The sequence below is a fragment of the Schistocerca gregaria genome, chromosome 8, assembly GCF_023897955.1.
Source record: "Schistocerca gregaria isolate iqSchGreg1 chromosome 8, iqSchGreg1.2, whole genome shotgun sequence".
Taxonomy (NCBI): Eukaryota; Metazoa; Arthropoda; class Insecta; order Orthoptera; family Acrididae; genus Schistocerca; species Schistocerca gregaria.
In genome coordinates, this window is record NC_064927.1 from 379,176,904 (window position 1) to 379,280,385 (window position 103,482).

The following is a 103,482-nucleotide window of genomic DNA, read 5'->3' on the forward strand; positions in this document are numbered from 1 at the left end:
GGCCCGTGGTACGGCGCCTGTACGCTATGGGCAGGGTCAGCGAGAGGTCCCGGCAGTGACTTGATGGGATCTCGGGTTTGGTATCGCGGTGGTGCACTGTTGTGTTTTGGTGCTTTTGTGCTGCGAGGGCATGTATAGGTTCTTGTTACTGGCCATTAAAATAGAGATGTGTCTATGGCGTGGCGGAGGAAGTGTGTGATGCTTGCCGTTGTTGCATGTGAAAACGGTTCTTCTTCCTTGTGTCTCTGCAGGAGACTATGTGAAGTAAATAGCTGACACCACGGCGACGTCTTGCTCTCACGCGTTGTTGAATACACTCCTGGAAATGGAAAAAAGAACACATTGACACCGGTCTGTCAGACCCACCATACTTGCCCCGGACACTGCGAGAGGGCTGTACAAGCAATGATCACACGCACGGCATAGCGGACACACCAGGAACCGCGGTGTTGGCCGTCGAATGGCGCTAGCTGCGCAGCATTTGTGCACCGCCGCCGTCAGTGTCAGCCAGTTTGCCGTGGCATACGGAGCTCCATCGCAGTCTTTAACACTGGTAGCATGCCGCGACAGCGTGGACGTGAACCGTATGTGCAGTTGACTGACGTTGAGCGAGGGCGTATAGTGGGCATGCGGGAGGCCGGGTGGACGTACCGCCGAATTGCTCAACACGTGGGGCGTGAGGTCTCCACAGTACATTGATGTTGTCGCCAGTGGTCGGCGGAAGGTGCACGTGCCCGTCGACCTGGGACCGGACCGCAGCGACGCACGGATGCACGCCAAGACCGTAGGATCCTACGCAGTGCCGTAGGGGACCGCACCGCCACTTCCCAGCAAATTAGGGACACTGTTGCTCCTGGGGTATCGGCGAGGACCATTCGCAACCGTCTCCATGAAGCTGGGCTACGGTCCCGCACACCGTTAGGCCGTCTTCCGCTCACGCCCCAACATCGTGCAGCCCGCCTCCAGTGGTGTCGCGACAGGCGTGAATGGAGGGCCGAATGGAGACGTGTCGTCTTCAGCGATGAGAGTCGCTTCTGCCTTGGTGCCAATGATGGTCGTATGCGTGTTTGGCGCCATGCAGGTGAGCCCCACAATCAGGATTGCATACGACCGAGGCACACAGGGCCAACACCAGTCATCATGGTGTGGGGAGCGATCTCCTACACTGGCCGTACACCTCTGGTGATCGTCGAGGGGACACTGAATAGTGCACGGTGCATCCAAACCGTCATAGAACCCATCGTTCTACCATTCCTAGACCGGCAAGGGAACTTACTGTTCCAACAGGACAATGCACGTCCGCATGTATCCCGTGCCACCCAACGTGCTCTAGAAGGTGTAAGTCAACTACCCTGGCCAGCAAGATCTCCGGATCTGTCCGCCATTGAGCATGTTTGGGACTGGATGAAGCGTCGTCTCACGCGGTCTGCACGTCCACCACGAACGCTGGTCCAACTGAGGCGCCAGGTGGAAATGGCATGGCAAGCCGTTCCACAGGACTACATCCAGCATATCTACGATCGTCTCCATGGGAGAATAGCAGCCTGCATTGCTGCGAAAGGTGGATATACACTGTACTAGTGCCGATATTGTGCATGCTCTGTTGCCTGTGTCTATGTGCCTGTGGTTCTGTCAGTGTGATCATGTGATGTATCTGACCCCAGGAATGTGTCAATAAAGTTTCCCCTTCCTGGGACAATGAATTCACGGTGTTCTTATTTCAATTTCCAGGAGTGTATATTTCGGAATTACTGAATGGTGCATATATGCCACGTGTAAAGCAAATGAAGCCTTTTGCGCTGTACTAAGGTACTGTTTCACTCTGCTAAAATCTGTGTCAGTTATATGTGCATTTATATGCCCTTCTTTAGTTGCAGAAGTTATAGAAGTGTGTAAACAGAGAGCTGTGTGGGAAGGGATATAAAGTTGAAACGCTACCACTAAGAGAAGACACTCGAACTCTCTATTACTAAAGGTGCTTTTCGATATTAGCACCTGCCTTGGGTAAGACGTGTTATTCGGAGCTTGTCATGGTACTGTAAGTAATTATTATACACAGAATTGTTTGTTCTGATTATACTAAATTGTACATGTAAGGTCCGTTGTGTGCCGCTGTAAATTACTATTGTCTCCTCCGTGTGGCTGCCTATCATTGTCAGTGGCTTCAGTAATTATTCCTATCATATTTAGAGTTTTGTATTCGCGGGTTTGCTTAAGCTGACACTGTTGAATTGTAAGACCTGTAAACAGGCAAGTCAAAATGAGAATTCTATGAGCTCAAGACGATATTCTATTACGTGGTACCGTAGTATGTTATAGGTTAGAAGTATTTTACGTGTTATCAATATTCTGCTGTTTGCTTTATCTAAAGAGGAGCTAGTTCTGTGAAGCAGTCGTTTATATTTTATTTGTGTGTTACGCGTTGTGCCTTTTCATGTTAATTGTTTTTAAGAAGGTACAAATGACTCTGTGTACGTTGCAGGTAGCTGAAACTGACGTGTTCACAGGGGTCGCGTCCTGACGGGGTTGATAGTGACCCTTTTTACTACGGCACTTCCGGCTATTCTCCTTCAGTACATTTGTCTCGCTTATATCGTTGCTACGTTTGTCAATTGGAATTAGGATTTACTGTAATCACCTTGTATGTTGAAATTAAGTATCTCCCTTGCCAGGGCGCGAACCTTCGTGGATATAGTCGTATTCTCATCTGTAAAGATTGATAGTGTTATTCATTTGTTCTCGTTACACGTATGATTGTTTACCCTGTTATATTTAATGTCAGTAAAATGTGTTAGCGAGGTTCGAATTGGGACATTGTTTTCTCCTCTTGAGGAAACAAATTTAAGCGATTTTATTCCTTTTTAAATAGCCCTTAGATGCGTACATTTTGCCTCTATGTTTTGTGTTTTTATGGCTTCCACGTTAATTAAAATTACAATAAAGGTAAATTTGGCGACGGAGGGTTTCGTGTACTTATTAGTTGCTAAGTGGATCCTAAGTTAAGTGCAGTTACCCTAACAGATGTGATGTACATATGCAGGCCAATAAAAGATTACAGTTTCAGAACAGTTGGATGATATGTACGAGAGAAAAAGCTTGACAAATTCAACAAGTCAATAACGCGTTGATCCACCTGTGGACCTAATGCAAGTAGTTATTCTGCTTTGCATTGATTAATAGAGTTGTTGCATGTCCTCCTGAGGTACATCATGCCAAATTCTGTCCATCTGGCGGATTAGATCGTTAAAATAACAAGATAGAGGGCCCTGCCCATAATGCTCAAAATGTTCTCAACTAGACGAAGATCCGGCGACCTTGCTGGACAAGATAGGGTTTGGCAAGCTTGAAGACAAGCAGTAGGAACTGTCGCTGTGCTGTGGGTGGGCATTATTTTGCTGGAATGTAAGCCCAGATGGCTTGCAGCGAAGCGCAAGAAAACAGGGCGTAGAATATCGACGACGTACCGCTGTGCTGTAAAGGTGTCGCAACGGCAACCAAAGGAAATGGCACCTCGGACAATCCTCCTGTGGAAACGATCATCAGATTGGTATCCTACAGCTGTTGGGAGCGTCTCCAGACACACAACCTGGAATCTCATTAACTGGAGTAGAATTGTCTCCAGTAATCAGTCCCGCTTTGAACTGAGCCGCGATGACCAACGATTTGATACTCTGTCACACACAATTCGCGGAATTTATCATTAAATTATTCCATTCTGTTATTATTCGCCACCATGTTTTCTGCGGGATATGCTATAACGTCATTCATTTACACACACAGCACGTGGGATTCATATACTATTCTTGGGAACCTACACTCTAATTCTACATTAACGGACCAAGCATTATGTGGTAGTTCTTTAAAATTCTCTAGGTGGAGTGTAATGTTCGCTTGGAGGTGACATCTCACATATACAGCGAAATCTAACGCTGTAGTATATGATATGAAGTTGGGGTTGGCTGTTTAACGTGGATAGCCTCTAACTGTAGAGTACAACTTTTATAATATATTTGTATGTCAAATCACGAGCCAAGAAGTGAGCAACGTTATTGGTAACTACCTTACAGAGTTCATAAAGTGTCCAGACATGCGCGTACAGGAAACCTTAATATCTTCCTTCGATAAAGGACGTAGTATTACCAATCTGGAGACCACTAAAGAATGCACGTGTATTGAATCACTATGCAAGACCGGTTAGGTATGCATACAATGACTTTTATCTTTCTATTCAATTAGTCTGTTACAGAATATTATTACATTATACTATCACAATTATTGATAATTTCCTACAGTTACTGCTACTGTAATCACATTATTTCGTCCCTGTTTTCTATGAGTTTCGACGTCGATATCATCGTCAGTGCAAACTGCCTGAAATGTTGGGATTTCATACTTTGTAACATTTATTGTGTTTGTTTAAGCTTTGCTTGTAGGTGTCTGAACAAGAATGATGTGGTTGGGGGCTTGACATAAAGCTTATATTTCAGCTGAGGCAGCATCAAGGGTTGGTAGAATCTCGAACATCATTTCCGATTGTGACCCATTATACACTCCTGGAAATTGAAATAAGAACACCATGAATTCATTGTCCCAGGAAGGGGAAACTTTATTGACACATTCCTGGGGTCAGATACATCACATGATCACACTGACAGAACCACAGGCACATAGACACAGGCAACAGAGCATGCACAGTGTCGGCACTAGTACAGTGTATATCCACCTTTCGCAGCAATGCAGGCTGCTATTCTCCCATGGAGACGATCGTAGAGATGCTGGATGTAGTCCTGTGGAACGGCTTGCCATGCCATTTCCACCTGGCGCCTCAGTTGGACCAGCGTTCGTGCTGGACGTGCAGACCGCGTGAGACGACGCTTCATCCAGTCCCAAATATGCTCAATGGGGGACAGATCCGGAGATCTTGCTGGCCAGGGTAGTTGACTTACACCAGCTAGAGCACGTTGGGTGGCACAGGATACATGCGGACGTGCATTGACCTGTTGGAACAGCAAGTTCCCTTGCCGGTCTAGGAATAGTAGAACGATGGGTTCGATGACGGTTCGGATGTACCGTGCACTATTCAGTGTCCCCTCGACGATCACCAGAGGTGTACGGCCAGTGTAGGAGATCACTCCCCACACCATGATGCCGGGTGTTGGCCCTGTGTGCCTCGGTCGTATGCAGTACTGATTGTGGCGCTCACCTGCACGGCGCCAAACACGCATACGACCATCATTGGCACCAAGGCAGAAGCGACTCTCATCGCTGAAGACGACACGTCTCCATTCGTCCCTCCATTCACGCCTGTCGCGACACCACTGGAGGCGGGCTGCACGATGTTGGGGCGTGAGCGGAAGACGGCCTAACGGTGTGCGGGAGCGTAGCCCAGCTTCATGGAGACGGTTGCGAATGGTCCTCGCCGATACCCCAGGAGCAACAGTGTCCCTAATTTGCTGGGAAGTGGTCCCCTACGGCATTGCGTAGGATCCTACGGTCTTGGCGTGCATCCGTTTGTCGCTACGGTCCGGTCCCAGGTCGACGGGCACGTGCACATTCCGCCGACCACTGGCGACAACATCGATGTACTGTGGAGACCTCACGCCCCACGTGTTGAGCAATTCGGCGGTACGTCCACCCGGCCTCCCGCATGCCCACTATACGCCCTCGCTCAAAGTCCGTCAAAAGCACATACGGTTCACGTCCACGCTGTCGCGGCGTGCTACCAGTGTTAAAGACTGCGATGGAGCTCCGTATGCCACGGCAAACTGGCTGACACCGACGGCGGCGGTGCATAAATGCTACGCAGCTAGCGCCATTCGACGGCCAACACCGCGGTTCCTGGTGTGTCCACTGTGCCGCTGTGCCGTGCGTGTGATCATTGCTTGTACAGCCCTCTCGCAGTGTCCGGAGCAAGTATGGTGGGTCTGACACACCGGTGTCAATGTGTTCTTTTTTCCGCACCGCCACTTCCCAGATGTTTAGGGACACTGTTTCTCCTGGGGTATCGGCGACCACCATTCGCAACCGTCTCCATGAAGCTGGGCTACGCTCCCGCACACCGTTAGGCCGTCTTCCGCTCACGCCCCAACATCGTGCAGCCCGCCTCCAGTGGTGTCGCGACAGGCGTGAATGGAGGGACGAATGGAGACGTGTCGCCTTCAGCGATGAGAGTCGCTTCTGCCTTGGTGCCAATGATGGTCGTATGCGTGTTTGGCGCCGTGCAGGTGAGCGCCACAATCAGGACTGCATACGTCCGAGGCACACAGGGCCAACACCCGGCATCATGGTGTGGGGAGCGATCTCCTACACTGGCCGTACACCTCTGGTGATCGTCGAGGGGACACTGAATAGTGCACGGTACATCCAAACCGTCATCGAACCCATCGTTCTACCATTCCTAGACCGGCAAGGGAACTTGCTGTTCCAACAGGACAATGCACGTCCGCATGTATCCCGTGCCACCCAACGTGCTCTAGAAGGTGTAAGTCAACTACCCTGGCCAGCAAGATCTCCGGATCTGTCCCCCATTGAGCATGTTTGGGACTGGATGAAGCGTCGTCTCACGCGGTCTGCACGTCCAGCACGAACGCTGGTCCAGCTGAGGCGCCAGGTGGAAATGGCATGGCAAGCCGTTCCACAGGACTACATCCAGCATCTCTACGATCGTCTCCATGGGAGAATAGCAGCCTGCATTGCTGCGAAAGGTGGATATACACTGTACTAGTGCCGACATTGTGCATGCTCTGTTGCCTGTGTCTATGTGCCTGTGGTTCTGTCAGTGTGATCATGTGATGTATCTGACCCCAGGAATGTGTCAATAAAGTTTCCCCTTCCTGGGACAATGAATTCACGGTGTTCTTAATTCAATTTCCAGGAGTGTAGTTCTTTTCATGTTTTCAAAATTGCAGCTACACAAGTTTAATATCCATTTTACATGAAGGATTATGTTCCAACGCAAACATTACATTTTCCACCTCAGTTACGAGAATTGTGCCTCACAGTTGTGGAAAATAAGACAGTCCATAAAACTTTTAGAAAGCGTTGCCTCCTGACTACAGACTGCTGTTATTGTATGTAGCCTCCAGTATGCCTGTGTCATTTTGTGATAAGAGCAATCACTGACAATCAGTAGTGTTGTTTATATTTTTCTAGTAAATAACGTAATGCAACATCTTTCTCCCTCCTAAAATGGTGCCTGAGAACGATTCAAATGCAGAAATATTTAGTTTGAGGGTCTGTTGTGACTTACATTAAGGGTAGGCCTAGTTAGTTACATTCACTCTGTCTGTCTGCTTGCATACGTATTGTAGTATTTCAACTAAAACGCATTTTTCTGCAGTTATAAACCTGGTGAAGCTAGTTTTTTCGACATCAAACATCGAAACATCACTTCTAAACTGTCAATTGTTATAAGCCCCAAAACACTAGCATTGGGGCACATACTTCAGAATTTTGGGAACTAATCTGACGAGTACGTGTATGTGTCGAAATTAACTTGTACTTTCTTTTACATTGCAAACAAATTTTTGGAATATTATGACATCACATTGACTGATTTTGGCTTACAGCATTTTTCACGTTTTAATCTTAACTAGGTCGTGGATGCTCTGTGTATACATCGCATGTTCTGCACTGGCTTCGGATTTCGCAGGCATTTTCAACATCTTAGATGTTGAAAATGGTTAATTTACGAATTTATTGCATTTTTTAACAGTGAAACCATCAGTGGAGGACAGTGAGAACCCATGGTATAAAAGACGAACTATCCGCGTTTCTGCAGTGCAGCCATCTACTGGTGGCGGTACAACTCCCAAAAAAATCGTGATACAAAGATGTAACATACCTTGTTTCCCAAATGTCAGACATCTGCAGACGAGAGGAACAGTCGTTCTCTACAGTGTAGCTATCTGCTGGTGACAGGAGCAAATGGGATGTAAAACAGGATCTGATCTTGTTTCACATTTTCAGGGTTTATGGGAAGGTATTTAAGGTAAAACTCATTTCCAACAAATAAGATTTCGTAACTCATTATTTATATTTTATAAGCAAATGTCGGTTTTTAAACATTTATAGAGAAGTATAATGTCTACTCGTTCCAAAACTCCATAGTAAATGACATATAGCTTTAAAACTAATTTACTAATATGACTGATGAGTCAGTCCGTAAATGGAGTTTGGGAAGTCAGTAATGCAAACATAGTTGGAGAAAAAATCGGCAAGTCCAATACGTTATCGTATCTGGGTGCAGGGTGCAGTACATGGCTACACTTTAGAAACGTGGATAGTTCGTCTTTTGTACCATGAATAGGGGTTTCTCGCTGTCCGCAACTGATGGCTTCACTGTTAAAAAACGCAATAAATTTGTAAATTAATCATTTGCAACATCTAAGATGTTGTAACAACCTACAGTACCTCCAAAATCCGAAGCCGGTGCAAAACATGCGATGTTTACACCGAGTATTCACGACCTAGTTGAGGTTTTACATGAAAAATGATGTAAGCCTAAAATCAATTAATGTGATGTCATAATATTGCAAAAATTTGTTTGCAATGTAAAAGAAAGTACAAGTTAATTTCCACACATACAAATGTTTGCGGCGGCGGCGGCGGCGGCTTGGTGCATGGTGGCCTCCCTGTCTCCTACCTCTTTATGCTCTTGTCATATGGTTGGGTGTGCTACAACTGATGTCAAGATTTCTTAAATGGTCTTGGAGATAAGGTAATGCCAATGCTGGACTTGGTACGCAGTGCTCTCCCCTTCTGCCTCTCACTCCCCTTTCCCCTTCCCCCCTCTCCTTGACCTTGGTGTTTGGTGCGTGATATGGGTTTGCAACGTCAGTAAAAAGCCTTAGAACGTCATATGTCTGTGCTACAGTCAAATGCAAGGGATACTATGTTTTCATCAATAACTCAAGGCAGTGAAGACACTACGTTTCTCGTTTCTGTTAGGAAAATGACTAGTCGGGTGTAAGTAATGATAATGTTGCACATGAGGAGACAATCTGTTTCAAAATAAGTGAAAATATCTGCGACTCTGAATAGATGGTTCCGCTTGACACCGCTAATAAAATGATTTGTTGTGTAATCGTAAATCTACTTCCCCTACTTCTCTTTGCTATATGTCCTATAATTCCGTGATGTCTGAATTTGCGGCTTTTTAACGGTCTGCTGAGTGAAGCGAAGCATAGACTCAAACGCTAAATTCACATTCGAGAAGGGCTCAGAACCGCATTTAACTATTATGTAGTTTCTTAGAATGGCTCAAGGAAAATATTCCGAGGAAAGAACGCAGCGTAATCACCCCAAATATCTATATGATTGTATGAGCCTATAATGTCCTCTAAAACATGTAATAAGACCATTGTGCACTCGTGTTAGGTTCATATCTATAGGTCACGAAGAAAATACACTGAAGAGCCAAAGAAACTGGTACACCAGCCTATTGTCGTGTAGGCTCCTCGCTAGCAAGCAGAGGTGCCGCAATACGACATGGCATGGATTCGACTAATGTCTGAAGTAGCTCTGGAGGGAACTGGCACCATGAATCCTGCAGGGCTGTTCACAAATCCGTAAGAGTATGGAGATCTCTTCTGAACGGCACATTCCAAGACATCCTAGATATGCACAGCAGTGTTCATGTCTGTGGAGTTTGGTAGGCAGAGGAAGTGTTTAAACTCAGAATAGTGTTCCTGGAGCCACTCTGTAGCAATTCTGGGCATGTGAGGTATCGCATTGTCCTGCTGAAAGTCCATCGGAGTGCATAATGGACATGAATGGATGCACGTGATTAGACAGGATGCTTACGTACGTGGACCTGTATATCACTCCAACTGTACACGTCCCACGCAATTACAGAGCCTCCACCAGCTTAAACAGTTCTCAGCTGACATACAGGGTCCCATGGATTCATAAGGTTTTCTCCATACCCGTACATATCCATCCATTCGATACGATTTGAAACAAGATTCTCTTGGCCAGGCAACATGTTTCCCGTAGTCAACAGTTGGCGAGCACAGGCTAAGCTTTGTGTCGTGTTCCTGAAGCAAATATCGATGACATTTGGTTGAATGTTTCGCATACTGACGCTTGTTAATGGCACAGGATTGATATCAGCAGCAGTTGGCGAAAGGGATTCACGGTACAGCCGTGAAATGGTCGCACGGTAAAATTCCCACTTCATTGATGCATCGGAAATGCTGTGTCTCATCGCCCGTGCGCCGACTATAACATCACGTTCCAACTCTCTTAAATGGTTGCAGCAGAAACTGATCTAACAACTGCGCCAGTCACTTGCTGTCTTATATAGGCGTTGCAGAGCACAGCGCCGTATTCTGCATGAACACATTTCTCCGTATTTGAATATGCACGACTATACCAATTTCCTTGGCTCTTCAGTGTATGACGCTTTGTCAGTAAATAAACGCAGTCTGATGTATTAAACGTAATTATGGCCTGTTACTAGCAGAAGAGCCAGTTGAATGCGGGAATGTTTGTTTAAGAGTGCTTTGAATACCGATTTATTTAAAGGTAACTGCATTTTTCCGAACTACCACCTGGATATGTAAAGCTCTATCTCTCCATGTAATTGACAGACGTGTAATAAATATGGAAAGACAGTCGACTCTGTATTGGAAGAGGTAATGTAAGTGTGATAAGTTTTAGTTAGTAACGCTCTACGAAGATTAGAAGAAAGTTTCCTCTATAACTTTACAGAAAATCTGCAAACGGTGAAACAGAGAAAATTATGGAAGTATGAATGTTAGTCGAAGAAATAATATTTAAAACTGATTAAAATAACCGAAACGGCCTAGCTCTTAATGAACTGACTCATTTATTATCCTCAAACGTTCTTCATCATGCTACGACTCCTCTGTCTTGTATGTTGTGTTACATTTCATCATCTTTCGGTTATTTAGTATGAAATAGGCTCTTTTCAATATCTTAGAACAGGCTACTGTTTGACCAACGATCACTCAGCAGCCAAAGAAGACATAACAAGTAAATTATCGTAGTTCGTGTTCCGAACACTAATATAATTGAAATTCTATCCTGCCGTTCAGTCATTTAATTGATACAAAAATTAATCACACTTTCAAAGATACAAATACTTTTTGCAAGAAAATTTGCAGTATTATGTAGAGTTATTTTTACTCCTTTCAGTTGCCTGTGAATATAGGAAGTGCTCAAAACGAAGCTTCCCGGCGTTGCGATTTTTTCGAACTTTTCTCCAGCGATCATTGTGCAGAAAACAATGTGAAAACCAGTTTTAGTTCGAGCAGCCTATAATTATTTACTCACAACCGTTACCTCGTTGGTAACAGAAAGTCTACATTTGTCAAGTATGCGAAGGATCCTCACATCGCAATTGGTGACAGCAACAGCGCGTTTCTGGTTATGCCTACTGAACGAGTCACAGGGTGGCAGGCCGAAATAGAACTACCCCAGAGATTATGTGCCACAGAGAAGATGGCAAATCTGTTACCTGATATGATTTTTTTTTTCGTAATGTATCTTGAACCGGGTGTAAACTCAACACCTGGAGCAGACCAGTTGCGCGATCAGTCCATACTCGCGCGTCAGCGACGTGATCAGCTTCTGCATTCTTGCAGGCGTCCGCTTAATCCTTAAGCGCCGAGAAATTAAGGCTTTCAGAGCAACGAAAGTAGATATGAATTCGTAACCCATTAATTAGAGAGCCACGAGACGCGGCCTAGCCTCTGACAACAGTGGTCGATGAGCAAATTTATCATTTATCGCTCGCATTCGTAATGGCTTCCCGCTGTTATTAACGACGGCTTTTGCTGCACTGCGCCTATCGAGCGCTTTTTTATGGCAGAATACTTCGAACCAGGCAGCAATGAATAAAATATAATTCAGAAATCGCACGAGAGTGAAGCAGTTCTTCAAACGGGCCACCAGTAGAGTGCTTTACCATCAGACTGCCTTGAGAGCAGTGACGATGCCTGTTATTTTATTGTTTTATCTGACGCCAATATTCACAGATTACTTTCTAGTCCTGAACGAATTTTCTCTCTGCATCTGAGTCTGCATTAATTGGAAGTTTACTGGAAGATTAACTGTGTGCCGGACCAGTATCGAACAAGAAACCTTTGCTTATGTGGCTAAGTGCTCTGCCAAGTCACAGCTTCAGTTTCGCCTGCAAGTCATCTCCTGTCTTCCAAAATTGGCAATAGTATCATGTTTGACTCCCTGACGGCACATAGTTCTATTCCAATTTGCATTCATTTTGAACGACATCATCTCTTAACAATCGCATATTCTTCAATAACCTACTTATGCATCAAATACTTGAGAAGATGGGACGCGGGGAGAGGAAATAATTTTATCATATGGTCAGATTCCTATGGTGATCCTGATTTGTAGGTGATTTGCCAGCGGAAAAAAATGATCCTGTTAATTCAGGATTCTCTGATGCAGATTCAGGACCAGTGAAAGGGCACGCCGGAATTGGTAATGAGGTGAAACACACCAAGGATATTTGTCAGGATACGTCAAGATCTTGTTCGCCGTTGTCATGCTTGCACTGAGGTTGATGACCGTCAGTTTCAGCTCATTTTGTAAGATAAAGTATAAATGGCACGTTCATGGTGTCAGCGATGGTATTTGAAGTTAACTGTCCGTCACTAATGTAAATAAAAAGTACACAGTAATGTGATTTTATTCGTATTTTCTCCTTAAGCTGGCTTCTCCGACACCAGGTTCCCTGCCTCAAATTGTTCAGTGGAGCATTCTTTATGTCCTGTTAAATTTTTGCACTCTGTTACGGATACACACTATGTATAGCGTAGTTTCCGGGCCGTGCCTCTCGCAGCGGAAGGAGGACAGATCGGACCTTCGAAGGACCCCGGGGTCGAGTCCATATGCGCAAACCTCTTTTTATTTTCGTTTTATACTATACACTGAGAATAAAACGACATAAGGCTCCATATATTGTATTTATTAATATTTTCATAAAATGTTCGGAAAGGAAAATCAAGGAAGATTTGGGATTTCAAATAAATCCACATTTAGTATAAAAAAATGGATGTATGTATACGTGTATGTTAGTATGTTCCGCTCCTAAACCACTGAACCGATTTCAACCAAACTTAGTACACACATCCCTTACAGTATAGCAACAATTTGTGTGGGGTATTACGTCATAAACAATGAAATGCATGAAATACTGTTGCATCATGCATGACGTTTAAACTGATTACTTCTTTGCTACTATCTCTATTCGCAACACATTTATCAACATATGCCGCTGAATATGCCTATAAAAATATATAGCTCAAGAGACATGACATCGTAATTACGAATATGTGAGAAAAAATGCAGCATCATGCATGAAGTTTTAATACATTTAATTCATTACTACTATGGACTCGTAGGATCGAGTCAGCTCAAGCAAGTCCTTGACTCATGGCAACGCTTATGATGGCTTTCAAAAAAAGTGGTTCAAATGGCTCTGAGCACTATAGGACTTAACGTCTGAGGTCATCAGTCCCCTAGAACTTACAACTACTTAAACCTAACTAACCTAAGGACATCACATACATCGATGCCCGAGGCAGGATTCGAACCTGCGACCGTAGCAATTGCGCGGTTCCGGACTGAAACGCCTAGAACCGCTCGGCCACACCGGCCGGCGATAGCTTTCAACTGCGAAGCAAAAGCGGCTTTAGGCGTAACAATAGCCGTCTATAGAACTAAGAAGAGGCGTTGCCATAGAGACGTTTACACAATCGCGTTGCAGACACGCGAAGCTGCTGCACCGAAGTACGGAAACTGTACAATACAAAAATAGTTAATTTTGGCTTCTAACAGAAAATAGGCAAAATGAATACTCTGGCAATGCTGGGTTTATCAGCTAGTTTCTAATAAAGGACTGTACTTTCATCGCCCACATGGACTCGGAAAATAACTTTACAAGAAAGGACTGTTATTTGAGCGTACAGGACTGCGCATTCCGTTAGTTAATTTTGACCTTAGAGCGGCCCTTGGCTGTTGCGTGCAAATTATAGATTCAAGTGCATCTAAACTGGTCCTCCGATCTTTTAGAACAACGGATCATTAACTTACTAGCTCTCGACCAGGCAAACTATTAAGAATGTATATCAGTTTTGTTTTTCTGTATAAACTATGACGAGTGCAAGACGCCGAGAAAATTATTGCTTCTTCTGGTTTTTCGATGTAAAGTATCAACTGAAAAATAATAAATTTTATACACGAGGCTCTCGTGTACGCCTTACAATAGCTTCTTGGAAATTTATTTCTAATCTGTGATTTTCATTTGCCTTTACATTTTCATGCATTTTATAAAACTATTAATAAATACAAAATGTTAAGCATTATTTCAGAAACATGAAGCGTAAGTAACGTAAAAGTAGAAAATGGAGAGAAACTTTTCATATATGTCCTCGATCCCACGATCACCACGTTATCGTTGTGCATTCATTTTTTCCTCTGCGCCGACCGCTTCCTGGGAACTTTGATAACGTAACCAGCTCATGCCTCGCCCGACCTGCACCGAGAATACTATTTCTTCTAAATTTTAGATCATCTAGACCTGTTACTTCTCTCACTTTCATATCTTGTTAAGTCCTGCATGTACGATAAATTTGGACGAAATCGGTGTGACGACAAGGCACTGCCCTCTTGTTGGTACCCATTAGTCTTGTTATGTAAGTTCACAGTATATTTAATTCTTTCTGAGAAAAACATTCTGACCAGCACAAAAGAGACCAACGGCACTGTTAAAACACTCATCCAGCCCCGAGTGGAAATAATGATCTTAGCTGCACTAACAAATGTACTGTACGAACTTCCCCTCATCAATCACATTCGTTTAGAAAAGCTGAGTAGGGTTCGACTAGGACTTCAACATTTGTAAAATGGAACACGCAGATCTAAACCGTTTGTCGAGAAAATCGAATTTGAAACTTTTAGGTGTCCTTATATGTTTGTATTGTTGTTACCGTCCAACAAAGTCTCTGAAAAACGAATGAGTACTTAATTTCATAAGCGGGAAGTCTCCGGATTGAATCTCGTTACCGGTATCCTTTCCTCTTTCACACGTAATTCTGACAAAAAATTCATAATGAACACGCAAAATATCGATTCATTTACTATTTTAAAGATTATTAAATCTTTATCTTGCGGAAAGGCGAAAAATTTTTATGTGATTTTATTTATACCATTGTATATACCTATGTGACAAATGTAATGTGTAAGCTAGGGAGGACTGCACAAATTAGGATCGTAGAAATACAAAAAACAACAAAATAGCGATATGAAACACGTCTAGTGAACGGCGAATTTGGTTACAATGGGAACCTACTTCCAAAATTTTAGAGAAAAATCTGATTTTTGAGTATAAAGATTATGAAAATTTCAAATAATTTATTAGATATTGATAACCTGCAGAGTCATAATAAATCTGTTAGAATTTCGTGGGAATGAGAAAAAGTGCCAGCAGCGATATTCGTTCCAAAGACGTTGGTCTTGTGGAACTACGCACATACTCTTTCAGTTGCGGACTCCTTGAATAACAGCAACTATACATAGTTTAGAAGAACCCCTAAAAGTTTCAAACTCGATTTTCTGAAAAACGGTTGAGAGTTGTATGTTCCTTTTTGCGTGTGTTGAAGTCCTCACACTGTCAATGTGAATGAAATCGGCGAGAGGAATTTCGTACAGTTCACTTGTAAGTAGTAACTCACGGAGGCCAATGAATTAGTAACCTTTCTGCCAAAAATCTTGTAAAGGGGAATTACGCAACGCTGCGTGTGGACAGTTAACTTCGCTCTCTCCCTTATCTCTCATCATTATTAATAACAAGACAAAAGTGTAATTGCACTCCAAACATGTTCGTTACTCTCGCCTTCTGACATGTCCCACACCCCCGAGAATCATCTCATTTTTGGATCTATGGGACGAGAACTGTATCTTATCTAATCAGGCCCTATTACACACTTAACCTATCTGATTTATCTTACATATAATCTACCTAAATGTTTCCAGAATGAGATTTTCACTCTGCAGCGGAATGTGCTCTGATATGAAACTTCCTGGCAGATTAAAACTGTGTGCCGGACCGAGACTCGAACTCGGGACCTATTGTCCTTCGCGGGCAAGTGCTCTACCAACTGAGCTACCCAAGCTCCTGGTTCGTAGGAGAGCTTCTGTAAAGTTTGGAAGGTAGGAGACGAGGTACTGGCGGAAGTAAAGCTGTGAGGAGGGGTCGTGAGTCGTGTTTGGCTAGCTCAGTCGGTAGAGCACTTGCCCGCGAGAGGCAAAGGTCCCGAGTTCGAGTCTCGGTCCAGCACACAGTTTTAATCTGCCAGGAACTTTCATATGAGCGTACACTCCGCTGCAGAGTGAAAATATCATTCTGGGAACAATAACATCCAGACATACACCATTAGTTAAACACTCACATGAAACATGAGAGATCGCATCAGATGGTCAGACACTTTTACTAAAGTAGATATGAAAAGATAGAAAAAAGTAGGCAAAAGACTAATTACTTCAGTACTTAGTGTCCCTTCATACTGCAAGTATTGTTTTCAAGAGTCAGTTCTGAGTTGCACGGATCTCCGTTGGTACCAGCATCTAAAAACTGTTATGTATTACTTTCCTGTCTTATAATTACGAATGGAGGACATACGAAATATTTTAAGCAATGTGGCATTCAGTGGTGTTCTTCATTTAACTATGGCATTTTCAAAATATTTTGCAAATAAATTTTCTTTTTAAGTTTCATTTATTTGACAGAAGGATAGTAAACGCTGATTTTAAAAATAGACGCACCTGCAGTATTAATTTGTATTTATTTTGTAATACGTTTACAAACAGATAAAGTTAGTGCAAATATGCTACTCAGTGCATATACATTCACATTAAACAAACTGGAAATGTTGCAGTAATCTCTCAAGACCTATTAGACTTACTAATAATATGATCAACACAATAATCTACAAAGGCTTAAGTGTTTACAGAAGTTTTTCTAACTATGATTTACAAGGGTAAGTTATACTGCTCTCAGTTAGTTTCATTCTTTGCACAATTACCAGCGAAATGAGTAACACATACTGCTTGCAGAGATCGTTATGCCCACATTCATCTTCATCGTGGAACATTCTCACAGAAGAAGCCACCCATCAACGCTTGTTGATATGTCCCAGCAGTGCATAATACGAGTAAGATGCATTCACAAGCTGCAAAAAACACAGACATTAGATCGCTCTTAATCCTTCCGAAATACAAAATGGTTTGGAGCTAACTTTTAGGTGGCTTTGAGAACACATAATATCAAGAATAGATGTTAATCTTTCATAGGCTAGAGCTGGGCACCTCTAATGGCAGAATATACCATCTGCTATGTATTATGAATCATTTAATTTAAGCCACATTTTTGGAATTTTGTCATTAACAATGTATAAGATACATAAATTTATTTCGTTGTCAAAAATTACAAAAATCTTTGCTTCTTCATCGTGTTGAAATTTTGTCTATTTCACTACTGACAAAACTGTTCTCTCCAATATTTTACGTTTACAACATACGAGACTGTTAGTAATCTTCGTTGTAAAAGAAAGAAAACCTCGTACGTTAAATCTGTGCGTTGTATATATCTGTATTAATACAATGAAAAAACGGATCAGTAAGTGGGGAGTTAACTTGCAGCATTGCTCAGCTACATTCTCTTTCACACCCAAACTTGCACGTGCATAACCCTACATTTTGCGACAGTCAGTGACACGTGTACATAAGGACAGGCCACCGCGACATTTGTACACTTGACAGCAGCAAAATAAGTCGCCCCATAAGATTCCAAGTCCTGACATCTGCACGGTATGGGAACACTGTAGGATACAGAGGTGTCTGAAGAACGTTTTATCTCCCATCTCTCATTCGAGTAGGTACAGTGCTGTATCTACTCATGGACTAGTGGTAAGTGCCGCGCAGTTTTGACGAAAAAGTCACGAGTTAGAAACCACTCATTCACTTGTTTTCTTGTAACCCATTTCATCTGTCTTCTGAAGATATTAGTCTGATCGAATCTCAAAGATAATTTTCTACACTTTTTAACCCACAAATAATTGTAAAACCTTATATTAAGAGTTCGTGGCTATGTCAGGACCAGAAGTGTTAAGCCAGAGAGTTTGTACGCCCTAAAGCGGCCACCGGCCACGCGCCACTGGCTGCTGGACACAGGCCGCCCGTCCGGCCAGGTGAACGCGGAGTGGTGCGTCTTGAGAACACGCCTGCTCCCACATTTGCAAGCATAAAACTGGTTATTTATTGTGTTTTGATTTTCGACACGAGACAACTTCGATAATCAGGATGAACACTGCGCAGTTCCACAACATGCTTAGTGATACGTTCGTATCAATATTTTGCTAAAACCTCTGGCAAACAAGACGAATTAGCTAACGCTAACGGACGGATGTACTCGTCAACGCTCCGGTTGACAATGTCCGACCACCACAAGGGAATAGCGCCGTACTGTGCAGCAAGCACCTCATAACATATTGATATCTGTGTCTGCCATCCGAGAACAAGCAATGGACTCCGTCCAACATTCTGTCATCCGGTACCCCACGGTATGGAAATTAGCAGTGGCTAGGATAGAGAATTAGCACTGCATGTGTAGACTGCTGTTGACACACAACTCAAACGGCAGGTGATGTTCAAACGGTTGAAATGGCTCTAAGCACTATGGGACTTAACATCTGAGGTCGTCAGTCTCCTAGACATAGAACTACTTAAACCTGACTAACCTAAGGACAGCACACACATCCATGCCCGAGGTAGGATTCGAACCTGCGACCATACCAGTTGCAAGGTTGGAGTGGTGTTGCGTCTGGGAAGTATGAACTGCTGGTGAAAGACGTTGCAGCATGTTCAGGAATGAGTGCCTCAGACGACCATCGTGGTGGCGACCTGGGAAGATGTCCCAGTCTTCTGAAGTTCTGGAGAGGCACAGCGATGTTATTGACAGTGCCACCGGTTGGGGACTAATCGGGCATAACTTCAGGTCACTATTAGTAATGACTGAGGGAATTCTGACAGTACAACAGTACATCATGGACATCCTACGACCTCGTGCACCTGCTGTGGGGCTGTATCGTGACGATAAATTTCAGCAGGACAATGCTTGTCTGCACATGGCATGTATCTCTATGAATTACTTGCCTGATGTCGAGGTACTCCAGTGGCCATCGAGACCTCAGACCAGTCACCGAGAGAACACACGTGGGACCAGCACAGACAGCAATTCTATCCTAGTGCCAGCATCCAGGGTACCAAGTACCACTTACACAACTTGTATGCCAAGCTGCCACAGTACAGAATCCAAAGGCTTGGTGACACCCTTTAAAAGCGAATCAGTGCATATGTACCAGCCAGAGGGTTGCAATGCAACACTGATAAGTGCGCTCGCACTTCCAAGTTCTCGATAAATTTATTCAACTTAGTAATCTCTGAAATAACATTACATACTTTCTCAACTAGAGAAGTTTCATTTCGTTTACTCCTCCCCTTCTATTGTCTCACTTTATTGGTAAGGTGTTGTAGCTCTTGTGACTAAAACCTTCAAGCGGTATTTCCAATTTTCCCAACACTGTTTCTTGAGAAGCTTACTGTATTCAAACCACACTATCAATTTCTGAGGGCCATTGTTTTATGAATGAAAAGTGGCAAAATTTTTAAATGTATAGTAACCGAACATGTGAACACCGTCAGCTAACGACCGTTTGTAAAAGCTGAATAAACGAGCCTCGCACAGTGTGAGCGTAGAAGGCTGTACGGTGGACACTTGCCGAGACAAAGGTGGTCCTGTTGACTGGGTAGAGATGGCCGGCGGTGATGACGAGCTGCTGCTGCGCCCGGAAGATGACAATCGCCAGGGAGCGCTTGAAGCGCCTGCTGGCCTCCACCCACTGGCAGCTGTACGCCGCCACCGACAGCGCCTCCGCCTGCCAACAGGAAACACATCAGCCTGCCTCGTAGCGCGTACACCAGGTGTCAAGTGAACTGGAAGGTTTCATAAATACGAGTATTAGGATGTAACAAAACACACTCCAATCACATTTACAACCAGACATAGACAAACCAGATAAACACTAAGGTGCAGGTACAGCAGTGGGCAAAACGAGCGAGACCCCTCGCCTTTTCGTTATGCTGATCCGCACAGCTTTAAAGTCTGCTACACAGCATAACAGGCAAGGCGACGAAGTGCTACCAACATACTATGCAAGTTTGCTCAGCTGATGTCTGAGGTAGCTAACACTGGAGAAACTCGCGCTTCGAAGACGCCACAGCATCGTCTGCCACCACTTCGTGGGAAACGAAATACCTCAAGTATAAGCCAAAGTGTTGTACTGTCATATCTTTGACTATGACTTGGATCTAAAGTGTGGTTATGGATAGTACGTTTGCTCAGATTGCGAATCTAACATCACGAATAAAGACAAGGGAAAATGGACTAGGCGTCCTTCCTTTTCCGTAACATCAAATATATCTTAGTTATTCTTTCTTAAATGGACTGCGCAGAAAATCATTCACCAGAAGCGAATAACTTTTTAGTAACACCAGATGATATTAGCAGCTTGCCAGCGCGGGTTAGCCGTGCGCTCAACGGCGTCATATCGCGGACGGCTCCGTCAGTTCGAATCCTTCCTCGGGCATGGATGTGTGTTAGGTTAGGTAGGTTGAAGTAGTTCTATGTCTAGGGGACTGATGACCTAAGCAGTTTGGTGGCAGAGTTCTTAGAGCCATTTTTTGACCTTTCGCGTAAATTTTCTGTACGTAAACTGCCGTATCTTTAGATTGCATTGACATAGCTCACTTTTTTACACCACCAAGGGACCGTATACCGCAGGAAGTGCGATACATTTCCGCTTATTATGTCCAACCGTACTCGAGGTAAACGGATTTTAAGGGTTGGGTAGACAGACAGACGGTCAAGAAAGTTAGACAAGTAGGGTTCTATCTTTACCGATTTACGTGACGAAATCCTAACAACAAAAATAGCTACCACAGTTACTGAAGATGAGGGCCACATAATAATTTCCCTTACTCTTTATTGGAAATGTTCCAGTTGCAGTCGAAACATCAGCATATTAATCGCAGCTACACTTTCGATCCAAATCACGTTTAAAGGAATACAAATAAAATCCATTTGCCTATACACGTGGTAATTCAGATCCCACTATTAATGCCACCTCGTTTTAGATATGCGAGCATCCGCATTGCTAGCTGCCTTAAGGAACACTTCGGATAATGAACGTTTTCTGGCTGTGGCACGTCTAATGGAGAATTCGAAACATTGTAAAATACGTTTGGCAGCTACGTCGCCGTTTATTTTCTGGGGTGGTGCAGAATTATCCTACTAAATTTACTCCCTAATAACATTTTTTTGGTATTTAGATAAACATCCCGAATGATTGTCACATAAACGGTGACATAAAGATAGACAGTTCATGTTTTTGAGTCCAGAAAACTCTATGCAACAGAAACTGCACATCATTTTGCCATTTTCATTGCGAAATTGCCGGCTTATTCATGTCTGTGGTAATAATAGAGGGCTGTTTGGTGGGTTGTCTGCTAGCGTAGTGAAAGGTGTTTGCTACTGCAGGAGAGATCTGGTTTGTTTTCGGTTCTAATCTCGATACAGGCAGACAGACTATCAGCAAAGGAATTTTAAGAAATTCTCGCGCCCCCAATACGTTTTATTGCTACATTTATTCTGTACCTGCGCCCTGTGGATGTCGATATGAAACTCTTGTAGAATTTCATACTTGTTACTGCCTACTTTTTCTGCTTCTGTCAATAACTGAATTGACTTAAGTGTGGCACTGAATGATTTTTAACTGAATTTTGTTACGAATCTTCAGGCATTGCTAAATTTGCACACTTTCGTGGTAGGTCAGCAACGATAATCCAGTATGACTGGTCTCAACGTTGACACACACCGTTTCGCGGCCGAATGCGCATAATATTTTGCTGCTTCGTAACGATCAATGGTACTTTGTCTTACTAAAACAGTTATGTTATCTCGATAAGCTGAAATTCATTTCTGTTAGTACAGTTCATAATAATTAGCGTTTCTTCTTTCATTTATATCTTATATTTAGGTGTTGTGGTTAACACAATAATCAGCATTAATATAGACTTACACATGATTAAAAACAGTCTGATAAATTTCGGATAGTTTTTCATTTTAACGCCTGTGCATGGTATGTTGGTAGCACTTCGTCGCCTTGCTTGTTATGTCGTGTAGCAGACTTGAAAGCTGTCCGGATCAGCATAACGAAAAGGCGAGGGGTCTCGCTCGTTTTGTCCACGACTGTACATGAAGGTGGCAAAAATCATTGGACTGCGATATATAAGGACAATGCATTGGTGGACCTACCATTTGTACTCAGGTCATACATATGAAAAGGGTTCCGACGTGATTATGAGCGTGAATAAGCAGAATTTGAAAGCGGAATGGCAGTTAGACGAATGAGACATTCCATTTCGAAAATCGTTAGGGAATTGAACATTTAGAGATCCACAATGTCAATAGTCTGCCTAGAATACCAAATTTAAGGCAATGCCTCTCACCAAGGAAAGCGATGTGACCGACGGCCTTCACTTAACGAAGAGACAAGCAACACTGCGTGAAATAACAGCAAAAATCAGTGTGGGACGTACGGCGAACGTATCCGTTAGGACAGTGCGGCGAAATTCGGCGTTAATGGGCTGTGGCAGCTGACGACCGACGCGAGTGCTCTTACTAATAGCGCGACATCACCTGCAGCTCCTCTCGTGGGCACGTGACCATATCGGTCGGACAGTAGACAACTGGAGAACTGTGGCCTGGTGAAATAATTCCAGTTTTCAGCTGATAAAAGCTGATGGTAGGGTTCGAGTGTGGCGCTGACCCAACGAAGCCATGTTGTCCATAACAGTGTGGTCTGTGTTTACATGGAATGGACACCGTCCTCAGGTCCACCTGAACCGATCATTCAGTGGAGACCATGGACTTCGTATTCCCAATAACGATGGAACTTTTATATACCTAAGAAATACGCTATGTCACTGGGCCATAATTGTTGGTGTTCGATTTGAAGAACATTCTGGACAGTTGGAGAGAATGGTTTGGCCATCCAGATCGGCCGACATGGCTACCGTCGAAGATTTATGGAACATAATCAACAGGTCATATGGTAGTCAAAATCCTGAGGAAGCAAAACTTTCGAAATTATGGACAGGAATAGAGGCGGAATGGCTCAGTATTTCTGCAGGGGACTTCAAACGACTTGTCGAGACCATGCCATGTCAAGGAGCCTCACAACGCAGAGGAAAAGGATATCCCATACGATATTATGAGATATTCCATGAATTATGCCACGTCGTCGTACATATCAGTTGGAATATGAAGAATGCGATTCAGTGTGTCAGCGAATGACACGTGAAAATTTCAAAACTATGTATGAAGAAAAATATAACAAGTATGATGATAGCCAATTTACCTTCGCCAAACACCCGATAAAACGAAGATATGAACCATCCAACATGCAACAAGACATCAAAATTATTAGTGAAAAATTGCGAAAAATGTTCTGACACTACAAAGAAACTTACATATTCAAAGAGATCTTGCAATTAACAAGAAAGCAATTAAGGATCCAACCAAAATATAAGCAATAACTCACTGATCATATTAGCCACTAAACAATAACAGATGTAAATGATGTGAAACATAACCAAACTGGCCCCCTTCTTCTCTTTCTCTCTCTCTCTCTCTGGTTCAAAAAAATTGATCAAATGGCTCTGAGCACTATGGGACTTAACATCTGAGGTCATCAGTCCCCGAGAACTTAGAACTACTTAAACCTAACTAACCTAAGGACAACACACACATCCATGCCCGAGGCAGGATTCGAACCTGTGAACGTATCGGTCGCGCGGTTACAGACTGAAGCGCCTAGAACCGGCTCTCTCTCTCTCTCTCTCTTTCTCTTTCTCTTTCTCTCTCTCTCTCTCTCTCTCTCTCTCTCTCTCTCTCTCACACACACACACACACGCTCGCACGTACATAAATCCAATCGACTTACATAAAGAGTAACACACTCACACAACAATACACACATAACAACTCACGCATACTCATAACAAATGAATAAACATCAAACATCAGACATCAAACATCCTGAAGTAAGTAGTCGAAAAAAACGCCGAAAGCTGGTCACCTGGAATATGCAGACTGAATAAAATAAAAATACATCTACAACACGACACTCTTGGATTGACAATATCAGATGTCGTAAGAAATACCAAATAATTTAAGCTCACTAAACTTGTGTTACAAAAGTTGTTTCTAACATAACAAGAGAAAACATAACATAGTAACATAATTATAAGTACTATATAATGAATGTATTATATATTTAATACATAAAACAATCATGTACTATTACGTATTAGAGGCTTCTGAAGAAGCTTCACAAAAGAAGTGAAACACGTGTGGAAAAAAAACAAACTGCCTGAGTTTATTTGCTAAAACGGGATACACTTCCACGAAGAAAAAAAAGTTTGTTAAGAATTTTTTGCTAGTTTCAAATTATGTGGCTCATAAACAGTTCCAAAAATATAAATCCTTATGAGTCGGATTGTCTTTATAGAAACGATAATGCATTTTTGAAATATCAGAAAATGTCTTAATTGCCTTTTACATCTACATGACTACTCTGCAATTGACATTTAAGTGTCTGGCAAATGCTTCATCCAATCACTTTCACATTATTTCTTTACCGCTCCATTCGCGAACAACGCGTGGGAAAAACGAACACTTCAGCCTTCAGGATGATCATTCCTCCCTATGTAGGTGGGCGTCAGCAAAATATCTTAGCATCCGGAGGAGAAAGCTAGTATTTGAAATATCGTCAAAATACCTCACTGCAACGAAAAATGCCTTTGTTTTAATGACTGCCACACCTACTTGCGTATCATATCGTTGACACTCTATCCCCTGTTTCGCGATAATATAAAACGAGCTATCCTTCTTCAATCATATTTGGTAAGGGTCGCGTACCACATACCGACACTCCTTTAAAGGAGGGACAGACATAATGTAGCCAGTCTCTTTAATGGATTTGTTGCATCTTCTAAACGTTCTGCCAATAAAACGCAGTCTTTGGTTCACCTTACCCACAAAATTATCTACGTGATTCCTCAATTGTAAGTTGTTCATAACGGTAATTCTTTAACTGAACTACCAACCTTTAGATGTGTGGGATTTATCGTGCCACCGAAATCTACAGTGCTTTTGTGGCACTGTCATAGGTAACATGAGCATCGCTATTGTACCGAGAACGTATTGATCGTGTCTTGCCGCTATTGTACTTTCTACATCTACATCTACATGGATACTCTGCAAATCACATTTAAGTGCCTGGCAGAGGATGCATCGAACCACCTTCACAATTCTTAATTATTCCAATCTCGTATAGCGCTCGGAAAGAACGAACACCTACATCTTTCCGTACGAGTTCTGATTTCGCTTATTTTATCGCGATGATCGTTCCTTCCTATGTAGGTCGGTGTCAACAAAATATTTTCGCATTCGGAGGAGAAAATTGGTGATTGAATTTCGTGAGAAGATTCCGTCGCAACGAAAAACTCCTTTTTTTTTACGTTTTCCAGCCCAAATCCTGTATCACTTCTGTGACACTCTCTACCACATTTCGCGATAATACAAAACCTGCCGCCTTTCTTTGAATTTTTTCGATGTACTCCGTCAGTCATATCTGGTAAGGATCTCAAACCGCGCAGCATTATTCTAAAAGAGGATGGACAAGCGTAGTGTAGGCAGTGTCCTTAGTATGTCTGTTACATTTTCTAAGTGTCCTGCCAATAATACGCAGTCTTTGGTTAGCCTTCCCCACAACATTTTCTATGTGTTCCTTCTAATTTAACTTGTTCTAATTGTAGTACCTAGGTGTTTAGTTGAATTTACGGCTTTCAGATTAGACTGATTTATCGTGTAACCGAAGTTTAACAAGTTCCTTTTAGCATTCATGTGGATGACCTCACATTTTTCGTTATTCAGGGTCGACTGCCACTTTTCGCACCATTCAGATATTTTTTCTGAATGGGCTGCTCAGATCGTCTCCCAAATCGTTTATATAGATACTTCACACACGACCGGAATCTTTTGTTTTTTTTGTTTTTTGTCAGATCTCGCGACAGAGTTTCGTTGTGGAAATTATTAAAACCATCTCGCGTTGGAAGCCACAATATATTTCGAGCTTCCGTAAGACTTCGCCTTCCTAGAGCATTAAACGGTCTTTTAAATTTGACATGCTGTTTACGTTGCACATGTAAAAGTGTTCTGACCTCTTAAGTGTACCACAGTAGGTTAGTTCCGTCTCTTATTGATTTATTTGGCCTAAATCTTCCAGTTGTCGACAATGCTGTTTCCTTGAATTCAAACTGCATCTCGTCTACACATATACAGTTAGTTCAGGAAGAATGGATAGTGTCTCTTCTTTTAAATATATATGTTTTACTTCTATTGTTTCGTGTTTGGATATTACGGTATTCAGTATTGCTACAACAATCTTGTGGTTATTAATCCCTGTATCCGCCATTCCGCCATGATACTCCTTATTTCCTCAGGATTATTTGTCGCTAGGAGGTCAAGTACATTTTCGCAATATTTACATATAGAGTGGGCTCCTGAACTAACTGCTCAAATCAGTTTTCGAAGAAAGCTTTTAGTACAATCTCGGATGAAGTTTTATGCCTACCGGTGACTGTGAATGTGTATTTTTGCCAAATTAGCGAGGGTAGAATCAAGTCACCACCAACTGTAACTTTTTGAGTCAGGGCATATATGAGATGATGCTCACATTTTCTTTCAGTCTTTCAACAACTGTGTCATCTGACTCAGGGGACGTCGATAAAAGAAGTCAATTTTGGCCAGAAATTTATTCCGGTTGTCAAGCATGACCTCTTATCAATACTAACTCACAGGAGCCATCTACTTCAATTTCACCACAAGATAAACTACTACTAACAGTAAAAACATGCCGTCACGTTAGTCCTTCTTCAAAAATTTCAGATGAATTTAACGTCGACTTTAGTCAACATTTAATACGCATAATGATCTGAGATTCAGTGCTTTCTATTAGCCCTTGGACTCTGGGTCTTTTCGAACAAAGCTACGACAGTTTACGACTATAATACGTACGGTACCTAGGTCTACACTTGTCATGTGTTTGACCTGCAGCGTTTGAGAGTGAGCCAATTTTGTTCTTTCTCGAAGCTCTCTAACCTAAAAAACCATCCAATGCACTGTACAAATGCAGCCGCCTCTTTTGTGTTATGGACCCCTGATCTATTAAGTTTAACCCGACTACCCACCATTCTCTGCCGCAAGGCGAGGGATGCGTAGTGTACACGGTCGCTGACGTGCCCCCTACCGTAGATTCTACGGACGGTGAGCTCTGCCTTCACCTCGTATAAAAGACTGCAGTCTTGACCAATTCAGGTAGCCGCCGGAAAACAGAGAGAATCTCGATCCAAGGCGACACAGATCGTTTTTACCGACATGAGCCACCACTTGCGATTGGCTGCACCGTACGTTTTTTGTTGCACCCAGAAGGACCCGTTCCACACCTGGGATGATTCCCCTCTTCCCCCCGCCGCCAAGAGACCCCATTCCTCATCTAGCATTGGAGCTGCCAATTACCAGTAAACCCACCCTCTTCCCAGAGACGCGACAAGCGACTGCATCTCGCTCAGGATCTTTGTCAGCCAGAGATAGTACCTGAGATATTTTTGTCAGACAAACATGTAAAGCCTTTTGAGCCACTCCTTGGAAAATTTTCCCCTGCCTGCCACACCTTGGAACGACTTCCCAAGCGACCACATGTGAGGGTTCAACCTCAGTATGGGTAGTAATCAGGACAGCCACAGCAGTGGACCAGTCAGGAAACATGTAGAACATGCTGGACGTCCCTTGGGATCACCACGTCCACCCCCCTCCCTCCCCCCCCCCCCCCCCCCCCAGCACTGCCTGGAGCTGGCAGTGGAGGGTTACTAACCCAGCTCGCATTCAAACACAGCAACCACAGTCCCTATCCATACTAAAGGTGACGGAAACATACGCTACACAGTCAAAAATTAAGACACAAAGGAATTGCAGATACTAGCTGCAAGTGGGCATTGATCTAATTCACTGGTAAAAGTTGAAAAATTTGTGCTGTAATGGGTGTCGAACACGGGTCTCCTGCTTCATAGGTAGATGCCCTGACCAATACTTAAAATTTTTTTTAAAATCTCATTTCGTTCGTTGTTGTTCCCTGCATTCGTTTGGGGCAGACGTCTCATGACACCAGGTCAAGTTCATTGTAGATCCATTCACTCAGCTTTTTTTTTTTTTTTGTTACAGAGAGCAACGAACCCTCTGACCGAACACGCTGAGTTGCCGTAAGCCGCCCGTAAACACAGGTAATCGCAGGCACAGACTGGAAAGAACAGGCACCATTATGTATAATTATTACAGTGCCCAACTGTGCGTAGCAAATACACAAACTTGTAGTAAACTTAAGAATTAAACTACCACGGACACAGGCGAATGAAATCGTGCCACTTATAGTTAGAAGCTCGTAAAAAAGTTCACAAACGAACGATGTACTCTCCTGTGGTGGCGCAGGAACATGGGCATCTGACTTGTAAATATCTATTCCAATCAACAGCTCTTCTTTTACTGTCTGTCACAGAATTACAGTGTCACTAGCAGCCCTCACTGTTTTCATTTCTTCTCTCTCAACTTTAATTAGCTTTCCAGAATTTTCCTTGGTTTCCTTTACTGCTTTCCCAATGTACTGACTCACTAAAAATGGGGTTAGGCTACACCATGTCTTATTCCCTTTTCGGCTATTGCTCCGTGTCATGTCCTTCGGTTCTCACAACTGTATTCTCGTATCTGTACAAAGAGTATATAAACTTTTGTCCTTTATTTTTTATCGAAGCTACTTTCAGAATTTGTTTTGCAGTCAATAATGTCAGAATCAGGCGTGGCTCGTGGTTTCCAAAATGGGGAGGGCTGCGGCATTTATCTAACGGATTGACCAAGATCAGTCCGTCATCAGAATCAAGATTTCAGGAAAGGCGGTGGCACTATCACACTCTAGTCAAACGTTTACGTATTGTATATTCTTCCCGTTTCATAATCAACTACTAAATAACACCAAAAGCTAATCAGAAGATAAAATCTGTAAGAAGCTTATTCATCACAACGTCACATTTCAGAACAGTTTACCGCAACAAATCGTACTAAAACACACATTTTGGAGAGATGCGATGTATGTTAGCTACACTGCGTGATTAATGTTTTTGGTATTTCCATTTATAAACTTCAAATGTTTAGTTTTTTGTGTGCCTAAACTGCGGCGTTTATGAATATGCGGGACGAAATAGTGACGTTTCAATGACGGCACGGAGCTTGTGCTATGACTGAGATGAGCAATCCGAGCAACCGCCACGGTAATTTACATACCGTATTTTTATTTGTGTATTACATAAATATGCACTTTAAATGATGTAGGGCACACAACCACTCAGCTTCATTGTACATTGTTCTGTTCAAATTGCGTATATACCCTTGCCTGGATTTATACAGCTTTTGTTCTTGATTCATGTTTACATCGGATCTGAACATACCAAGTTCCTTTAGTTTCGTCCTAACCGCATGTTCCAAAATTTTATCTGGTAAACTGCACAATGAATTCATATTGTGTTGCTTTGGAATTCGTGGTATGCTGCTGTTATTCGTAAGGACGTAAAACTCACTAAACCCATGCATAATACTGTCACACAAGAAAACTTCTAATAACGCACGTTACTCGCAGTCAGCAAGCAAGGAAGCTAAAGGAACAAGACATATTTAGCTCACGGGGCATATTGAGTGCGCATTTTCCCGGTAATCATTCGCGAACTCTCGCTACGTGGTGACACGTCTCTATACAGTATCTCTGTACGGGATGGCAGAAACAAAAAAATTGCTAAAACACTACAAAAACAATAATACTAAACGGATAATAATGACTCAACTAAGCACAATAGCGAGACACAGACATAGGGATTCAATAGTGAAATTTCAGCAACTCTGTTCATTCCCGTTTGATGTAAGCACTGGAACGTGAAAATTTTGCCAGGTTGGTAGAACACCTTTAGACTGGAACACCAGAGCCTTTGGGACGGCGAGCTGTACTCCGAGGACGCCACGCCCACAAACCTCCGTTACATAGAGCTACGTGGTAGTGTTAAGTCAAGCTACTACCAGTTCAAACATCAATCGATGTCACATGTCACCATTTCCAAAAACGTTGGCCACCTTTAATTAAATCTAAGACCGAAACATTAGAAATGTATTTTGATAATTTAAATTCTGTAATAAGTTATTGAAAAATGTTTTAATGTGAAATATGGAGCGGCCCCGCTTTAGAACCTTTAACTACGAACCGTGTCTGGTCAGAAGTTTCGATGTAAATTAACTAATACATAAATCCTCAGTGAAATATCGAAACAGACACTCACATAATTTCAGCATTTCCAAACACTCACGCTGGAGAGTTACTAAGTGCTATATTCCTGCCGTGTGCCATTATAATCTCAGGGTTTTATTTACTGTCACTGAATTCTGCGGAAGCAATTGCTGCTTCAAAAATGGTTCAAATGGCTCTGAGAACTATGGATCTTAAATTATGAGGTCATTACCCCACTAAAACTTCGAACTAATTAAACCTAACTAACCTAAAGACATCACACACAGCCATGCTCGAGGCGGGATTCGAACCTGTGACCGTAGCGATCGCGCGGTTCCAGATTGAAGCGCCTAGAACCGCTCGGCCAATCCGGCCAGCCATTTGCTGCTTCACAAGACTGTATTTTAAGATATGAAATATTGTACACTCCTGGAAATTGAAATAAGAACACCGTGAATTCATTGTCCCAGGAAGGGGAAACTTTATTGACACATTCCTGGGGTCAGATACATCACATGATCACACTGACAGAACCACAGGCACACAGACACAGGCAACAGAGCATGCACAATGTCGGCACTAGTACAGTGTATATCCACCTTTCGCAGCAACGCAGGCTGCTATTCTCCCATGGAGACGATCGTAGAGATGCTGGATGTAGTCCTGTGGAACGGCTTGCCATGCCATTTCCACCTGGCGCCTCAGTTGGACCAGCGTTCGTGCTGGACGTGCAGACCACGTGAGACGACGCTTCATCCAGTCCCAAACATGCTCAATGGGGGACAGATCCGGAGATCTTGCTGGCCAGGGTAGTTGACTTACACCTTCTAGAGCACGTTGGGTGGCACGGGATACATGCGGACGTGCATTGTCCTGTTGGAACAGCAAGTTCCCTTGCCGGTCTAGGAATGGTAGAACGATGGGTTCGATGACGGTTTGGATGTACCGTGCACTATTCAGTGTCCCCTCGACGATCACCAGAGGTGTACGGCCAGTGTAGGAGATCGCTCCCCAAACCATGATGCCGGGTGTTGGCCCTGTGTGCCTCGGTCGTATGCAGTCCTGATTGTGGCGCTCACCTGCACGGCGCCAAACACGCATACGACCATCATTGGCACCAAGGCAGAAGCGACTCTCATCGCTGAAGACGACACGTCTCCATTCGTCCCTCCATTCATGCTTGTCGCGACACCACTGGAGGCGGGCTGCACGATGTTGGGGCGTGAGCGGAAGACGGCCTAACGGTGTGCGGGACCGTAGCCCAGCTTCATGGAGACGGTTGTAATGGTCCTCGCCGATACCCCAGGAGCAACAGTGTCCCTAATTTGCTGGGAAGTGGCGGTGCGGTCCCCTACGGCACTGCGTAGGATCCTACGGTCTTGGCGTGCATCCGTGCGTCGCTGCGGTCCGGTCCCAGGTCGACGGGCACGTGCACCTTCCGCCGACCACTGGCGACAACATCGATGTACTGTGGAGACCTCACGCCCCACGTGTTGAGCAATTCGGCGGTACGTCCACCCGGCCTCCCGCATGCCCACTATACGCCCTCGCTCAAAGTCCGTCAACTGCACATACGGTTCACGTCCACGCTGTCGCGGCATGCTACCAGTGTTAAAGACTGCGATGGAGCTCCGTATGCCACAGCAAACTGGCTGACACTGACGGCGGCGGTGCACAAATGCTGCGCAGCTAGCGCCATTCGACGGCCAACACCGCGGTTCCTGGTGTGTCCGCTGTGCCGTGCGTGTGATCATTGCTTGTACAGCCCTCTCGCAGTGTCCGGAGCAAGTATGGTGGGTCTGACACACGGGTGTCAATGTGTTCCTTTTTCCATTTCCAGGAGTATATATTTAATTACATACAAAGACATACGCATAAATACTATATGACCAAACAATTTATATAGCAGACAGTGATTTCTTGCAATACCAATGAGACTTTGTTACCAGGATGTACCGCACACGGAAATACAACATTTACAATGATCAGTCTGATCCTTAACAAATAGAAGGTTTCTTCCAGCGAACCCTTCAATTTCTGTTTCCCCTACAATTTTTTCGTTCTGTAGCCCTTTCCAATACGATGGTATTGTTCCTGACGTCTGAACGCATTTCCCACAATCTTCTCCCATCTTATCGTTATTTTTCATATATACCTTTACTGTCAAATTCTTTTCAGAACTTTCTCATTTCTCATCTTATCAGTCCACTAAATTTTCAGTATCCTTACATAACATCATATCTCAGACTCTTAGATTCTCATCTTTTCCATTAGTCCATGATTTTTTTGAGTCATCAGTCTTTTGATGCGGCCCACCACGAATTTATCTCCTGAACCAACCTCTTCATGTCAGAGTATCACTTGCAACCACGTCTTCTATTATTTGCTGGATGTATTCCAATTTCTGGTTCCTCTTCTCTGCCTTCCTCTACAGTTTTTTCGCCCTACAGCTCTCTGTAGAAACATGGAAATTTTTCCCTGATGCCTTAAAAGATATTCTATCATCTTCTTCTTGTCAGTCTTTCTCATATATTCCTTTCCTCACCGATACAACGAAGAAACTCCTCATTACTTGCTTTATTAGACCATCTAATTTTCAACATTCGCCTGTAACACCGCATCTCAAATGCTTCGATTCTCTTTACCTGGTTTTCCTGCATACCGTGTTTCACTAGCTTACGATACTGTGCTCCAAACATACACTCTCAGAAATTTCTTCCTCAGTTTAATGGGGGTCAGAATAGAAAAAAATGTTCACATTTTAGGATTTTCATCTCATTATAAAATTTGCAATTTTCCAAATAAACACCTCATGTTGAACACAATGTTTCCATTTTTCGAAATCTATTGCCGTGAAATCATGGTAATAAATTTTCGAATAAAGGGAAAGATTGCGTTCAACATGTGGCACGTGAAATTACAGACAATGAAATACAGGCAAACTCGTCAGTATCTAGAGAAACATCCATTAGTGCTTTGAAGATTAAAATAAAACGCTGTGATACACAGTTTTCTCAAAACGAAAGTGATGTAAATGGTAAGTTAGTTTAGGTTCTGAAAGATTTACACATCATAATAAGGGTGTTAGGTGAATGTGTGTGTTGTAAAATATGTGTATGGCCAGTTAGTTTACTTGAAGACAGTGAGGTATCAAATGGACTAGCCAAGAAACTTATAATTAATTGTGCCAGTTGTAAATATACTCATTCTTTTTGGAATTCTGATAAATGTAAAGATAATTATTTTGAAGTAAATGTTAGGTGGTTTTATTGATTGAGAGCTATGGGCAAAGGAGACACTGCCACAGAAACAATGTGTGAGTTGATGAATGTGCCACGCCCACCTTGTAAAATCGACAAATATGCAAGATTTATTGGAGTTGCTGTGGAATCTGTGACATGTGAGTCAATGAAGGGTGCTTCAAACGAAGCTGTTGAAATAAATGATGGTATGACTGCCATACCAGTAGCTTTTAATGGCGCTTGTCAGAAACGTGGCTACAGTTCTTGAGTCGGCAGGACTCATCAGGACCAGCCATACCTCTGAGGATGTCCAACGTAGTATTGGACGAAACGTTAGGAATAGGAGTATTCCATGGACGATGGCCATATAACCCAGAAGAATTATCAACAACAGTACCATCCGATCGTGAAAGCCTTCATTGTATGAACATGGCTACAGTTTTAATAATTCTGTTGCTTCAGTGACCAGTGTGGATACTGGAAAGGTAATAAATTTCCATATTTTAATCAAACATTGTTGTAAGTGTAAATCAGGGAATGAAGAAGAGCATATCTGTGACAGAAATTATGAAGGAACAAGTTCTGGTATGGAGGCCTCTGTAGCTACTCAAATTTTTAGCTGATCTGTGAACGAAAGGGTAGTGTGTTACACTAAGTTCTAAGGTGATGGAGACTCAAAGGCATGTAACCGTGTAGTAGCCGCTCAGCCTTACGGTGAGAAGATATCACAAAACAGGAATGTGTTGGTCGTGTCCAGAAGTTGATGGGCACCAGGTTGAGGAAGTTGAAACAAAGTTTGAGAGACAAGAAACTTTCTGATGGTAAAACCATAGGAGGCAGGCCGACAGACAAAATGATTGATGAACTACAACAGTATTATGGGATGGCCATTGTAAATAATACTTAAGATTGGTTGAAAATCAAGCAGGCAGCATGGCCTACCTTCTTCTACAGACTGTCAACTGACAAAAAACCGGTTCAGTACCTTTGCCCTTCTGGATCTGATTCATGGTGCAATTACCGCAATGCCCAATACGCAAACAGTTCATACAGCCATAAATATTCCATCCCAGCAGCAGTCATGGGTATCATAAAACCTATTTACAAAGACCTGGCAGATCCTGAATTACTGAAGATGTGTCTGCATGGTCAGACTCAAAATCCCAATGGATGGAATCTTAGATGGACTCGCTTACCAAAAAATGTTTTTGTTGGAATGAAGACGCTAAAGGGGGGGGGGGGGGGGGGTCAGTGATGCTGTTATTGCATTTCATGATGGCGACATTGGTAGGGTGAAAGTGCTACAGCATATGGGAAATAATCTTGGGGCAAACTGCATCAGAGAACTTGAACAGATGGACAAGGTTCGCATTGATAAAGCAGAGTATGCAGCACAGTTGGCCACTAAGGAGTCCAGAAAGAAGAAAAAAAACCTGGAAAAATATCATGCGGATGATATACAATATGGTTCAGGGTGCTTCTGAGTGACTAAAAATTAAAAAAATAATCGTATATTAAGTGAGTTACAGTCTTTTGAAACTTTAGAAGCCGTTCCTGTAAATTTGCACTTTGTTGCATTTTTCTCTAAATCACAGAATCCACTCCGAGTAGAGTATTCAGATTTTCAATTTTCAGAGAGTAATAACATACATATCCTGAGTCTACTGAACTAAAAGAAGAACATAATGTTCAGTATAATTAAAATTATTTAGGATAACGTACAAAAAAGTACAGAAGATTTTAACCGTGTAATTAAAAAAAATATTTCCAAAAGCAGTGGCTGAAATGCAATTATTGTAGTTCAGTAGACTCAGAACATACAGTTTAATGTCCTGTAAAAGTTTCATGTCAATGGCTACAGTGGTTCCTGAAATACAGGGAAGCCGAGTCACTAAATTTAACGTTGTCGGGATAGGGCGTTCCAACGACCTTCAAGGCCAGTGTTTGATACTAGAAGACTTTTCTTGGCCAGGAATGCCCTTTTTTTCTGTAGCTAGTCTGCTTTTGCTGTCCTCCGTGCTCCGTCTGTTACGGGTTATTTTGGCGCCTACGTAGTAGAATTCCTTAACTACTTCTACTTGTTGATCATCAATTCTGATATTAAGTTTCTCGCTGTTCTACTTTCTGCTGCTTCTCATTACTTTCATCTTTCTCCCATTAACTCTCAGACCATATTCTGTACTCGTTAGATTGGTCATTCCATTCAGCAGCTCATGTATATCTTCTTCACGTTCACTCAGGATAGCACTGTCATCAGCGATTCTTGTCACTGATAAACCCTCACCTCTTCAATCTTTCTTTTGTATCTTTCATTGCTTCTTCGATGTACAGACTGAACAGTAGGGGCGAAAGACTACATCCCTGTCTTATACGCATTTTAACCCGAGCACTTCGTTCTTGGTCTTCAGCTGTTATTATTCGCTCTTGGCTCTTGTACATGTTGCACATTTCCCGTCTCTCCTTGTAGCTTACTCCTATTTTTCTCAGAATGTCGGACATCTTGCACCTCTGACACTGCCCAACGCTTTTTCCAGTTTGAGAAACCCTATGAACGTGTCTTGATTTTCCTTTAGTCTTGATTCCAATATCAATCGCAATATGAGAACTGTCTCTCTGGTACCTTTACCTTTCCTGCAGCCAAACTGATGGTCATCTAACATAGCCTCAGTTTTCTTTTCCATTTGTTTGTATATTATTCTTGTCAGAGACTTGGATGTATGCGATGTTAAGCTGATTTTGCGATAATTCTCGTACTTGCCGGCTCTTGCAATGTTCGGAATTGTGTTTATGATTTTTTCCGAAAGTTTGCCTGACTCATATATCCGACACACCAACGTGAATAGTCGTTCTGTAGCCACTTCCCCCAATGATTTTAGAAATTCTGATGGAATGTTATCTATCCCGTCTGCCATATATGATCTTAAGCCTTCCAAAGCTCTTTTAACTTCTGATTCTCATACTGGATCCCTATCTGTTCCATATCGATTTCTGTTTCTTCTTCCATCACATCATACAAGTCTTTCCCCTCATAGCGACCTTCAATGTACTCTTTCCACCTATACGCACTCACCTCTACATTTAACACTCGAAGTTACATTCGACTCTTAATGTTACCAGCCATGGATTTAATTTCACTGAACATTGTTTTGACTTTTATATATGCAGGCTGAGTCCTAACGACTATCATTTCTTTTCCGATTTCTTCATATTTTTCAAGCAGCAATTTCATCTTAGCTTCCCTGCACTTCCTATTATTTCATTGTTGCACGTCTTACATTTCTCTATTCCTGAATTTCCCTGAACATTTTGGTACTTCCTTCTTTATGTATCAACTGAAGTATTTATTCTGTTACTCATGGTTTCTTTGCAGTTGCCATCCTTGTACCTATGTTTTTCTTTCCAACTTGTGTGATTGTCCTTCTTAGAGATGTTCATTCCTCTTCAACTGAGCCGGCCGCGGTGGCCGAGCTGTTCTAGGCGCTTCAGTCCAGAACCAGGCGACTGCTACGTTCGCAGGTTCGAGTCCTGCCTCGGGCATGGATGTGTGTAATGTCCTTAGGTTATTTAGGTTTCAGTAGTTCTAAGTTCTAGGGGACTGATGACTTCAGATGTTAAGTCCCATAGTGCTCAGAGCCATTTGAACCATTCCTCAACTGAACTGCCAACTGAGCTTTTCCTTCTCACAGTATCTGTAATCTCAGAAAGAACTTGAAGCGTATCTCTTCTTTCTTTGGTATTTCCATATCTCATTTCTTCACGGCTAGTCTCTCAAACTTCAGTCTACTATTTAGGAAGTGCAACGTTCCGTCGACAGCGAGGTCATTAGAGACGGAGCATAAGCTAGAATTAGGGAAGGATGGAGAAGGAAATCGGCCGTGCTCTTTCGAATGATCCATCCTGGAATCTGCCTTAACCGATGTAGGGAAATCCCAGAAAACGTAGATCAGGATGGCTGACCGCGAGCTTGCACCGTCGTCTGCCGAATGCGAGTCCAGTATGGTAGCCAAGCACAGCCTCGCTCGGTGTCCGCTTTTCATCACTACTAAACTGTGGCCTGAGTTTATATCTGTTCCCGAGTACTCCTTACAATCCAGTATCTGATTTCTGAATCACTTTCTGACGATGATGTACTCTAACTTAAATCTTCCAACATCTCCCGGCCTTTTCGGAGTACATCTCCTCCTCTTGTGATTTCTGAACAGAGTATTCTCTATTAATGACTGAAAATTTATTGTAGAACTTAGTGTTTCTCCTGTCTCATTCCTGGTAGGAAACTCACATTCTCAAGTAACCCTTTCTTCTACTCCTCCCCTACAACCACAGTTCAGTCCTTAAGGACTATTAGTTTTTGATCTCCCTTTCCTTACTGGATTAGCCGTTCAGAATCATCATATACATTACCTCCTCATATGCAGTTTGCGACATCGGTATGTGTACCTGAACTATTGTTGTCGATGTTGGTTACTTTCTATTCTGTTGAGAAAAACCATAGCACTGAACCTCTCATAATAACTCACTCTCTGCCATACTTTCCTTTTAATAACGAATCCTGCTCCTGTTATACAATTTTCTGCTGCTGCTGTTATTACCCTGTACTTGTCAACGAGAAATCCTATTTTTTTTAAATTCCATTCGCTGATACCTATTACATCTGGAATGAGCCTTAGCATTCCTATGTTCAGATTTTCTAGGTTCCCTACCACATTCAAACTTCTAACGTTTCACACACCGAGTCGTAGAACGTTATCCGTTTATTAGTTATTCAATATTTTTCACATGGTCAGCTTGCCCTTGACAGTCCCTCCCCAGAGATCTGAATAGGGGAATATTCAAAAATTTTTTGGTGGTGGAGAGATCATCATGTCTTTTGTTCGGTTTACTGATATAAAACTATCCATCTCTCAGATACATTGTCAGCAATGTATTTCTCAAGTTAGGGCTTATTTTTTATAGTAACAGACTAATTCAGAGAAGGGTTGTTCTCTTTACCTGTACTATTCTGCTTCGGATTTACTCCCCGCTTAGGTCGATACTCGTTCCTCTGATTAAACGCTAGCGGAATACCTTCACTTTGTGGTCTCGGACGTCAGGAGTGTTGGTAATCTCACTTCCGCTACTCCTTAATACAGGCTGTGCCCGTCAGCTCTCTTGCGGTCAGGGACAGCTAGCGTAGACTACCCATCATCTAGCCCAATCAAGCCTGTCAGACGTGTAGCTGCATGCTTCACAAGTACACAAGCGTGCTTGCTGGAGTATGTACAAATTGGTCTCGCCTCCACAGATCTCAGGTATGCTTGTACAAGCATCAGTTCGTTTACCAGAAAATGTCGATCTCAGATGGCAGTCAGTGGCTTTGGCAGCCGTTTTGCTTGTGTTACGAAAGTAACAAAAGAAGAAACGTGAGATTTGGAGTGAAACCTGGTTAAAGAAACGGAAATATTATTGCCACATTAACCACTGGCAATAGACACGATGCGGAACCAGTCTCTCAGTATTACTGTCATTCTTCCCTTTTTCTCCATGTAATATGGTATTCTTTCACTTGTCTTACATTGCAAACAACCCTTGCACAGAATGTCAGACAGTCGAAAATCCATGATGGTATGTATCAATATAATGAAAAAGATAATGCAAATCAGATCAATATAATGCAAAAAGGTACAACAAAAAGACTGTCGGAAATTTAGCTTTTGGCTAGCAAGGCCTTCGTCAAACAATAGAAAACCTCCATGTAGGCACAAAACTAACGTAAACGCTACTCACACACATATGCCCACAGTCTCTGGCTGCTGGAGCCAGACTGCAAGAAGCAGAGCATTAAAGGAGAGGCAACTGGGTGGGGGTAAGAAGAAGGCTGGGGATGGGAGTGGGAGAGACACCAGGGTAGGGTTGGGGAACGCTGAAGTGCTGTTGAGAGTGTGCAGGGATGAGGTGGAGAGTGGGGCAGCTAGGTGCAGTCGGGAAGTTGGATGGTGGGCGGGACAGAGAGGGAGGGGGTTAGTGGAATAGAGGCCTGTATGGCGCTGGAATGAGAACAGGAAGGGGCTGATGGGTAAGAGCAATGACTAACAACGTTTGAAGCCAGGAGGGTTACAGAAACGTAGGGAGAGTTCCCACCTACACAATTCAGAAAAGCTGTTGTAGGTGAGAAGGATCAAGATGGTACAGGCTGTAAAGCAGTCATTGAAATGGACGTTCTGCTGGACGCCTCAGCAACAGGGTGATCCAGCTGTTTCCCCACTGCAGCACTACACAACTCTATATTCCACCAATGCACTCAGTCGTTTTACTTCTCTCCTTTCCCATTAACCCCCCCCCCCCCCCCCTTCCCAAACTCTCCCCGACACTCACACAGTAGCAGTAAAGTGAGCGTATAATCGCGATTCAACATAGACATTGGCAAGGACCGAACGAATACAACAAATTACATTCCTTTTTTTGAGTTGATAATTCTAATTTACCGCGGAACATACGTATTATAAAACATACATACTTTTCGTCATGCATCTTGCATGGTGGATGGCTTCCATAACACTAAAAGGGCTTTATACATTTCTCATTAGTTGGTGGTTTATGCGAAATGTAGAAAGTAGCAGACATAAGGACATGGCCCTGATGCTGCGCTACGTCACAATTACGTATTTAATTCCAGAAGATATTCTTTAAAGTGACTTCAAGATGGTTGCTTGACCGGAACTAGTCGTCGGGAAATAACAGCTTTTAGTGGTTCCATGTACCCAGGAGCTCTGCACTAATGTCTTCAGAATTTTTGTAATTTATTAACATTTGTTTGTAATTTATTAACATCTATTTCAGGCCAAGCATTTTGAATTTTGACTTAGTCAGACCTCTTCTTTCACAAAAAGCCTTCTGAGAATGATTACATTTATGCCCGTAATGTAAGTACAGATGGTTTCTCCACATGCACTTCTCTAAAAGAAAGCTAATTTGATGGCGTTATGTCATGAATTAATGATTTTTCATAGGTCTGAAGAACCCGTTTAGTTTTCCGATCTTTTCCAGTCCCAAGTAATGACGGCACACCAAGAAGTTGGTCACTGCCATAATTAGAATGAATTGTAGGGTGTTGTTTACCGTGTCGTTACCTATCAATGCTGAAAGTAATTTCGCATGCCAATGTACAACAATAGCGTGCAGTTTCTCATCCTTAAATTACTTCTTAATTTAAGCAGCATTTTTCCTGTGGCGATGGCATAATCATCGATATTCTTGATCCAGCTCCTGGATAGTAGGTACCACGAGAAGTGCTCCGTTGTCACTGATTCTAAATCCCTAAAAGGGTGTAGCAAGAGAGTCTTTACTGCTTGACATACTCTTCTTCTGTTGACTTGTGGCGATGAAACATTTCAGCTGTAATGAGAGCCTAGTTGAATTTGATGTCATCAGTACGGTAGGTTGAACTAAGAAATATTTTTAATAAAAAACTGAAGGTAGTAAATTAAACTACCGAAATATGCGTACAATTGGGGGTGCTGAATTAACTGTTATTTTTGTTTTATTTTTAACCGCATTTATGTTCCTCTCAGCTTGAGTTTGTCATTAATATGTCACGTCATCCTGTCAATGTGATCAATGAAATGACAACACGTTCACTTAAAAAGAGATTGAAGGAAACAACCTTTCTACATTAGGTAAGTAACGAACTCTTGGTGTACAAGTCATGTTTTACGAAGTTTATAGATTTGTTTTTAAGTTCCAGTGTTGCCACGCCCCTTATTCAAACGTACCCAAATTTCACACACGACTGTGGCGTAGGATGGTAGGGTGGAGCAAATTGGGAAGGCTCAAGAAATATCAATAGGAATTTAAAAAAAATGTGTCCTGTAAGTGACACTTCAGTGATCACAATAAACAAGTCAGTAAAGTAGAGAAACAAAATTATAACCTGCCTAAAACGGTATAGAGAGTTTTCAAAACTAAAAACGCCAAGGAAGGTGTAATGGATAACAGAGACTTAATAATTGCAGCACATTTCATACATCGACACTAGAAATAAAGTACAAGGCTGCAGCCAAATTCTAAATTCTTCTATATTCTGCCCCCCCCCCCCCCCCCCCCCCCCGTGGAAACTAAGTTCATCCTGCTAAAATGATAGTAGTACGGCAAAGGCACTGCAATGTGGTGGGCTTTCTCATCGAACGAGGATAGTAGGCATCAGAGGGCAGTTCCCAATCCAGAGGCAAATTAATAAAAGTAGTACTTCATTGCTCCTCTGTAGCTAAAAGGAGCTGCCCCACATACAGAACTTACTATTAATGAACTGCTGCTGGGTTTCCTTTCTGCACGCCACTCCTCCTCCCAAATGTGTACGATGATCGATGTCCTGGTACCCAGAACAACATCTCTTTTCATATCCGCTGTAAACGAAGGAGAGTAGCAGCTCGCCAGCCTCCGCCTAGAGTCTGAAAATGGGGTCACTTCCGCAATAAACCTGTAGTCGCCCTGATCCCCAGATGATCTTTAGTTGATGGCCTCTGGACACGTAGCTCTTGCTGATCCATACATCTGGCTTGGATAATCAGTACAGCATCACTCATAAATATTATGAAATTGAATCAAGCGTGCTTTATCATCTTTCTCCGCAGCAGCTTGCGGACAAGTGTCTCCACTTCTCCTGAGGCCAGTCCAGCAAGTCAGGTAATGATAACACTATATCGAGAAGTTCAGCAGGAATAAAATTCTAATGTTTAGTCCGCACAAGCCGAGCAAGGACTAGCGACTAACGTGTAAGCGTGCTATATCAGTTCCCAATTGCTGAAGCCACCGTTAGACGAGCTAAAGAAGAAAGTTGCTTATCAAATACGAAGCCAAGTAACCTTGCTGAATTTTGCACCTTCAGAAGTATACTGAAAATAAGAAAAAGGAATAGACCTATGAAGTAGTCCAAACTAGCACGTAAAATAAACAACGAAGCTTTTAAAAAATATAGGATATATTATGTGCCAAATTTTTCAGATTATTGAAATGCTATATGGGATAATTCGCAAGTATCTCGGGCGTTTCATAACATGAGTGCATGAAAACTACAAGTCATACAGAAAGTAGACGCATATCACTGGCTAGTACATACCTCCAAGTTCACTCACACTGCAGATGCTTGATATTGCCACCATTAGTGATGCAGCGAAGGTTAATACCTGACATTAATTAAGCTTTCTGCTGCTTGTCGCCAGCGAAGGGGCGACAGAAGGTCGCTTCGTAAATCTGTTCACTGGGTTTCCTGTCTGGAGCCGCGAACTAATTAATTCGCTGGGACAATACGGAGCGAATGATTTGTGTGCGCCGTGTGCTATGAGACTCCATGTCGCGGACTGAGGAGGCCCTTCCGCCGGAGGTTCAAGTCCTCCCTCGGGCATGAGTGTGAGTGTTGTTTTTAACGTAAGTTAGTTTAAGTAGTGTGTAAGTCTAGGGACCAAAGACCTCAGCAGTTTGGTCCCTTAGGAATTCACACTCAGTTGAACATCTGTCTGCATGTTCTGACACGGCCGCCCCTGATGGAACGCTCCGCAACTATGCCGCATCTATTACGAATCCAGAGATGCTCTATCCATCTAAACCTCTTGTGCTCTTATAGCTTTTGCCTCGCCGTTTTCCGAAACTATAGACGTAGTTATGAACATCCAGTAGTTCTATTCTGATAGTTACGATACTATTTAACAGTCAAAATCTCCGCTTTTTTAACAAATTTTTATTAGGTCGATTTCTTGTCTGTTCTTGCGGCATAAATTTTTGCAGTTGATTTTCAGCCAACTTCCTGATGACCTGGAGACACGACTCTTTCACCATGGCTCACATCTGGATGACAGTGAAATATTCACTCTCCTTCTTGCCTGGTGTGTGGGGGAGCGTTCTTCGTTTACCATTGTCATATCCCGGTGAATTAAAGATTTGGAACTTTGGACATGGGTCAGCAGAACTGGGTGACAATGTTACTAGTCCGGTGTTTATGGGAGGGTACTTTGTTTATCACTGTCATTTTCCAATGACCTAGGGACTTGAAACTTTCAACATAGCTGAGAACTGGATGAAATTCCAATATTAAAACGCTTTCTTGTCTGGTGTGTGCCGGAGGGTACGTTGTGTAACACTGCTATTTCCCCTTCTTCTGTTTCAGCCTGGATAAGAACGATTGCTAATATGCCTCTGTATGAGTTCCATTCTCTCTAACTTTTATCGTCACATGATATTCACGAGATATCCTTACGAGAAAGCAAAACATTGGTTAGGTGGAAAGAAACTGAAATAAAACTGAAATTTACCATGTATCTGTTGTAAACTCAGCGAAATGTTTGAAATCAATTAAAAAATTACACAGATATAAGACTAACAGGCAGTAATTAACTATTGAAATAAATATAACACGCTTTAAAATGGACTAAACCCCTAAAAAAAATTCTCCCAGCCACAGGCAGATTCATGAACCCATACAGATAGCCCTAAAATCTGTGCTGTGTGAAATTTTAGTAGGTATGACAACGCTTGTATTATGAAGTTTGATATTTAAATAATTATTCCTTGTTTTAGACATTGTAATTTATGTGCTAGAAATTACACTTGTTATGACGATCTTTTAACAAAGAAATCCACTGCATAGTGTTTTTCTACATTGATCTTTGACGTAAAGCTTTCGAAAGGCTTGCGACATACACTCCCGATACGGCAGTTTTTACTCGTAGCTGCACTGCTTGGTGACCTGTGCACTAGATATAAAAAGCAACTCTCTAAATAGCAGAATATTTAACTGAACTGAGCAGCGCCGGTGGTCGGGTACCTTCTCAGTGATGCGATGAGCAGCCCAGCAGTAGATATACATCTGGCCGCCAGGAAGGGGCAGGAAAGCCACACACCGAAACACGGCGCTGAAGTCATCGCTCTGGAAATATAAGGAGAGCAGAGTGCCTAAGTATCATACTGTATTAACATACTCATCAAAATTAAAAATAAATTAATTAGGGCCTGCTGTATGGTGCCGGTTGTTGAGGTAGCCACTGGGAGTCTACGCGGTGCAGGTAGCTTAAAGCACTGAACCATTGTTCAGGAGTTTAAGCTAGCTTACTTGCAACCTCGCTCGTTCATTATCCAATGTGTGTGAAGGTGGTTCATATGGTTCAAATGGCTCTGAGCACTATGGGACTTAACAACTGTGGTCATTAGTCCCCTATAACTTAGAACTACTTAAACCTAAATCACCTAAGGACATCACACACACCCATGCCCGAGGCAGGATTCGAACCTGCGACCGTAGCAGTCACGCGGTTCCGGACGGAAGCGCCCAGAACCGCACGGCCACCGCGGCCGGCCTGTGTGAAGGTGGCTATAAGACAGCAACTAAAGACGTTTTGCGTTTTCAGATTCATCAGGTACAGTTTGGTTAAAACTATACTGCGTGATTCTCGTCGAGAGTATGGCTCTTCGCCTTTTGAAGCTCAAAGTATTCTACTATGGCACGACCACTTTCAAGACAAAGGTTGTCAATGCAAGTGGAAATCTGTAAGTCGACCCCGTGTGCACGTTGAGGACGTAAGGTACATTCGACATCTTTGCTAGTACATCATAGAAGACTGCTCGTCGGGTCAGCCGAGAATTATCCATTTTTAATGTATAGGGACCTGCTGAAAAGTAATACCTCCAAATTTTTATGTGAAACGGAGGTCATTAATGCGCTACGTGACAGTGCGAGAGAAATGAATCGACTTGAGAGTTCGAAGCGTTCTTCCACACTAGGAGCACGCACTCTTTCAACATGACATTGTCATACCACACACGGCCGCTGCGGCATCTGCCAAAATCCAGTGTCTTGGTTTTACTGTCATAGATCATCCCCCATACAGTCCCACGTGGCCGCGTTCGATTTTCAGCTGTTTCCGAAATTTAATTTTAATAACTTTCAATGAATTTGCTTTGATGGTGGTGAAATGATGCACGCAGAGGTGAGGTTTTGACTCCGTCAACAAAGTCAAACAATCCACAGAGACGGTATCAACAAACTGGTCTGTCGTTGGGAGACATCTGTTCGTCACCAGGCTGACTATGTTGAGAAATAAGCATCTACACATGAAGAATAAAGCTGTAGAACGTTCATAACATTTGATTTTAAAATCCTTCACAGTTTTACATAAAAATTGGGAGGTATTACTTTTCACCACTCCCTCGTATCTTTCTGGCGTGTTTTACGGGATCGTTTGTGTTCCAAATCAAACAAGTTTCAGTAGCTAGAAACTCTTCATTATAGCGATAAAGAACAACGTGTAGTTGTGAATTTATTTTGGTGTTTGGACACGGAAGACAACAATTTCCTTTCCCATTTAGTTTTCAGTGATGGGGTTACGTTCTATTTAAGTGGAAAAGTGAGCCGTCGCCACGTCAGAATATGTGGAACATACCTAAGGTTCTACGCGCTTCAGTGTGGAGCCGAGCGACCGCCACGGTCGCAGGTTCGAATCCTGCCTCGGGCATGGATGTGTGTGTGATGTCCTTAGGTTAGTTAGGTATAATTAGTTCTAAGTTTTAGGCGACTGATGACCTCATAAGTTAAATCGCATAGTGCTGAGAGCCATTTGAGCCATACCTAAGGGATTGCGTGCCTTCCGCATTCAGACACCAAGACGAATCGGAACAAACCTCCACAACCGTTCGTTTTCAGACTTCGACAATCTCCAGACCCGAGCTCTGCGTTACCGGATATGGATTCCTTCTTGAAACCGAGCAATGTGTTTTTTCGGAGAACATACTAAGCGCTGTCGGTGTTTTTTGGTACGCCCTGTATCTGAAATAATGTAAGGATCGTGGACAATACCCGTGAGTCTTATCGCATTTGGTAATATACAGACGCAGCGACAGCACAAAAAGTTGATTTAAATGTCGAAGCAATTAAGTTAATATTTTACATCTAATACAACAATGTCGGCAACTGTAACTCAACATACGTCACTTGTACAGGTTGACAATTATTGAACTATGTGAAATAAAATTGCCATAACTTCTGAACGGTTTGCGTTAGGATGTTCAAACTGCGTGGTTGGATGTGGGACATGATGGGAATTAGTGTGGTTTGGTTTAGCACCGAAGCCCATTTTCATTTGGATGAGTTCGCCAATAAGCAAAATTGGCGCATCTGGGGATTGAGAATTCGCTTTTCGCGATCGACAAGTCTCTTCACACTCAGCTGGTGACCGTATGGTTTGCTATGTCCAGTCAGGGAATAGCCGGTGCGATATTCCTTGATGGAACGGTGACTACCGAACGGCACGTAAAGATTCTGGAAGATGATTTCACCCCCCCCCCCATTTATCCAAACTGACCATGATTTCGACAATATGTGGTTGATGCAAGACGGAACTCGACCCCATCGAACCAGGAGAGTGTTTGATGTCCTGGTGGAGCAGTTTGTGGACCCAAAGACCACTGGCATGGGCCTCGATTTTTCGCCATATTCTCCGGATATGAACTCATGCGACTCCTTTTTGCGGGTCTATAGTAAACACACGGTGTACAGCTATAACCCCAAAACGGTTACTGAGAAGTAAACAGATATTCAATAGGTCATTGACAGCATCAACGTTCCGACACTTCAGCGTGTCATGCACAATTTCGCTATTCGTCTGAGCCACATCATCGCCAATGATGACAGGCATATCGAACATGTCATAATCTAAATCCGAACATCTGTAGTGACATTTAAATGTCTCTTGAAGTGTGTGCACGCCGTAGTTTGTAAGATTTTTTTCATGTAGCTCAATAATTGTCTCTGTGTATATTAAAACAGGACCGTGAACAGAAAGTAATACTGCGTAATACAGCAGTAGCACAGAAATCGCGGGTAGTACTATAAAGTGACTTACATATGTTGCCTGAAACAGCAGAACGCAGACGGACAAGACGCTAAACATGAATTGCGTCATTGCAATGGGACTCATCATTTCTTCCAAGTATCTGGTAAACCTAGAACAAAAGCAAAACAAGCGAATAAGCAAATGGAACTAGACAAATGTTTACATTAATTTAAGTATCTCCTAGTGTTTCTTGGCCTACGGTTGATGTTTTCCCAAATATTGTACTAGCACGACGTAGCAAATATTCGAACTTCTTATACTGAAAGCACCCGCAGTGCTGTTGTCCATAGGCCTATCTCTGCTGCTGCTGTAATTTACGGCATGCTATTTGCTATGAAGTTAGCTAAAGGGTAACAATCCATGGTCTAGGTAATTAAGAAATTTTCAAGCTGTTGCCATGACTGTGAATCCACACAAGAAATTATTTCAGTGGACTACCAGTAATTGAGATTAAATCTTAAAGAACGCCAACCAGTGCTGTTGTCAAAACGTTGGAAGAACTTTCAGTCATCGTCCGTAGTAGCCAAAAAGAACATAAATAGATAGTTTATCATGAATCGTTACTATAAGTCAGATAAATAACGTATTAACGAGTTGTAAATTTAGTGCAAATACCGATAGCGACACAAATCAATGGAGACTGAGAAACTATTTAACGTGGTGTATTAAAGGGCGACTGTTTCCCGAATTTGAACTATGTTCAACTGATGTTACAATTTTTATCAAAATTTACAGATGCAGTGGCAGTGATGCATTTTAGTACATAGTCAGAAGGGTACAATCAATGTACAAAATTAGTAAGAAATATAAATACAAATGATCAGTTAATAAAACTGCAATCGGCCAAAAGAGTGAAAGGGATTTAAATGTTCTGAGTACACAGAAAATAGAAGAGTTTCTTGGTTAAATCAGCTGTTAAGTGTTCCTTCCAGCACCAAAAGATATTTGGCACTCCGCATTGCTGAAGTAGGTCAAAAGCTTTCCCACCTAAATATACTACCGTCATGTGTTAGGCGAAGGCACACAGCGGAGTAAAGGCAAATAAAGAAATAATCTGGTGAAGGAGGTTGTGTGCACTGCTTCAGTGCCAGCTGTGTGGTCCTCTTACATACGGTAAGACCTAGAGTCAAGGTTCGATGGAGCGAAAATCTCCACCGACCTTCTGAAAGTAAATGGAGACATTATACTGCAGTGCAGCCACCATCACGCCCTAGCTGCCAAAAATACGGATGCTGCAGAATCTTTGTAGTGATAATGGGATGATTTCGAGTCATCAGTGAAGATTCAGCCAACATCTCCAAAGGCCTAACCTGATCACATCCTCCTCCTTTGAGTGCAGTAGTGAGGAAGATCTTAACCACATTTTCTTCAGCTGCAACAGATGATGTCAAGAAACTACGAAACTAATTAATTCTAGCCGGCCGCAGTTGCCGAGCGGTTCTAGGCACTCTGGAACCGCGATACCGCTACGGTCACAGGTTCGAATCCTGCCTCGGGCATGGATGTGTGTGTTGTCGTTAGGTTAGTTAGGTTTAAGTAGTTCTAAGTTCTAGGGGACTGATGATCTCAAAAGTTAAGTCCCATAGTGCTCAGAGACATTTTTTTTTTAAATTAAGTCTTTGACGTCCTCTCGTAATGTTTTACCGACTAACATTCAATCTCTTTAGCGAGAGAAGATATAAATGTGTATAAACTCCTGTATGATTTTATAACAGAAAGGCGAATAAGAGTATAATAAAAGCGATACTTTTATCTTTCTAAAATGTTTTCCATTACAATACAGTGAAAAATTAGGTGGTATGTTCCTTTTGGACCAAACTGCTGAGGTTATCGGTTCCTAGGCTTACACAGTACTTAATAACTTAAACTAACTTACGCTAAGGACAACATACACACTCGAAACTCCTACGGAGGGAGCGGCACGAACCGCGGCAATGCGCCTGAGACCGCGCGGCTGCCCGTCGCGACAAATGAATAGTTTTGTGTGTGGTATCAACCCTCATTTTTGTATCAAGTAGGGTATTTTAAAGTTCTTAGATCATTGATTTAATTCCATTTTAAATGTATTGTGTCTTTTAACGGTACAGGTTGCTACATACTTAGATGTATAAAGATCGTTCTGAGACTGGCTGTACGGATGAGGTTCAAAAGCTAGTAATAAATAAAAAACAGAGAAAACAACATACAAATTTCAACTGTATGAAGTGCACAAGGCTCCTTAGCCGCAGCTACCGCCATTTTGCTGCCTCACTTCGTATCCAACGCAGCATCTAGTAGAAAATTGCTTCATTTCCTATATCTTTGAACGCCACGCAAATTAACGAGTGGATTACGTAAAACGAAGTTACTCATAGTAACAATTTCGTGACATTTAAAACTCTTTGATGTGTTAGGGACCAGTTATAGTGCAAGCACGATCTGAAGATGCATGTTAGTCATTTACACTGCTCTGTAAAACTAAAAGACGAGCTACATTAACACAATATACTATTTGGTGAAAATGAATGAACGTGATGGGGTGTGTTGCTAGGAGTCTGCCAATCGTTCACAGAAAGTTGGACGTCACACGGCCTGTGGCCAGCGTAACTGCAATGCTGAGCGGGGCTGGACCCGCAAAACGAGGCATCAGCGGGCAGCTACGATGCACTGTGACCACCATGTTCTTCATTACGACGTGGACTGGAGGCAATATTTAGACGACTTCACACTGTTAAGAATCACCAGGAAACGGAGTGTGACGAGCGTAGCCTAGGTTTTGCTCGCAGCGAAGTTTCCAGTGCGTGAGGAGCGTTCCGAAACACAGAGACTGGTGCCCGGAGGAGAGAGAAGGTGGCCCATCACGGTCAACTACAGCAGCTCATGACCCCCTACATGTGCAATAGGCAGAAGAGGAGCCAAGTCAAATAGCGGGTACGGTTGCAACCGCATCTAAGAAGAGTGCAAGGCACACAGTCTCGAGCTCCACAGTGGCTAGGCGATTGCACAGGGGCGGACTCTTTGCCTGAGGAACAGTACGTCGTTTTGCGTTGACACCCGCACGTCGGCGGCACCGTTCGTGATGGTTCCATGAGCACGGGGACTAGTGTAGTATCGCCAGTGTAGTATGTGCTGTAGTAATGACAACGAGGCTTATTACACTGAAGATTGATCATGAACTCATAAGATACAGGTTTCGAAGTGAATAAATCCATGTACTTGCTTTACTTCAGTTGTGGACTACATCATTGTAGTGAAATACATTATAGTATCCTGTATTTATTGAAGAAGCATATTTTAGCTAATGTATGCAGTCGTCGAGGGACACCGAAAGCAAGATATTCACAGGTATTTAAACCATTTTGAACTACTTACTAACCGGTGGGACGTTACAACGTGACCACTGATACTGTCACAAGGCTCAGTTAGAAGCGTCATAGTCATTTTTTGCTTTCTTAGCCTGTATAACTTATGTCGAATTGCCGCGCGGGGTAGCCGTGCGGTCTTAGACGCCTTGTCACGGATAGTGCGGCTCCCTCCCGTCGGAGGTTCGAGTCCTCCCTCGGGCGCGGGTGTGTGTGTTGTCTATAGCGTAAGTTAGTTTAAGCCAGATTAAGTGGCGTGTAGGCTTAGAGACCGATGACCTCCGCAGTTTGGTACTATAAGACCTTACCACGAATGAAATTAAAAACTATCTCCAATTGATGTTGTTGTTTTATTGACAGAAAACAATGCTCTGATGACGAGAACTTGACTCGCATAGTGTTTGGAGTTGTATCGTAATAATACTGATTTAATTTTTATCTTCATCACTAAAAGGGAGAATCTGTCATTTTTATAGTCATGAGTAAAAGGGAGAATTTCTGTAATTTTTTGTCACTTGCTCCATTCTTCTCTTGCTAGGGGATGTTATTGTCTCCTTCTTGCTGGTATATGTACGGACAATTCATCCACGTAAGTCTTATTGAGTAATAAGTGATGGTGAACGAAATTCATTACATTGTACTTCTTCATTTTAATGTTAAAATTTTATATTTATTACACAGAACCCGTTTGTTTTATACTAATGAAATGCGACTTGCCAGTGCGAACAAAAACTGGCTCACTTATAATTGTAAATTTCACGGTCTTGAAGTTTTTAACTAAGTCAGTTTATTCCAAAGGTAATACTTTGTGTCCTTAATACTTAGTTACAGAGTGAGAGAAAAATACATTATGTTCAAATATTTGTTATGTAAAACTAAAATATGGTTTTCGTCCTCACCGAAGTGTCCGAAATTCTGTGTGATCCGATACCACCATTCGATAATGAATTATCCGATTTTGTATAATTATCCGATATTGTATAATTTAATCTGAAAGAATTTTCGTTTCTCCTTCTCGACTCAGATCGCATGTAACGGACATTACAAGTTGGAAATTAGAGTTATCTGCCTTCACCTACCAGAGATAGTACTATCCTCCAATGCATGTATCACAGCTCGCAACGCTAGTATTGTCCATGTCAATATGTTGTATGTCAAGTCCTAACAAATCCTAAAAACCAATAGTGCACCTGTGTTATAATGTGCGCATGCCTGTAAAATAACTAACAGAAAACATCAAAACCTGTCGCCGATAAGTACAATAAGTTGGTGGCTGCACCGGACAAATCATCTGGTCCGCAGCTGATCTTACGTCATACCTATCAGCTTGAATTGAAACTGGAAGCGTTTGGCCGTGGACCGTTTCAAGGAATTACTTTCAAGTGACGCTACACTTGTATGTCGAAGTGCGTCTTAGGCGCTCTGATGAGCCTAGCGTAACAGACAAAATCGATTGGCAGCAACGTCATTTCACTTGCGGCTCAAGGTACCCGCTCGGCTCATATGTAAATGTGCACCTTCACATACTAACCTAGCGGGTCGCGAACTGGTAGGCGGCAGCGACCTGCTGTCAGTTTCTGTTTTTCTAGAGAGCACAAAGGGGCGGCCAGTCTTAGTGGAAACGCCACTGTTGTGTGCTCTAAGTATATATACGGTCATAAGCAATGTGGTTCACCAAATGCTCACCGAGTGGCGTATTGGCCATTCGTGAGAATGCTGCTCGTAACTGTGTACGCACTTTGAGGGAAGTTGAAATTAGGCCGACCGATGTGCTTGGTGTAAGCAGTAACTGTTTACAATGTACCACGGTGGTGTAGGGGAAATCGAGACGAATAATTTTATACAGACACTTGTGGTCGATCAAGACGGGTCACCTCAAAGTGACCTACAAAACCCATGTAAGCTACAGCGCATGCACGATGCGCGTGATTTTCCATATCCTCTCGCCTTCTTATGTCACCACCACAGCCGCTATTAACTCTTTGAAGTTCTTTTCTTTTTCTCACTAACACTGTGCTTGAATTTAATATTCACATTGTTCTTGCGCTAATAAATTGTGAAACTGACATTTTTGTGTATCTATTTTACCTTATAATGTCGTGAAATTTAAAAGCGAAAACAGTTTGTTTCTCTGGCTATTTTACTACGAAACTGCTATTCTTGTAAGGGTTAGGCTTAGATCGAATTGTAAAAGTAATTAATTTCTGCAAAACATTTAGGAAATTCTTTTATCTTTCACCACTCACACGGGGAAGTTTAAGTCACTAATGTTAAAGAAATAAAAAATTTCTAAAATCTACCTGACTTAAAGCTATACCGCTAAGAGCGAAAGAGGACACTCAACATCCCGCTCGATGCGCAAACACTGTGCCTTAGGAGGCTTTGAGGACAGTTTTGGTTGTCTCCCGGCTTGATATACCACAAGTGTCCTATGTCAAATTATTCGTCTCGACTGCCTCTATACGACTGTGGTATGACGTGAACAGATATTGTTTAGACGCTGCATAAAGCTATCCTTATTGGTGTCTCGTCATAGCAACACCTTTAATATACGTATTGTTCGTATATAGACTTATCTCTGCTGGTTTCGCAATACTGAACTCTGGGTTTTAACGCTTGGAATCATATTGCAAGTAATGTCAATGACAGACTGCGAATCGAAACACGATAGTGAAATAACACACATACTTTGATCTCCTTACATGCCAGATTTCAGTAGCAACGGGTCATTGTTATTATACTGAATAAACTGACCAGGCGTGAGTACGACTCTCTGACTGATTGTTACGCACAATTTAATTATGTGTGTAGGAGGTTCATCCATTCCGAGAGTCGAGAATTTCCACGATTTTCGCTTGTTATCGAAATTGATACTGGTAACATATCGGTCACAGGGTTGCCAAGACTTTCGAGAATATTTTAATTTCAATCTAAAAGTCGGATCCAAATGACAAAACAAAATTTTTTCTTATCATATAGTTGCAAATTAACATGTTTCTGACTTTTTCCTTTACTTGCGCTTTGAAATCTTTCTTCTTGCTAAATTTCATGATTCGAGATAAACGGGAATTATTTTACACATTTTGATGAGTGAGTATGCGAGAATAAAATTTGTGATATAAATGACCACATCTTTTGACTCAACTGGTTTAAAAGCTAATGTTAATTATACCACCAAGAGACCATAAACATCAGTACGAGATACAAATTTCAACTTAATAAGTCTACCCGTTCCTGATGAAAAGGGCTCTTAACAAAGGGGCGGACGTACAGACTTATAACGAATGACAAAACTTTTTTTCGTGTGGTATAATTACAAATTAACAATTTTCGTTTTTTTCCCTTTGATTTTAATATTAGCCCTAGCTTCTTGCCAAATTTCGTGATTCTAGTCCAACGGGAAGTAGGTTTTGATGAGGGAGTCTGCGAGTGTCAAAATATGTGGCATAAATGGCCGTATCTTTTAATTGCGCTGACTTAGAAGCTCCAGTGTTTTCGTCGCCAAGAGACTGTAGACCTTAACATGTGACATAAATTTCAGCCCGATACGTCAGCCCGTTGCTGAGAAAAAGGGGTTTGAACAGTCTACAATAGCGTATTCCTATAACGGTTCCGTTTTTTACTGACTGAGGTACTGAACCCTAAGAAATATAATTTTCTCATTACACTCTCCATTAACTCTCAAGTAAAATAAATACCTTGCAGGGAATTGCGTAACATTTCATTCCTATTTGCATCAATCCGTAAGAAAATTTAGGCAGGTTGTAATGCCAAAAATGGCGCTGCGCCAGTTACGCCGTTCGCCTTCTGCCCTTCCTCTGTCTATCACCGTCACCCATACCTGATGATCTCCTGGTGCCTCTCGATGCAGAGGCACAGCTCCCTGTGGGCGGCGTCGTGCGCGTTGGCCGTCTGAGCCACACAGCCACGTCCGCGACTCTTCTCGCTGTTGCAGACCGCTTCATCGAGACGCAAGTTGGTCAACCGTAAGCTCAGCAAGTCCAGCTGCACCGCCACGAACTCCATGATCCCCATGAAGAGGCAGTCGAAGCCGAGGGTGATGTTAGCTATGGTGAAGCTCGAGACGCACTGCAGTGTGTATGATAGCTCGTACAATGGCACCTAAAAAAGAAACAGTGGGAAGTCAGTAATTCATGTATCTTGTCGTACTAAAATAATTGCTAAGAAAATACTGTTATTTGTTTAGGAACTATGCATATTACTGCAGCATGGGAAAAGCCAGATCACTAGCATTCGTGTGGTGTGTGATTCTGGAACTGAGATGTAATTTTGGCGTCGAAATTACGAGAATTCCTTAGTAGCGGCACATAGCTCTCACGGCTGTCGTCTTACATGTCTCAGCTGTGTCAGCCAGAATCACGTTTCAACTTCCCGGCTCTTTTTATGTACTTTTCCTTTTTACTTTTTTCTTATTTCTTTCGTACTCTGTCTCGATTTTGTGCTATAATTATCACCCAAGAAATCATACCGTTATTTTTAACTACATTGATTACCAACACTGATTCATTGCCTTTAACTTTATAATTTAAAATTTAAGATCTGTGGTCGAATCACGTTATTCGTCAGTTCTGCATCAACGTGTAGTACAGCTGACAGCGATTTTTTAAAAGTAAAATATAACTATGTTCCTTTCACGGAACCCACCGCATAATAATTCACGTTATCAGTGACCTGAAAAGATTGTCTAAATCACCGTGACCCAGCCTTTCCGAAGTCTACCATAAAAGATTTTAGTGGGGTTATCGAACGATGGAAGGAGCCGCTGCTGTTGCTGTTTCGCGGTTATGTTTCCCTATTTTTCTGATTTCCCGCGTAATGAAATTTTTGTTCGGCTGTAAGCATTTTGAAGATTTATGCTCTATTTATGTTTCATGTTTAAAATTTAACGTCGAAGTAACTGAATGTTACATGTGTAGTTTAACCCCACAGTTCGCATTTTGGCGGCCTCCAGCAGCAGAACTATTTTACCTTTCGTTGGGCGACTGAACCTGAAACGTTTCTGTCATGAGAAACAGCAGCTTTACTTGGAATATTTGCCACTATGATCGTTTTCCGATCCCTGAACACATGAGTGATATCTCACTCTTTGGCTACCAGAACTTGTGTTAGAAATTTGGAGGTGTAATGATAAGTTACATGCTTGACTTTAAACGAACATGAGCGATCTGTTCATGTTCAAGTCAACCATGTAAACATGTAATCCTCTGGTTTTTATCTGAACCAGAATTCCGATGACGTCTAACGCCAAAACGTGTAAAAATGGACTAATGAATGAAGAAATACTGGTTTCTAGTTTCTCTGCATTACATTTCCTTCATCTGCATCCAAATCAGGAAAACTCCAGACTACGTAAATTGTTCACCATGGTCACTTCCCTCCTGGGCTTGGTGCAGGAAACAGGATCTAACGGTCAGTCCTAAGAAGACTGTTGTAGTACCATTTACGAGGAAGCAGATCCAACACATATAATGGAATCTCAAGCTTCTCGATGAAACTCTATCAATGAAGAGAATAGTGAAATATCTAGGGGTAGCCATGGATGAAAAACTATCGTGGACCCATTACATAAGGAGCGTCTGATCCAAGGCGAAAGGTACTCTAATGAGTACCAGGAGAGATTGTGGTGAAAACCAGGGCTTAAGCCCCAAGAGTATGTACTGGATATACACCACGGTAGTAAGACCTATGGGTCGCTTATGGGGCTACAGTGTGGTGGAGAAAGGTAGAGCAGCAGGTAGCTGCTAAGGAGCTTGTTAAGGTGCAGAGTTTGGCGTGCTTAGCCATTACAGGTGGAATTAGCAGCACACTCGCTGCTGCGATGGAAACCATACTGGACATGCCTCCATTAGATCTGTGGATAAAGATGGAGGCAGCGGCTAGAGCACAGTGCAAGTTAAAGACTGGCAAAAACTGGAACTCACTGGGGTATCCAGGATCTCGCGTTAAAAAATACTGAGGTAGTCATAGGTATCGTTGGGGAAATACCAGCCGACATATAATAACTCCTAGCTCCTTCAACAAGCCTTTCAATGTAGTAATGGGAAGTAGAGACCTCTGGGAGATCAAATCTCAACACCGCAATGTGGACATAGTCTGGTTCACTGACGGTTCGAAAACAGACCAAGGTGTTGGGACCGGGGTATATGGAGTGCAGCCAAGGCTGGAGGGTGTAATCTCTTTACGGAAAACGGCCACTGTGTTCAAAGCAGAAATATCTGCTGTCAGGGTGTGAGTAGAGGAGAATTTGTGGAGGTGCTACAGAGGTCGTAGCATTTTCATTTATTCAGACAACCATGCAGTCCTGAAAGCAAAAAGATCAAAGATCGTGGCAAAAGGCCCCAAAGTCCTTTTGGAGCTAGGGGAAAGCAATAGGTTAAACCAATTGTTGGTCCATGGTCACTCAGGAATTATTGGTAGTGAGCAAGCCGATAGGTTGGCCAGAAGAGGGGCGATGATACCATTAATTGGATCGGAACCTGTCATGACAATCACCAAGGAAATGATCAAAATAAAACTACGAGACTGGACAAGGAGATACCATGTAGACTATTGGGCTAAAGTCCAACAGCAAAAACATGACAAGGTATTGATGCCGAAGCCATGTTCTAAGAGAAGTCTCATAATCCTCGGCTTGAACAGGAGAGAAATGAAACTCATGGTTCTACTACTGACAGGCCATGGGAACCAAAAAACACATACATACAATGGGGTGAATAGAAGAAGACCCTAAATGTAGGATGAATAGTGTGGGCGAGGAAACCGCATCACATCTGATCTTCGAATGCGAGGCACTGGAGATTAAAAGACACAGAATATTCGGATCAATCAGCCCCGACGAAATTGTCTGCACTGTTCAAGGGCACTGGTTGGCTTTACTAGAGACACAGGGAACGATACCGCACAATAAACTGTTTCGGTGCGAGCAGGAGCGGTCTTGAGCAACGTTGTTTTTGCTTCCCTGATGAAATCAAATCAAATCAAAAAATCCCACTTGTACACCTTTGTGGCAGAACTGCATCCCAGTTTCTGTTGCAACAATTTTCGATGGTACTGTACGACGATATGGAGACTATACATAGAGCGGTCAGAAAAAATCTGCATGGGAGATTGTGCTGAGAAATAACTTTTAAGAGGAAATTCAATATGTTGCGCTGTTTCTGAGCTACTTAGAATTGACGTTAGCAAATCAGGTCGTCTTTCTCGCAGCCTGAAGCAGCCCACTCGCGACAGCGTCTCGAAACGCGTTCTTCGTTTGGTTTTCTCGAACCGAACAACAGTAGCTTTTGCTCTCTTGGCTTAAATCTGTCACTTCCGAAACAGCATTTGAACAAGTGGTAACTCACAGACCACCGAGTTTCGTTGCGTTACTGTACTGTAGCGCGTGCCAGTGCTTGAGAGGCTAACTTCAGTTTTAAATAACTCGGAAACGAATCGAATTTCTTTCTGAACAATTAGTTATCGGCACAATCTCCACTGTAGCATCCTTACAAGCATTTTAAACTGTGTATGACCACCCTGTATACAACTGCATATTATGTTGGTTACATCAAGGGGTACGCCTGGAACAAGTTTTCGATTTAAATCCCACTATTATCGAATTTGTGTAGGGAAATGGAGAACTGGCATGAAAATCAGAACATCTGGAATGGATTTCAGACATAGAATTTTAAGTGGACTTCACTGAACATCGGAGACAATGAGACACTGCAAGGCCTGAAACAACTTACACTACTGGCCATTAAAATTGCTACACCACGAAGATGACGTGCTACAAACGCGAAATTTAACCGACAGGAAGAAGATGCTGTGATATGCAAATGATTAGCTTTTCAGAGCATTCACACAAGGTGGCGCCGGTGACGACACCTAAAACTGACTGATATGAGGAAAGTTTCCAACCGATTTCTCATACACAAACAGCAGGTGAACGGCGTTGTTATCATGCCTCGTGTAACGAGGATAAATGTGTACCATCACGTTTCCGACTTTGATAAAGGTCAGACTGTAGCCTATCGCGATTTCGGTTTATCGTATCGCGACATTGCAGCTCGCGTTGATCGAAATCCAATGACTATTCGCAGAATATGAAATCGTTGGGTTCAGGAGGGTAATTCGGAACGCCGTGCTGGATCCCAACGGCCTCATATCACTAGCACTCGAGATGACAGGCATCTTATCGGCATGGCTGTAACGGATAGTGCAGCCACGTCTCGATCCCTGCGTCAACAGATGGGGACGTTTGCAAGACAACAACCATCTGCACGAACAGTTCGACGACTTTTGCAGCAGAACGGACTATCAACTCGCAGACCATGGCTGCGGTTATCCTTGACGCTGCATCACAGACAGGAGCGCCAGCGATGGTGTACTCAACGACGAACCTGGGTGCACGAATGGCAAAAGGTCTTCTTTTCGGACGAATCCAGGTTCTGTTTACAGCATCATGATGGTCGCATCCGTGTTTAGCGACATCGCGCTGAATGCACATTGGAAGCATGTATTCGTATTCACCATACTGGCGTATTACGCGGCCTGATGGTATGGGGTGCCATTGGTTACACGTCTCGGTCACCTCTTATTCGCACTGATGGCACTTTGAACAGTGGAAGTTATATTTCAGATGTGTTACGACCCGTGGCTCTGCCCTTCATTCGATTCCTGCGAAACCCTACATTTCAGCAGGATAATGCGCCACAGCATGTTGTAGGTCCTGTACGGGCCTTTCTGGACACACAAAATGTTCGACCGCTGCCCTGGCCAGCACATTCTACAGATCTCTCACCAATTGAAAACGTCTGGTCAATGGTGGCCGAGCAGCTGTCTTGTCACAATACGCCAGTCACTACTGTTGATAAACTGTGGTATCGTGTTGAAGCTGCATGGGCAGCTGTACCCGTGCACGCCATCCACGTTCTGTTTGACTCAATGCCCAGGCGTATTAAGACAGGACGTTATTACGGCCAGAGCTGGTTGATCCGGGTACTGATTTCTCAGAATGTATCCACCTAAACTGCGTGAAAATGTAATCACATGTCAGTTATAGAATAATATATTTGTCCAATGAATACCCGTTTATCATCTTTTGAAACGCCCACATCGCAAATGCCCTCCGCTTCACTAAATCGCCAAGTAACAGTTCATGATTCCGATGGATTTTGTACGGTTAGCATCGGAGAATACACCTCAGTGCCAACCAAACAGTAGTGTATTGAATGCCGGTGCGACGTGCGACTGCACGAGCGCTGCCTCCCCGTGCATAGACGAACCCGCTACAGTCTCAACAGCATTTCGCATTGTAATCGGTCGGCCACTACGGGGTCTGTCGTCTGAACGACCCGTGGCTTCGAACTTCGAAATCATTCTCGCCACAGCTGCATTTGTCAACGGACCTTTACTCGTTCGAATCCCTTTCCTATGGCAATAGGATCGTAACGCTGAACTAGCACATTCCCCATTCTGATAACACAGCTTCACTAAAAGCGCCTTTTCAGGTAAAGTCAACATGCTGCGACTGCTGGCGCATCTGTTTCTCTCTCTCATTACAGCTCGTTTTATACACGATTGTCATGTGCAGTCAGTGGCGATTTGCTGTCCAGCGCCATCTGTCGGACATTTTTTGAACGTTTGTATTTTTTTGGTTCTAATAAAACCCCATGTCATTCCAAGCATGTGTATCAATTTGTACCTCTCTATCTACATTATTCCGTGATTTATTCAGTTTTCAAATTTATACTGACGTTTTGATCACCCAATATGTCGAAAAGAACCGTTGTGGACAGGTCCCCCAACCTGTGCTACGCCCCCATATCGCAATTCACGTAACGCTGAATTATGCCAAATTTGAGACACTCGAGCACATTCCGTACAGTCTCAATTTCTGCCCATTCGTTTATCACGTCTTCGGTCTCTAAAAAAAGGGGGCTCGAAGGGACGACGATTGCTGTCCGACTAGGATGTGCACTGGGGAGTTGCAGACTTCTTCATCCAGCACGACACGTAGTTTCCCCTAATGTATATCTTCAAGCTGACGCATCGGTGGGATAATTGCCTCAATGGTTCAAATGGCTCTGAGCACTATGGGACTTAACATCTGTGGTCATCAGTCTCCTAGAACTTAGAACTACTTAAACCTAACTAACGTAAGGACATCACACACATCCATGCCCGAGGCAGGATTCGAACCTGCGACCGTAGGAGTCGCGCGGTTCCGGACTGAGCGCCTAGAACCGCTAGACCACCGCGGCCGGCTTGCCTCAATGATCAGTGCGATTTTGCCTGATTGGCATGCCGATTCTGGACTGTAACGTCTTCGAACCGAAACTTGTTGATCTCGCGTTATATTTCGATAAACATATTTTTGATTATGGAACTAAATACGTCACAATTATGAGGCAATCTGAGTGCGAAAATCTGAAATATTGTCTGCGTCTGTCCGTATGCCGACAGTAATAACAGCTATATTATATCTCAAGCGCTCGAAAAACAATTAAAGATTACTGATATTTTGTTTTGTTAGCAATTTCTACTGTTGAGAAATGTAAGACACAATACCAAGTCATATGCAGCGCGACTCCATTTCGTTCGCAGTTTCTCCCATTTCGCCTTCCTTGCACTCAGACAGCGTGCGGGGGAAGTGTGCAGTCAGGCTGAACGCTGTGGCAGTCGTGCCAAATTTGGGCCGTCCATTCTTTGAAGAATGATGTCAGTGTATGATTATACCTCTCAATGAGTGGATTACAAGAGCATTTTAAATTTTACAATTGGGTAAATAACTATACGAAATAATGAAAATCAAATTTTTGTTTGCCCTTGGAAGCTGTTTGATAGACAATACGTAACTGCCATCTAAAATTTTAAACGGTATTTTATCAGTGGAGCTTAAAGGTCGAGCAGTATAAAACGTTAAAACTCAGCAAAACAGCCTCGACAGCAACAGATGTTTGTTTTTAATAAAGAAATTCGCCAAACAGCAGTGCTAATTGAAAAGTTATTCTTTTTTTTCACTACCAGTTTTGACAATTCAGCTGCAATCAAGTCTTCGAAGGAAGCAGTGGAGAATATACGACACCCAGAAACAAGTGGCCCCAGTATGCTCAATGCGATAATTTTTGAGATGTGCATATGAGGTCCGAAGATGGCATACTGAATTACTGAAACTGATAGTGGAAATAAAATAACTTCTCTATTTGCACGGCTCTTTGGCGAATTTCTTTGTTAAATATTTTACCAGCCGCTGTCCCAAGTCCAAAATGCATCAACAAAGTCTGGATATTTGTTTTCGTTGGCAGTCGGATTCGGTCTTCAATTTAGACCATCTTCAGGCCGTAAGCACCATGATGGTGGCCGGTGATAGTGTAGAGAGTCATACCCGTAAGCCCTCGTTTGTCCGTTGTAATGTAATAAAATAATTATTTTTATTATTTTGTGACTATAAGTGTAACGTAATAAAATAAAATATGAGCCGTGACTTTACAAAAAGAAACACACATTAATGCAATGCCTCAGTATAAAAGAGAAATAACTAATGTAGGAATATTACTAACAGTGTAAAGTGTTGTTTAATTTAGCCCGACGTGTATAAGAACTCAGTGACTAGCTTAGTTCTCAGGGTAGTTGAAACGTCCCCTTAGAACAATTATACAAGACTGTGCTTAAACTGAAACACAATATTTTTTTGCGCAACGCAATCTGACTTCCAAAAATCCCTACGAAAGAATGGCCCTGACTAACATTAACCTATACGTTTCACAAATCACTTACCTCACAAAAATCTTCGTTACTCAAGCTACAGCAATACAGCGAGCGCCACTACTGCCAGCTAAATAAAAGATTCAAACTACTGAAGGCACTAACTACTGATAGGCATAGTTAGCAAATGAAAGATTTTAATAGAGAACAAACAATGTATTTAACTCACTAGTCATAATATATATAGCAGTTCATGACACCAATTCTTACAAATTTCAAAACTCCGCTATCTCTCTCCCCACGTCCACCACTGCTGGCAGCTCACCTCCAACTGCGCAACGCTACGCGCTGTTAGCATCCAGCTGCCGCTGCTCAACACTACAATGGCAGACAACAATGCAAACCAGCCACAGACTGCACACGGCACAGCCAGTGATTTTTATACAGAGCGCTACGTGGCGGCGGCGTTACCAATAAAAAACCTAAACAGCCTACTTACATAGTTACGTAATCGTCGATAAGTAATTGTCCTTTTCTTACTTCCCAACACTATGGATATTATTCCAGGTTCGTGGGAATTCGTGTGCTTATTGCATCAGAGAATATTTGCCAAATCTGTTCGATGAACACTACCGTAATACGTAACTTATCGTGGTTTCGTCTCGATTCCCCAATATAAGATAACAAGAGTAGCATCTACAAATGAAATTATATAATGGAACTGGAATCCTGTGACCAGACTTTTTCTGCCTGGGATGTTGTCTCGTGATATAAAGAAAATCTGCAAATAAAATTGTTAAATTATTAGTAGTTCCGTCCGGTCTCGTGGGATCTGAAATAAAGTTAATTGTCCTACCCGACGGCACGTCTCGTAGATGAGCTAAAAGAAAAGTGTTAAAGTTTTTACTAAGATGGCGCCTGACAATGAAAATTCTTTGTTAAGGCCCATATCTACTTATGGCAGTCCAGGTATCAGACTCACAGCCGATTGACAACATACACAAATTCGTTTGACAAAATAACCATTCTATTTTTCCGGTTTAAAGTACAACTTATCAACTGGTACAGCAAGATGAGCTTTACACAAAAACTTCCTCTTAGGTCCGAATCCAAGCATATAAGATAAGAGAATGACAAAGGAAAGATAGTTCATGGATAGAAGCGCAAGAGACCATGGAATAACATCTCTATTGTAGTTCCATCTCTTTTTCTTTGGCGTATTTGTCGATCATTTATCAAATTTATCGTAATATATAGTTTGCCTTTTTTTTAAAACCCCAGTCCACCCAGGAGAAACAGTACACCGTCTTCTTACGGATCTAGCTCTTCCACCGCCACCAGCCACCATCATGGTGCTTAGGGTCTGAAGATGCTCTAAATTATAGACCGAAACCGATTCCCAACTAAAATAAGCATCTGCTGCGATCGAGGAGACTGTATCACTGAGTTTTGATCTACAATTAGTTATGGGTTGTAGTTTCGTCCGTTTAGTGGCACAGACGCCCTGTGCCAAACTGACCTGTGTGTAGTTGCTCCAGGGTAGCTGCCCGAACGGCAGTTTCCTCTCTCCCGGGCTGGCGATGAGCGGCATGGGGAACCAGACGACGGCCTGGACGCCGACGAGTGCGACCAGGAAGAGCGCGAAGGCGCGCACTCGGCGGCCGACGGCCTCTGCCGCCTCCGCCGCCCCCGCCGCCCGCAGCTCCTCCTGGGGGGCCACCAGGCGGTCCGTGCGCCGCACCAGGGCGAAGTAGCGGCGGCGGTCGCTCAGGAAGAAGGCCAGCTTGGCGACGCCGCAGGCCGTGGTCAGCGTGTTGGGCAGCACCAGCGTGATCTCGTCCATGCTGGCCTCTCCGAAGGCGATGCCCAGGGCGGCCTCGGCCATATTGGCGAGGCTCGCCAGCAGCACGGCGCCGATGTAGGCGCAGGCCAGGGCCGACTCGGACAGCGGCCACGCGCCGCAGAAGAACAGTATTCGCATGTTCACCTTCAGCACAGAGTGCGCCGTCTCGCTCCAGGTGAAAGTGGCCGACTCGTCGCGGACTACACTCTGCCCACGCTGCAGGCCGCTTTTCACCTGACAAGCAAACGGAATCTGTACATATTATAAAAGTGGATGTACATACGTATGTGTACGGTTGCTCTTATTACAGACGTTTATTCGCCCACATCGCATAAAAATACACAGTGGTTACTAGTTTACGCGAAATTAAACCGCCATCTTCAGATCATTTGAACAGAAATGAAAAATTTTACGGAGCCAACCCATTTCGCCAACTGTTCACGTTAATTGGACACGACTGAATTGTACATAAGGGAACAATCATGGGAATTCTAACGGCAAACCAACATAAAATGCATACAAATAGCCGGCCGCGGTGGTCTAGCGGTTCTAGGCGCTCAGTCTGGAACCGCGCGACTGCTACGGTCGCAGGTTCGAATCCTGCCTCGGGCGTGGATGTGTGTGATGTCCTTCGGTTAGTTAGATTTAAGTAGTTCTATGTTCTAGGGGACTGATGACCACAGATGTTAAGTCCCATAGTGCTCAGAGCCATTTGAACCATATTTATGTTTGGATGTACCACATCTTCTCCTAAATCACTGGACCGATTTACACCAAACTAGATACACGAATCATTTACTGGCTGGAAAGAACCCTATGTGGGTAAGAACCACCCACGTGTCAAGCGGGTGGGGCTAGAGCGAGAATGCCTACACTTAAGTCATCATGGTTTGAGTGTGAGAGTACTTACAGTCTTCCAACAATACTGGCACATAATTTCAAACATTTACGAAACTTTTTCTCCCTGACGAGCCCCACAAAACGATTAAACAAAAAAGTTTATCGCCTACTACATTTTCGCTGTTCGTGCAGTAAAACTGTCACACGAAGCATTACGCTTTATTACTTCCATACTACTAGTTGTATTCGTGACACATTTTTCAGGCTGTATTTTCTTGTACCATTGAATGTACCAGGTACTTCACGTCATTGTACTATACAGAAATGAGGAGATATGACATTATAAACATTACTAATTGAGGAACTACCGCATCGTGCCAGACTATTAAATTTATTACGTCATAGCTACTAATTCTATTCGCAACACTTCTCACAGACATTATCCACGTCTGCCGCCGAATGTACCTACAAAAATATACCATTGTACCACACAAAATTAAGCAGATATGTGGTCATAAAGACTGAGGTGCATAAAAATTGGGCTTCACACATGCCGTTTTAATTAATTACTTTTTTACTGCTGTCTATCTTCACAACAGATTCTGCAGACTGTAGGCACACGTACCACTGGATCCTGCTGCAAAATTATCTCATTATGCAGCACATAGTCCAGGAGATACGACGTCATGAATACTAAGCTGCGTGAAAATGAAACTGAAGGGTGAAATGCGCAAGACATAAATCTGAAATTTGTGCAGAAATACACTACTATCCATTAAAATTGCTATACCACGAAGATGACGCGCTACAGACACGAAATTTAACCGACAGGAAGAAGATACTGTGATATCCACAGCATTCACACAAGGTTGACGCCGGTGGCGACATGTACAATGTGCTGACACGAGGAAAGTTTCCAGCCGATTGCGGTTTATCGTATCACGACATTGCTTCTCGCGTTGGTCGAGATCCAATGACTGTTAGCAGAATATGGAATCGGTGGGTTCAGGAGGGTAATATGGAACGCCGTGCTCGATCTCAACGGCCTTGTATCACTAGCAATCGAGATGACAGGCATCTTACCAGCATGGCTGGAAGGGATCATTCCTGAGTCAACAGATGGGGACGATTGCAAGACAACAACCATCTGCACGAACAGTTCGACGACGTTTGCAGCAGCGTGGACTATCAGCTCGGAGACCACGGGTGCGGTTGCTCTTGACGGTCCATCACAGACAGGAGCGCCTGCGACGAACCTGGGTTCACGAATGGTAAAACGTCATTTTTTCTGACGAATCCAGGTTCTGTTTAGAGCATCATGATGGTCGCATCCGTGTTTGGCGACATCGCGGTGAACGCACATTGGAAGCGTGTATTCGTCATCGCCATACTGGCGTATCACCCGGCGTGATGACACGGGGTCCATTGGTTACACGTCTGGGTCACCTCTAGTTCGCCTTGACGGTACTCTGAACAGTGGACGTTACATTTTAGATGTGTTATGGCCCGTGTCTCTACCCTTCATTCGAGCCCTTCGAAATCCTACATTTCAGCAGGATAATTCACGACAGCATGTTGCCTTTCTGGATACAGAAAATGTCCGACCTCTGCCCTGGCCAGCACATTCTCCAGAACTCTCACCAATTGAAAACGTCTGGTCAATGGTGGCCGAGGAACTGGTTCGTCACAATACGCCAGTCACTACTCTTGATGAACTGTGGTATCGTGTTGAAGCTGCATGGGCAGCTGTACCTGTACACACCATCCAAGCTCTGTTTGACTCAATGCCCAGGCGTATCAAGGCCGTTATTACGGACAGAGATGGTTGTGCTGAGTACTTATTTCTCAGGATCTATGCATCCAAATTGCGTGAAAATGTAATCACATGTCAGTTCTAGTATAATATATTAGTCCAAAATATACCCGTTTATTATCTGCATTTCTTGTTGGTGATGCAATTTTAATGGCCAGTATTGCATATGTAAAATAGATGAAATATTTCTGAAACACACATGACACAAGCGTATGCGCAAAGAAACAGCTAAAAAGCTCATCCTAAACTCCTGGAAAAATTAAGTCAATTTTTATACACATATTAGTTGCAACTGGAAAGAAATATTGCAGGGGTAAGAACCTCCAGCCTCCAATAGGTGTGAGTGAGTTATTGTGGAGAGAGAAGCGCGGACGAGCAGATGGACAGATAGCGAGGGGGAAGAAGGAGGTAGGTACAAATAGGAGGAGAATGGTATGGCCAGGGATAGGGGAGGAGAATATAGTCAGAACAAGGGAAGAGGAGGAGATGGGCAGAGAGGTGGGAGTGGAAATGGACAGAGAAAGAGGAAAGATACTCAGAGAGAGGGGAGAGCAGGCGATGGACAGAGAAAGAAAAGGGAGATGATGAACAGGGAAAGGGGGAGAAGAAGATAGATAGAAAGAGGTGTATGAGTAAATTGACAGAAAGAGTTGGTAGGAGATTGACAAAGAAATGGGAAGGAGGAGATGGAAGTAAATGTGGGAAGAGGAGGTGGACAGAGGCGAAGGATCAGATGGACAAAAGAGGGGGAGGAGCTGGTTGACAGGGCGAAGGAGGAGATGGACAGATAGGTGAAGATGGAGGTGGAGTAATAAAAGATTGGAAGAAATGCATACCCAGGCTAAAATATTTGGTAAATGTGTACTTTCATTTTTATTTGTTTTGTAGGCCACAGCACCATTGTTAATCGTTAGTACTGTTGTATTGTTTTTTCATCTTTTTCTTTAAATTAACAAAACGTATCAGTCAACAGCAGGTTTCTAAAGACCTTTGTTAAACTTGTATCTGTATGCTGTCTTATCATGTCATCGGTTTATCTGTTATATTTCATGTCAATTACTTAGTTTTATTTCGCTAAATGGCCGTTAGCTACCACAAATAGAGAGAGAGAGAGAGAGAGAGAGAGAGAGAGAGAGAGAGAGAGAGAGAGAGAAAGAAAGAGAAAGCACTGGCAGTTGTTACAGAAGAGGTGTTGCGTATCACTTGTAAGGTTACTGTTGACAAGATACTGCTTACATTACGCCATCAGTTGTCAAATGCGTGACATTTTTAGCACAACTTGTTTCGGGACTACATTATCGCATTATCAAGTGCAATAAAGCAAGGAAACCAATAAATACAACGCAGTAATACGCTTACTGACGAACACATCAAAATATTTACATTGTTTTGCTGCATAACATACTTTAAACATTCTGTGCCATAAGGTACCATCAAACGTAAAAACCGAGTAGCAAACATGCACTGTGAAACACAAAACTCTTGCTAGAACATCTTATCTTGGCATGCTATATTCTCAATGACAAGTGCAGACAACAGCAGCCGCTTCCAACCAAGTCCACCATAAAATCTATGAACTTCGTATGCCAAATTAAAGTAAAAGTTAATTATGTGTCAAGTCGTAGCAAATTCTAAAACCAATGCACCTACGTTGCAACGTGTACATGCATGACCTACGGAAATCATTAAAGCTAACTCCACTAGTTCTAATACATTGGTGGCTGCTTCCCAATGCGTAGATCGCTAAAATGGACATTTATTTCTTCGCATGTAACACGCTGTCACATTGCATTCCATGCATAACGTAGTCCCTGAATATAATGTGTTGAATATATCACGCATTCTCAGTACTGAGCCGTGAGACAGTTGTACGATGGCTTCAGAACAGATTACTGTTGAAACTCTAAGAGCGTACGTTCATCTCATATATGCCTCTCGAAATGGCGATGACGAGGAAATTCGAGAAATTGGAATTCAAACGGAGGTTTATCAACAGTCGCTCTTCCCTCGCAGAGAAGAAGGAAACTGGTAGTGATGCCACAAGTACTCTTCACGAAACATCAGAGGTGTGCAGCTGTAAAAACACTGTAATCTCAGATGTCTCGAGAAGTCATGGAAGGAAGCAAAAAGGCACAACCCAAATTCAACACGGTACCACATTGGTATCATAAATGGCATCGGATGATATATGTTCGCTAACGTAAAAGGTCTGAAGAATTTTTGAGGGAAAGTATGCAGAACCTCACCTGGCATGCTGTGGGCTCGTAGTAACAAGGCTAACTTCAAGAGTGGTTAAAATGACCTTCACAGGAGCTCTTCATGGATAACAACACACTGGCCGTTGCGAGTTTCAACTTGGTGCATGTACGACAGTGCACGGTACCAGACGCGCGCCATTCTGCTGTTTTTGATAGTGCCATATCTCGGGTTGTATTCTTCACAGGAAGCAGAGGTCCAGTGTTCTGGACAGCCATTGGCCTATCAGACATTTGTATACCTATCGGAACAAAGGATTACCCTCCTGTACAAGATCAAAGTTTAAACATTACACACTTACACCAGGCTAGGAAAATTCTACGAATCGCTTGGTTCTTTTGCATTAGGTGTGGTTTAGGGTGAGTGTTGGGCAGTTCCCGAGAGAAGCTCTAAAAACCATGATCTTTGGGTACCAAAAGTACGTGTTGCGGCGATGGCCACTTATGTAATTTATTTTCATGGAAAATCGTCGAAATTTTTACCACATGTTCTTAATATTATGTTCTCGGGAAACCTCGAAACTTTTTTCGTTATTATTGTCCATTACTAAGATACAGAGATTCAAAGTTGCCGTACTTATGCACGTAAAGTAGGCAGGTAACATTCAGTCTGAAGCTAAATGAAGTTTTAACTGTTGCAGGCTACCAATGACTATTTCCATATTTACTTGATGCAAATTCATTGAAAGGTATTTAACGAAATCACTTTAATAATTTATTCTGCAACCTATTATCACAAAACGGTGGCAGTTATTATTTGAGAAGATAAAGTTCACAGAATTATTAACTTGGCACAAAAGTCAGTTCACTATAATCTTTATATATACGTATAATACATAAGGCACTACAGTAATATGGTATGTTGCACTAGCCGCACGGTACCATTTTTACGAACATTGTTGTTGTTTAATCTATGTTTAATAATTCGTATGTAGTTTAGTATGAGCTGAGCAGTGCTTATTTCTTCTTATTATTATTACTGTTATGCGACACTGTCGCTACGCAAGCCAGTATTACAGGATTTTACATCGTAAGCGATATTTACATCAACGTTCCTTCTTTCTAATTTCAGTTTCTCATTTTATGCATGTAAAAGTAAAATATTATTAACGCTTTACTTAATTTTTTTGGTGGAGCGCGATCCTGGGAGTACGTTGTTGACGTTTATTTTTCTAAATTAAAAAGAGAAATTAAACAGTACGTCCCTATGACAGCATTACAAGCTCCACAATATATCTGAGAAGATTGTTTGTTAGTAACACCATAACCGTTATTTTATTAAAACACTTCACCATACGGCCCGCAGTCACATTTTTATCGCTGTAACCCCAACGAGAAAGTAAGAAATGTCTATTTATAAACTGTCCTGTCCTCTCAGCTCAAGACATAATCAAAAAACTGAAACGCATCACGCAACTTGCAGGAACACTAAACACACAGATCACGACGCTCTAATCGCGATTGTTTCAGACCACAATGGCATCCAATACTATGTGAGACCACAGTAGATGGCATAAAACTTGGACTTAGTTATAAGCGTACAGGTTTATTCGTTAAACATGAGCCTATGTTGACAGTGCCGTTAAGAAAGTCGCCTGCTGTTTGGCCGACAGCTAACTTACATAAAATAATAAGTAGCATGGATAGTGCACGCAGACGTTGATAGCTTGATCTGAGTTCTAGACGAAGAATGCAGAAAGCTGCTAAACAGAGTGCAGCAGTACATTCTCTAGGCTAAAGCCAGGCACTCTCGTCCTGTGTAACCCTGCGGTTCAAAATGGTTCAAATGGCTCTGAGCACTATGGGACTTAACATCTGTGGTCATCAGTCCCCTAGAACTTAGAACTACTTAAACCTAACTAACCTAAGGACATCACACACATCCATGCCCGAGGCAGGATTCGAACCTGCGACCGTAGCAGTCGCGCGGGTCCGGACCGAGCGCCTAGAACCGCTAGACTACCGCGCCCGGCAACCCTGTGGTTCTGTCAAACAATCTCCGTAACTTGGACATCGGAAACAAATAATTAGTGAAGTAGTTCAGCTCTAATCCGAGTAACCGAATGAATTTATTTCAAGTTCAGTCATCCCACATGAATGAATTATTGCAAACAAGCGCCTTCAGAACAAATATCTAAAAATAATCAGCACCTAAAGCATGTTACGATAAATGAAACAATTAAAGCAACGACGATGATCTCTTCTGAATTTATAGGGAACGTTGGTATCGGCATTGCCATGAACAGTAATGTCTCCGTTAGCCTACTGCCATTTTTGACCGATATATTTAATTTTTCCCTCTTGAACGCGGTACGACATACTCAACTGAAGAGAAGCGATACACAGTCCGACCCGTCCCTTACACAACCATCTTCTTATTATCGGGCGATTAGCATATTACACGCAGAATCCAAAGTCTTAGAGTCACGATCAGCTGACAATATTTATGCAAACTCAACTTCAACTATAAACGTACACCGTAATACAAATATTCCATAATTAAAGTAACTGATCTCCATTGCTGCTGTCAATCTCTGATGCTTTCTATCCTGCACTCTACGCGCAATTCAATGCTCTCTTTCATTTAAGAAGCAGCTGAAGCATTTCCTATTGTAAACCTGACAACATTATCTTAAAAAATTGACATATGTATCTGTCAAAACGTAAACAGTCTCATTTTCTCCCGTTTGCACTTCCTTACGTTTCTCAGTCAGTCGGGTCACTTTCTTTTCCCGTTTATACTTTAGTTTCTTCCTTTCATCTACCTCTTTCCTTCCCTCTTTCATTCATTTTGACACCCGTTTCTAACAGTGTCCACACTTTTAAATATACCTGCCTGTAATGTGTTTCTGTCATTATACTTTTTTTCAAACGGATATAAACTGTTATTTTTCTGCTGTAGGTATTCCTATTTCCACTATTTATGTCAAACCTATTTCGAAGTGGTTGATTACATATCAGATGTAAGACCACTTATATAATATATGCGTCTGAAGGCATGGAATGTAAGATATGAAGAATGCCTGGTTAGCTCTTACGGTATGACCCAAAGAATCAAACGGCACCAGCATTAATAAATCAACAAATAAAAATTACCATCCCCTTAAATCTTTTGGCTATTTTGAAATTCCCACCAGTAAGACGACACAACTAACATTTTCCGGCTTCGTGCGAAATTTGTCTTTTATATCAAATTTTATTTCGAGGATCATGATTTGTTGTAAATAGGCTACTGCTCCTTAAGTAGCTATTCATTTTGTAATTCGCTTTCTACAATGAAGTAATAAAAACAACGAAATAATTAGAAGCTACCTTTGTTAACATGCTGAAGAGAAGCGTAAGATGAGGACAACTTCCTCCTGAGTAAGTCGTTACTGCTCCAACGACGGCCCAGTGGCGTCTGGGTTTGACAGTGCTGCTAACAGCTCGTCTAGCGTTACCTGCCCACTTCCTTGCACGAAAACGGGGGCATGAATATTGTAAAAACAAAAATGTTCCTGCTTAACAGGCTGCTGTTTCTTTTAGTGATTTTTCTTCCTCCATAATAAAGAGAATCTTGAATGACCACGGAATACACAAAGACTCTTCCAATTAACCACGTCGTTTGCTTTTACAATGAAAGAAATTTTGGTATTTAAAATAGCATGCGAGTGTCACCTACACGCGAGATGTTCGCCGTACCGTGTACGCATAAAATCTTCAATAGGAACTATTCTAAGGAAAAAGTAAATAAGAAGCTACACCAACGGACACGGACACACCAAATGTCGTTCGTACACAAAATAATTCATTGGACGGTAAAGGGAATATCTGTCAAAAAACGACGCTACTTCCTTTGAGCACAAGGCATGAAATTTGCAATTGAGTGCCTCATGATAATGACATTTTTAAAACAGCTCTTCCAGGTAAACTATACAGATGTACACTTATATCTACCCCTTCGGTAAAGTGTAAAGAGGAAACATTTTAGTCGACAGTCCTTAGCTTTGAAGAACCACTTTTCAAAAATTATTATAAGTTTCTCTTTGTTGAAGTCAGCAGAAGACATTTATTATCACTGCAGCTACTAAAATACTGCATCGTTACCTTAAATGGTTATCTGAGCAGTAGGCTATAATTTAAGGTCCTCAGAGGATGTAGTATAAAGGACGAGCAAAGACTACCAAGAAACGTTCAATCCTATCGACAGATTAACCTTTCTTCCGCACTTCATGCATGTCCAATATATAATATACCGACAAATTTAGTCAAGCAGATTTTCATAAATTCTAGACATGGTATTTGAGAAAATATCACGAGCATTCGAAATCAAAGATGGACTAGAAAAGGAGATGAAGCATCGAAACTGTTCATTAACAGTGTTTTGGTAAGAATCACTCAAAGACGGCAAAAAGTATTTCAGGAAACTGGACTAAACGACAAATACATTTTAGGAAAAACTGGAAAGGCAGCTGGCCTTCAAGCCTCCATTTTGGAAATTTGGAAATTTCTCGTAAGGTCTTATGGAACCAAACTGCTGAGGTCATCGGTCCCTAAGCTTACGTACTACTTAATCTAATTTAAACTAACTTACGCTAAGGACAACACACAACCCATGCCCGAGGGAGGACACGAACCTCCGACGGCTGGAGCCACTCGGACCATGACAAGGCACCTGCGACCAGGCGACTACCCCGCACGGCTAAGTCTCCATATTTTCAAAATAAATTACCAACATTTTGTACCCAGCCAAATCACTAAATACAGATTTTGGTAAAATCGATGACGTCTAGAAATTTAAATAATGGTCAAAGTTTCATTGTCAGATATACCACAACTGGCCACATACATTAGCAAGGTTTTTCGCTGTTAGGTACAACTCCACTTTCAGATAGCTCCTCGTGCTTGATTTCTGCAGAACAATCACATGTCACAATGAATGTGGAAAACGACGGATTCCACTATACGGAGTTTCGTCCCCCCCCCCTCCCCCACCCCATTTCCGCCCAAAAAAAACAAGCTTTAAGGACAGATTTCTTACAACAAAACAAGAAAAGAATGGCTGGTAAATATGGGCTCTAAAATACATGCCGTAAGGGAGATCAGCACTTGTTCAGTAGAAGAGATGCTTTTCACACTAAACAAGTGCTCATAGCTTTGAAATTAGGCATTTAGAGCTCATGTTTACTCTGACCTTTTTTTTCTTGGCTTGATTCATACTACCTCCTCCAAAACTATGGAAAGGAAAGTCCTTGCAGTAGAAGAGATTTGTTTCATATTATCGAAGATTAAAAAGTGCTGGCCACTCTTAAGATATGCAGTTTAGAACCCATATTTACTAGAATGTTTTTTCTTGATGCGGTGTAAGGAAACTGCCCCTAAGGCTTGTCGGTGCTTTATAGGGATACTACGTACATCTCAATCCCAGATCCAAATGTTCATCTGACACGCCTTCAGTCTACCAATCTGGGAGGTCTTGTTGGTCATCAACTTCTTCGATATGGCCATCCTTCATTCACCGATCCTCCGTTCTAATTAGAATACTTGCCACAGAGAGAGTAATTCCTAGACAACATTTGCACGTGTTTAAAATCCATGCCACTGTGTTTAATAGCTGCATTAGTAAAAGTCGTAGCTAAACTGCTCAAAGGCGCTGCAGTCATGGACTGTGCGGCTGGTCTTGGCGGAGGTTCGAGTCCTCCCTCGGGCATGGGTGTGTGTGTTTGTCCTTAGGATAATTTACGTTAAGTAGTGTGTGAGCTTAGGGACTGGTGGCCTTAGCAGTTAAGTCCCATAAGATTTCACACACATTTGAACATTTTTTTTCTACACAGCTCACTGAATTACCACCAGGCAGAATGAACAAGAAATCATCAATAACAAAGGGAAAAACGAATTACAGAATTGAACGATAACCTAGCTAGAGTAAAATTAACACACCAACCTAACATATCCAGTGTTGAAATGTGCAGATCAGCAATCAATACATCGAATATCTCTAAGCACTCGCTCTCCACAAAGGAAAATGTAATACTGATGTTGCAGTCACACTTATGTCGGGGCAATACATGGGAACTTGGAAATTAGAAAATAAATGAAAAACTTAGTTTAGTTTAGAAGAGTTACACACTGGCAAACAGCAGGCAGAGCAGCAGTGGCAACGGCCGGTGCTTGCAAGTCAGCACGTTCAGGAGAAGCCATCGCCTTCCCCACATAAGCAGAAGCTGTCGATTCAGCCGTCAGGGCATCGCCCGACCGGCTCACGTGTTTCTGAATTGTCACATGTGATCAAAGGCCTTCGCTTACATTCCAAGAGCCAATGTCCGATGTTAAGAAGATTCTTCGAGAAGCTTTTCAGCGTGACAGAAGAGGCAATGACCATGAAGTCGTACACCTCCAGTGAACTGCAGTAAATAAATACGCGAAACGCAGTGGGCCCGACAGTACTTTTCAGTTCAGTTTCGTTTCGAGTTCAGTTCCAGTACAGTTCCGTCGGTGCTGAAGACCGCCATGCAGGAAGAGACTACACCGTACACAGAAGCACCAAGTCCGCCGCTGTAATGGAATAGCAAGCAGCAGCCTCAATGCCAGAAGTTAGAAGGTATTTGAAGACTGATTTTTACGTACCCAGGTGACTCATGAGGAGGGGAAGGAGACGGCCTCACATCAGCAGTCACCTGTGGGCCGGTGATGAAGATGTGACAGCCGAAGACTGGCAAGCTGGAGTCCATTGTTCGAGTCCGGGACACTGGTCTTCCCCCGCCGCGCCGCTCCGCTGGCCGACGCACAACACTGACACACACGGCCGCATAGAGAAGAGAAGCACTGGGACGCCACATCCAAGGTATCACCATCCAATTCATGACTTGACGATGAGTGTCTCCAGTCAACTGGGCGAAACAGCGACACGAGATACACACCGTCAGGCGTAATCAGAAACCGCCGCTCACGCAGCAGAAGGCTTCGCAAACGACACAGCTGCCGCCGCTCTCCTAGCCAGAACAATCCAGTAAGGAAACTATTGTACAAATCTTTCAATAAAAGTTATTGTATATAAAAATGCTGTTTCATTCTACCTCACACCCAAGCCAAGCAAGACCCACCGTGCACCCATGTTGTTAAGAGAGAAAAAGTAATTGATTTAGTGGTTTCCACCGTGACATAATGCTTTAGAATCAAATGCCCTTTGCAGTAAAGATCATCCTAACTATTGACTACCATCAAAAGAGGTTACTCAGTTACAGTGGTACAATAAGTAACAGTTCTAAAATGTTATCACTCTCATTAGTAATGTCGATATCTCAACCACATAAATTATTGTCACACGTTCACAAAACTAAATTTTATTGCGAATAATGTATTTTTCACGAATATATGGACTCAGTTCAGTGGTAATTAAAAGTATTCTTGCTTTCTAAAGCGTTTTCCAACCATCTATTAACCATTGTTTCCATAAACTGTTTAATGAATAAACCAATTAGAAAACCACGTCAAACAATATCAAGTGCCCTATCAAACATCACGCTCAACAACGTATCACTAGTAATTTCCCTATATTCATGATGCTACATTGATCTACACTGAAGCGTCAAAGAAACATATTCAGATGCAGAGATATATAAACAGGCAGAATACGGCGCTGCGGTTGGCAACGCCTATGTAGGACAACACGTCTCTGGCGCAGTTGTTAGATCGATTACTGCTCCTAAAATGGCAGGTTATCAAGATTTAGTGAGTTTGAACGTGGTCTTACAGTCGTCGCACGAGCGTCGGGACACAGCATCTCTGAGGTAGCGATGAAGTACAGAGCGAGGTAGCGCAGTGGTTAGCACACTGGACTCGCATTCTGGAGGACGAAGGTTAAATTCCGTGATTTCCCTAAATCGCTTCAGGCAAATGCCGGGGAGGTTCATTTGAAAGGGCACGGCCGACTTCCTTCCCTAATCCAATGAGACCGATGACCTCGCTCTTTGGTCTCTACCACCAAATCAACCCCCAAGCGATGAAGTGGGGATTTTCCCGTTCGACCTTTTCAAAAGTGAACCTTGAATGTCAGGAATCTGGTAAAACATCAAATCTCAGAAATCGCTGCCCTGCAGGATTCATGGTGTCAAGTTCCTCCAGCACTACTTCAGACATTAGTCGAGTCCACGCCACGTCGTGTTGCGACACTTCTGCTTGCTCACGGGGGACCTACACAATATTAGGCAGGTGTACCAGTTTCTTTGACTCTTCAGTGCATGTTCAGTTAGAAAGTCACCTACGCCCTTGTTATCCAACATAAAGAGACGTTAAAAATCGTGAGCAGCTAGTTGTGGATATGGATGAACTTTAATAGACATGACCAGCTGTTTTGTTCTGCATATGGGTTACTACCCAGTATCTGGGGGCAATGCAAACTAACCAAAGCTTTCAAACATGATGAAGGGTCGAACACAGGACCAATTTGCATTGCTGACGAGGCGTAAAGAGGCGTCATGTACCTCACTTTTAACTAGTTTCACTTAGTAAAACTGAACTTAAAACTACACCACGAAATCTTTGCTCTGGTTCAGGATCCCTATACAGTTACTGATGTCGTTATTAACTACCTACGAAAGATGTTACTCATTCTGTAGTGACAAATTTAAAATGTAGTGGCGTAAAGTTGAATGGGGATTAAAACTCAGCACTCAATCGCATTTTTAAATAACGTCACTAAAGCTTCAATGATGGCTGGGAATCGAATCCCGCACGTGTCGTCGTTGACTGTATACGATGAAACGTTAGCTTTCAAAATGTTTTTCACCAGCAGCTAGGAGTGGCCTTTATAAATTTGAAACGAAATACCGGAAGTACTGTGTCTAAGGTCATCGTCACACGGGACGAGTTTGTCAACGCTGATGTGGTGCCCCATGAGTTTTGTGACGTCACTTCCTTCTATTTCACGTAGCGTAGCCATTTCGCCACGTGAAACATTAAATAAGTTCTGTGATATTTCAGTAACGTGCTTCGTAAAGTAGAAACAATAAGACGTCAAATCGCTCTCTTCGTCACATACAGATCTCTTCCTGTATTAGTTCAGGCTTGATTTCATAGCAACATGGCTACTGCGTGGATGAAAGAACTCATGTATCGCGTATTTCGGAAAGGGGCAACTCACGATTGATAAATTTTTTGGGAGAAAGAAGATAAATTCTACAACATTTTCTTAGTGATGGAATGGTGAAGCTTTTTCTGCTAATCGAAAAACTCATTATCTGGAAATATTCATTTTCTGGTCTGTATAAGATTAATATCACTTTGTTTTAAAAATATTTGTTGCTCTATAGTCATTTTTGTTACCTTAGAGCAATAAGTGAGGAAACAAATATTTTATAAGCTTCTTACTTAAATTAAAGTGACAATATAATTAATGAGTTATAGTATTTCAAGTGCAATAAATGTGATACAAAATAAATATGTCCATCTTGAGGGTACTATTACACAGGAAAATGCAATATTACTGTCATAATCATTTTATGAACTACATTTAAATGATAACCAAGAAACTTTCTGTTTTACAATGATTTCAAGTTTAACCCACTGAATATGTTTAATATTAGCTTTATAACTCTTAAGTGTTCAGAAAATTGTCCTAAAGTCATACAAAAACGAACGCAAAAGATATGACAAAAATAATTGATTCCAGTTATTTTTTAGTCAACCTGATCATTTCCCATTTCCGTGGTAGACGTCTTCAGCTAATAATAATAGTCCGGCTACCTTGTAACAGGTGGCGTTCTTTTCGAGGAGCACTATTGAGAAAATTTAGACTGAGACTGACTGTAGAACGATTCTACTGCCACCAACGTACATTTCGCGTAAGGACCACGAAGATATCAGGGGGATTAAGGCTTATATGGAGCGATACAGGCAGACGTTTTTCCCTCGCTCTATTTACGAGTGCAAAAGGAAAAAAAAAAACGAGTAGTAGTGGTACAGGATACCACTCGGCCACGCACTATGCGGTGGCTTGCGGAGTATGTATGCAGATGCAGTTATAGATCTATGTCTCAATAAACCGAAACCCAAAAAACTGCATTTCAAGTTTTTGAGGAGTCATCCTCTTTTAATAATAAAAGATTCTAATTTGTGTTTTGTTTGAAGCAATGAAAGATCGGTGTCTGTATAGCGTCAAAAGCAAAAATTATTATAACAAAGACTGTCTTACGGAAGCGCTGTCTCTTACATTTTTGAAAAGTGAAGTGTGTTAGGCTTCAACTGAGCAACATAAGGGGTTGCCAAACATAAGTTCTGTAACATGAGGAACATGTGAAATATTGGAAGTAGAACGAGGAAAGCTAGTATAATGAGTAGGAATAGTTAATACAAGTGTTCACCATTCATCCTCTGGATTATTGATAAGTTAAGTAGGCCCCTACCGCTATCTGATAGTATACTGTAACCTGAAAATGCGAGTAAATTTCAGTACGTAGTATAATACGTTTGTAATCATTTTTCAGGTTTATACGTCTGCTTTGTGGTAATTGTGGAATGCTTACTTCGAGTTTTTTGGTGAATAAGTTTTGAAAAACTGTGTGTCAGTAACTGTGTTTTATTGATACTATCATCTGGAACGTCACCATTGTTATCGCGCAGTGAAGGTATTGATTGTGTCTTGTCGATGGTTTTCTTTACATACGACCAGAATGTCTTTCAGACTTCTGCCAGATTTCGAGATAGAGTTTCGTTGTACAAACAATTAAAAGCATCTCTTGTTAGAGTTCGCGTTAATTTCCTAGCTTCTGTAAAACTTCGGGAATCGTTCTTTTAAGTTTGGATGTTTTTTTCGTTGCTTCTGCAACCTGCTTTATGTGCCATGGGGATCAATACGATACCTTATTCATTTATTTGGTATATATCCCTCAACTTTCGTATATACTATTCTTTGAATACAGAGCACATGTGGTCTTCTTTTTCTTTAGTGGATTTGGATGTTCGGTATTCAGTCTCGCTACAACAAGTTTGTTGTCACTAATCCATGCCTCCGACATGAAGATCCGTGTTTACTAATGATTATTTGTTGCTAAGAGGTCAAACTTGTTTTCGCAACGACTTACCCTTGGAGCGGGCTCCTGAACTAATGTTTCAAAATAATTTTCTGAGAAAGCAGTCAGTACAACATCGTACAAAACTTTACTCCTATCGCCAGCATTAAACATGTGTTTTTGCTAATAAATCGAGGATATATTGGAGTCACCGCCAACTATAATTATATGAGTGGGATACCTATTTGAAATAAGACTCAAATTATCTTTGAACTGTTCAACAACTGTATCATCTGAGACAGGGAAGTCGATAAAACGAATCAGCTAATAATTTATTCCGATTGTTACCTATAAACTTTACTCACAGGAACTATCTACTTCAATTTCACTGCAAGGCAAACAGCTTCTGACAGCAAGAAGCACTGCGCAACCTCACCATCAGTTGAACATAGCTACAATTTTCGGCTCTGCACACTGAAACCTACTTAAAGCCGATTTTGTCCCAGGGTTTGGTATTCTGAACATGACTGTTAGTGGCAGCGAAAAAATATCGGTTTACTTTTGTTGTTACGTGTGAACAGCTAACTATTCGTGACCTTTGGAAATAAATGTCTCGGAAATAGTGTATTTTGATAAGCATTCTGCCAGTAGAATATTGGTTGAATAGTGTGATTACTTATACAGTACCGTCGACTGTAATATTATCTTATTGGAACATTTTGTGATTTTAATTGAAGCTGGTATGCAATGCAATAAGAACATTACTTTCTCGAGGAATTTCAACTTTCATTGTGAATCTGCACTTTTATCATAGCTAAAACCTCATTTCTATCTTCTGCTGTCTCGGTTTGTGTATATCATAAAACAAATAACCACAAACAATGAATACCAAGAAAACTTAGTAAAATATTCAACAATAAAATCAAGAAACAGAAAAGAGTAAACACATAGCTGTCACAAACACAAGGACAGAATCCCACACAAACACACAAGAGCAGGAACAACACAAAGTGAGAACGAAACAGAAGAAAAAAGACGGTACTCACTGACATACAACCAAAAACACACAGAGTATCCAATACTTTCAGCAAACAATACACAAAAATAGCCCACAAAAGCAACAATTCAATTCTAAAATACTTCCGAAAAACAATAGATTTATGATCTGTATCATAAATCAGGAATATACCAACTGACGTATAATACATGTGATGGAAGATACATAGGTTAAACCAAGAGGACACGAACAAAAAACACCTCCTCACCTTACAGGAAAACTACCACATTAAAAAAAAAAACATAACAGAAAAGACAACTCATATAAATGATCAGACCAACCTGACAAACCACACCCTCTTTAAACTGATTGACCACTTAACATAACATTAAAAATACGCGTATAACCACAGGCTCCATTTACCACTAACATCTCCTCCCACGTTATGTCCTGTAATCACCGTCCACGCATCCCGCAGAAAAAAAAGAAAACGAACCACAAGCCGCAATCACCCTCCCCCAGACTCCTCTCACATCTCTGCCTAACACGAAAATACATGAACAAACATAAACACTGTAATATTATGCAGACTGAGAGACACACATAACTTCGGTTCGATTTACAAAAGCGAGGTTAGCTGTAAACAACCCAACTGCAAAGCAAGTAATATAGCAGAATGGCAAAACTGCCAAGTATATATGTGAAACGAAGTATTTCGACATCAACTGCTGCTAACAAGGAGGGAAGACGCAGTGATTTGGAGAATATGTAAACAAGCACCTCAAGTAATTTGTACTCCAACTGCATAAGCAAAACGCTGTTTTTAAGATAAAACAACCAAAAATGTGCAAATGTATATATCCAGTTTGCACAATAACCACAGAAGATGCTTTGGAGAAAAAAGCGAAACGCGTCTGGCGTAAAATTCTATTTAATTAAATTGCTGTAAGCTAAAGACGGAAAAATCAATAATAACTGATTTTGACAGCTACAGCGGAGGAAGGCCATGCAAACAAACGTTTAAAGAAACAGAAATGAAGAAGGAGACTATGCCAGTACACTGCAGTTAACTGCTGACAGACTGCTGTCTATTCCTAATGAAGACGCAGATCCTCTGTGAAGTATTTGGCTACTGAAGTGAAAACTATTACAAGCGACGAAACAGGAATTTTGTGTAACCATCAAATTCTAAAACTCGTGTATTGTGGGGTAGTCCATCAATAAATGTGTTTATTTCATGACTGGTTTTTGGGAAATACACTAAATCCTATTTACCACCTGAGAGAAGTGAGTTTATTTGTATGATGCCTGGCTTATCAAAATGATTGTCAACAATTGTAATTATGTACCTTTGTGTTACCAAACCACTTAAAATCTCGAAAATCTGAAGAACTGTCCTGTGTGGCAAAGGTGGGTAGTGATTATCACTCATGGGCACAACTCTGTCACGTCATACTTTATTGTATTTGTCCGTCATTGGTATGAGTTGCATTGTAAAAGTCAAAGTGACACGTACTGGACTAAGGTGGAATATATATATATATATATATTCTGCCACTGGTGCCTAACAAACTAAAGAAAATGACGTGTCTTGGATAGATCTTTAAAGCGTTGATTCTTTGAAACTGCAGATTTTCTGAATACGCAAGTATAAATACGAAAACTAACGAATACAACACGACAGCTACGGAAGCTGTGAAACAGAGACTGCGCTGTGCGATGTGCTTTTGTTAGACATTCTGAGTACATGGCACGTGATCTCCTCAGACAATCACAGCACAGAATAAGATCACATTACACGTTAGGTAATCAGTCAATCACATCATTTTCAATGCGCGAATACTTAAGCGACCAAAATATTTTAAGCATGAAACCTGAATGAAGTAGATGTTCCGAAGTACAATACAAAATGCACAGTACCAATAAAAACGATGATATAACACACCTTTAATGTTGAGGAACGTTTCCTCTTAAGGCACGAATATATAGTCGCTGGTAGTGCTTGAAGAATTGTTCTAAAGAAATGTTGCATCACAGTTCAGTCGCTTCAACGAAAAGCGGTGTAAAATTTCTTTCGGGCTATGTGCTCGATGGAACATTTACTCAGTTAGGTAACACGCGAAAGTTTCGGTCTTTCTACCATAGCGTGGAATGGTAGTTTTGACGTACTGCCTCGTTCCTTCCACATTCTGTGTGTATATAGAATGATCATAAGGATCTACAAAGTCTGGTCTATGGTTCACTCTAAGGTGATGCAAACATTCACTGCCCAGAGTTGCTGTATGAACTGAAGCAGTCGCTAAAGATCGTCGTCCCAAGAAGGCCCTTTTCTTTGATTCTTATCATCAACACTTCGTCACTCTGAAATTCAACGGGATCAAGGAAGCAGCTGTTCGATCTTCACTGAATTCTTCCGAACACCCAGTTACCTACGATTTCACTGCCTTGTTGTGTTTTCTTTTCCCAAATTTCACGTCGTCTGTTTCAACGACTACTCCTGGTCCCTCCTGACTGTTATGAATTGTTTATGACCCACTCGGTTCACATTTCACGACAAAAGGAAGCCCAGTCAGTCACGCGGAGACAGTGCTGAAATCTGTGACAAGTCTAAACAACTTCAAGTAAGACATGGAGATTTTTCGGACCTTCATTTGCGAATCACCGAATCACGTACCATTTCGGGCTCTGTGATTGAAGTTGAACTGAATACTGACCATGCGACTACGCTTCCGCACTACATACCTTCTGCGAAGTAGTGACAAAAAGATATAGCTGTCATTAAAAATCGACACATTCGTGAAACAGGAAATTTACAATGTAGATTATAATAAGTAGTTCGCTTCACCAATTGAAGCTGGGCTCTTAGTTTCTCCAAAGCCTCGGAACCCGCGACATATTCTGGAAGACAAGCAACGTCTTACATTTCACTACTGCGCCACAAGCTACACATAACTGTACCACAACAATCACGCTCGTAGGTTTCGCCAAATCACAATTTAAGTTTTACTTTCCACTGTAAGCAAGATCTCGGGCTGTGCTAGAGACCGGACTGTCATTAAAATCTGCCTTTTGTTTTTACATTCGTTGCTTTCGCCAACTCGTAACCAAATTGTTACCTCCCAAACTAACCTAGACCACTGGCCACGGTACAGAACAGTCTGTCACCACAAACAGATATTTTTGTCCCGTATTCGTTGGTTTCGCAAACTCATAACAGAACTTGTGCCTTCTGACCTAAGATTGACATCAAGCTACGCTACGCAAACTCATAACAGAACTTGTGCCTTCTGACCTAACATTGACATCAAGCTACGCTACGTGTCAGTTTGTCACTACAGCCAGATTTTTTGCTTTCACATCCATTGACTTCGCCAACTCACAAGAAACTGTTATGTGACAGCTTAACCTAGACTTTCACATTCGTTGGCTTTGCCAACTCACAACCAGACTCATATCTTCTAATCTAACCTACACTTCGGGCTACGCTACAGATCAGTCTGAAACCATCACAAGATTTTTTTTGGCCATTCAAGGTGTGCTTTTGTGTCCCAGCGCTCGGAAAATCCCATATATATATATATATATCGGATTCGTAACAACGAAGAATATAAATGTCTGTGTTTCTCTCCCAACTTTTTAAATCGTGTTGTAATTGAAAACAGTACCATAGCGTTGGAAATCGCGATATGGATACTGCGACATATTAAGAATAAAACAGCCAAATATTTCTTGCAGACAAAGAAAGGAATGTCATTGCTTCACTCGCAGCAATTTAAGATGTGTCCTTACGTTCCCCTTACATCCCCATATCTGAAAAAGATAAGGAGACAATGTCTGTGACGACCAAAATTGCATCTAGAGCCGTGGTTCTATGTACAGGACTATCTTAGAGAAGAAACAGATTTCAAACTTTTATTGCTTCCAAACTAAAAAAGGTAGAAACACAATTTCAACGTGACTCGGAAGAGAAAAGTTAAAATTCGTATGCATTCAATGTGAGCACCATGTGTTACACGACAAATATCGAAACGGTGGAGCATTACCTGTCACACACGAAGCATCTGGTCTCTCGTTATCATATTCACACCTTCAACAATGCGATGTCACAGATTTTCAAGTGCCATACATAGGGGCGATAAAAACTCGGTCTTTTACGTAACCCCACAGATAAAAGTCACAAAGTATGAGGTCCGGAAACCTGGAGGGAGACCGGCGAATTTCATCTTCTGTTCGTTTTCTTCCAGTCGACGTCCTGGAACGGCACCATTCTGGAAACATCAGACATGCTTAGAGAAATTCTCTTCAGCTTCAAGCTACTGTTCATCATTACTAAATTATGATCTGAGTTTATATTTGCCCCTGGGTACACTTTACAAGCCAGTATTTGATTTCGGAATCTCAGCATGATGATGGCGTAATCGAAGTGAAATCTTCCCGTGTCTCCCTACCGTTTCAATGTACACTTACTCTTGTGATTCTTAAACGGAGTATTGTCTGTTACTAATTGATACTTATTGCAGAACTCAATTAGCCCTTCTCCTCTCTCGTTCCTACTAACAAACCCGTATTCTTCCGTAACCCGTTCTGCTGGTCCCTCCCCTGCAACCTCATTCCAAACCCCCGTGACTATCAGATTTTCATCTCCCCTTATGTACTGAATTACCCATTCAATATCTTCGCATACTTCCTCTATGTCTTCATTCTGCTTGTGAAGTCGGCATGTACACCTGAACTACCGTTGTCGATGTTGGTTTGCTGATGACAACAACCCTATAACCGAACTGTTCATAGTGGCATAGTCTCCGCTCTATCTTCATAGTCATAACGCTGTAAAATTTTCTGCTGCTGCTGATATTATCCTATACTCGTTTCACCAGAGATTCTTGTCTTCCTTCCATTTCACGTCACTGATCACCACTATATATAGATTGAACCTTATCATTTCCCTTTCAGATATTCTAGCTTCCCTATCGCGTTCGAACTTCTGACATTCCACGCCTCGATTCAGAGGACGTTATTCTTGCATTGATCATTCAGTCTTTTTTCAACATGGTCACCTCCACCTTGGCAGTCCCCTCACGGAGCTCGAATGGAGGACTAGTCCTGAATCTTTTGCCAATGGTGAGATCATCATGACATTTTTTCAGTTACATGCCGTATGTCCTGAGAATTCACATTATGTGTCTTTAATGCCGTGGTTTCCACTGTCATCTGCATCCTCATGCCATTGATCATTGCTGACTGTTCCGCCTCTTAGGAGAAGTTTCCCACCGCAGGGGCAAGTGAGTGACCTGAACCTCTATCCGCTCCTCCCCCCCCCCCCCCCCCTCTATGACAGGGCCTACATCTACATCTACATTTATACTCCGCAAGCCACCCAACGGTGTGTGGCGGAGGGCATTTTACGTGCCACTGTCATTACCTCCCTTTCCTGTTCCAGTCGCGTATGGTTCGCGGGAAGAACGACTGCCGGAAAGCTTCCGTGCGCGCACGAATCTTTCTAATTCTACATTCGTGATCTCCTCGGGAGGTATAAGTAGGAGGAAGCAATATATTCGATACCTCAGCCAGAAACGCACCCTCTCGAAACCTGGACAGCAAGCTACACCGCGATGCAGAGCGCCTCTCTTGCAGAGTGTGCCACTTGAGTTTGCGAAACATCTCCGTAACACTATCACGCTTACCAAATAACCCTGTGACGAAACGCGCCGCTCTTCTTTGCATCTTCTCTATCTCCTCTCTCAACCCGACTTGGTATGGATCCCACACTGATGAGCAGGTCGAACGAGAGTTTTGTGAGCCCCCTCATTTGTTGATGGACTACATTTTCTAAGGACTCTCTCAATCCATCTCATCCTGGTACCCGCCTTACCAACAATTAATTTTATATGATTATTCCACTTCAAATCGTTCCTCACGCATACTCCCAGATATTTTACAGAAGTAACTGCTACCAGTGTTTGTTACGCTATCATATAATCATACAATAAAGGATCCCTCTTTTTATGTATGCGCAATACATTACATATGTCTATGTTAATGGTCAGTTTACACTCCCTGCACCAAGTGCCTATACGCTGCAGGTCTTCCTGCATTTCGCTGCCATTTTCTAAAGCTGCAACTTCACTGTATACTACAGCATCATCAGCGAAAAGCCTCATGGAACTTCCGACACTATCTACTAGGTCATTTATATATATTGTGAAAAGCAATGGTCCCATAACACTCCCCTGTGGCACCCTAGGGGTTACTTTAATGTCTGTAGACGTCTCTCCATTGAGAACAACATGCTGTGTTCTGTTTGCTAACAACTCTTCAATCTAGCCACAGAGCTGGTCTGATATTCCGTAGGCTCTTACTTCGTTTATCAGGCGACAGTGCTTAACTGTATCGAACGCCTTCCGGAAGTCAAGGAAAATGGCATCAACCTGGGAGCCTGTATCTAATATTTTCTGGGTCTCATGAACAAATAAAGCGAGTTGGGTCTCACACGATCGCTGTTTTCGTAATCCATGTTGATTGTTACAGAGTAGATTCTGAGTTTCCAGAAACGGCATGATACGCGAGCAAAAAACATGTTCTAAAATTCTACAACAGATCGACGTCAGAGATAGAGGTGTATAGTTTTGCGCATCTGCTCGACGACTCTTCTTGAAGACTGGGACTACCTGTGCTCTTTTCCAATCGTTTGGAAGCTTCCGTTCCTCTAGACACTTGCGGTACACGGCAAGGGGGGCAAGTTCTTTCGCGTACTCTGTGTAGAACCGAATTGGTATCCCGTCAGGTCCAGTGGACTTTCCTCTGTTGAGTGATTTCAGTTGCTTTTCTATTCCTTGGACACTTATTTCGATGTCAGCCATTTTTTCGTTTGTGCCAGGATTTAGAGAAGGAACTGCAGTGCCGTCTTCCTCTGTGAAACAGCTTAGGAAAAAGGTGTTTAGTATTTCAGCTTTACGCGTGTCATCCTCTGTTTCAATGCCATCATCATCCCGGAGTGTCTGGATATGCTGTTTTGAGCCACTTACTGATTTAACGTAAGACCAGAACTTCGTAGGATTTTCTGTCAAGTCGGTACATAGAATTTTACTTTCGACTTCATTGAACTCTTCACACATGCCCCTCCTAACGCTAACTTTGACATCGTTTAGGTTCCGCTCGTCTGAGAGGTTTTAGCTGCGTTTAAACTTGCAGTGAAGCTCTCTTTGCTTTCGCAGTAGTTTCCTAACTTTGATGTTGAACCATGGTGGGTTTTTCCCGTCCCTCACAGTTTTTCTCGGCACGTACCTGTCTAAAACGCGTTTTACCATTGCCTTGAATTCTTTCCATAAACACTCAACACTGTCAGTGTCGGAACAGAAATTTTTGTTTTGATCTGTTAGGTAGTCTGAAATCTGCCTTCTATTACTCTTGCTAAACAGATAAACCTTCCTCCCTTTTTTATTTACTTCCATATTCAGGGATGCTGCAATGGCCTTATGACCACTGATTCCCTGTTCTGCGCTTACAGAATCGAAAAGTTCGGGTCTGTTATCAGTAGGTCCAAGATGTTATCTCCACGAGTCGATTCTCTGTTTAATTGCTCGAGGTAATTTTCGGATAGTGCACTCAGTATAATGTCACTCGATGTTCTGTCCTAAACATCTGAGTGTCCCAGTCTGTATCTGGTAAATGGAAATCTCCACCGAAGACTATAATATGCTGAGAAAATTTATGTGAAATGTGTTCCAAATTTTCTCTCAGTTGTTCTGCCCCTAATGCTGCTGAGTCGGGGGGTCGGTAAAAGGAGCCAATTATTAACATAGCTCGGTTGTTGAGTGTAACCTCCACCAATAATAATTCACAGGAACTATCCACTTCCACTTCACTACAGGATAAACTACTACTAACAGCGACAAACACGCCGCCACCGGTTACATGCAATCCGTCGTTTCTAAACACCGTCTGTGCCTTTGTAAAAATTTCGGGAGACCTATAAGGATTTCAGCTTCGGTGCTTTCTATCAACTCTTGAAGTTCCGGTACTTTACCAATGCAGCTTCGACAGTTTACAATTACAATACCGATTGCTGCTTGGTCCCCACATGTCCTGACTTTGCCCCGCACCCTTTGAGGCTGTGGCCCTTTCTGTACTTGCCCAGCCCATCTACCCTAAAAAACCGCCCAGTCCACGGCACTCAACCCCTGCTACCCGTGTAGCCGCCTGCTGTGTGTAGTGGACTCCTGACCTATCCAGAGGAACCCGAAACCCCACCACCCTATGGCGCAAGTCGAGGAATCTGCAGCCCATACGGTAGCAGAAGCGTCTCAGCCTCTTATTCAGACCCTCCACTCAGCCTTTGGCTGAATGAAGGTAACTTCTTATTCCGGAAGCATTTGGTCGCCATGCTGATTGTGAGCGGTGACGGAGCTCGAACATGGACCCGAGGACGTATTGATTATTAATCAAACAGGCTACCCCGAGACCACAGGTGCTATTTTGTCGAAACAGCGAATAAAATCTTTCTCAGAGTCTGTGAATCCCAGATGGAGTGATACTTCATACTTACTGCCGTGTCCCTAAATTTTGTTCACGAATTTCAAATGGCCCATTTTACTATCATGAATTCTAAACCTGCTTGCCCCATTGTTTGATTAAAATCCTGTTTTTGATAGGTGATAATTCTAGCGAATATTCTGTATATACCTTGTGAAACAAAATAATTACAGTGCTGTTCCAGTTACAGGCAATTATGTTCTCATGTAGACATTCTGCAAATATCGTTGGAAGTTCCTTTTGCATCACTTTCCCTACAACATTTCACCTATTCGTACTGAAGCACGTCACGTCGGAGCCTTCGCTGTGTTCTTGCCTCGAGTGTATGTCTACAGGTCATTCGGCATGACTTTTACAATGACATTATTTGCGTTCTCAACTGAGGATGCGCAGTAATAAGCATCTGGACTCGAATTCAGGAGAACGCCAGTCTTTGTCGTACTGCAATTAGAGTTTCAATGGTTTCCGTGAATTGCTTTAGGTAAATCGTGCGATGATTCCTTTGAAAAGGGAGCAGATGATTTCTTACCCAGTCTTTAACAAATCCATTCATGTGCTCAGCCTGTGCTGACCTCAACGTTGACGGTCCGTTAAGCTTTGATCTTCTTTCTTTCTCTTTTCATTATTTCCATCATCAATTGTGTATTTATGAATAGTCTTTTCCCACACGAAAACATTTAAAGAGATCTTGGAATGCTTGTATTATCTTCTCTTTGGTTTTAGTTGCCATGCAATTTGCTGTCTCAACTGACTATACGTATATGATAATTATCTAATATGGGTTTCTTTTCTTTTTCCATCTTACTATTATTTTCTCAATTGTTTGTCTCGTCTTGCTTCCTCTAGAAGATATTTCCAGCTACTTTATTTAATTTCCACAGAAAAGTACAACGGAATTGCAGAAAGGCGAGATGACACTTCATTAACGGTATCTGTGATGAGACAGAACAACGTCATAATCACAGTCAAAAACATTAATTACCAAGAATCTCAAAAGCATCAATGCTTGTCCATGGGTGGCAGGCGATGAGAATGACAACCCGTTCGAAGACCAGGAAGACGCCGTTGCGAGGTGGAAACAATGCTTGTGAAAGGTTGTGTCCTGAGATTAACAAAATTGTAGAAAGTCAACCAGTTGTGCAACTTACAACAGAACCTACAACCTTACGCAGTGAAACAGAGGACGCAATTTAACATAAGAAGAGTTATAAATCCTCTGGTCTAGACAGTATGTCTCATGAGACGATAAAAGAAATGCGGTAGTAAGGCATTAATGGGTTGCATTCAATGTGTACGAGAATATGGAAAACAGGAGAATGTCCTGAAGACTGGTCGAAGTCCTCTTATCCCTACACAAGTTTGGGTAATCAGGAACTGCTCCTACTACCTATTGCTCTCATGTTTCACACAAGAAAACTTTTGCTCCACATCTTGAACTAGTGTTTGAAGCCAAAGTGTCAGCCTCACATATCCATAGGACAAGCAGGTTTTCTCGAAGGAAAAGTAACGCATGGACTGAGCCGTGTCCCCACCAATCGATGAATCGTAGCACGTCTTTGAGGCAAATATTCTGGTATGTGGAACGTGTTAAGGAGAGGGCGTGCGTGTGCTGAAAATGAAGGATTTCACAGAAGGGCGGGAGGTGAGGCGGAGGGGGCTGAGAGACGTGGCGAACTGAAGCAGTGAAGTGTTAGCCCGTGCCCTTCTATCTTCCAGGGCTCCTGGGTCCCACAGAAGACGTCGTGGCCACACAAGACATGTAGCGTGGAGAGTGTGACGCTGGTTGGGACGTCTGGTTGGAACGGAGAAGTGTGGTCCGAAGGGTCTGGTCTGTCTTCAGTAGGATCGGATGTTGGAAGTGTGACCTATTGGAATTACTTTCACTGACCTTCCTGGCGCCTCCACCCAGATCAGCTGACTCCAACGCCGACTAAGAATCCGGTGAGAACATACTTGGTGTGGAATTATTCCAACTTCGGTTCCGTTTCTGTGTTACATTTAAGTGGTGGACGATGCAGGTTAATTCGACGGCTGGTTCATGGCTCCGCAGTAACAGTTCCTACCAGGATCATGACGATCGCTAGCTATACTGTTGGCAGCCGGTATTTGACCAAGTTCTGTAGAGTGACTCTGCCCAGCCTCTCTGCATTGTGTCACGGGTTACCGGTACTTGTGTCCACTCTGAGGTATGCTATGTATGGCAGGTCACAGTGGCCGACCTTACCTGGCCATTTACCTGCGGATCCCCGTCGTATTGCCTTCGCTATTTTCTGCGTAACACATTATTGTCGTGGATATTGATTTTACTGTTGTATTTGTGAATTTTAAACTGTAAAACAGAGCGGGTCTACTTGATTTGGGCCGCTCTGTTCTGCAACGTGCTTCCTTTTCCGGGAAGATTAAAGTGAAAATTAGCCGGTAGAATACGAGGGTCACTCCAAAAGAAATGCACACAATTTTTTTTTTAAATTCCTGTTTTATTCTACATGTTTGAAAGGTTTACAGTGTGTAGATACATCCTTTAGGAACAATATTTTCATTTCTCCACATAATTTCCATCCCTCTGAACTCCCTTACGCCATCTTGGAACCAGCGCCTGTATACCCGCACGGTAAAATTCTGGACCAACCTATTGGAGCCACTGATTGGCAGCGTGCACAAGGGAGTCATCACCTTCAAACCTTGTTCCACGAAGAGCCTTTCAGTTTCCCAAAGAGATGATAGTCACATGGAGCCAGGTCAGGACTATAAGGCGGGTGTTTCACTGTTGTCCATCCGAGTTTTGTAATCGGTTCCATGGATTTATTGACTGACATGTGGCCATGCATTGCCGTGCAACAGCAAAACATCCTGCTTTTGCTGATGTGGTCGAACACGACTCGGTCGGGCTTGAAGTTTCTTCAGTGTCGCCACATATGCATCAGAATTTATGGTGGTTCCACTTGGCATGATGTCCACAAGAAAGAGTCCTTCGGAATCGAAAAACACCGTAGACATAACTTTTCGAGCAGAAGGTGTGGTTTAGGTTTTTATTCCTTGGGTGAATTTACATGATGCCACTCCATTGATTGCCTCTTCGTCTCTGGTGAAAAATGATGGAGCCGTATTTCATCACCTGTCACAATTCTTCCAAGAAATTCATCTCCACCATTCTCGTACTGTTCCAAAAGCTCGCTGCATAGCGTTTTTCTTGTTTCTTTGAGAGCCACTGTCAACACCTGGGAACCCACCTGGCACAAACCCTTTTTGACGCCAACATGTTCATTATTCCGCAAACACTTGCTTCCCCTATCCCAACGTAGCGTGGCTATTCGTTCACTGTGATGCGTCTGTCAGCAGTCACCAATTCGTTAACTCTTTGCAAATTGTGTGGAGTATGTGCAGTACGAGGCCTGCCGCTGCGAGGACAATCCTCAATATTGCGGTGCCCGCTTTCATCACGTAACCTGCTTGCCCACTGTACTGCGATAGACAGCAGCATCTCTATACACCTTTTTCAACCTCTTGTGGATGTTTTCCAATGTCTCGTTTTCACAGTACAGGAATTTTATGACAGCATGTTGCCTCTGACGAACATCAAGTGTAGCAGCCATCTTGAAGATATGCTGTGACGGAACCACTCACGGGAACAGGTTGAACTAAGTTTGGAAACAAACGGGAAGGATGTATCTACAAACTGTACAACTTTCTAGCGGTTCTAGGCGCTCAGTCCGGAACCGCGCGACTGCTACGGTCGCAGGTTCGAATCCTGCCTCGGGCATGGATTTGTGTGATGTCCTTAGGTTAGTTAGGTTTAAGTAGTTCTAAGTTCTATGGGACTAATGACCACAGATTTTAAGTCCCATAGTGCTCAGAGGCATTGGAACCATTTTCTGTACAACTTTCACACATGGAGAAAATTACAAAAATAGTGTGCATTTCTTTTGGAGTGACCCTTGTAGTAATTCATTCTCCCAGGGTGTGCTTCATCAATTTTAAAAGCAGTGTCAGCCACCATACTTAAATTTTCTGGCACTTCCTGCTACCTCTGTGTGCTCTCCTCTACCGTGTAAAATTTTGTCATTAGTCTAACCTGGCCTCTTTTTGTAGCTCTTCGCTAGTTGTTTTTCTATTGCTGGAGGAGAGAGAGGCAGATATCTTAAAACTAATTATTCATTGCATTCTAAGCTCGCCCACATGAAGATTTTCTTTCACTGACTCACACAAAATTTTCCTGTCGGGACAGTGAATTGGTATTTAATTGTTTTGTGTATTTCTAAGACAGCATTATGCGTGTTATAGACGTGGCTGGCTCCAGTGCTGAACCTAGAGCTCAGTGCGGCGGATCGGTTGGCCATCGATGCCGGGCGCTTAGGCGGTTTCCACCAATTCTGATGTTGTTGCATTTATGACACCGCTGGTATTCTGTAACTGGTCTTTCTGGTAAAATTTTATTTTAACTTTGGTACAGCTCTTGGAACATTTGATCTTTCCCCTCTTGGGTTTCTGATTAGTAAAGTTAATTATCATTCCTGTGAAGTCTAAAAACTGCTTAATGATTCTTGTATATTACATTCATTTTGGCGTACGTTGGCTTTAGCACTCCAGAATAATGGTTCAACTGTTATTTCAAAGCTCTAACGAGCTCTCATTCAGTATTAATCGAAATATTGTTATCGCTACTAAAACTGTTTTAAATATTCTCTGAAGATAACATTTCAATCTTTATATTTAGTTTTAAATAAATAGTCTTATGTACTTTACGAATGTTGCTTAATCTTCATTTAGGTCCAACCTTTCAAGCACCTGAGCAATCAACAAGACGCAGGAAGCGTACCACGAACAAAACCTGAACATAGATCAAATAATCGAGAAATCGCGAGTGTTCTGTTTTCCTAACTTCATTTGCCTCCTAGACTATAAGAAACTATTTCACTGTGTTGCCTGAGAAAGGTTGTGGCAGGTGCTTGTAGAGTTCGGTGTTCCATCACACTTAACAATACAAATCAGAAGTCCATACAATAACCACCTTGTAACTGTGAAGACAAGTTCTGGCAAGTTTCATTTCTTCAGTGTATCAAAAGGTATCAGACATTGTTTTAAGCCAGCAGCGAAGATGAACTTGCTGAGATACGACAAAAAGTAATGTATCAAAAGCTACTATCATATGAAATCGAACTCAATATCAGGAATCGCAGATCATCATAACTGATCGAGGAGCACAGGTTCAACTCACAGGTCGATTAAAGAAACTGGAAACACTGCATTCTTTCATCTATCTTTGGTCAAAAATTTGCGACACAGCAACCTGTGAAGATGAGATAAGAAGAAAGATCACGCTGGAGCTAGCGGGTACGAAGAAGTTCACCAAGATCTGGCAGAACAGGGACATATCGAATACGACAAAGATCCTACTTGTTGAAACACCCGTGTTCTCCATTTTTTTTACGGTTGCGAAACATGGACCTTTAAAGTTTGAGACAAGCGGCGTATAGATGTACTTGAGTTTTGGTGCTGGCGCAGGATGCTGCGCGTAAAATGTGCTGAAAGAAGAACAAATATGTCCATTATCGAGCAACTCAGTATCTCAAGGAGTCTTTATTCTCGCGTCATACAAATTCTCGAGTTCTTTGACCATCTTATCAGAAGAGATGGATAAGGCTTAGAGAAAATAATCATGGAAGGAAAGTTGAAGGAGAACATACCGAGAGAAAGCGTGGCGTGCAGATGGACTGATCAAAGCAAGAAGGTCTCTGGTCTACCTCTTCAGCAGGTTCTAGGGGAAGCTTGATCAGCGCGGAATGGAGAGACTTGCTTTACAGGGTCACGATGCTTAACAGGGAGCGCAACGACTTGTGTTCGTATTATCGATTGCTTGTGGGTCTACGATCCTCTTCAAAGAAGTCATACATATAATTGATATTTTCTTTTCTTTTGCTGCGTTCGTATCTGTAAAGTCTTTCGCTCTTCAAAAAAATGGCTCTGAGCACTATGGGACTTAACATCTATGGTCATCAGTCCCCTAGAACTTAGAACTACTTAAACCTAACTAACCTAGGGACATCACACACATCCATGCCCGAGGCAGGATTAGAACCTGCGACGTAGCAGTCGCGCGGCTCCGGACTGAGCGCCTAGAACCGCTAGACCACCGCGGCCGGCAATCTTTCGCTCTTTACAGATATACTTTTGTTACTTGTTCCTTTCTAATGTTCACTTTTTAAGGTGCTAAATATGTTGCTTATTTCACTCTCTTAAACTTCCAGCTCAGACCATTTCGTAGTTCGGAAACGTCTACACGTTTTCCCAGCATGCCATTTACCTTTTTCTTTAGGGTGCAGATGTTTGTTCTGCTGAAAACTTTATCAGAAAATTATTTTTAAATCGACAGTGTCATGTCACCTTTCTATGTTCATTTCTAAACAGTTGCTTTTCTGTGCAGCCAATAGAAACACTAGAGAATGATCCACATAGCGAAAGTCACTCTTTTGGAAAGAATATTTTTTTAGTTTAATTCCAATGTGTACTCAGTGTTGAAACGATGCCCAAAAGGCAACGTACATCTCTTGCAGTTGACGTGGAGCAGTTTAGCAGAGGTGTTAGCAGGAAAAATTTGATGATTTGATTCACGATTGAAATATATCGGGCATAACTTACGGACGTTTCGTTAAGCCACTTGATAACAAAATGTTTCCTTTTCAGTCCAACGAAAGGAACAATTTCATTCACGTGTACCCTGTACAAACCTCTATGTGTAGGCTACTACTTATCTTCGATATTTCCATCTTAATATTAATAGTCTATTCTGAAGCCACAAAATATCTAAATATTATTTGATATTGCAATACCAGATAAAAATTATACTTGTTTTTAATGGCAATGTATGGATAAATTATATGGTTTCGCTGAAAGGTGACCTAACTCAACAACCGATCTGTCACTATGGACCATTTTGTAAAGAGCAAGTTGGTTAACTTCAGGTGTCCACCCACTGCACTATTTCGTCCCACGTATGTTAGCCGTTAGTTCCTCTATCACTCCGCTCTTATCGCTACCCTACACTGTGGGTGGTGGCAGTGGTGGTTCAAATGCCTCTGAGCACTACGGGACTTAACATCTATGGTCATCAGTCCCCTACTTAAACCTAACTAACCTAAGGACAGCACACAACACCCATTCTTCACGAGGCAGAGAAAATCCCTGACCCCGCCGGGAATCGAACCCGGGAACCAGGGCGCGGGAAGCGAGAACGCTACCGCACGACCACGAGATGCGGACGGCAGTGGTGGTGATGGCGACCCCGGCTATAACTGAGGTCTTCCGTTAACGCGCTATCTTCGTCGGCTGCAGATCTCAATGTGCGGGGACGCTTTGGTTTTTCTCGGCTCAGTACAGGGCTCGACGCCTGACGCAATTTTATGCTGCTAACTTTGTTAATTAGAACGTGTTGGGGTTGGGTTGTTTTTGGGGGAAGAGGCCAAACAGTGAAGTCATCGGTCTCATCGGATTAGGGATGGATGGGGAAGCAAGCTGGCCGTGTCCTTTCAAAGGAACCATCCCGGAATTCGCCTGAAGCGATTTACGGAAATAACGGAAAACCTAAATCAGGATGGCCGGATTGAATCGTCCTCGTCCCGATTGCGAGTCCAGTGTGATAACCACTGCGCCACCGTGCTCAATTAGAACGTCTAGGACACTAATATCAATGATCTCTTGTTGTAATCTCGTTTTTGTCGCAATCTGTAGAATAGCCAGTTATCATACTATGATCATCCACGCATGATTTGGTGGTCTGAAGACATTCAGTTTGGCAGCTAGATTGACGGCACCTCTCGTCAACCATGTGAAAAGTTTCTCGAATGCATATCTTATTGCATTGACAATGGGATTTGGCACACACCTGGTTTAGGGAGGTCTAGATCGTTCTTAACCGAACGAATTAGTGTCAGTGTCTAATGAGATGGATAAAATCCAAGTTTAATGTTGTACTTCTTGAAAATTCTGCTGAACTTTCTGGATTGAAATGCCAACAAATGGGACTCAAGCTGGTCATCTGTGGTCCTCTTTTTCTCCCTGCTGTTGTCTAGGCACAACGTGTCTAAAGTCACTCCTTGCCTGCTTGCTGCTGCAGCCTCCCTTCAGGATGTTGTCTCCCGGTACGTGATCTCGGTTGGTAGCATGTCGTTATCGCGGATGGATCACGCCCCTTAAGCAAGTGCACATAAGACACCTTCAATCTTGGAGTTATGTGAAGAACTTACGAAATGACCTGGGCGGACACACAAAAGTTTTACAAGTTAAAAATAAGCAGGAAAAAATACAGATCACGTATCAGGATTTTTCTCTCCGTATGTCCGCATTTATATGATAAAAATGAAGCGCTGTACCAGAAACTACCTTTCAGGAAAACTTGTGTTCCCTGAAAAATCTTCTTTTCTTGGAAAAAGGTAGCTTTATATATACACTGAGGAGACAAAAGCCATAAGATACTCCCTAATTTCCTGTTGGATCTCTTTTATCCTGCGTAACGCAGCAGCTCACCGTGGCGTGGACTCAACATATTGTTGGAAATGTCCTGCAGAAATATTGAGACATTCTGCCTCTATAGCCATCCATAATTACAAAAGTGTTGCTGGTGCAGTATTTTGTGCACGAACTGAGCTTCTGATGATGTCCCTTAAATGTTCGATGAAATCATTCGCTCTAGTTGTTCAGAATGTTCTTCAAACCAATCGCGAAGAGATGTGGTCCGTTGACATTGAAACTTCCCCTTTGAATGTAAACAATGACTCTGCTAGTAAAACTTCTACGTTACTTGATTTTCAAACTCCAGAGTGAAACTGAACGTACTGAGACAGTTTTCTCTTTGCTTATTCTGATCATTACTAAACTGACACATAATATTTTATCGTAACGCAGTCTGATTTTCAATAATTCCCATAAAAGAATAGCCCTGCCTAACAATAACCTATGCCATTCATGAATCACTTACCTCACAAAAATCTTCGTTACTCGGACTACTGCAATATAGAGAACGCCAGTACTGCCAGCTAAATAAAAGATTGTATCTACTGAAGGCACTAACTACTGATAGGCATATAGTTACCAGATGAAAGATTTTGATAGAGAACAAATAATTTATGTACCTCAATAGTGTTCAAAAGTCATAATATATATAGATTAGTGACATCCAATTTAACAAATTTCCTTTTTCTGACGGACACACTTCCAGATCGTCCGCTCATATTAACATCTCAGAACTCTGGCATCTCTCTTCCCACATCTACCACTGCTGACGGCTCACCTCCAAATGCCCAACGCTATGGGTTGTTCACATCCAACTGCCCAACACTACACTGGCGAATAATATCCAACAACGAGTACAACCAGCCCCATACTGCACACAGCGCAGTCAACGATTTGAATAGAGAGCGCTACGTGTCGTTACCAACATATAAACCTAAACAGCCTACTTACAGCATGATGCGTTGTCATCAGCAAAAATCCATCGTCGTGAGGGAAGTCCATTAATGACTGCGAATCGTCTCCATGTGGCCGACCATAGCGATATCCATGAAATAAATTCGCGATTGCGATTAAGGACAAATATTAGCTGTAGAATGGAATGACGCCAATGAAAATTTGAGCCGTATTTCTGCTAATCGCGAGCGGTCGCCTTACCATTTGGCTACCCGTGCACGGCTCACAGCCAGACCCAAACTTCCATATGTCGACAACCATGCGTCCTGTACCAAGAAACTTTGCATCGTAATCACAACACAGGCACTGCAATGTCGTATAACCATATATAACCATATCCAGTCAATAATCGATTCAGTTGAACCGGAGGACCCATTCCATTTCAAGAAAGCACAGCCCACATCAACATGGAGCCATCGCTAGCTTGCACAGTGCCTTGTTGACAACATGCCTCCTGGCTTCGTGGGACCTGCGCCACATTAGAACGCTACCATCAGCTCGTACCAACTGAAGCCGGGATTCATCTGACCATGGCACGACTTTCCCGTCGTCTAGGGTCCCACTGATATAGTCACGATCCCAGAAGAGGCGCTGCAGGTGATGTAGTGCTGATAACAAAGGCACTCACGTCGCTCATGTGCTGTCTTAGCACAATAAAACCACAATCCGTCGTCCTAACGGTTACATTCCTGATATGTCTCACATTGATATCCATCGACATTTGCGGTTATTTCAAGCGGTGTTGCTTGTCTGTTAGCACTGACAACTCTACCCAGATGCCGCTGTCCTCGGTCGTTAAATGAAGACCGTCGGGCAGTGCGTTGCCTACGTAGTCTTGGCACACTCCTGACACTGTGCATCTCGGAATATCGAATTCCCTAACGATTTCAGAAGTGGAATGTTCCACGCATCTAGTTCCAACTGCCATTCCGCGTGCAAAGTGTGTTAATTCCAGTAGTGCGACGATAAACATATCGGAAACCATTTCACGTGAATCGTCTGGGTTTAGCTGATAGGTCCATCAAAGCACTGCTCTTTTATACCTTGTGCACTCGATAATACTGACATCTGTAAAAAGCATATCCGTATCGCATGACTGTTGTCTCCTCAATGTATGCTCTTGTTACATTTATGACTTCCTGAGTCAATAATTTGTTACTTTCTCTCTTTCTGCTTATTTTGATTATGAAACTCACGAATTATGGTAACATCAGCTTACAAATTGCATTCGATTGTTATCTACTGTAAAAATACGTGGTTGTTTGAAAAGAATAATCAGTTTCATTTTTGGTTCTGTCTGCTCGTTGCCAGAATCCATATATAAATTAACATTGTTCAGAAAACAAAACAAAAAAAATTACGAGTGTTACAAAATGCTACGCAAAGGAATTATTTTTGTCAATTCGGTTTTGGTTATGGAAAATTACACTGTGAATTAAAGCAGAACATTACATGGTAATGCTCATTACACGAGTGTCTCTCTTAAAGTATGTAAGACAGTTTTCAGTTGTATTAAGAGCCTGAATAGTTTCCTGTGAACACCTCTCACCTCGTATTGACAACAAATTATCCTCTCCCACGTGACGACAGACCTACCGAACTTGAAAAATGACAAGAGTATGAAGTGTATATTGTTTTGATCATGTTATTGTGCATTGAAGTACTGATCGTGTTTATCTGCTGATATAGTCTAGAAAACAAGCCAGTTTCTCTCTCTCTCTCTCTCTCTCTCTCTTTCTCTCTCTCTCTCTCTCTCTCTCTCTCTTTTTTTTTTTTACAGTGGGGCGAGATGAACTGCACTATAAAAGCAAATGTGACATATTTCCTCTAGACGTTGATGCTCAGTGTAATGGCTTCAGCATTTAGTTTGTGCAGAGTGACGAAGAGTATACTTATTTCATACACCAAAAAGGTATGGTTACACGCGTTTATTGCTAGCGATTATGTGCAGAGTCAGTTTTTTATTTGCTTGATTATTCAAATTCTGTGTATAGAGGTCAGGTATTTTCTCTTATCTAAGCATCAAACTTGCGTTTCCTGGTGCGTTAATTTGTAGCCACACTACGTGTGCCTAACTCTGGGTTAATGTATAAAGGAATAAGGTTGTGGCCAGCTGGATGAGACGCAGCACTCTAATGACGACATGGACTCATCTCGAGATGGCGGCCTCATGGAAACGAAAACGTTGACTGGTGAATGTCCAGTCACAAAGAAAATGAGCTGATTAGAACTGTGACTAACGCGCAACGGGATTCACTTGTGGCGATACATGAATCTCAAATTTGTGGACGATTATGATACAATTTTTGAGCTATTGGGAGTTTATTGTCTTGCTTAAGGTTCTGATCTAGATGAACAAATGGACGGGAAAAGACGTCCTTGTAGAATCCCAAAGGTGTCAAAGACATATGACTGCAGCCCAACAACTGTACAATCGTCCTCTCACGCCACATAGTGGATTGCAAGAATAATATACAAAATAATGGATACAATATTAGACATATATTAGAGGATGATGCATTATCTGTAGGAAAGGTAGTGGCGGAAGAGAGAAGTTGCACTTGAAGATGGAGATGAGACTTACGAACAATGAACACACTTTCATAAGATTTAACGATCTAGGAAAAGTGATCGACAATGTAATACGGTGTAAGATGTTTCACATTACCAGAGAAATAGGCTTCAGCTACAAGGAAAGACAGGTATTCTATATACACAGGGTGGTCCATTGATCGTGATCGGGCCAAGTATCTCACGAAATAAGCGTCAAACGAAAAAACTACAAAGAACAAAACTTGCCTAGCTTGAAGGGGGAAATCAGATCGCACTATGGTTGGCCCGCTAGACGGCGCTGCCATTGGTCAAACGGATATCAACTGCGTTTTTTTAAAAAAAATTGGAACCCCCTTTTTTATTACATATTCGTGTAGTACGTAAAGAAATATGAATGTTTTATAGTTGGACAATTTTTTTCGCTTTGTGATAGATGGCGCTGTAGTAGTCACAAACATATGGCTCACAATTTTAGACGAACAGTTGGTAACAGGTAGGTTTTTTAAATTAAAATACAGAACGTAGGTACGTTTGCACATTTTATTTCGGCTGTTCCGATGTGAAACATGTACCTTTGTGAACTTGTAATTTCTGATAACGCATTCTGTTACATCGTGATTATCTGAAAATACCACATGAATGCAATAAATGCTCAAAATGGTGTCCGTCAACCTCACTGCATTTGGCATTACGTGTAACGACATTACTCTCAACAGCGAGTAGTTCGCCTTCCGCAATGTTCGCACATGCATTGACAACTCGCTGACGCATGTTGTCACGCGTTGTCGTTGGATCACGATAGCAAATATCCTTCAACTTCCAGCACAGAAAGAAATCCGCGGACGTCAGATCCGGTGAACGTGCGGGCCATGGTATGGTGCTTCGACAACCAATAGACCTGTCATGAAATATACTATTCAATACCGCTTCAATTGCACGCGAGCTATGTGCCAGACGTCCATCATGTTGGAAGTACATCGCCATTCTGTCACGCAATGAAACATCTTGTAGCAACATCGGTAGAACTTTACTTAGGAAATCAGCATACATTGCACCATTTAGATTGCCATCGATAAAAAGGGGGCCAATTATCCTTCCTCCCATAATGCCGCACCATACATTAACCCTCCAAGGTCGCTGTTGTTCCACTTGTCGCAGCCATCGTGGATTTTCCGTTGCCCAATAGAGCATATTATGCCGGATTACGTTACCGCTGTTGGTGAATGACGCAAATTAGAACGCGTGCAAAAAATCTGTCATCGTCCCGTAATTTCTCTTGTGCCCAGTGGCAGTACACGACGTTCAAAGTCGTCGCCATGCAATTCCTGGTGCATAGAAATTTGGTACTGATGCAATCGATGTTGATGTAGTATCTCAACACCGACATTTTTGAGATTCCCGATTCTCGCTCAATTTTTCTGCTACTGATGTGCGGATTAACCGAGACAGCAGCTAAAACACCTACTTGGGCATCATCATTTGTTGCAGGTCGTGGTTGACGTTTCA

The 103,482-nt window shown here is 42.4% G+C and overlaps 1 protein-coding gene across 1 annotated transcript; it reads right to left on the reverse strand.

The window, feature by feature from the left end:
- Positions 1 to 17,093: 17,093 nt before the first annotated feature.
- On the reverse strand, positions 17,094 to 82,864 carry LOC126285205 (odorant receptor Or2-like). Its single transcript, XM_049984510.1, has 7 exons — positions 82,793 to 82,864; positions 64,216 to 64,773; positions 54,829 to 55,109; positions 47,656 to 47,755; positions 44,586 to 44,687; positions 19,830 to 19,985; positions 17,094 to 17,222 (listed from the first exon to the last, which is right to left on the reverse strand). The coding sequence occupies exons 1-7, from the start codon at positions 82,862 to 82,864 to the stop codon at positions 17,166 to 17,168; spliced, it is 1,326 nt and encodes a 441-aa protein (XP_049840467.1). The 3' UTR covers positions 17,094 to 17,165.
- Positions 82,865 to 103,482: the final 20,618 nt, after the last annotated feature.

Excerpts from the sequence above, each read along its gene's own strand:
- LOC126285205 (XM_049984510.1), bottom strand. The coding sequence starts at position 82,864 with ATGAGTGATAATCACTACCCACCTTTGCCACACAGGACAGTTCTTCAG. Across the intron at positions 55,110-64,215 it reads CCTGGAGCAACTACACACAG|GTGCCATTGTACGAGCTATC; the intron begins GTCAGTTTGGCA and ends TTTCTTTTTTAG. Across the intron at positions 47,756-54,828 it reads AGGCACCAGGAGATCATCAG|GTTTACCAGATACTTGGAAG; the intron begins GTATGGGTGACG and ends CTTTTGTTCTAG.